The sequence below is a fragment of the Cupressus sempervirens genome, chromosome 10, assembly GCF_028749045.1.
Source record: "Cupressus sempervirens isolate cs-2001-9-10 chromosome 10, ASM2874904v1, whole genome shotgun sequence".
Taxonomy (NCBI): domain Eukaryota; kingdom Viridiplantae; phylum Streptophyta; class Pinopsida; order Cupressales; family Cupressaceae; genus Cupressus; species Cupressus sempervirens.
In genome coordinates, this window is record NC_143127.1 from 680,876,018 (window position 1) to 681,020,196 (window position 144,179).

The 144,179-nt window shown below is 34.1% G+C and overlaps 2 protein-coding genes across 3 annotated transcripts; one reads left to right on the forward strand and one right to left on the reverse strand.

The window, feature by feature from the left end:
- Nucleotides 1-2,108: 2,108 nt before the first annotated feature.
- Nucleotides 2,109-4,828, forward strand: LOC149535643 (GDSL esterase/lipase At2g42990-like). Its single transcript, XM_089804772.1, has 5 exons — nucleotides 2,109-2,438; nucleotides 2,524-2,654; nucleotides 3,686-3,919; nucleotides 4,009-4,258; nucleotides 4,357-4,828. The coding sequence occupies exons 1-5, from the start codon at nucleotides 2,186-2,188 to the stop codon at nucleotides 4,548-4,550; spliced, it is 1,062 nt and encodes a 353-aa protein (XP_089660898.1). The 5' UTR covers nucleotides 2,109-2,185; the 3' UTR covers nucleotides 4,551-4,828.
- Nucleotides 4,829-29,780: 24,952 nt separating this feature from the next.
- Nucleotides 29,781-94,951, reverse strand: LOC149535644 (DEAD-box ATP-dependent RNA helicase 8-like). 2 transcript variants are annotated; one of them, XM_089807463.1, is made up of 9 exons: nucleotides 94,302-94,951; nucleotides 83,350-83,410; nucleotides 42,173-42,407; nucleotides 33,442-33,680; nucleotides 32,638-32,889; nucleotides 31,041-31,221; nucleotides 30,833-30,921; nucleotides 30,600-30,673; nucleotides 29,781-30,498 (listed from the first exon to the last, which is right to left on the reverse strand). In XM_089807463.1, exons 1-9 carry the CDS (start codon nucleotides 94,583-94,585, stop codon nucleotides 30,420-30,422), a joined length of 1,494 nt encoding a protein of 497 aa, XP_089663589.1. In that variant the 5' UTR covers nucleotides 94,586-94,951; the 3' UTR covers nucleotides 29,781-30,419. The 2 variants fall into 2 exon arrangements, with proteins under 2 accessions (XP_089663589.1, XP_089663590.1); XM_089807464.1 differs by lacking the exons at nucleotides 30,833-30,921; nucleotides 31,041-31,221.
- Between the last annotated feature and the right edge of the window lie 49,228 nt (nucleotides 94,952-144,179).

Below are 144,179 nucleotides of genomic sequence, written 5' to 3' on the forward strand. Positions count from 1 at the left end.
TGAATTGTGTGAGGATTTAGATCTCAATAGCTTGTATTTTTCTTCCTCAACCAAAATTTTAATGACTAAATAGGTGTTCTAGAGTTTCCCATAATTCAATTATATTAAAAAAAGGAAAACAATTATTAATATAAGATCATGCTTCTAAATTATCATAAATCAAAGTCTTATATTTTCCTTCTTTTCAATCTTCCTAATCCATGATGTGGCATTAATTGTCAAGTTACATATGCATGTCATTACATAACATAGCATTAACTTTTCACCTAGTCTAAATACATAATCTAAAATCTATCAATTGTTCTATTAAACAATAACTGATTATAATTTTTTTGGTATGTGCATCCTTCCTTCTCATAAGGATAAGGAAAAGAAACAAGATCTCCCTCAGCAGTAGGAGAATGATGCTGATGTGGATGTCTCTAAGGATTCTACTTTAAGGGATCATCTTGGGCCATAGATTCAGAGTGGACCCCTAATAATTTTACCTAGTTCTTCATTCCCTTATCCCCATGGTCTACTCAATTCCCTCCCTCCTTTGTTATTGATTTTCTATCTTGGACATTCCAAAGTGTCTCAAAAAGTTTCAGTTGGTTTTGTTCCTAAAAAAGAGGATGGTATTGTAGATGTTGAAATGTTGGCCTTACACTCAAATGAGATGGCTAGAAATGGTGTAACATATTAAAGGTGGTGAGTAGATGGTTACTATTTCAAGTGCACATTACCCATAGGAAAATAAATAAATTGGAGGCTATTTTTGAAGCAGAGTGCAAGTCGGGGGGAGATTGGAGAACGGGTCATAAGGATGATGCTTGGTGGGAGGTGGGTCAGGCTCTGGATGACACCTTTTATAATTGGTAACAATTGGAGGAGCAAATGCTTGATATTCATAATAAAGTGCCCTCAGAAAAAGAAAACAATGAGATGCTCATGACCCTCTATATTATGAAGAAAGCTTAACATCATCTTGGTGATCAAATTAAAGAACTGGCTTCCCATCATAAGTCTGTTCAAGCTAAGATGGAGGGTGACATTGGCGGTCTGAAGCTCTAGCTGGAAGAAAGAAAAGTGAAGAGAAAACGAAGGAAGTAGATCCTCAGCAAGGACAAGGACAATTTACAGGCTTCTCTAGGGTCGAGTGAGGCATCCCTCCACCCCCCAAGCAATCCTTTCTAGACCAAGATAAGTAGCTACGAAAGTAGCCTTTAGGTATTTTGTCCTTTTGCCTCAAGATGGTGTGGGTTGGATGCTTGGTGTTTGGTTCTTGATGTTGGTGGGTTTTTATTGTTGGTGGTTTTTTATGGTTGCTAGTTATTGCTTGTTTGTTCGACTAGTTCGGTTTTGTTGGTTTGTGTTTTTTGGGTTACAACTTACATGTATGTTTCTTTATGAACTTAGGCAATTACTAGGATTTTGTTTTTTGCCTCCCTAATATGTTATTGTTTTCCTAGTTTTGTTGTTGATGGATTTTGATTTTCAGTTTGTTTCTATTCTAGTTTATAAGGTGTGAGTGCTCATGACCCTATCTCCGTCTATAGACCTATGATTTTGTAAGAATTCAAACCCTATTCCACTTTAATTATTCAAAATAACCAATTATAAGTTTATTTTATCAATCTATAAAATATCAAAAAATGTCAATGTAACTATTCTCCCTATCTTAAAATTATTTTATTTTACATAAAGACATTTAAACAACTTTTTATATCTACATTACTTTTTCCCTATTAATTTTTGTGTTATTGGATGCCTCAACCACTCTCCATTTTTATTACCTATACTACCTGCATCGCACACAATAATGTAATGGGTGGGTCATCTACTTTTACTGGAACTACTAATGTGAGGGTCCGTACTTGCCATCCCCGTAGTATAATTCATGGTAACGAACAACAAATGTTAGGGTAAGCCAGCCATCCCCCACCATATAACTCATGGCAACGAACAAGAAGAAAATTAGTGGAGAAGAAAGACTCCACGATATCCCAACAATTATGACCACTTATAGTAAGTAGTATTTTTTAAAGTCTCGTAGAAACTAGTAGATTCCACTCCGACGAAAAGCAAATCGACTCAACCAAGAAGTTTCAGTCATATTAAATGCATTTATTGCCTCTTCCTATGGATGGAGACACCGGAGAGTGTTATTCTAAGCATCAATGTATTTCAACAAAATGGATGAAACATGAGGCGTTTGAATCCTGCTTGGTGCATTTGCACGCTCCTCCTTATTCTGCTTTCATTCTGTGCAGGCATTGATGGTAGTCATGCCAAAATCCCTGCTCTCTTCACATTCGGAGACTCGCTTGTTGATCCTGGCAACAACAACTTCATTCCCACCATGGTCAAAGGCAACCACGCCCCATATGGCCAAGATTTCAAGGGTCACCAACAAAATGGCCGCTTTTCTAATGGCAAACTTGCAACAGATTTTATTGGTTAACTTTTTCACCATTTCCTATTTCTTGCATTTTTGCTTAATTAAAATATATTGTAATTAATTGGTAGAATTTGTGGTTGCAGCTTCGGGCCTTGGGGTGAAAGAAACAATTCCACCATTTTTGGATCCTAATCTAAGCACTCAAGAACTTCTCACAGGCGTAAGCTTTGCTTCTGGAGGGACTGGATTCGACAACCTCACCTCTGACCTTGTTGTAGGTCAAGTTTTCTCTTTCTTATTTATCTGCAAACTTTAATACTTTTGAAGAAATCATTGAATTTCTTGATGAATTTAGGTCTCAAAATCAGAAAGGACGAGACCATTCTAATTTCAAGAAGTTCTAGTTTAGTACGAAATACTTAAATGCTTCTATATATATTTGGTATATTTCTATTCAATATATAATATATTTTAGTTGATTATATTTTTTTTTATCAGGTATTCAATATATAATATATTTTAGTTGATTATATTTTTTTTTATCAGGTATTCAATATATAATATATTTTAGTTGATTATATTTTATATGGGAAAATATTATTCTTAGAGTCAGTTTAATTACATTTTTCTATAATGGAACAGAGCTGGTGATTGTTTAGCCAAATAGGCTTGTGATCATGTTCAGGATTGGAATATTGTAGATAGGGGACAGCTACCCTTGGATCTGTCTTGTGAGTCAGATGACATTGTTGCTCACCATAGAGCTCCTTGTTGAACTCTCCTTTTTGTTTCTCTTTTTATCTTCATAAATATTTTTAGTTAAAAAATAATTATTGATATTTTCTGCAGTAAATTACATTATTACTATACTGTTATGTTGATCACGTTAGACCATTGTTGTATCTAATAGAAGCCACTTCACCTTTAAGACGTTATAATTTAAAGTCTCCATCTTGTACTTCTCCACTCATTTTTTCTGTAAGATAGACACGTTTTTATCATTTGATTGAGAGGTTTCTACGATGTTATTCCTTAACAATATATAAAATGTGTACTCATCCTTTATAATACTGAAACATTGCAAATTATATCTTACTATAAGAAGAACTAAGAGATCTATAGAATATATGTATGGCAGTTGTCATTTACATATTGTACTCGTCCTCTATAATGTACTGGAACATTGCAAATTACATCTTACTATGACAAGAATTAAGAGATCTATAGAATATAAGTATGGCAGTTGTCATTTACATTCCTCTCTAAGTGGTCAATTTTGAAAAAAAATGTGTGTTGTTCCTGCAGAATGTGATACCCATGTGGAAACAAGTTGAACTATTAAAGAGATACAAGGCGCGGCTGGAAAATATGGTGGGAGTAGAAAACTCATCCCACATAATTAATGAAGGCATATTTCTACTAGTAGCAGGGTCCAACGACTTCATACTCAATTATTTATTTCTTCCCAATAGAAGAAATCAATTTAGCGTCCAACAATTCCAGGATTTCTTACTTGACATCTGCAACAACTTCATTCAGGTAAAACTAATCCCATCTCCAATGGACAGATTTTCCCATAGCACAACTTAGAAAAAGGAAAGAGAATAAACCCTACTTTTGCTAAGCAGGAGATCTACAAACTCGGGATACGCAAACTTGGCATAGTTGGGCTTCCTCCCTTGGGATGTGTGCCGGCAGTGAAGACGTTATATGGGCAATCAGGATGTATTGAGGAAGTTAATTATATTTCATCTTCTTACAACCAAAAAGTGGATGAAATTGTTCAAGTATTGCAAGCTCGTTTACCAGGCATTCGAGTGGAGTACATCGATATCTATAACCATGTTTTAGACATGATAGAAAATCCTTCTGTATATGGTAAGATTTGCAAAATCAAAACAATTTTATGTTTTTCCTTTGAAAATGGTTAGAGTTGTTTAATTATAATTCTATACAACATGGGTTGTGTTTTGCAGGAATGGAGATAACAGATAGGGGTTGCTGTGGGACGGGATTAATAGAGGCTGGGCCCATTTGTGATGCAAAAACTCCAATCACTTGTAGAAATGCATCCACCAGCATTTTCTGGGATTCAGTTCATCCCACGGAAGCCACATATAAAATAGTTGCTGGCCTTGTCCTTCGACAGAACATACCAAAGCTACTCTAAGGGACACCTGAAAATAACCTTTCATCGTAAAGTTGTTTTTCAATACTCTTTTTTTTGGGAGGAGCGTTTTCTTGATAAAAGGAACGTATTTACATTTAAAAGAAGAGCTCTTTGTGAGCTGGAGTCTTTGTCTTTGGATCATGGGTGTGGATTCATAAAGGAAATTATCTTGTGTGAGATGAAATGTGTTGTAGTGTGCCATGGCTATGAATGGATTAGCTTTAGATACAAGTTTGTAGTATTTTCTATTTATGCAACAACATGAGTTACTATTTATATTTCTGAATAATATATTTTAATTGTAAAATGAATTAAATAATTGAAATTGTAAGAGTGTTAAATATATGCCTTTTTTATAAGAAAACTGATTGCCTGTATGTATTATATTTCAATTAAAAAAAATTGATTCTTAGAAGAATATTTGAAATCCATTTATATTTCTCAATTATATCTCATTATAAAATGAATTAAATACATTTAAGTTGTAATAGTGTTAAATATATGACCTTTCAATGTTAATTCTTTTGTAAAAATTAAATGTAATAAATGTTATGTTTAATTGTTAAGAAAATTTATAATTAAATATATTAATTATTTGATATACATTTTCACAAAAAGATTTATATTAACTATCTAGATTTATACAAAATCAAAAAACTATTCTCTCCAATTAAAAAAACTAAGAATATAATAAATAAAATAAAATTTAAATAATTAAATAATTTATATGAAATTAAAGACACTTTCACATAGTAACTAACTAATAAGATATTAACAAAACTCACAACTAGTACATCTCAAACTAATATAGCTTAAATATAAAAGCACTATAATATTAAAAAAAATTATTAAATTAATTTTAATTTTAACATTTTTTATTAAATATATTTAATAATTTATAATTATTAGAAAAACATAATAATATAATATTTTTTCATTTAACTTTTGTCCAAATAAAGATAACATTAAACAGACAATTGTGTTTGGAGATCTTTGAGATATCAAAATTTTCGTCATGCACCAAAACTTTGTAATTATTTGTTCCTTGGTACCTGTCACTATTCAAGCATAAATAATTTGGGGGGAATGCTATCATGGCAAGGCCATGCAATGGTGCCAAGTTTGGGTGTGTGACAGGTGGGATTGTACACCACTTCAGCTAAACAAACATGCAAAATGATCAGCATCTAAGATTTGTTTTAATGGAGACAAAGTTTGACAAGGCTTGTCAGTGATTTTGACAAGTATTAAATACATGTCAATTTGCTACCTTTTTCTAAAAAAATTAATTTAGAAAAGATGATTTATTCCCATGAAAATAGGCTGGGACCAATCAGAATAAAGAATTTTACTTTTGATAAATAAATTTAAAAATAAATAGTCTAAAAACTTTAGAATATGATACTGACTTCCTAAAAAAATAGTGAGGGGGCAAACAAAAACATTAGTTCCCTGCCTTAAGGTAGGGACTAATAACAATTGAAATATATAAAGATTGTTTTAAACATCTCTTTTATGTATAGGGTTAAGCCAAATTATATTGAATATTTTTTTTTTTTTAACACATTTTTAATATAGAGTTAATTATTAATAAAAAGGACAAACTAACATTGAAAATAAATATTTAGATTAAGTTTTTTTATAACAACTATAACTTTAAGTGCTTAAATAAAATATTATTTTTGAGGTTTTTTAATCAAAAAAAAATTTACCATTTATATTTTATTAATGTGTATAGTTTATACATGTGTGATTATCATTTTATTTATTTTATATTTGTTTAGGGATCGATACATTAATATTCTAAATTTATTTTATGTGTTGAGTCATTCTATAAAATGTAAGGAAAAATTCTCAAGAAGGCCTTCCGTGCTAGCAGAAGGTTGTCCTCCATCTACATTTACTATGCTTTTTCACACCATCAACCCTTTATGGGCTCCCTGATGCTAGGAAATGCTCAAAATTCTCTTAAATTGCAAACATCAGTGACTAGTAAACTTAGGAATACATTATTTAAAGAAGCTTTAGAAGACTCGATAGCCATTTTGGATGGAGCACTTAGAAATGAATGAAAGGAACCAATTAGACTACACCCAAAGAAGGTGATAGTAGGTTTCTACGATCACTGAAATCATTATACAACCAAATTTGCAAATGGCCATTGTCATCGATGTTGAAGAGAATAGATTAAAAACTATTAATTTGTTATTAGTCATCTAGGAGTTTACCTAGCTTCAAACTTCAATTGTTTTTAATTGAATGAATGCATAATATTTGTTGTAAATGACTAGGGTTCTATTTTCAAACTTTAGGATGCTTCAAAAAGGGCTATTTTTTTTATTATTATCAAACCCTAATAGCTAGCAAGAGATTGCTAAAAACTAATTTTTGAGAATCATATCTTTAAATTTTAGAACAATCTCATGGTCGCCTCAAACCATACATGAAGAAACTTTGGCCTTATCATGTCCTTAGTGGTTAACTATTGGAAACATGTCATCTTTCTTGTGGAACCTCATTAACTAATCCCTTAAGCCCATTGGAAGTGTTATTAGGGTTGATAGAACTGACAATTTTCTCCCTCACACAGACTCCAGACCCCTTATTTCAATCAATCCTAGTCTCGATGTACCCAATAAAATCTAACTTAATTTAAATGATCATATATTTCTTTCCTGATTACATACCTCGATATAGCTATTGTTTTTCTGTGTGCATAAAAGAGGGTCATATAAGGAGCTTGCCATTCCTAGCCCTAAAATATTTTTTGAATAAAATGAGCATCTCATGCCAAATCATCTCACAAGGTAGTCCAAAACAATATTGTCCCTAAACATTCAAGTGATCCTATTGCTATTTCTAATGAACATGACAAGCTTATTATGGCTTCTTCTTTGAAAGCTCCCTAGAATAGGAAGGGTGTTGATATCAACCCCCATTGCTCCTAATGTACCTAATTTTGACTCTCTTACCTTTGGTTTAGATCCTTATCCTAAACCTAAGCATATAACCATGAATTCTCAATAAATGGTTCTAGCCAAAATATTAGAAGGATCTATCATACTAAATTTATTTATTTTTAAATTCTTAAAAAATAGAGTGTACTTTGAAAATACAGTCTTCCCCACTTCATCCATAGATATGGTAGATAACATAGGCAAAAATGCATCCAAGGTGGTTGAGACTTTAGAAAGAATTTTTTGGATGCTAGAGATGACAAATTTTCTAATATTTTGACATCAACTAATTTGTTGGATTTCCTTGAAGATGTCTATGGAATAGTTAATAAATTTTCTTATTTTAATCTTGTGATCATTCCTACTCTCCCATCCCACCACCCCCTTCCCCCTCATACCCACCCTAGGCCCCAAAGAATTTCTCTTCTTACCATTATACCAATTAGATCCTGGAGGATGAGGGATGCAAGCCCTTTTTAGAGCATTCTTGTGTGGATAGATTAGAAGAATAAGTGATAAAAATGGATGCTAATGTGCCCTATAAGTTTTTTCAAGAGGATCCTAAGGTCTATGTATTTATGGTTCATAAAAATGAAAAAAAGAGTTAGGACCTCTAAGAGATTGGAATTCAAGGAGCATTAAATTCCTTTCAATAGTGAAGTGGAGAACATTGCTAAAAATAAAAGAGGTAGGTTGGTGGGATCAACAAGTTCCAATAGAGAACCCAAGAATCCTAGGATCTAGCTTCTTTAAGAGCATTACATCCCCCATTAAAGTTGACTAATGAGTTTATCCATGGATTTAAATTATTATTTTTTAAGTCCAAGGGCCCTAAGTCATATGATACAAAACATATCATCAAAATATTCCTCATGGTGAACAACTTGACATTGACATATTATTTCTTTGGGAGGTTAAAGTTGTCAAGTTTTATTTGGAAATTATTTTTTAAGTGTGCTTTGCATGATGCCAAATCATTCTTTGTATCTTACAAGTAAGGTGAGTGAGGCACTACAATCATTAGAGGGCCTAAATGGGCTAAGTCTATCTTGAATAGGGGGTGCTCCCCTTGAAAATTATTATCGTGGATTAACTTGAATATTAATGGAAGAAAAATTGGAATTTTCAATTTGTATGCACCTAACATGACCATAAGAACATAATTGAGCTATGGAGGTAGATGTTCCATCTAGAAAAAGTTCCCAAGATTGTGGGAGGTGGCTTCTACATTGTTGAGGTTGTCTTGGAGAAAACTAGATAAAATAAGTTTGAGTGGAAGGGAAATGAGAAGCTCTTTTGGTATAAAAAAATTAACATGAACAAGATTTATTTCCCATTACTAGGTTGCAACCCAACTATAATGTTAGATGGCACACTTAGTCTAATTTTTAGAGTGATAAAAAGAGAACTATTGGTAGGATTGACAAATTTTATGTTAATAGGAATAATTTCACCTTTAGATAAGATAACAAGGATGTTGGTATTGATGTTATCTCATACACCCTATCAAGTTATCATCCTATTATTACTCAAAAAAATTTCATTATAAATACTTTTGGTAAGTAAGGGAACAAAGATTATTTTCCTTTAACACTTCATTTCTTAAAGATGACAATATACTCTCATCTGATTGTATGAGATGGTTCAACAATGTAGCAGTCAAGGACTAACTATTATTTTTAGATTGTCTAGAGAACCCTATTCTAGGTAATTGGAATGAGAAAAGTCAAATATTGAAGAAGTCTGTAATTAGAGATACAAAAAAAATTTACTAATGATAAAGGATTTTTGCAATGCTACCCAGATAGTATTGATTATAAATATTCAATGGTCCAATCTAGGGACTCTAGCAAAGGGACACAACACTACATGATTCAAGGGCCAAATCTAGGACCAGCCCAAATTGGATTATTCATGGGGACGATGGTTCTAAATGCTTCTTTAACACCTTCAATATAAAAATCTCAACACATGATTCATTTGATCTAGGAAGATGGAAAGGAATTAAACTCACAAAGTGTGATACTTCATGCCTTTGCAGACTTTTACAAGAATGTGTTCACAATCAAACATAAGATATAGGATAACCAATGGAATATTCTAGGTTAGAAATTGTTAACCTAATTCTAAAGAAAGTAACTTGGGAGGATGTAATATTTCTTTACTAATATATCCATGTGATTGAAATAAAAAAGACTATATAGATGTTAAGAAATGATAAGGCCTCAAGACCTGATGGTATAACATTTGATTTTTATAGAAATAATATAAGTTTGGTTCAAGAGGGTCTCTTCCAAGTCCATAATGAATCCATTAACAACATGTATCTTGAGAGATAAGTCAATTATAGGCTAATAAGTCTTACCCTCAAAGACAAGGATAAAATGTTCATAAAAAACTAGAGGCATATCACATTATTGAATGTATTCTATAAATAATTTGGCAAGATTATTCCTCTCAAGTTGGATAATGCTCTACCTAATATTATTAACTCCACCAAAATAGGGTTTATAAAACTAAGATATATCTTGGACAATCTTATTTTGTTTTGTGAGGCTATGGATTGGGCTAAGGAGTCAAATTAAAAGGCTTGTATGGTGCTCCTTGACTATTAAAATGAATTAGTAACTTCCATTTTCCTAGTTCATTTTCCAAATGCTCCTTACTCCAATGAATCATATAAATTATAGTGTTAAGGTACACAATATGAATCTAATGCATTTGGAAACTCTACATCCATCAAAGATAGATGTCCTCTAGCTCCATCTATATGTGTCATAATTTTTTATGCATTGTTTTATATTCTCTAAGATAATCCCCTTCCCCAAAAATTTGAAGGTATAAAGCTCACAAATGGAGAGAAGATATGTAATGTTGAATTTGTTGATGACATAGCTATTACTATTAAGCTTTTTGAGGAGAATATTATCAATATAATGATAAATTTTGATTTATTTTGTATTTCATTAGGGAGTAAGGTATCTCTCCCATAATCTATTATGCTAGGATAGGATGAGCATCCTCCTAACTAGTTTTGGAAATTTGGTCTTACATAGGGAGGTGCAAAAAATTAAGTTAAGTATATAGGTATACCATATTTGGTTAATCCCAATTTGGAGGAGATATAGAATTGGGGTGTACATAGAATTGTAAGAAAATTTATCAAGTCGAGCAATAGATATCTATCACTAGCTAGGATCACTACCTAGAAAATTTAACAAAGGATGCTTTAATTATACTTTAGATATATCCTAAGGGACTTACTATGGTTTGATGAGAAAGGGGATCAACAAGAAACATTATTTTAAATGGAAATAATGCTCTGTAAGAAAAGAATATGGAGGTCTGGGTATGAAAGAAACTTGACCATAAGGTCTTTGCCTTACAGTTAAGTAGATAGCCAATGCTACTCTTGGGGATGAGCCCTAGAATATTATTTTAATAAAAAATAACTCCTATTACCTTGTTGCTAATTTCTACTCCTAGAAGGGGATTCTTTCTTGTCTACTAATTTGTTTGCCAAAGTACCTAGATCCAAGAAATTTAAATCAATATGGAAGAGTTAGGATCATGTAAGGAAATTTATTAAAAATAATAGATGTATTGATGAGGATAATTTTTTTTGAAGAAAGGAGTATTTTATGTTATCCCATGCATGATGAAAAACCATTAACCCTTATTAAAGGCTTCTCTACCAGGAAATAGACTATAAGAATGATTAAATGCTTCTCTAACATAATACATTAAGTTAGGCTAATTAGTTAGGAGGATTTGTATGTTAGATTCGATATCCATCATTTGCATTAGAGAATTTATGCTATGGAAAGAGAATCCTATTATAAGCTATACCTCTCTAAAAACTATGATACCTTATATGATAGAATTTCATTCTTAAATGCCCTATTGATACTTGTTTACCCACTATTAGTGCTAAATACATTTGTAAGAGTTGGATGTCAAACCATGAGATCTTTGTGCACCTCAAACCCAAATGGAAACTAAACCTTGAACCCTCAAAATGGACAAAGAATTTGACTCGCCTTTGGAAGAAACCTATTGATCCCAAGAAGATCTAATTCATATGGTGCCTATTATTGCAAAGATTACCTATCAAGCATCTAGACGGGGGTAAAAATATATGCTCATTTTGTAAAAACCATGATACTTGTTTTCATATCGTCTTTGACTTATTTTTATCCCAAGAGGTTTGAGGTATTTTTGGTTTCTAACTGCACCATAATTTTAGTCATATGAGAGTCTTTTTCTAGTAAATTCCTAGGATTACAAAACAATTATAACTTGGTTTGGTAAATTATTTATCTTGATATTATGTCTAGTCTATTTGGAAAATGAGAATGAATACATATTTTATAATTGGATCCAAAACCTTATTGAGCCTCTTCAAAGACACATATATCATAACATCTCATTTTAGGTACTTATCATCATGAAGCTAGAGGAAAAGAATTTCCTTCATTTTATTAATGAAGGAGTTATTCAAGTCTTGAGGAAATAGATTGTGTATGGATATACCATTGGCCAACCACATATAAATCCACCACCTTTTAAACCAAGTCATGGGTAAAATGAAGAAGCAACTATATGACCTATTGGAGAAGACAATACTTAAATGTGGTTCTCCCATAAAAGTCAATCTTGTAGCTATTTTACCTCTAGCTACTATTCCTTCTCCACCTAGAGGTACTAGAGTATGAAAAAGGATAAAATATTTGTATATATTGAAGGTTCATTTGGATGTACTACCTATGTAGATCATATGCATGTTCCTATTTGAGCTATTCTTATGTAATATCTTTATAATAAGGTGATCGTGAAAATTGGTGGAGTAAAACTATTCATAGTCATGTCTCCTTAATAGGAGCTAATATTTTATGGTAATAAATAATTACTACATGTTATTAATGTGGATGTACTAGAATAAATACTCAATAGAAAAAAGTATAATGAGATTCTAACATATAACATCTCTCTCATACTTAATTTTTTCCACAATCTAGAAGTTCGTATTTGGTCCTAAAAAGACTAAATTATGGTACTAGGTGCCACTTTATATGATGTATATGATGCTAGGTAACCTAGTGCTCACTCTTTAATGTAAAAACAAAGATAAGTGAGCTCAAGATAGCATTTTGATTTCTTCTTTTTTTCCAATAGGTTGATGATGATTAGCCATGTATCATAGGCATTAAGGAACAACCACCCAAGTATTTATGTAAATTATTACTTGTAAAAATTAGATCAGAGAGTATAACTTTGAAACTCCATAATTAACTCCTACTAATAAGATCATAATTAATGATAATGAAATAACAATAATGGTAACATAACTAGTAGTACTCTTGATGTGTTGGTTCAGCCTATTTTGGAGGAGGTTCCTACTTCCCAAACTGTTGGTCCTACTGTCCCGGATGTTGTCCTTTTTCAGTCTGTTGTCTGTGGTCTTGTTGTTGTCTCTGGACCTGCAATACAGAATGTTTTTTATTTGGGATCACCCAAAGTGGCCTCTCCTAGGGAGAGTTTTTTGTTGGATGATACTTCTTCTCCGGTCTTCCATGTGGACTCCTTTGTTTCTTCAGAGGATTGGCAGAACGATGTGGCTAAGTTAGAGGATGGATGGACAGCAGTAAAAGGAAAGAAATTTAAGTACTCCATCCCTCCTCTAGATAAGAATTTGTGGTCCCACAAGGGAGGTTTTAAATCTAAATCTAAATCTTAAGCTCCTTTGTTTTGGGTTGATGTCCGTTGTGGTGGGAATTTGTTGGTTTTTCCCTATCTTTGCTTGTGCTTGGTGACTCACACTATTGTATTTGGGCCTTATATTGTTATATCTTTTGATTTGTTGTACAAGGTTTCGGATCCTTTCAAAACCTGTTTTTACTTAATCAAAACATAACTAATAGTACAATATAATTTCATTTTTTACGGTTAGAAATACACTTAGATGTTCATCATAAACAAGAGAGAAGTGTCTATAAAACATAAAGGAAATTTCAAAGAAAAAATTAAGATAAAAATAATTATTTTTAAAAATAAAAGAAAAACAATAATAATAATCATAATAATCATAATAAAAATACTTCAAATCAACTACTAATATTACTATGGCTTTATTATTATTATTAAGAAAAAGGAAATCAGTTTTTTTTAATAAATTTTAAATCATCATTTATCTAATGAATCTCCCTTATATAAAAGTTAAGAATTGAAGTATTATAATTTATAGTGAATTAATCATATTGATATCTGGCTATAAAAGATATGTTTCCATCCATTCATCTATGATAGAGATTGCGACGGATTGCGAGGTCACCATGATCTTATATTTTTATCAGACGTTAAAGATCCAGAAACAAAAAATATATTCTTAACGTTTACAATTTGAAGCTTTGAAGACCCAGAAAAAAAGAATTCTTAACGTTGAAACTATGAACTTCTTAGCAAGAATTCTTAACCTTGGAGCCTCAACTTCATAGCAAGAACGAAGAGATCTCTAGAATAGTAATATGGCTGTTGGCCCCTAATTATTTGTAATTTGTGAGAAAATTTATACTTTCCATCAAAGTGTGATACAAATGTGCAACGAACCAAGTTGAATTATTGTGGAAGCCATATTAATTCTATATATTAAAGCTGATTCACTTAAACATGAGATTTACAACCTCATTGAAGTATTTAATGCTATATATAATTGTGAGCTGTTCGCTGCAGGACTGGAAATAACAGTAAATAAATGGAATACAATAGTAGAAAATATTAAGCCTCGCTGTTAAATTTCATGGAGTTCCTTTTGGAGCGTAGGTCCTACTAATGGGAATAAGTATTTGAAGATTGAATATGGTTCGGTTGCCATTATCTTCTTGTGGGGACAACGTTTCCCAACAACTTCCTCTACTTCTACGTTCCAATTGATGCAATATACAAAAAAATAATTTGTGGCTGGCCAGATAAATCTTTTGGATTTCATTTAATACATTTTAAATAAAGATAAAGTTAGGTCGACATCAATCAATTTTTGAATGGAGATATATCTCTTTTTATTCTGAAAAAATAAGTTTTTAAAATTCTATTTAATGGTGGTTTTCAAACTTTGGCTTTCTTAAATGATGTTAATCATTTAAAAATGAAATAAATTATATGTATAATTATTATCAAGATAGAGATAAGATCAATCTTAAAAATCTATTTTTTAAAAGATACCAATAGAATTATTAGAGTATACTTCTTATTAAAAAAACTAGTATTATTATCGAGGGAGAAGGTAGAAATAAGATTAGGGCAAATATTTTTTATTAAATTATAAAACATTATTTACCATAAAATTATTAGACTATACTTTTGTTAGTACTTGTGGGTAGACTAAGTATTGGTGTGACATATTTTGAATTTATTTCATTAAATTTGATATACCAATTAGAATTTATTTATTTTTAATATAAATATTACACTTTTTATAAACTAGATGTTACATTTCTTTTTTTTCTTTTTTTTTTTTTTAGGGGTAAACGCTTTGACCTGGAGCTATGAACCAGTGAGGCCACAAACGGGGGACCTCATCCCCATGAGATTTGAACCTTGATGGCAAGGATAACAACATAACAACTTAACCATCACAACATGCCACTATTGGCAAATGTTACATTTCTAATGTTAAATTATTTTTCTATGTTTTAATTGAATTTTTAATCTTCCACTATTTTGAAAATTCTACATGAACACAGACAAGCATGCACATAAATAAAAATTGATCAAAGTGAAATCAATAAGATTAAAAAAATACTTATTACTAAATTTATTCTATTTTTTCTATTCAGCATAATGTTAATTAGAATTATACTATTTGCTTTATAAAATTTTGTTTATATTTAATGACATCTAAAATTTATTGAAATTTATTATTATCTATATATTCTCTAGATTATTTTAATACATAGTATTAGTTAGAAATAAGTTTTAAAGTAATTATATAAACCATATTCAAATTTAAACAATTTATATTATACTTAGATATATAAAAAAATAATTATTCAAATGTATACTTTTCCATAAAAACTACTTAAGCTAGATTAAATTTTATTTTAAAAAAAGAATTTTATGTGCATCTATTTCAAATCATATTGGTTAAAATAAAATTGAAAAATAAAAATATAGGTTTCATTAAACTAATGTTTATATATTTATTAAAACTATGTGTTCTTCAAAAAAATTAACTATTAAATTAAAACATACCTTATAATTTATAATTTACTACTGCACTATAAAATGAATAATTACCATTATGGGGAGGGTCCAAAAGATTTTTTTTTAACTTCACACCTTCTTGTTGTGTATTAATTGGATGACTCGACAACTCTAATAGAGAAGATAGTACTAGCAACTCTATGTTGTTTAGTTGAGGCAACTCTGATAGAGAAGATAGTATTAGCAACTCTATGTTGTTTAGCTGAGGCATGACAATTTTTGTAAACAATGTGCATTTTTCAAAATCCAACAATCAAGTCATTCAAAAATTGTTGTCAAGTGGTTATAGTCGTTGACCTAAGAGACTATAAGGTTTATAGGATTGAGGCAAGAAATGTAATGTGGATTTTTAGCTATTGAATGAAAAGATTTGGTTATGACTTTAAGTAATTTTCAAAAAAAATTGTATTTTGCTTTGGTGATTCATAGTTGGAGACATGATTTGGTTCAATTACCTATCTACTAGAGTTGGTTTGGAATCCTGATGATCATTGCCTTGAATTCGAAAAACAAAATTCTCTCCAATGGTCTAAAACCCTCATCTTCCTAGGGTTTGGTAGAAATACAAGGAATTGAGCTATCTTCCTCTAGCCAAAAATTTTAAAACCTTAGGGAAATATAGGTCACACAATGTACATTAATATTACAAGGCCCCATATATGTTCAAGACAATGACTATTTTTAGTAATAAGCCCTAGGTTTGGCTTCTTCATGTGACAGGCCTAGTTTGGTAGGAAAAAGGCAATTGAAAAGAATTCCACATGGTAGAAGGGGATCTCATGAGTTAGGAAGTTTTTTTCAATTTTTTTGAAGAAGATGAAACTAGGCCCAAGTAGAAAGTTATAGGGAAACAAATTGTGGAGTAAGATTACTAGTTGTCGCAAGACCTAATATGGCTAGTTCCTAACTATGATCGGTCCAAGCTCACCGGCCACTTATTATCTATTCAGAGTTTAGTTTTTGAATATTTGTAGAAATCCAAAAAGGGTGTCTCGAATAGTCATTGGTTTGCTCAAGTGTGAAGTTGATTAAAATTTAAGGTTCAAAAAATGGGTTGAGAGAAATATAAGGAAATTAGTCCCTTTGTGAAGCAAGTACTCTCTAACATTTTTTTGGTTCACTTTTGTGTGGCCAAATTGAATTTTCTTGATCCAAAAGGGTGGGATTTGGTCCATTATATAGTCTAGGGTAAACATGCAGGCCATTTTCTATTATAACCCCAAAAAACAAGCCGAGATTTATTAAGGGTAGCAAAGCTAACCAAAGAGTCATGTTGGTTCAAGTCATGGAATCCTATTGGAAAGTGTCTAAACTTCCTAAATCATAATCAAAGAAGCCTAGGAACACTAATGATTCTTTTTGTATGCAAGGGTATGATGGAGAAGCAAGTGGGAACCCTAATGATGAATTGTTGAATGAATATAGCATTGGTGTCCCATGAACATGTTGGGGCCTCTTGTATAAGTGTAAGATTTCCTATCATCTCCTCATCACCTATTCCAAGTCTAAAATAATTACTCAAGTTATACACATGGTCCAATATAACTAAGGTATTTTTCATATGTTAGCATCTTTGTCCACTAAATGCATTATAATATTATAACACTAGTTGCAATGGAGGGGCAATCGTAATGAAGGCCTACTAATCACTTAATACAATTAATAATCATACAAGTTATCTACATGACCCAATCTAGCTAAAGGATGTATACCATGTGTTGTCATCTCCATCTTTAAAGTCCTAGTTTTTTAATACTCACATTTATATTTACCAAACAATGCAAATAAAATAGACCCTTGAAGTGGAGTCACAACATACAAGACCTCTAATGGAAGAATCCACTCCACATTGCATATTTAAAAGATCCCAAATGCAATATTTTATTTCACACGTATCCTTCCATTGATCAACTTCTTTATATAAAACTCCTCTTAAAAATATACAAGAGAAGGTGATGCAGGAGCTTCTTGCATGGAAAAAAAAAATTTGTGGAGGAGAGAGAAAGTGACGAAAATAGGAAGAAAAATAATTTAAAATGGAAAACAGGAAGAAAGGAAAAGGTGATTTCTATTTTCGAGGTGCATAGGTGGCATAATAGAAAAAAATAAAAAAATAAATGGTTGTCATTCCATTTATCGAGGTGAGTGAGTAGAATTCTAGAAAGTTATGAATATTGTAGAAAGTTTTAGAAGTTGTAGAAGGTTGTGGAGGAATTCTAGAAGGTTGTGGATAAGTCATGCATGGGGTGGTAAGTGCCTATTTAAGCAAGGCATATGAGCATTTCTAAATCAAGCTCAAGGGGAAGCTTGAGGAGTGGAAGCTCAAGGAGAAGTTTGAGAAGTAGAAGCTAGAAGGTGTGAAGACTTCAAGGTGTGAAAGCTCTAAAGGTTTAGCTCTTCAAGTGGAAATTTTTGGTGAAGCTCTTGGTGTGAAGGCTCTTATTTGGGATTTCTCTTATGTTGAAGAATTTGTAAACTTCTTTTTGAAGAAGTCATATCTATCATATCATCTTGTGGGTGTTGTAAGGATTTTCAAGTATAATAAAATTGCTTGTGGAGCATTTTTTTTATTTCTCTTGGTCTCCATATTGTTGCTTTCTTGATTGTGAGTGGGTAAGGGTGGTGTGGCCCTCTATCAAAAGGATAATCCTAATGAAGGACTATTCATTACCTAATAAAATTAATTACATGAGTTATCCTCATAACCCAATATAAATAAGGAATGTATGGTACATGTTGGTATCCCCATCTATCTAAATGCAATACATCGCTATATCTCTAGGAACAAAATGTCAAAATTGTAGCCATGGTCGAATTGAAGAAATTTGACATATATATATATATATATATATATATATATATATATATATATATATATATATATATATATATATATATATATATATATATATATATGGTATGTATATATTAAATTTCATATTGAATATCATTATATATTCTTATCCATATGTAATCGGGCTCTTCTCATTATAATACTAGTAATCATAATCCAATGACTCAAATCACCGATTGTGGCTATTGAACATAGTTCATAGTTTAATAGTTAAAAGTCCATGTAGGGACTTTGTACCACGTAGAGTCATGTCCCTCCGTGGACATGACTCTATATCTCCTATAAGTATATTACTTGAGATCATTGAATGAGAACACAACCATTACAACCGTACTTAGTATCTTCAACATCTTGTTCAGACTTATCTATAAACAATAAACATTCAAGATTATATATATACAATAAAGATTCAGTTAGCAACAATTAAGGATAATTAAGTAGTTAAGTTTAAAAATTTAAATTTCTTAAATAGTTTAGTTGAATAATAGAATTTAGATTCAGTATTATTCTATCACAATCACTCTATCAGAGATCCTATTCAATTACACAAAACCATTTAGTTTTTAGATATGGTTAACAAAACTACCTCTAATTTAATGATAAATATAGTCAGATACGAATTTAATTATGTTTCATTGTAGGAAGAAAAATCTTAGAGGAGTTTACCATGGCTCATAGGTTCATTAATTTAGTTCAATATTAAGATCAAAGAAACCTACTAATAAAAATGGTTATGAAGAAAGACTACAATAAGTCAGGATTTTTTTTTTTTAAATCCCTAAGAAATTTAAGTTTGGGATCAATTTTGGAGAGATTGAGCTTATATTAATAGTACAAGTGCTTGGCTCATCTTTGGGTTATTAGAAATATGTACGGATTATTGTGGCAAAAAAATCCATATGAATTTCACCTTCAATTTTTCGATGTGTCTTGGTAGGGTTGTATCTTATTCAATTTTAAAATAGTTTGAATCCATATGAAAGGACATGAAAGAAAAATGGTCATTGAAGAAATATATATTTCTAATGCTACCAATAGACATAGTCAACAAGTGTTTTAAAATAGTTTGAATCCATATGAAAGGACATGAAAGAAAAATGGTCATTAAGGAAATATATATTTCTAATGCTACCAATAGACATAGTCAACAAGTGTTTCAGAGCGAAATTAACATCCAAGGTCATTGACCTATATTGGTATTCCACTATTTGCATACAGATATAGACACAAGATTATGGAGAATTACAACTAATAAAGTTTCGAAGAAACTTCCAAGCTAAACAACTATATAGCTTTTCTTTGCATGTACAACTCAACTTCTAATATCTTGTCTACAATCAGTGTCCATACACATTATGTGTATTATTCCATTACCAATAGTAGAAAAAATTATATTGAAATCTATTAAATTAAAATGTTTATGAAATGGCACTAAAATTAATAGGAGATGCCACAAGCGAAGCAAGATATCATTAACTTTCCAAGGGATCATAAAGGACTTACCATAAGAATCAATTGATGGATGAGCCTTTGAAAGTAAAGAAGAATGTATTGTGGAGCATAACTCTATGAAAGAAATATTTGAACATCTATCAATTTTAGAGAACTTAGTGCAAAAAATCATATGAATGATCACACATGTGGATCTCCATGATCAAGCATTTGTCTAACCAATAATGTGGTTGGGATGGATGGTGAGCCAAGAGAACAAAGCACCATCCTCTTCAAACAAGGAAAGTTTCAATGATCTAAAATTATGGTCCAAACAATATATAGATGAAAAGGTGAAAGATTTCTTTAATAAATAAAAAAACTTTTAATGGAAACTTGTACGCCCCTTTGAATTTGAGTGAAATCAACGAGGGGTTGAAATTTTTTGAATATATTTTTTGTTTCTCACAAGTTCTATATCATGGATTGGATCAAAATCCTAATATTACATATGTAAAGAATGTTACAAATTGAAAGTAGCTATGAAATGAAATATTCTACGAGTGTTTTCATGGCAGAGAATCTAGAATAAATTTGAAATAATCAAAGACTACTACCTTCCTATGGTTTGCTACTTGGAATAAGACCCTATATAGCATAAGCATAACATAGTTCCAAGGACCTTTACTGATAGTACAAGGTAGGTGTATCCCCAAAGGATATAACCAAGCCCCCAACTAATACAACAAAGAAGAAGTATAACAAGATACAATTGAAAGCAAACATTTTTATTAACAATAGGTCTTGAATTACATCAGTTGAACCACATACATGCCAGGTTATAAGGCCTTCTTGTTTACAACCAATACATTTCATATTACAAACCATACTCTATCTTGCGAGCTTCTACCTTGCTAGCATAATCTCCCCTTGCATCTACAAGACTCAACAATATTACATATATAGCCATCTAGACACACAAGTCAATTTTGAGTTACATTCCCCAAAAAAAGGAAAGGTGTTATACAATATAAAACTCTCCCTTAATGAATTAATGACCAAATACATAATAAATTATAAGATCTTTGGTGTCCTTAGATATAGGTCTACACAGTATCCAACAGTCTAGATCCAAGAGCGCATAAGCTTACTCTTAAATATAGAACCTCACCAAAATAAATACCACTTGTCATATGAAGACCAACATGGTAAATTAGCACTTGAGAAGATGAACCATAACTCCAATCAATTGTAACATTAAATTATGTGATTATAGGATATTTATCCAGAATAGGTCCATAATAAGAAGCCAAGCCTGCGAAATCTAGAAAGGACAAAAAGGTATTTTTTGAATCAAACTATCAAAAAGATAAGTAGAAAATAGAAAATAAGCAAATATATTTTTGGGGATGCAAGATTAACAATAGCCCAAAGATGCTCTTGCATCAGATACTCAAGGTGACAAAAGATGTTTGATATGTACTTATGAACATCTAAAAGAATTCATAACATAAATCTCATGCTCATTCTTAACCCACAAATCCTCTTCATCAATAAACATATAAGTCTACCTAGACTTATTGTTGCAACCAACTATTCCATCAGACATCTCAATCTGTTACTATTGCTACTCATGAATCATACTTTTTGCATGCCCTCATCTGATTAGAAGTCTTCTTTTCTTTACCTTTTTTTCTTAACCATGGGATCAGATAACTTTCTCAATTTAGACTATCCTTTATCAAAAAAATTCTTAACCACAGGTTTGTCGTTTCCAAACTCAAAGTTTTGAAAACACTTAAGTTCTTTGTCTTTCATCCTTCCTCATCCTTCAAATGATTCAAAAATTAAAAATGTCATCTTTCTCAAATGTAACCATATTCTTTCTACAATCATGTATAGCTCCTCTATCAAATTGCTAAGGTCTTCCAAAAAAAAGATGACAAGCATTTATGCTAACCACATCGCATAAACCTTCATCCTTTAAAGGTCCAATACTGAAATTAACTAAGCATTGCTCTCTAAATTGCACCCAATGATCATCTTGAACCAATTGATACCATAAGGAGTAGGATGTTTCAATCATTGCAATCCAAAGATTTTGAACCATTTCTTCATAAACAAGATTATCAATAATACCTCCATCCACAATAACTTTGCAATATTTACCTCCAAACTTACAAACAATTCTAAAAAAATTCCTTCTCTGCACAAGTTCCTCATCATGCTTAGCCAACATGATTCTTCTCACCAAAAGAGATTCCCCAATTTCAAGTAAAGCCAAATCAACATCAAAAAAATTCTCTTTTGGATCTTCCTATACTACCAAGTTTTATTTGTCAATCTTCGTACTAGGATATTCAAAAGCTCGGTGTCCATCTTTATCACATTTAAAACAAGTACTTTTGAATACAAATTTCTTATCAAAAACTACTTGAATTTTATCAGGTTTCGACAATCCATTTTTTAAATACATGATTTGTTTTTGGATTTGATTGTGTATATAATTGTTAGCATCCACTAAGCCTCACTCATGAAGAATAAAAGAGGGATAAGGTAAGCACACAAACCAAGGAGGAGGAAGAAAAAGTCAAAAAAGAGGGGGAATAAATAAATAAAGGAACACAAAGAAAAAACATCAAGAAACTAAGTTGAAATTTTGACAATGTCAACTAACCAAACAAACAGGATACAATTAAATATTAACCAAAGTATTAAAGAGAAGAATAACAAAACTGAGTGACCAAGTGAACAAAAGGGGTGGTTATGAGTTTCAAAGCACATTGATGATAAAAATAACTAACAAAAGAAACTAAAAAAATAAATCCATACAAAGATCCATGCCTATGGATGATGGCTCATAAATATTTGTAAATGAGTTTTAAATAAAGTATGAAACCTATATGTACAAAAATCCTATATCTTGTATATATATACATATATAAGATTAGAAGAAAACATGTAACTGATATGTCTATCTATATGATTTAAAACTATATATGCATCAATTGATATATAATTTAAAACTTGTTAAAGTTATATATACATATAATGAGTATATATAACAAGCTTATATATATATATATAATTAATATTTACTTATTAGTGAATATAATAAGTTTTACAAGATTGTGTGTGTGTGTGTGCGCGTGCGTGCGTGCGTGCGTGTAATAATAATTTAAATAAAAAATATTATAAAAGAGGTTATATTCTTTATTTAGATCTTTAATATATATGGATAAATTATATATGTAAGTTCTAAATAAAGAATATAGTATTTAAGAGGCTATATACACGTGTGTGAGAGGTGGTCTATAAATGTGTATGTGTGTATATGTGTATAATATATATAATATGTGTGTAACTATATGTAAACTCCATGTATGTGTATCTATAGGCATTAGTTTATACATGAACAAACAAGCAACTAAATATATCAAAAGGAAAATAAAAGAAAACAATCGGATGATAAGTGGGCAAGGAAGTAAAAAATGATGCAAACATGACAAAGCAAAACAAAAACAAAATTATAGAATGATGAAAGAGAAAAGGATAAGAAAGGGACACAAGAGGAAGCAATGAAATGGACCCACCAATAAGATGTGTAAAGAAAAGAACAAAACCAAAGAGGAAAAGGGATATATTGAGAAACAAGAGTAAGGGTTGAAGAAACCCTAGACAGAGGCTAACCAAACAGGAAAGGGGGTCCTAGAAGACACAGCAAAGAGAGGAAGAGGCCAAGGGGAACCTCAAGAAGAAACAACATTGCAAGCTCAAGAAGCACACAAGGGGGAAGGTGCAGAGGAACACACTAGACAAAGGAAGATAACCAAGGAGACAAGACAAATTGAAAGGTGCAAAGGAGTGTGCTAGAGAAAGGAAGACAACCAAGGTGGCAAGACAAATCGAGCATTGCGGGGACTGGCTAGAATCAAGGTTGATGGTGGTTGTTGAGCATATTTAATAAAGGCTGCCAAGATAGGTTTATGGACCAACCATCATCTCTTTTGAGGTTCATGGGATGGTTGTTGATTTCAATGGCCTCCTTGAACTTCCTCTTGAATAATTATCCTCCTTCGAGAGGATTTGTGTGCTTTCCAAACATGTGTGATGTTTGGTAGTAGAGAAGTGCTTAGCTAATGCCAATATTTGGGTCTTCTCATGCTTGATGTTAGCAACATCCTCACAAATTCTAGTGTTGAATGAGCAACTTATTTCCCCAACATAGGGACCACCACACAAGCACCAAATCTACTCCAGAGTCTAGAAATGGATCTTTGGAATTTTTCAGTAGTGGAAGACGATTTCTTAGCCTCGAAAGAGGTTTGAAAGAGACGCGGAGGCCTTTTAGGATAAGATTTTGGCAATCTTTTGAGAGATGTCATCAACAAAAGGAAGGGTGGCTATCAAGGGAGGAGGGTCCAAGGAAGGTTTGGGGTTGGCCAAAGAATGATAAAAGGACTCTTAAGAGCCTTGAGATTTGTTTATGTGAATACCCATTTAATCTGAAGACCTAGAAAAGATGGGTAAGCTCTTGGTTTAAGTTGTCCTCATCACAAATTTTATGAGCTCTTAGGGAAAGGGTTTTAAGGATGCCCTCTTTTTGGCTAGGGTGATGGTGTGAGGATGAGTGGAGGTATAAGTTAGTATAGGTGGTCTTATGATACACTCCTCTTCCAAGGGTACCATCAAGTTTCTCGATGAGAAGAACATCAAGGAAGGGTAATCGGTTGTCTGACTCAAGCTCCTTGGTGAAGGAAATATTTTTGGCCACGTTGTTGATGTGCACACGAAACTCTTCCAACTTATCAAGTTAAAGCTTATTATATATACTCATTATATGTATATATAACTTTAAAAGTTTTAAATTTTATATGAATCGATGCATATATAGTTTTAAATCATATAGATGTACATATTAGTTACATAATTCTCTCTCTCTCTCTCTCTCTCTCTCTCTCTCTCTCTCTCTCTCTCTCTCTCTCTCTCTCTCTCTCTCTCTCTCTCTCTCTCTCTCTCTCTCTCTCTCTATATATATATATATATATATATATATATATATATATATATATATATATATATATATATATATATATATATATATATGTTGCACACACAAGATATAGGCTTTTTTTACATATAGGTTTCATACTTTATTTAAAACTCATATACAAATATTTATGAGCCATTTATCCATAGGCATGGATCTTTGTATGGATTTATTTTTTGGTTTCTTTTGTTAGTTATTTTTGTCATCAATGTGCTTCAACGCTTGTTCACTCGGTTTTGTTATTCTTCTCTTTATTACTTTGGTTAATTTTTAATTATATCCTATTTGATTGGTTAGTTGGCATTGTCAATTTTTCAACTTAGTTTCTTGTTGTCTTTTCTTTGTGTTCCTTTATTTATTTATTCCCCCTCTTTTTTGACTTTTTCTTCCTCCCCAATTTGTGTGCTTACCTTATCCCGCTTGTATTCTTCATGAGTGAGGCTTGGTCTACACATTTTAGCCATTCTATTCTTACATTCTCTCAAGTTGATGATGGATCATAGTGTGATATGAAACATCGATGCTAAAAATTATATACATAATCGAATCCAAAAACAAAATCATTTATTTCAAAAACTACTTGATTACCCTTGTCCACTTTTGTCAATCATTTACCTTGTTGTCTTCCTAACATATCTTCTACCTTCAATACATATTGATAAGCATCTTTAACTTAACCAAGTTTCAACATACTCAATTCATCATGAATGTTAAATTTCAAACCATTAACATACCTTGCAACATTTTATTTAGAAGATTCACGATATCCAGATATGATTTGTATCTTGTAAAATTATTCAATGTATTCCTTCACAGACATATCTTTCTACCTCAAGTTCTACAACTTCTTAAACAATTCAAGTTCATAATCTTCAGGAATGAATTTAGCCTTTAATCTAGAAACCATAGGTTCCCATCTACTAATCTTAGGTTCATCATTATCTTCTCTCTTTTGCAATTCTTTTTATCACAAGGCAGCATGACCTTTCAATTTAGTCAGTGTTAACCTAGCTCTATGTGGATCTACAATATTCTCCAACTCAAAATAATCTTCAAGTTCATTAATCCAATCTATCAATTTCTCAGGGTCTAAAGAACCAAAATAATTTGATACCTCCATTCTATGACTCTTACCAACTTGTGTCAAAGCTCTCAACAATCTTCCTTCTTTTGTTGGGATGTCTACTTCAAGTACTTCAAGATCTTCAGCAACTTCCACATATTTTTCTTCTACTTCAGGATTTCTTCTCCAGCCATTCACGACATTTCGGATCTCATTCCTCATTTATGCCTTAAATTCTTCAAACATATGTTCCATCCACCTAGGATTCATCCTTCTAGGTAGCATATTGGATCAAACAAGGTGCAACTACCTCAACTTCAATGATTTGTCCACCAAGATAACAATCAAGCCAACAAGCAATAGGTATGCAACTGGTTACCAATAACTTGAACAAGTCCTCCATAATTGCAGGCCATAACCACAATTTGTCAGCTCACAACCAAGAAGTTCAAGTCTTAACAAGTCACCAACAAGATTAACCACACTTAGATAAGTCACAATCAGATCAAACCTTGCTCTGATGCAGTACAAGTTAAGTGCATCCTCAAAGGAGATGTGACCAAGCCCCTAACGAATACAACACAAAAGAAGTATAACAAGATACAATTGAAACCAAACAGTTTTATTAACAACAGATCTTAAATTACATCAGTTGAACCACATACATGTCTGGTTGTAAGGCCTTCGCAGTTACAGCCAATACCTTCCATATCAAAGACTATAACTTGTGAGCTTCTACCTTGCTCTCCTAGTCTCCCCTTACCTCAACAAGACTTGATAATATTACATATATATTCATCTAGACACACAAGTTGGCTTTGAGTAATATTCCCCAAGGAAAGAAAACTTGTTATACAATATTAGACTAGCCCTTAATGAATTAATGACTAAATACATAATACATTATAAGGTCTTTGGCAGAGTTAGATATAGGTCCATGCATTATCTAACTGTCTAGATCCAAGAGCATGTAAGCTAACTCTTAAATATAGAACCTCACCTAAATAAATACCAAGCATCGTATCAAGAACAACATAGGAAATCAGCATCCAAGAAGATGAAACATAAGTCCAAGCAATTGTAACGTTAATTCCTGTGGTCATAGGATAATGATCCATGATGGTCCACAATAAGAAGTCAAGCCCAGAGAATCTTTTGAGGGCAAACAAGTGTTCGTCGAATCAAACTGTTAAACAAATAACTGGAATATAGAAAACAAGAAAATGTCTTTTTGGGAATGCAAGATTGCCAACAACCTAAGGATGCTCCTGCATCATTTTTCAATTTAAAGAGGACTTTGTAGACCGCCTCCTCATCCATTCCATTTCTCTTTGTAAGTTCATTAATATTTTTATCTTTAGCTTAGATCAAATCTATTTTCTCAATGACATTGAACCGAGTTCCCTAACTCCTTGAAAACTTTTCTTCCCTCATGACAGATTTTCTTGAGCCTACCTATTTCAACTTTAGAATAGTATCCCAACATTAGTATACTAGAACATCAAGCATGAAAGAAATGATACAATTTTCTAGAGAGAATAAAATGACATTGATGTTGTGCTAGTTGATCAATAGAACTATTTAAGAGTTAGAGTTTTCCTCTGAAAGTCAATATAGCGAGAAATTGGAGGTCTACTTCACTACTCGTTTTGAACAATGAAGTTAGCAAATTAGCAAAAAGAAATCAAAGTTGTCGATGTTCTCCATCCAAGGGAACATTATAATTAAATTGATACTTTTTAGGAAAAGAATCTAGAATAGGTCAAAGATTGAGACATGTCTGGGAACATCAAACTCACTTCTTTTTTAATAATGCCTTAGGGGAAATAACATCACAAGAAGAAGAAAGCCATACGAAGAGGCCTTTGATAACTAAGGAGAAGATAGTAAGTGAAGGTGAATTCTAGTACCACTTGTGAAAATCGTATGACAAGGCAAGATAAAGCACTAGCAAATTTTAATTATAGTTTAAGGAACTCAAAATTTTGATGTAAAACACATTTTCAAGTTAAATTAAACCAACAATATAGAAAATATGAGAGAAGATATGAAAAACAATTATCAACTTGGAAGAATTAAGAAAGAGGAGCAATGGAAAAAGGGCAAGGATATATCATGTTAATAAGTTCCTATCTTATCCTTAAGAATGTTGGTATACGATTATAACTCAAACAAAATAACCACCACATAATAATCCTGTATTAAATTACCACAACAATCCATCCAAAATAATTACAACAAGATAACCCTACATTAAGTTACCACAATAACCCACCCAAAATAATCTACAATAAAATGGACAAAATACCCTATCCAAAATAACTCAATCAATATAATAGCATAATAACCCTACATTGAAGTTACCAAATACATTGAATTAGCACACATTTGCATTGTCTTTAAATGCAGATCAATATTAAGTGTTACTTGGTTGCACCATACATTTGGATATGGTGGTTGTCATTGGATTATTATGACTCAGAATATTTTTTGGTTGTTTGATTATTTTGAACAAAATATTTTATCACGGTTTATTTTAGCTAAATTATTTTGTCTTATAATCATGGGCACATAACTAAGGTAAACAAATAACTAAGATAAACAAGTGAGTATATAGCTTGAAATAAAACCAACTAAATACTGACATGCTAATTGTGGTTTTAGATTAAAAACACAATCAGAGAATCGATATCTAAACACAACATTCTTTGTAAAAAAAAGTATTTTACTGTCAACTTTTGACTAGAAATTAATGTAGCTTTACTTTAACTTTTTTAAATCTACCAAAAAGTACTCTACTTTTAGGGGTAATGTGGACGTAACACCATTTCAATAGTTAGCCCACTGGAATCTGAAAGGATTAGACAGACAAGAAACAAGCATTAGATGAGAGAAGATAACAACCCCTTAAAAATGCTGACGTTCAGAGAATATTGCTATGAGGATTTAACTGTGTGATTTTGAGTCAAACTCATTGACCCATGTTTCATGAGTAGTGATTCAACATGAATCCATCTCTCATGAGAACAAATGGAACACTTAGCACTCATTGGAACTAGGTGATGCTCACAGGAACAGGAAATTACATATACTACCATATTGGTAAGTGAAAACAAAACTCAAAAAATGATTAATAAAGCGAGTGAATAATTCTACAAAATTAATAAATATATAGTTGTCTCAACACGACTACAACTAAAATTGGATTAACCTGATATATGAATTACTGCAAAGAAAAACAATTAAAATGTGGCTACAATTGAGTTATTTTCCACGTCTGATTTCCCTACAGACTCACAAATATCGATCAAAACAAAATTTCAACTCGAATGGTCCCTAGTCTTACAATCCATAAATAGTTAATGTTCGACGGTAATAGTTATCGTTCATAATGAATATCTAGCTTTTGAAGTTTATTTGTTAGAAGTCTCTGCAGGACAATGGGCGTAATTTACACCCATAATTTTTGTTTGTTGTGTAATTATAAAAAATATTTTCCAGTTTCCATTAGCTATCTTTTAAACAGCATTATTATTATAGTTAGAGTTCACATATTGGGGATCAAGCAACAACGCCTAGTAAGAGAAATGCACTGGTGGCAACAACCAACAGGACGTGCAGAAAGTTGGTTATATTTTATTTATTTAGCACAAATTGAAGTCTCAGGTAAACTGAAATTTAGAAAGTACAGACTACTGCACATATAAGATTTTTTTCATGCTAATTAAATTCTCTTAAAAGAGTTGTGGCGTTAATAATTGGTAGTGGGCCATGTGCCTTTCATCAAACTTCAGAGGACATATATCCTTCAAGACGGTTAGGTGATTAATCCTATCCCAAAACTACTTCGCCAAGTGCAAAGAATCTAGTAACCAAACTTTTAAAAGCCAGAGGAATCATTGCACTTGCAAAGTGTCTCCCAAGAATATTAGCAAGACAGAGACAACAGACTATGCCAAGAAAGTTATTGCTGAAGAATTACAAAAGGAGAATGACACAATTCTGTCCCCCCTATGTAGCATTTCATGGATAACAATGCCACAAGGGCCACAACTTATGCAATTTGCAGAATGGAGTTTTATAAGGACTCCTAATGCACAACGGATAAGTTACAAGTACATTTCTCATTGCAGCACAATGTACTTGGGAATAGCAGAAAATTAGAAGAATAGGATGTTGAAGCGGGAATCATATGGAAAAGGTGCTAACTTCTCATTTAGAGTATTTGGCTATTGCAAATACTCCTTACAGATGGTCATCTGCAGTAAACATCCTGATCTATTTGTGGTGGTATTTGCTGGATTTCGGTGCTAAGTTCTTGCTCAATTTTATATCTGCAATACAATAGAGAGTTGTGAGAATGTGCACTGCCAAAAAGGAAGACAATAAAACACTGCTAATGATAGTTTACATCAACGATAACAATAATACTTACAAATTAAAACGATCCTCATAAGTTATAAGATTTACGGCAAGCCCCAGATGACCAAATCTCCCAGAACGTCCAACCTAGAAAATGTTTGGCAACATGTATATTTTAGTTCAGTTTAATACGTATAAAAGTTAGATGGAATAGTAACCCAATGCCTCAATCACTGCTTATTGTTTGTGTATTTCTGGAAGACCCTCAAATGAATCCCTCGTATTATTATATGAAAAACAACATACTCTGTGTAGATAGGTTTCTGAATTCTTTGGAAAGTCAAAATTGATCACAACATTAACTGCTTGGATATCAATGCCCCTTGTAAAAAGATCTGTCAAAAAGTGTTTTGAAAATATCAAAAACCTAGACATAAAATTAGTCAAATAAATTATAGGTGTGTAAATTCAATGACAAAATTATACAGGTATAAGGTATTTGGTATTTCTGCACCTGAACAGACAAGATTTCTACAAGCTCCATTACGGAAGTCATGAAAGACTCTGTTCCGGTGAGATTGGAGCATCTTGGCATGTATGTAAAAGCATGAATACCCAAGCTCTGTAATCTTTTTGGCCAAAAGTTCAACTCGGTTGACAGAATTACAGAAAATTATTGACTGATTAATTTGAAGCTGCAACCACCATAAAAGTATAGCATTATCAACAACAATAAGAACTAAGTGATGATTAAAAAGATTCATTTCATTGCTTTTGTGGTACCAGGTTGACAAGATTGGTGGAATTTTTTATAAAACGGAATGGCAACTGTTGGAGGACTTTGACAGTTTGATTTATTGATAAGTAGGAGATGATTTCCACAGCTAGTCAAATTGTGATGTGAATATCAGGATTTAACTGTGTGATTTTGAGTCAAACTCGATGACCCATGTTTCATGAGTAGTGATTCAACATGAATCCGTCTCTCATGAGAATAAATGGAACACTTAGCACTCATTGGATCTAGGTGATGCTCACAGAGGTGAAGCACCGGGACTTCCCGGGAGGTCCCGGTGCTTCACCTCTGTGAGCATCACCTAGATCCAATGAGTGCTAAGTGTTCCATTTATTCTCATGAGAGACGGATTCATGTTGAATCACTACTCATGAAACATGGGTCATCGAGTTTGACTCAAAATCACACAGTTAAATCCTGATATTCACATCACAGTTTGATTTATATTATACTAGCTTTTAAAATACCACACTTCAGCACAATAAAATGAATTACATTGTTTATCAACAACTATAAGAACTAAGTGATGATTAAAAAGATTCATTTCATTGCTTTTGTGGTACCAGGTTGACAAGATTGGTGGAATTTTTTATAAAACGGAATGGCAACTGTTGGAGGACTTTGACAGTTTGACTTATATTATACTAGGGGAGAGGACCCAGTAGTTGAGCGTGTTCCAATTGTTGTGACAGTAGTTGTTAACTTAATACCCATACTTGTTGATTTAATATCCAACATTTTTGACAAGATTGTACCAATGGATGTGACTTTAAAGTTGTTTTTGTTAATGATGATTACCCATAAGTGAATGAAAAGTGTCCCTTTTCCCAAAAAACAACAAATAGTGTGATGCCACGTCAGCTGCACAAGTATGGGGGTCTCCAATGCACTATGATTGGTCTCACTTTTTTTTTGGGCTGTTTTGGACACTTTGACAAAAAGCATGCTGATGTGGCTCTGAAACCTTAGTTATAAGCAGGGGACTTGCCAAGTAAGCTACTATCAAAAAATGAGAGTGATTTGAAATTTCCACATAGGATTTTGAGAAGCGCAAAGTTAGGGTGCACAACTACTGGGTCCTTTCCCCTAGCTTTTAAAATACCACACTTCAGCACAATAAAATGAATTACATTGTTATCCGACCTATCAATATAAAATATAAAATACTCCTAATTAGATATATTACTCGTTAACATAAGCATATCTGAATATTTTTCAGATTGTGAATGTGAACAAGTTCTTTAAGTATTTTCCTCCATAAAATAAGACTAATAGGGACAACATGGGGCCAAGATAAACTGAAGCATAAACCAACCTTTGAGAAAAGTGTGTTCAGACAATGAACCTTCTGCCTCTCCTCAACAAAAGCATAGTACTGAGTAATACCTTTCAATGTTAGCTCATCCATAAGATTGATCACATAAGGCTTCCGTAGAAACTTATCTTTGAACGATTTAACAGTCACAGGAAATGTGGCTGAATATAACAAAATTTGACGATTTTCTGGAAGAAATGTAATTAGATGCTCTAGCAATGGTTGAAACTCTTGAGAAAGAAGTTTATCCGCCTGATAAATGAAAACTACCATCAGTATCTGGTCTGAAACAACATTTACCAACCACCAAGACATTGTGTTGTAATAAATTGCGATATAAACAGAGAGCACAGATGCTAAACATTCAAAAACAAGAAGATAAACGGTAAATAATAGTTTCTCATGCATCAAGATTTCTCAAAAAGGTAGTATTCCATATTTATGGCATAAAGGTACAGAGTCAAAATTATTACTGCAGTAACTTCTCTTACAACAGATAAGACTTGGACAATAAATATTTTACGATAAACCAAAAGGACATAGAGCAGAATTCATAATCTAGAAACTCAAACAAACATACGGCACAACAAAAACCAAGTTCAAAGATGTATCATGATGCTTCACATTCTCTTAAACTATCATCTTCAGACAAAAAGATGTCAATCAAAAACCTATGCTGACAATCAACATTGCCCATATTATAATAATCAAGGGTTTGTTGACCTAATCAAGTGTTGCAACTGATTCAAACAAATCAATGCGTAACCAAAAAATAACTGGAATTCGGACAAGAAATCCAATTACCTCATCCATGACAAGCATTGTACAATCTTTCAAGTCACAAACACCCTTTCTCACAAGATCCAAAACCCTGCCTGGTGTTCCAACTAGTAGATGTACTGACTGGTACAACCGCATGATATCATCCTTTAAACTAGTTCCCCCTGTGGTAACCATTATTTGAATTTTTAAATGCTTGGCAAGCTCTTTGCATACTTGCGATGTTTGAAGTGCCAACTCTCTTGTCGGAACCAAAAGGAGCGCTGCACAGAAAGTTCATACAGCTAAGTGAAACCAGAAAACCAAAAGAGAAAAAATGCAGTTGGATGAATATCTACATCATCAATCAAACAATAAAACTGACTTTGTCAGTCCTACAGATTTCCGTGATTTAAACATAAAATGACAGGAAGACAAATATGAATCCAACCTATCAATCCTCACAACAAAATATCTGACCAGTTCTGTGAGAAAATAATTGTTAACTCTCATTGTTCAGTTGAAAGCATTCATAATTTACCCGAACTGCCACTTAAATGGGGCCATTCCAAAGCAGTAGCAGACAAAGTTTGTTCTTCACATTATTAGTATTACATGCTAAAATAAATTATCCGGTTTGTAACCTAGAATTCTATAAACAAAAGGAAAAAGCACAATTATTATTACTTAAAAGTTAAACTGTAGTATAGGACAGTAACTGAGAGGTCAGAGGTGACAGGAAAAAGTTAAATCAGCAATCTTTCAAAATTGGCGTCTTCTTTAGTAGCATCAGATTGCACCAGAGGGTTTATGTGTCACAAAACATAGCTTCAAAAAAAACAAACAAAGTTGAACTTTGATGGTGTGGCCAGAATGGACATTGCTTCTGGAGGTGGTATGATCAGAGATCGTAAGGGAGATTTAATTGCTGCTTTTGCTAGAAAATTGGGACATCTTACCAGTAATCAGGCTGAAGGGATCGCCCTGTTAGGGATTTAAAGATTGCCCTATTAATTGGCAAAAAACTGTTTTGGAAATTAACGGGGGTTCTAAATTAATCATCGAAGCCGCTAGAGGAACTATGTGGGAAGGCTAGATAGGAGGGAATATTAAGAGACGTAAGACTCTTTTAGCAAGGTTCGATGAATTTTCTTTACAACATAACTTCAGAGAAGGCAATGCTGTAGCTCACTGGGTGTAATCTGATGTCACAAAATCCCTCTTTGAGAAGAAGAAAACCACCCTAGTTTATAATGGAAGTTGCTAGAATTGTTTGTTGGATCCTAGGTTTCTGGGTCTCACACTGCAGAGATGGAAGATATTTAGATTTGAATTAATATCAGTTCATTCCCTGCGATCAAATTCCTGCAGTACCACCATGTGATCTGTACTTGAGGAGTACATGTCACCTCATGCCTATTTATGAGGAGCTGTAGTGGAAATTTTTTAGTTTGAGTAAATGGAAAGGCTGGCTTTTGGGAATTGTGATATCAATTTAAAAGGCTGTTTTTAAGATCTTTTTAGTTTGTGCACCCGGCCTGTACTTATTTTTAGCCATATTCCTTATTGGAAAAACTTTTTGTACAGGATTTCTGCCCTCACCGAGTTGCCCTTGGATGCAGACACTAAATGTAATAATTGCACCATTTATCATCTCTTAATTAGGTTTCTTGTGCCTTTCTTTCTTGTTGAGCTAAATTTTAAGTCTCTTCAGTTCTGCAATATTTCTTCCCAGCCTTGCACTGTTGTCTCTGTCCCTAGAAGTTCTTTAGCTCTGGCGAATAGCAGCATAAATACGGATGGTGCTGGCAGGGGGATGGGGGGTCAGGTTTGCATTGAGCCTAACAAGTATGACAACTTAAGGAACAATTCCATTGTTTCCCATATCTGTACGGAAGGAGGAATCACCCCATTTATTGAATTCATGACGGGTTATGATGAGTCTCTCCCGTTTTCTCCTGGGCTAAAAGAAGAGTAACTACGGAAGGCATTGGTTTGAGGATAATAAAGATAGCATCATACAAGCTACAGGTCTTTCCACGGAAGCATGGAAATGGAAGGAAATGAGCATGGTGTTTGATGTTGCCAGCCTGAATTAATTTTTCTGTGGTAAGGAACAACCGGTGAAGCTGCGTGGATGTTTTGACAGAGAGAAATTACTTGAACCATGGGACCAAGTGTGTATTGTTATCATGAAATATTTTTCTTTGGAAGGAAGGTTTGAGATTTACTATTATTATCATATTCCCTTCCTAAATCATTTTCAAACCCATGATGTGACTTCAACTCCTTTCTTCCTTCTTCATTCGCTTGAAGCATTGTTAAAAATGTCATAGACTGCTGGAAGCAGGGTAAAAAATATAATATTTTACACCAGGGATATTATTCTACACTAGGGGCTCATGTTTATGTTGTATCATTTTCATCTCACCTTATGTCATTTCCGAGCCATCACTGTTCAAGAAGCCCCCATGTCCTCGACCCTACTGTTACAAATCAGATTTTCATAACAAAATAAAGGTAATCTAGAAAGAGCTTTCCTCAACTATAAATTGAATTCCTTTTCATGAGACATTGACTGCTTTTAACTACCAATGATTATCTGAGATAAAAAAGCTCAACTGAAATAACTATAACAACGATCAACTGAAGTAACTATAACAATGATCAACTGTAATAACTATAATAACGATTAACTGAAATAACTATAGAACCGTAACAATGATCAACTACAATAACTATAATAATGATTAACTGAAATAACTATAACAATGATCAACTGAAATAACTGCAACAATGATCAACTGTAATAACTACAATAACAATTTACTATCCTTTCATGCATAAAAGTAAAGTAAATGCATAACATGAAAAAGAAGAACATATGAGAAGTATTCGGTGAGTCTTTAATTGGTTGTGCAAGCCTCGGCTTTCGGTAAGAGAAGAAGCAATGACTTAGGTTTAACCTCCCAACTTCGGACCATATTTATCCCCGCACAATCTATTGATTAGAAAGGCCTCCCTACCCCGGGATCAGGCTTGGGATACTTTTAGTCCAGCCACCTGAGCATTTCAATGTTTAGAATGTCAGCACAGTTATGGATGAACATGTCTGAATAACTGGCTCTACTGACATCAAGTGATTATAGATGGCAAACATGCCTTAAAACGACCTTGACCAAGGTTTTCTGATGGGTTCAATAACCCGATCACCACCACTCGACTTGACAACAGGGGAAACAATAATATGAACGAGCATGAGCTATTAAATGAAATTAATTTAGATTTATTGTGTAATGTCCAAATTTTGTTTAATGTCATTGTAAATTCCATCTCACCTATTCATCTTTTCCCTGGTTGTACAGTCGGTGAGTCCTAGGTGCTCGAATCTCAGAGCAATCAGCTCTGTCTATTGATCTTCAACTAATTCATGAATATTATATGTTTCCAGCTTATCACAATTTGTGATTTGAAGAATGTGTTCTTAAAGACTTGCAGAAAAATATCATTTGATTCTGACTATCAATGGCATAAATAAATTATGATATCATGTCATGGATACTTGGCTTTTATTTGTCATAAACAACCCCTTCCTAGAGAGGGTCTAACCGATGATACATAAGCATGATGAATATAAATTGTGGCTTACTGCTATGGTAATCGGAATGTAGTAACAACTGATAATGAAATATATAGCAATACTTGGAATACGATTGACCACATAACCTAGTATAATCTGGAAAAGAATGGAGTCTTGCTAGACGCTAATGATTCAGCTCTTACTTGGAATAATCTCTAGCCACAAACTCAGTGTAACTTATAATCACGTCTTCAACAAAGAAAATTAATAAAACGCAGAACATAGAAGAGATTGGCAATGTTTATAATGCAGAGATATCGTGTGATATCTGCAAAGGTATTAGGTGGTAAAAAGAATAGAGATCAAGTGATAGGAAAGGAAGTCGGATGATGACTTAATGCCTTCCATTTCTCTCGACTTCATGATATAAGAAGGTTCTAAGTCTCTTTGGCTTCCAAGAAGCTGTAACTCCTAAAGAAGAGACTTGGCTCTCGGATGCCAAATAAATATGCCGAATGTTCATTCAGTTTTTAGCAAGAAAATGAATAAATATGGAAAAAGATTTGAAGGTTAGATATTGAGAATAATTATAGTTTATATCTATCTACTTGCACATAGATATACTTATGAGGTAGCATCATATTATTTATAAAAATGATATTATGGTGTCACTTTATTCTTATATCTATGCGTACATACATAGGTATACATTATAATGATGTGGTGGAAAGATCAATCAAAAACCTTTTGAGATATGTATTATTTTTTATTAAATTAATTTATGTTTTAAAATGTTTATTTAATAGCTCCTATGGGTCCATCAACTGTATCCTAAAGTTCAAGTCGCTAGGTCTTTACCAAAACAATTTAAGGTCATACATATCAACCTGATAATTGGACTAAGCTAGTATCCCATTCTGTTGATCCCGTTTACCAATGCTTCCCCCCTTCATCTTCTCTTGCAATCATTTGTGCAATATTTCCACGATAATAACATGTTCCATAATAATTTTATAATAACATTTAATATAGATAAAGAATTTAATTATTAACCATAATTCCAAAATCAAGCAACTCCTAAACATCGCATAACAAATAATGGATAACAACCATCTTCATTAAACAGTTAACATAATGAATACAACAGATATATTTAACTAACTTCTTCACATGATTATGAAAGAAAATCCGTTTAATCTAACGGCTATAAATAAATTTAAAATTAGGTCAAAATTTGGGATGTAACACCTACCGTCACCCAACTTGATGGATTCCCTGAGCCCTAACAAAAAGAAGTGTATTAAGAGGCCTAAAACTCCCCAAGTTTCCCAGAACAATTGGTGTCCACTGAGAAACCATAAGACAAGAGAAGTGAGCCCCCTGTCCATCTGAAGACTATTGCCACCAAGAAAGCCAAATTCAATATTAAGCATATTGACTTGGATGTGGAGATCACAGAAGAAACTAGTACACCCGTTCATTCAATTAGGCTTGTTGTCAAACCCAAGGAAGGGGAAAAAAATTGAAAGAAGACTCTAACTCAGAGGAGGCTGAACGAGCACTGGTGCAGGAGTAGGAGCACATAGGCAGGCAGACAAGTAGCACCACCAAAAACATTTATTGGTTTGTTTTGTAAGCTAATGAAAGTAAAAGCCCTGAGGCAAAAAACCCTGAAAAAGAAGCCCGTTGTGTAATAGCTAGTAGCTCCTCCCACGTCTCAAAGAGCTTAAAAACGGAATCTATCAATCTCATACACAAGGTTAAGATTGACAGAAAGGCCATTTCCCCTATTAAAGAGAATGAGAAAACCACTACTGGTGGGGAATGCAAAAGTGTAAAGTTGTGTGGTGGGAGGTTGATAAAATTAAAAGAGAGCTTAAAAGTTTGGATAACAGGATTCAGGAGCATTAGAATATCATAATGTTTATTTAATGGTCATCTTACTTAGTCTTTAGTTTATTAGGTAATTTCTATTTTCGTCCTTAGTCCACGATTGTTTCTATTTTAGAAACATCATCTTTGTAAATCTATATAAGGAGCTTTCATCTCAATACAACTACAGCAACATCAATTTACCATAATATGATATTCGAGCAAGTCAATGGGATTTCATAAAATTTGGCAAATTTTTTAAGGAAAATTCAAACCTCTTGTGTTCTGGAATTTTTTCCCAGAAATTTGCTTTTCGAGTTGAAGGTATTTTATGAAACTTTTGTGGTTCGTCTTCGAGGATTTTTGCTGGAAATCGCAAGCCTAGTTAAGGGTTTTAATCCTACTATTTCTTGGTTGCAACAAAAGTCTCTGATTTTTTAGGTTTGCATGTACTTGCAAGTTGCTTGCATGTGCTGGTTTACCATGAGAAGTCTCCTATTTTGCCCCCTTCGAAACTTTCTAATGGGTTTTCATTAATTTTTACCTTAAAAAAAATAATGGATTTTCATAATTTTTTCCCTCAAAAAAAATCTGATTCTATAATTCGCAAAGTTGCATAGGATCCCTTTGTGGGTTTATAACTTTTTCCTCAAAAATTATCTAATGGGTTTTACCATTTTTCGGATTTACTAAAAAACGAAGCTGTGTTGTCTGGTTTTGATTGATTTTTCACCTCAATTATTATGTTGGGTTTTACTCAATTTTTTAGCTCAAAAATCATGTTGGGTTTTGATCAATTTTTCTCCTAAAAAATTGCACTTTTTTGCAGTTTATTTTGGGGCATCATGTTCATCTGCATGCAAAGTTTGGAGAGTTTGTCAATTTTTCCTCAAAATTGTGGTAGTTGTTTTCAATATTTGTCTCTATCTCAAAGGAAGAGTAGCTCCGTTATCCAACATCAGGTTGGAAATTTTATGATGATTTCTAGTCAGATGTTTTGATGATTTTGGGAGGGTTTGTGGCTGACTCATCTCAGTGGCAGAGTCAGTAGCAGGCTCTTGTCACTTGTTGCACATTTTGAAGACGGGGCAACCTTTTATGTTACAATCTTTTGGATGGATTTTGGCTTCTTAGTCATTTACATTTTGCAGATCCAAGGAGGGTCACAGCAGCAGCCAAATGTTTTCTAGAATTTTGTACCAAAAGACAACTGTAAGACAATGACGATTAAGGGAGGGTATTAGAATATTATAATGTTTCTTTAATGGTCATCTTAGTTTATTGGGTAGTTTCTATTTCCGTCTTTAGTTCATGAATGTTTCTTTTCACGATTGTTTCTTTTAGAAACATCATCTTTGTAAATCTATATCAGGAGCTTTCATCTATTTTGTTTGATACAACTCTAGAAACATCGACTTACCATAATAAAAAGGTGTCATGGTTTGCCCTCAAGTTGATGCACTACTCGGCTACTACCATTTTTTGCTCTAGGACAGGATTGGAGAGAGACAATGAAAATGGACTCTTTTCAAGTTTCTTACAGATGAATGAGCATGGATAATGCTGTCAAAGAGATGTTATTGATAATGGCTATGGAAGAACTGGTTTCGTTCTGCTATGTTCTACTTATAGGATTTTATGGTTTTTCAAAAACGTTGCTGGTATGGCCTGAGTTTTTAGGACTATTATACTAGGAAGACTTCTGATACTGTGGTTATGTTAGTTAGGGGGTGTTTATCTTTTACTAGCAGAATTCTTGTTGTTTTTTATATGTGGAAGCTAATAACTGTTTAGTTTTTGCCTTCTGACAGTGTAATTCTGCTTACTGTTGCACTTTGGGCATTGCATCAAGGGACAGCGCCCTAGTTTTTTACTCCTGTCAATATCAAAACGAATATGAAGGAGAAGCTTTAAAAATAGAGAAGAAAAAAGAAAGGAGAAAATAGTAAAAGTAAATATTCTAAGGAGAAAAATAATTAATTTTATTTAATTTTACTATTTTCTCCTTACTTTTTTGTTATCTTATTTTTTTAAGCTTCTCCTTCCTTAAATCGGTTTCTTTATTCCTCTTTTTCTTTTGATTGGTTTTCATTCTCTTATTCTCCGACTTGCCTCTTTTATATTTTTTTTTTTATTGCGCCTTTCCTTGATTTTCGTGTCTCTCTTCTCTCCTTTTATGTTGTTTGGCCTGCAACTATCATTTTTTTTGGTTTGTATGCTCTCTTGCATAGTTCAAAATATCATTATTGGCAACTTATCACCCAGTGCAAAAAAAAAGATATTGGAAAATATCAGAGAAGTACGAAACTTCTCAGGAAAATATAGGGAACTTAAAATCTTTTTTTCTAATCTAAACGATCCTTCTTCCTCCTCTTTGCCTTTTCTCTCCTCTCCAAATCTGTTTTTCCAATCGAAAAATTGTATTTTGCCCTTTTCTGGGCCATCCTTGCCTAAAACAGGCCTACGGATGATAAGTTTGCTATTTACTACGATATAACAGACATCTGCAATATTTTGAAACTTCTCTGTGATAACTTATCCGCAATAGTTGACGTTACTTCTCAGGAGAACAGAAATGTCACAATAAGTAGACTGATATTTTGAACTATGCTATCTTGTATCATCCTGAAGATGGATCACAGCGCGTAATCCAAAACGTTGATAAAAAAAACTCCCGGACAATCTACCCAAAAGTATTCTCAAATAAAATCAATTTTCACTGACAAAAAGCTAATAAATTTCAACAAAGATGTCAATAAGAGAAAATCAAGGATATAAAATCACCAAGCCATAAAGGACATATAAAGCTAATAATGTAGATTGTTAATGATTATTTCAATGATGTCTACTGACTGCAAATAATAATTAAAACAGACGCTTTTGAGAGCAGATGAAAGGAAGTGTTGTAGAAGAAATGACTAACAATGGAAATTGGCCGGTGGGAGTGAATTGTACTAAGCACAGCTAGATTCCAAAGAAGATACAAACATTTATCATTTAGATAATGCTGACCGTGGAAGCTCCAATTTCAAAACAAAAAGCTGAAACATGTTGGCTGTTTAATTATCCTCAACCAAATAAGAATTGTAAGACAAAACAGATTCACAAGCTTTGTCAATCCAAAAGCACACTTTGATTTGAAAATTAATATGCTAACATCCTCCTCACAAGGAAACACAACTTAATAGGTATTTGTACTTCATGGGCCTCCTAACACTGTGATAGTTACTAATGCACATGAAAGAAGAGTTATAGAAATAATGACTACTCATGCACATGGACATTTACCAACTTTTATCCCACCAAAAGAAATTATATAAAAACCTTGTATAGAATTTTTATTCTGATCTATCTTCTCTAAAGCAGGGATGCAAAAGGCAGCTGTTTTTCCAGTTCCATTCTTTGCTCTTGCTAGTATATCACTTCCAGTTAAAGCTATTGGGATACTTTCTTCCTGAATTGGAGAAGGCCTTTCAAATCCCTTCTCATATATGCCCATAAGTAGCTCTCTCTTAAGAAAATAGTCTTCAAATTCATTCCCCTTGGTAGCAGTTACATCCTAGTAGTACAAGAAAACTAGCGTTAGCATAGGAAAGTAATTTTCTATAAATCAGTTGAAAGCCAAGACAATATATTTAACATCAGAAATTATGCAAGTATAACAACTACAGAGGTGCTAAAAATGATAAACTACTAAATGGAAAGCTAAGCTACTTCAAGCCAGTGAATAGGAGTTCATCACATTTATCAGTGTTTATTCTATGTGATCCTTTCTATGTACATATTGTGTCATAAGGATAAATTGCCAGCGATGTTAGTAAAATCTTACTTGGTGAACAACAAAAAGGCAGATAATAAGATTTATAAATCTAAAATCAATGATCATTCATCGAACTGTCATAGAACATAGCATCAAATGAGAGTTGAAATTTTAATTTCATACATTCATAGATATAATTCATTGAAACAACAAAAAGTATTGTATCATATATCACACTCTGCAAAGGCTGCAAGTTTCAACAAAAAGAAAAGTTAAAGTATCATATCATTATCAAGATTCGATTATCATTGTATCAATGCAACACATTTCACAAGATTCAAGGTCTCAAAGTCAAAATAAAAATAACGATAGCGTGTTGCTGTCCCTAATCTTGATCCATATCGGTGTCATTGTCACTACGAGCTTAAGCCTCAAAGAATTTATCATTCAACATAATTCCAAGCAATCCATGTAGTGCATCATCAACCTAGGCGGTATCTTCAAGATTAATATCCCACCGTAAAGCTAGAGTCCATCGATACTCTCGAGTTTGACAATTCGTAAATTGCAAAGCACTTTATAGAGCCACTAACTTATTTGCTCTTCTTAACTGCAATTATGAGACAATGGTTGGCAAATTTAGGACTCTTGAGGGTTTCTCTGATCCAATTCCAAGCACCATAGGGTTGAAGTAGGGCTGCCCTCTCTCTCCCAGTTTATTCAATAACTACATTGATGAGCTCGAGGCCTTCCTCAATGAGGCTTTCCTCCCCGGGGATGGGTGCTATTTACACCAAGTTCTGACCTCCATTTTCCTCTTTGCCGATGATGTGGTTCTTTTGGCCTCCTCTCCGAAGAAATTCAAGAGGCTTATTGATGGGTTGGTCTCAATCTATGACCATCATCATCTTGTTGTGAACCTGAGTAAAACTCAGGTTATGATCTTCAACTGCTTGAAGACCTCGCATCTTCACTTTAGCTTCCGAGGTTAGCTGATCAAGATTGTCTCTTCACACACTTATCTTGGGGTTAAGTTCGTTGGTCCTCACTTTAGCATGAGGCCTGCCCACCTACCTAGGGTTGCTAAGGGGATGGGTTCCCTCGCAATTCCGGAGAGAGTGTTTTCGTGATCACTTTCAGGACACTGAATCCAAGTTATCCCTCTTGAACAGTTTTATACAGCTCTATTGTTTGGGGACCTCCTCTTCTTGATTTAGATTGGGCCTCGGTCAAGCGGGTTCAGACCCTTCTCCTCTGCCAAATTATCAAATTTCACCGATACACTACACACAGTATTATCTTGGTTGAGTTCGGGGCTCACCCTTTTAGGCTTAGGGCCATCCTAGATTTGATCTAGTTCATTCACCGCCGCAAGAGCTTTGCGGACTCCGCTGATGATCGGCATAGATACTCCTACCTTGCATATTGCTCCTCAGTAGATATTGCCAAATCTCACTCGAGGACAAGGGCTCATTGCTAGTATGCCCAAGCCACTACCTTATTAAGCTCGATTGGGATTGACATTGACCATCTCCCACCTTACCAGTTCTTGTTGGATGCTCTCGCCCATCTCCTCCCCTCACAGCAAAAGTTGAATGGGCACATCAAACTTGACCTATATAGACAGTACATCACCACAACCTGGATCAAACCCCGTGAGGGTCTGCACCCACAGATGGCCTTCTACTATGAGCACTTTTGGGAGACGCGTGACGTGATTATTGTTCGTCCCTTCTACTTGAGCTAGTGCTGGAGCCACACCCTCCACATCTCCCTAGGGTCTTTCAGAGTCAGTTCCCAACGGCTTCGTTACCAAAGAGATCACCATTTGACTAAGGACGATTGGACTTGTCAACCTTGCACTTTGTTTGAGACTGAGACTGAGATCCACTTCATCTTCTGATGCCCCATTTATTATGAGATCAAGGGCAAGTTCCATTGTTTATTCACAAACTGCAGATCCCTTTCGACCTTCTTCAATTATTCCGACCAATGATGTCTAGTGTTTATCTTTGGGAGACTTCACAGCTTTGTGATCTCACTTTACAACGTATGTTCCCTTAGAGTCAGGCCTCTGATCAACTCATCAACACCTTTTTCCCATCCATGTCGCCCTCCAAGCGCATGAAGCGGTCACCTGATACATCTGTCTCTGAGCACACTAGATCTATTAGACCTCATCATGGATCCACCAAACAATGACACCCTATCTCCAGTGTCCCTTAGAGATGGACCTGGAGCCCTAGTCGCTCCATACCTTATTTGTCAGTGCTAGACTTCTTTGTACCGAGAAAGGATGTTTAGTCTTCCTCTTGTTTGTTGTTGTTCTCTTTCTTTGCTTTCTTGTTTGCTCTTTCTCAGACACCTTTCGATGCCCCTGTTGGGTTGTTTCTCTTCCATGTTGTACCTTCCAGTCCCTTAGACCCTTTGATGATCTCTTGTTGGACATTAATCTCATTATCTTATCTTATCTAGAGCGTATTCCTCTTTACAGAGTGGATAAAGCCATATGTAGACCAATTTCTCTCAGCAACAAAGGAACTAGCAACTTGTGAGAGGAGACAAATAACAAGTGTCATTAACTCTATTGCATCTAACCCATGCAACTATCACCATCCAATAAAGCTTTTTTGTGCCATTATCACTTTATCTATCTTTGCCATTGGTATGCTAAAGTTTGGACCAGTGTTACGAGACTCGGACTCACCTCTGACCCGAAAAGTCAAAATTGGGCTTGGACTTGCACCAGACTCGGCAACCAAACTTTTTTTTTTATTTTTTTTAAAAAGAGGGGTAAACGCTTTGACCTGGAGCTATGAACCAATGAGGCCACAAACGGGGGACCTCATCCCCATGAGATTTGAACCTTGATGGCAAGGATAACAACACAACAACTTAACCATCACAACATGCCACTATTGGCAGACTCGGCGACCAAACTTGGCAAGGACTACAAAAATCGAAAAACCCATGAAATTCAAAGATATTTAAGGATTTAAAGATTTTTGCACGCATCTTTTAGTCAATTAACATCAACTACAAAATAATTGATATAAATAGAAGCTACTTAACACACGTACACAATTTTGCACAGATCACACATAAGTATAAAAGCGAATATTTGAAGGAAAAATTTTGTATAACATAATATTAAATTAAACATATTGTCACTGTCAAATGTCTACAGTATTCATGGATTATAAAATCCATGGAATCAAAAGTTCAAAACATTTATCAAAATAACAGCTAGAGTGTAGAAGACTAATGCTCATAGTAGCCTATGTTCTCCTACGAATATGCCTAAGATTAGTCATGGAATACTCTAGAGCCATCCTCTCTCCCTTTGTTTGAGGCTGAACCTCAAGAGCATCCTCATCCTCACCCACGTAGTCTTCATCATCAAACTAGGATCCATCACTCCTAGCCTTAGGGTCCTGCACTCGATCTCCTCACGCTGTAACCTCCTCGACTGTCATCGCTACTACCTCTGCATCCAAATCCACCTAAGCAACCTACTCCATGTCTTTATCACTGAAGACAAGATCAGAAATCTTTGTGTTCCACTTTGCATGTGGATCAACGGTCTCTAATACAATTGGTGATGTATCAATGCCCTAGATCTGTCTATGGCGAAGGCAAAGGTTGTAGTAAACAAAGACAAGAGCATTCAATTTTTGCACAAACAATAGAAATGCAAGTAAGTTTGTAGAAGTCTTCTCCAAACACTTCCTTTAGCACATCTCAATGCTTAAGTGCAAGCTACAAAGTTGCCCAAACAATCACAATCAATATGGGAAAGCCAACCAGTTCACTAATTTCTCTCTCAAAAGCTCAATACTCTTCTCTAACTCTTTTCTCTCTATCAGAAGCATTAGCAAAGGATGAAATAATCTTTTTAGGTCAAATAGATGTTATACAAAGCACAAACAATTCATTTAACCCTTTTATTTTATTATTTTTTGCACTTTAAGAGAACTGTTTGCGGCGGAGAGCCCAGAGCCCGAGACTTTACGAATCAGGAGTGTCCCTGGATTCGGCGAGTCCATAGTGACTCTATCAAGACTCTGTTGAGTCGAGGCCAAAGGCAATTTGCCTCATTTTAATGGACTCTAGCTCAGACTCAGCATGTCCTACTCTGACTCATAGAGTCCCAGAACTATGGTTTGCACCAATAAGGCTTACGAAGGCAACCTGTTGCTCGCAAAGTCCACTGAAATCCTCAAGTGAGTACATATTTTAAAGAGCCTTTATAAACTTGTGTCTCACCTCCATATCCTCACTAGGAGTGCACTTTCCATACCTAGGTTCACATAGCAAAAAGGCATCCATATGGAGTGTCATAGTATTCCACATTTGAAAGAAAATTCGCTTAATGTAGTCATATAAGCCCAACCGATTATTCTAAATCATATTGTCAACAGTCTCACATATCTAATGACATCTACAACAAGAGAAGTGATGGAGCAAACATATCTGCAATATAAAAACAAAATTAGAAATTAAATTTTTTTAATCAAAATCTAAAAATTTAAAGAAATTTCTAATCTTTAAATATCTATAACAATAAGCAATGTCTTAACTCTCACTGGACCACCAATCGTCATCAAGGATTCTTTATATGATGGTTTTCCCTTCGGGAGTATTTGCAATAGGCCATCTATTCTACTCTAAATGCACTGCCATCATTTGAAGAGCATCATGCACCTCAACCATCCTCTCTAACCAAATGTAGTAACTGGCATATCTTATCGCTACAAGTTTGAGAAACTCCTTTGAAAATATCATGAAGAGAGCAAATGAGGTGTAGTGATTGCAAATGAACATTTGAATATCTCTATCTTGTGTCACCACTTCCTTCAACCAATCCAACTTCCCCATGTCCTTCAATGCATTGTTCATATACAACATGGAGTTCAAAAGATGTGCTTGGAAGCACTCTCCACCATCAAACCAGCCAATTTGTACATACGTGTTGAATCAATGATCACCTAAACAACATTTGAGTGCCCAATCTCTTCTATGCCCTCGCTCAAAATGCTAAAGTGAAATTTTGCATATTCTACATCCTTGTGTTCCCCTGAACAATCAACAGCTCTATGAAAATAAGAGCCAATTGTGCATGTGACTGTGATGTTGATGAGTGGCCGATGACTAATATCAGACCACCCATCCATCACAATGGAACATGCCTTCATCTAGTACACCTCATATCCTCCATCACCAGACTCATCTTCAAATATGATTTTTCAAGCGGGTGGTACATGGTTTATGATTTACAAGGGGTGCAAACAAGGGACTTGTTGTTTCCCAAACCACATATTAGAAATCCAAGAGCCTGCTACTTCTCCGATAGGATTCTGTAATCAATTCTAGCCAACGAACAGGAATATTTCTCAATTCCCCTACACTTCAAGCTCCACTACACCTGGGCGGGTAGACCTTCTCCTCAAACACTGACTGCCTCGTTCAAGGCTTTTCTAAAACAAATTTAAGCTTTGGAGTTCTCTAACTAGCAAGGTCCTTGAACTAAATGAAACTGAAACTGAATGTTGAGTACTTGAAATAATTGAATGTTTTTGTACAAGGTTTGTTTATAATGAATTTGATGCTTGTAGGAAGGAATATATAGATTTTCTGACTTCAATAATAGAAAGACTAGTGCCTCTGTTCATCCAGGCAATAGAGTCAACTTCAATGAATTTTCACGTACAACTTTATAAAGTTCTTATGCACTTATACTTCCACCAATTAAATAATCAAGATGCGACAGATCAAATATTACACAATCTTAAATTAGTCCAAATTGAATTTTAACTCCTCTAGTAGGGAGCCAAACTGAACACAGATACGGAAACAATTATATATTTCACTATGTCTATGATGATCAAATTTAAATTGCTAAATAACCATGTCCACTTACTCGACATTTAAATTGTATAGAGAATTCCAAAAATTAATACAAAAGAAGATTCAACTGCAGTTTAAATCTCCATGCCATTTAAAAATAAACAAAAAACATTTTATTTTATTATAAAAATAAAATAATCGAATTTATATTAAAAAGTCATAATGTTGCTCCTTATTCCTCCATACAATAATAAATATAAACTACTTTCTCCCGAGAATATGGATGTGAATGTCTGAATATCCCTTGTTACTAATGAATACCCCCTATTTATATTTCAAGTATGTGTGATGACTTTTAAATTTGAGAGTCACGTCTTCTTGGAAATAATCGAACCTATTGTAATTCACCTTTTAATTTCTTTTACTAATATTAACACAAGCCTATTAATGATTATATCTAATATTTGCGGCATATCCTTCAAAGAATTTCTAAACGAATTCTATACGCAATGCCAATGCAAGCCACTTGATTCTTAAAATTGCTTCAAATGATGGCACCCAACTTTGACTGGTCTCTGTTTTGTATCCCAAGTTTGGCGATATTTCCACACACTTAGCAAGCAGGCACCTCCCGATAATATTTTAGCTTTAAAGGTTAGGTTCTGTTGTCGGCAATCTTTGTTACATAATACCCTTGAAATGTATTAATGTAATATAAATATTTAATGATTGTATCTTCATCGTCCAATAGGTTTAATGAAACACTTGTCTTCAAAACTCCCAATGGTATAATGTTTTGATTATTTTGCATAAGCAAAATCATTCCTCCATACTCGTCTTCAAGGCTGTGACGGCTCTATTCTGTGTATTTTTTGTGTGAGCTTCCATATTTCATTCCAGACCTGTCGGCTCTGCCTGTAATGTGAAGAGCAACACTAACTGTCGTGCGTCTTCTATTTCAAAAATTGCTGACTATAAAGTCGTGTTATCTTCCTCATATTGCTGGGTGATCACATTTGTTGCCATGCACTGAGAGTTTTCTATGAATTCCATTAGCAAAACGTCTAACCAAGCCCTGTATCTTATGGCCCAGAGGCTCCCTGCTACTCTCCAAAAGAGCCTTCAATACCCCTGCATCTAGTCCATTCATTATAGTTGGATGTCAAAATATGCTAAATGGCTTTTACAGAGCTAAGCAGAAAACTGGTGGCACTTCTATCTTCAGCAAATTAAGCTATTCACTAGCTTATTCACTTTTATTATCAGAGGGTAAAGAAGCTGTCCGAAGCACTATCAATAACAATATTTGAGATGCTGTAAGTGAAAATTCCATTTTAACAGTCTAAGGCAATTATAGAATCATCCATATGAATGTACAATATGTGCTAAGACAGAGCAAGGTGTGGATCAGTTGTCAATTCCATTGCTTTCCTTGGTCTCACTTCGGCTGATCAGAAATATATTGAAGTTAAGATGCAGGCAGAGGCATTCTCACACATCCTTCCAATTGGCTTAGGTTCTACGTGATAATATCTGTCATAATCACCCTCCATGTCTTCATTCTCAACTCCATTTAAATCAGCTTCAAATACATCAGCATCTGTCCTGGAACATAGATGGATCACATATAATTTTTCTTCTTTGCTATGGTATTTGGGACTTTACAATGTGCCAAAATTTAAAGTTCCATCAGGACCAATATTGGCTATGTCTTCAATCATTTTTATTAAGGAAAATGGGCCACATGAAAGGTGATGGCATGGGCATAAAAGAAATCAGTAATGGAAATCTATGTCCCTTCTCATGCCTGCACATTGATAAATTTGTAACCCTGGCTGCCTACTATCACAAGCCTTCCTCTTTCCTTCTCATTTTTTTGGGCTTACACTATGAATGACACTACCACTAGATGATATAGGGTGATGGGTAGATATCTGTGAGGGTTGAGACATTATATAGCGTAAACTTTTAGTCTTGCATTCAGCAGCCATGTGTAATCCCTAACACTCCAAATTTGCATCTTCCTTTAGATTTTTACAATATTTTACTCCTTTACCCATTACACCCAAGAAACAAGATGACACCCTTGTGTAGCTCCCTCTAATTTCACTTTTGTATATGTGACAAATATACACACTACTTCCATCCAAAATTTCCAGTGTTTACATATATTGGATGAACTAGGCAAAGTAATGGTTTTTGGGGGTTAAAGGGACCTAGTGCAAACTATTTTAAGATAGTTGAAGGGATTTCAAATTTGTCATGTTCATGTTTTGCTTCCCCCACGACACTTCCACTACCTCCCCCAATTGCAACTTCTTCCCCTTGCCATTGTTCATCACTACCATCACTACTACTGCTGCTACTCATGTTTAATGAGTTGTAATGCAAGCTCAAAATACTCAATATAAGGGGGAAAAATAAAAATCAGACCTTTTTTCTTTAAATTTATCAAGAAATGGGGAATAAATATGAGAACAAGGACTTACCTTCAATGCTCTCCGAAGCCCTGTTGTTGCCTCTTTTTCTTCTCTTCATCAAACCCTCTGTTTTCTTGTTCTCTTGAACAAGAAAATGAAATGATTCAAATGAATGAGAATGCACATAGTAATAACATAGTTAGTCATGTTTAAGGTTGCCTTGCGGTGTGGGGCCCATGTTACATTAAGACAATTTGCAAATATGTTTTAAAATTGACTTCTTTTGTGCCTCCCCATGTCGTAAACAGTCATCCACTTCCGCAACCAACATTGCCTGTTTCTGTGTCCGAAATGGTTAGTGAAATTTTTGCATGATCGCAAATGACTTGAAAACGTTTGTGGCCATCCCTTGTACCTGAAACTGTTTCTGTTTCTAGTACTGGTGCATTTCCAGGTAACATTACTTCAAAACCTAGTTCTTGCCAAAACATCCAGGACATAAGTGCTGGTACTTTTCTACTTGTCTTTCTGTTGCTCATTTCAATGAGGCTCATCTAAAGATCTCTTAATTGAATTTTTTTTGTTTTTTTGAGATGAAGATAATAAAAGTATGCAGATTTAGACACAAATACATCACAAACATCTTCACATTGTATCCGTCCTTGCCAAATCACCCAGCAAATCAGCGCTAGGACTGTTCTACTTGTCCTTTTTTATTGTTGGATTCAAAGATGCTCACCTAAAGACACCTTACTGTAGGCTTCCCAAATCTGAACCTAATGCTTAAGTTTCACCTTCAAAAAATGGCCTTCAATCCTAACAATGAATTGTGGCTCTAAAAATGATATGTTAAACACACCCTTCTGACTAGGAGGGGATCATATGTCTCTCTCAAACCAAGGATACTTGAGTTTCAAACCTAAAGCCTGTTAACTTCTAGGATCTCTGCAAATGTAATAATATTGCCGTTATAATTGATATGATTCAAATGCAGATCCCAAACTCTTATAAATATAAGAGTAGGAGTTATTTGATAATATATATCACAATATAACATATGATTTATATATATGTGTTTGTGTGTGTACATATACATATTATATTATATATATACATATATATTATATTATATAATATATTATATTATATATATACAATATTTATTATATATACAATATTTATTATATATATATATATATATATATATATATATATTATATTATACATATACATATACATATACACACACACACACATATATATATATATATATATCAACATTGCATCTTAAGATTAAATCAATCCGACTATACCTATAATCTTAACACTCCCTCTTAGCTAGGGAGGATATGTTATGGAACATAATATGCTCTCAAGCATATGGAGATATATCATCTCAATGTGATATTTACGGATATTTACGGATATCAACAAAAATTCATCAACTCGCACATATATTAACATATATTACATATGGAATTTGCTTCAATTCACTATGAGGCTAAATTTCTCAACACTACCTCTTTAACAAAGAGAGATTTAAAGCAATTTGATTACAAGACTTGAACACCACCTTAAGTGTAATCTATGATAGATTTATGGTGTCCAACAAGATCCGGCCCGAAAAACCATAACAACTTTCATGGTGTCTGGCAAAATCCAGCCCGACGAACCATGATAAGTTGGTTATCAAGGTGTCCGGCAAAATCCGGCCCGAAGAACCATGATAACACTTGCTCCAACACATTTTGGTGTTAAGAGATAGGTCTACTATTGATAACATCATCACCTTTCAATAGTTACCTTGTGTTCGTCATCATAACTTCCGACATTTTGGAACAACTTAATGTACTCTGTTATGATAAGAGGTCCAACTATTGATAAGATTGTCACCTTTCAATAGCTCCCCTCTAAATATATACATCAATGAAAGATCATCACCTTTCATGACATAATCACAACAGCATCATGTAGTAACTCACATGATATCCACCATGAACCAAGTCAAAGGTGGACCCACCATATCTGCTACTAGAGGGTGGAACAAGGGTTTTCACCTCAAACTTCTCTCTCATAAAGGAGAGCGCATTACAAAGAATCTCTTAGAATCCCCTCATAAAGAAGATATCATCCACAAAGGAATCTCAAAATTTCTACCTCTAAACATCGATCCTAGGAAGTCAGGTCCTCTAGTTACTTCCTCATAAATTCTCTTCACCCAAGGCTGCCTGTCGAACTCACTCTGAATTTGATATCAATCTTTTGATTTTCTACTAATAAGTCAATACTTCCTCGTAATATACGTAGGAGTAGGCCCATCAAAATCATACAATCACACACATATATTTCTAGACTCCCTCTGAGTATCAATCTTCTAAGCTCCTGTGTTGCTTTAGAACAAATGTCATACTCCCTCTTAATGTAGAAGAATCTCATAATCTCAATCATCCAGGATGTTTGTTTCAAGAGCCTCTTTTTATCCATCTTGATCATCAGGGTCTTTGGAGCTACTATCATTAGATTGAGTCTGCACAATATTAGATAGCATATGTAAAGTATCAACCTTCTTTTCCTATAAGAATATCCTCAAACATAAAGAAAAGATCAAGGCAAATAACCCTTATAATATGTATAGAATTACAAATAAATGTAAAAGATAAAAATACTTATTTGCACATGAAGATTTAGAAATTGTCTTTTTAGAGTATTTGGGAATGGAACATCTCCCCTCTAAATAAGGTTCAAGTAGGATGGAACATTGACTATTATTCCCCCCAAAATGTAAAATCTCCACTCATTCTTATATTGTTCAACAATGTTGTATCAAATATGACAACTCTCTAAGTTCCAACTTGCTCTTTTTATCCATTGAAGGTCCAAAGATTCATTTTGCTTAATAGTAGAAGCAAACATGACCTTCCATTTTCTCAAACTCATCCACAATACGCCAATATCTTTAGTATGATTGTACCACATGAATGACTCTACAACTCATACGTCGAGTTTCATTTATCAAAGAGATACTCATAGATGGTTCAAATGAATTCTTATAAACTTCATTAACATCTCACAACAACTCAATTTCCTTTGTTCATGCAAAGGTATTTGTTAGATCTTTTGATTAATCCTGTATTATGCATCACCTAAGATCATCATCATGTATCAGGGGGCGGGCCCGTTAACATCACATAGTCACAAGGTATATTCATGAATCACAATCACCTTGACTGCTATAATTTATTGATCACTAAAGAATCCATCTCAACACGGTTTACTCCCTCTCAATCAATATGACTGAGATCACCAAAAGTTGACTGAGTCATCCTTTATTTTATCACTCTATTTCAAGGTTGCCTCTAATGAATTGTCAGGCTCTCTCTAAATCTCAATCTCCCTCATCCTACAGTAACATTCTTGGAGGAAAAGATCAAAGGATATAGCTCTTATAATATAAATATAAATAAGAATGTTAACATTAATTAGAATGTTAGTAATTTAATTCATGCTTATTGCTAATAATAGCATAAATAATTTTATCATAGCTCTTTAATTTATATTTCCAACGAAGGAAATAAGAAAACATAATACTCAATCTTTACCTTTCATACTCCCATAATGAATCTTTTTATATTTAACAAAATTATAAATTGTCATCATTTTCTTACACTATCAAATATCCACCATAATATGTTAATAATGCAAGGAATTAAAAATATATAATTACCTTGGGCTATTTAACAAATCATAATTATGTTCAAGTTAGATAAAAAAATTCATGAACATACCTCTTGAATTTAAATTAAAGATGCATTGAATATGTTGTTACCCGCATCGATGTTCATATGCATGCACTTCGTGTGACATCTTTGCTTTTCAATGGTTCTGCCCATCCATACATACCACCTAAACCTTTCTTTATTTCACATTATAGCCTGATGTGTTCTTATTGATTGCATACACCCACTATTGATTGGATGGCCCTCTTTAATGGATAGCATTGTCACCAAGGTCCCCACGCTATCGTTGATTAGTTTGTGCGCTCTGTGGTGTCTTTGGGCCAAGCGATAAGATGGGGACATCGTTGATTATACTACCAATCCAATCCGCATGCCAACTGATGGGAATCGATGTACTTCTCTTCAATGGTTTCGCTTAGAGTTTTTTGATGTCTATGGTCCTTGCTATGGGATCAAATTTGGTGTTCATCGAGGCTAGACTTCCATTCAATGCCTTTGTATTTACCTTCTGGTATTGCTTGATGTGATTCAATGATTGGTAAATCAGATTGCCATCAATGAGAATCCTTTTGATGTTTTTCTTGCTGGTTATATATAGGCCAGATCATAAAATATGTAAATCAATGTTTTCCCTTTCAAAGCTTCAGACCTATAGAAACTTTGGAAGTCCATTCCTTTTTAATGCTTGCCCGTTGATAATTGAGGAAAGGTTCGCCCTCCTTCCTATTACATGCCACTTCCTATGTGTATCTATATCTTAAACCACCAATGCCACGTGTTCATTCTTACCCACCTTGGAGGGGTACTATAATCTGAGTGGTGGTTTAATTAATTTCTCTTAAACTTATCGATCATTTATACTCCTATTGCTTCGTTCTTAGTTGTTGTAAACTTATCCTGCTTCTTCTTATTTCCCCGAAATGAATAAAGGTTGAATGAAACAAATGAGATGTGCATGTGGTTGAATTGGGAGATAATAAGATTGTATATATTTGAAGTTGGAGAAAGTGTATATCCATTACCTAACGACCAAATCTCATGCATGGTAAAGACTGAAACGATAATTGTTATCCTCCCTTCAAAGCTCGATCTAATTCGATGACTTTATAAGAATATTACTTCGAAACTATTGTCGCAACAATATTTATCTTTGAATTGTAATGTTTCTGCACAGAAATTTAAACTTTTTAATAACAATATGGTCTTTTATTAGGTCAAATATCTGCACTTCCCTTTGATAGGTGACTTATCAATAACGTTGAAATATTTGATTCATATTTCAAACGTAAAGCTAGGGTTTGTCCTTTTATCCACTATCCACTTTGGTCTATTGTTTATTATCTTCGTTACCTCGATTTCTATTTTATTTTATGGGTCTCTACTTCCTTCGATCACCTTATAATAGAAGGTCACGTGTATAGTCCAAATGAAGTGGACATTCAATTATTATTCATTACCTGGCCTCAATTTTGATGCAGCTCTAGCATTGATGTCGAGCCTCCAATATACGAGCATTGATTTTGCAAGAATTCACGAGCCTTAGACGTCACAAAGACTTCATTCAATTGACCGACAAAGTAGAATCATAACAGTAGCAATCAAGAATGTGATTGGGATTTGGATTCTATATGATTTCTATTGGTGATTGGTTTCTTCATTGTCTCCATTCGATAGTTAAGAAATTCCTCATAAATTAGGTAGAGATTTCTTATATTTGTAGTTGGCTCTAATACCATGTTAACTTCTAGGATCTCTACAAATGTAATACTATTGTCGTTATAATTGATATGTTTCAAATGTAGATCCCAAACTCTTATAAATATAAGAGTAGGAGACATGTCTCATGAAGAGACGTGTCCTTATCATTAATCATTATTAGATAATATATCACAATATAACATATGATTTTTATATATATGTATGTATGTATGTATCAACATTGCATCTTAAGATTAAATCAACCCGATTGTAGCTATAATCTTTAACAAAGCCAGAGATTGTAGCAACTATATGAGCTTCCAAAAAGCCCTAGAATGTTATATGATAACTCCCAAAAAGATGACTTGAGCAACACTTGGTCCACTACAACTCCATTCAATGCTCCAAATTAAAACCCTAAAAATGAGCCAATAGGCTCCTTGAAATCCAACATCCCCTTGGCCTTTTTGGCACATACTTATACACATTTCACATAAGTCACTAAACTTAAAAATAATGAACATCTCAAGTCCTTAGGCTGGGAGTCACTTAAGCTGCATAAAAGAGATGCCCACAACTATCATCACTTTAAGTTCACTTAAACTGCATAATAAGACATACCCACAACTTAAGAAATAGAATAGAATTATAGAATACAAGTTGATGACTCCAATTGTGATGTCCCCTTTCTAAAAGGAAAATTAATAAATAGTTATTAATATTAAAAAAAAATTATAAAAATTTATGAAGTCTCTGAAAGATATAAATTAAATATGAATTAATAGTCAAACTAATTGACAAATACGATGCTAGTTACCAATTGATTTGCAATAAATATATATAATCATAAATTATCGAGAAGATGAATGCAGCATTTCTGTCATACTACAATATGTAAGAGCCATCAAAATAATGACGTCCATAGCCACAATCAACAAGTCCCCAATGAGAGTAATAAAAGAAAGCCTATTGCAACAATGAATATGCTGAATGGCAGCCAAAGAAAATACAGCGGTTTAAAGTTTTGGTTTATGTTTAGAATAAACAAAAGAAATGGGGACAGATTATTATTAGTCCGCAATTTAATAGAAGGCAGATAAGTCAGCAAAAATAAGTATCATGTAACTTGAGAAACAGAAAAGTTAAGAAAAATGAGATATATCCTATAAACATCAATTAGTCTTTGAAAAGGTACAATTGAAAGACTTGATAAAAAGATATAGCTGAAATTGGTGTGAATGGAGATGATTACTAAGAGACAAGTAGTATGTCCTTTTCAACATGTCTTGGCAATCCAACATATGAATAATATATAAATAGTACTAACATATGATTACTAAGAGACAAGTGGTTTGTCTTTTTCAAGGTATCTTGGGATAATATATAAATAGTACCAATCATGGGGAATACTAGAAACATATGAAATTTATGGGATATATTTCAGGTGGAAGAAAATATAAAATATATGTGATACTCTTTACAGGAAGAGCTAAGAAGGAAATCAAAAAAAAAAAATACATTGCTGGAAACATCTACGAGTTAATATAGAACACAGATAATCATATCTAGACCTCATTAATTATTAACAATCATTATACAATCTCTTATATATATAACTGAAATAAAATCAGAATTATATATATATATATATAGAAGTTATATCAGAATTATATTTCTATATATAAAATGGAAATAAAAACAGAATTAAATATAAATATATATATATACACACACAAAAACATATGATAATGGTAATGTAATCAGAATTAGATATATCATGTGTGGATTATATAATTCTATTTGAATTATATAACTAAACAATCTAATATATTTGAATTGACTACCTTTTATATATTTCAGATGTAACCAATGGTGAACCTCATTATAAATGGAAGGAGAGATGTAACCAATGATGAACCTCTTTATAAATGGAAGGAGTGGGTGTAGGTAACAGGGCATACAACTGCCATCTAAGTAGACCACCTTGGTGAATTTCAAAGTCTTGCCTCCATGGCCAAGGGGGTCAAAGTCCCTCTTTGAATGAGTTGAGGACCCCACTACAAGCTTTGTACTTTCCTATTATGATGAGCTAATCAACAATAGGAGATGTAGGTAAGAGGGTATAAGGCTGCCATCTAAGTAGACCAGCTTGGTGGATGTCAAAGGCCTGCCACCAAGGCCAAGAGGCTCAAAGAACCTATATTGAGCTTAGAATGAGTCAATCAAGAACCCCACTATGATCTCCCAACCATGCCTACTAGCTGAGCTAATCAACTATAGGGGATTAAGCATAGATAGGAAGCAAGGTAAGCATCCCACTAAATAGGCCACCTTGTGCAGATGTCCAAGTCCTTCCATTGAGGCCAAGGTGGCCAAAGTTCCACTCTTGAGCTTAGTATGGGGTTAGCTTTGCCAAACCTTTCATGACTCAGTCCCTATGTTCAAGATCTGTATATAGCATAGAGAGATTGCATTTAAGTTATTATATTTTTAAGTTAACTAATATTATTACCTATATAGATATATGTATGTAATGGTGTTCCCTCATGGCCTAAGTAGGGGACATCACAGTCCTCCCCACCCAAAGAACGCTTGGCCTCAAGCATTTATAGACGAGGATGCTTAAAAATCTCCTCTCTTCCCATGTTTGCATCCTCCAAAAGCAAGTCTTTTCACATAATGACATGTTCAAAACTTCATAACTTTATTCCTCAACATTTTCTCTCTTGCAAAATTATTTCCAGAATGAGTATCAACTTACCTTCTTCATCCATAGGAGCAAGTCTAGGGAAGGCTGTCCACGAGCCTTTTTGAGGCGAAATACATGGAATAAAATTGTGGATTTTTCTTGTAGATGGCAACTCCAACTCATATTCAACAATTCTTTTAATCATCTCAAAAGATCCATAAAGCTTTCGTTCAAGCTTTTCTACTCCACTTTGTTAAATTTATAACAGTAATATCATACTGGTCTGAGAGTGCAGACCGCACCATAATCTTCTCCCCTTGTATACCATTTAAAGCATATATACTTTACACTTGGTAAAAGGATGGGTGGCGATCCTTGGGAAATATTCATGTTTAGCACTAACTATAACTAAACAATTATGTTAGTTAATGTTTGTATTATCTCCATTTTGGACGCCAATTTATGTAAGTGTAGTATGGGCCGACCTAGAGAGGATCATGTCCCTTTGAGGGGCATGCCCTTTGGTCATGGTATAATAGGTGGGTGTTATTGTAGTTTGAGGACACACAATTAACATAAGTCTGCTCCTTCAAGCAATACTGCCCATGCAAATTTATTGCAGAGATAAAACAAAATCAGAACAGCATATAAATTCTGATAACTCCTCCTACATTCAGAAGAATAAGAAGATCATCTACAGCAATCCTAAGGGTATTATTAAAGTCTGATTTAATAATAGAATTTGCAAAAATTTTACATGGTATCAAAGCTCTAATAGTTGAACCTAGGCTTTGCAAATTAAATAATCAGAGCTTATATATCTCTAGCATCATTCTCCTATCTTCAACGGCATACACAATCAGACCCGAGGACAGGTTTGATGGGAAAGAACACTTTGATGCCTGGAAATTCAGAATCCTGATGATTCTTGAAGAAAATGATGTAAAACAATTTGTTGAATCAGCATCCAGACAACCTACAGTTGAACCTCATAAATCTATCTAGAGTAAAGGAAATAGGAAAGCCATTCAAATCATATTAGATGGAGCGAAAAATGATATCGTACCTATGCTAACAAAACATCAAACAGCATTTGCTATGATGAATGCACTACTAAATGCATATGAGGTTAACAATGCAACTAGAGTTCACGCACTAAAAAGGCAACTAAATCACATACAAATAAAGAAGGGAAAATCAATGAATTCTTATTTTCTAAGGGTTGCCAGCCTAAGAGATGAACTTGCAAGTATAGGAACCATCATTAATGACATAGAACTAACACTGATGGCTATAGATGGATTACTAGATTCATGGGAAACTTTTGCACAAGGAATAAGTGCCAGAGATAAACTTCCTTACTTCAATAGACTTAGGGGAGATTGTCTTCAAGAAGAATTCGGAAAACTAAAGAAAGGAGAGAAATTGAAAATAGAAGATGAAGACCTGGGCTAAGAACTCCTCAATTAAGAAAGCAAAATAGATTGGTCAAAGAAAAGGGTATTTGTATGAATTAAATTCAAAACCTAATTGACCTATTCAAGCCTTAGTTCATGAAGCTGTGAATATAAATGAAATATGGCACAGAAGGTTAGGACATTTAAATTTCAAAACTTTATCAACTATGATGAAGATGGTTACTGGTTTACCTAAACTAAATGAAGATCACTCAAGCATACGCAAAGGATGCGCTCAGGGTAAGAACACCAAAAGTCCATTTCATGATAGCACTAGAAAAACTAACAATGTCTTGGAATTAATCCACTCGGATTTATGTGGACCTATGTTTATTCCTTCTTTCGGAGGATTCTGGTACTATATTCTATTCATAGATGACTTCTCTAAGAAAACTTGGATTTACTTCCTAAAATGCAAAGAATCAGAAGAAATCCTAAAGAGATTTAAAGAATTTAAAACCTTAACTAAAAACTTATCAAGACATAAAATTAAAACTCTTAGAACTAATAATGGAGGGGAATACACCTTATATTTGTTTAAAAGGTTTTGTAAAAATACAAGAATTAAGAGAGAGTATATAGTTCCTTATAACCCGCAACAAAATGAGGTAGCAGAAAGGAAGAATAGAACAATTATAAAGTTGCAAGAGCTATGATATTTGATCAAAATCTAGACTATAATCTTTGGGCAAAAGCTTTTTGTATTGTTGTCTATATTCAAAACAGAAGCCCTCACTCTTACCTTAGAGATAAAACTCTTGAAGAAGTCTTTACTAAGGTTAAACCCAATATAAGTCATCTTATGATTTTTGGGTGCACTGTATATATCCATGCTCCAAAAGAAAAGAGTTATCCATGTTCCAAAAGAAAAGAGAACTAAGTTAGAACCCTCCAAGAGGATAAGTATTTTTGTAAGGTATAGTGAAACATCTAAAGCATATAGGATCTTCATACTTGGACAGAAAAATATTGAACTTAGTAGGGATGTAATTTTTGAAGAAGACTTTGCTGCACCATCCAAAAACATCAAAGAAAGCAAAGGACCTAAAAGATTTTCTAGTTATACAGCAAACATGAATGATTTTCCTAAATCAAAACCAACCAATGTTTCATATGCTATTAAACATACAGCTTGGAAAGATGCTATGACAGAAGCATACCAATCTATTATGAAAAATGATGTTTGGGAAATTGTTCTAAGACCTGAAAGAAAATCTGTTGTTTCTTCCAAGTGGATTTTTAAAATAAAGCATTCTGCAGACGGTAGCATTGAAAAATATAAAGCCAGATTTGTAGCCAAAGGATTCTCTCAGAAAGAGGGGGTTGATTATGAAGAAACTTTTGCTCCTATTGCTAAATACACCTCCATAAGAGCAGTCCTAGCCATTGCAACATCGAAGGGATGAAAAGTACATCAGATGGATGTAAAAACAACATTCCTAAATGGAAAGATTACAAAAGAAGTATATTTAGAGCAACCTAAAAGATTTGAAACTCATGATCCTAATGTTTTTGTTTGCAGGCTCAAGAAAGCTCTCTATGGACTTAAACAGGCTCCAAAAGCTCAATATGAAAGAATTGATAAGTATCTCACCGGCTTAGGATTCTCCAAAAATGAAGCCGATCCAAATCTATATTATAAAAGGGATAAAGATGATATGGTAATTTTGATACTGTATATTGATGATTTACTAATAACAAGTGATGATCATCTCATAGATCAATGCAAGAAAGATCTAATTAGAGAATTCAAGATGAAAGACTTTGGACTCCTTCATTACTTCCTAGGACTAGAAGTACGGCAGAATTCTGACAGCATTATACTTAATCAAGGGAAGTATACATCAGAGATTTTGAAGAGATTTGGAATGTGGAATTGCAAGTCTATGTCTTCTCCAATGGAGACTAATCCACATAAACTTAAAGAAGCAGCAGTAGAATCACCTTCTATAGATTCTACTCTCTACAGACCGATGATTGGGGCCCTTATGTACTTGGTAAATATAAGACCTGATATTTGCTATGCTATTAATGCCTTAAGTCAGTTTATGTGTGAGCCAAAGGCGATTCACCTAGTTGTAGTGAAACACATTATAAGATACTTACAAGGCACTCTTAATCTTGGGCTCAAATATGAGAAAGTTGACTTAGATTTACATGGATTCACTGACTTAGATTGGGGTGGAAGTGTTATAGACAGAAAAAGTACTTCAGGATGTTTCAGTTTAGGATCAGCAATGATATCTTGGATATGCAGAAAACAGTCTTCAGTAGCACAAACTTCCACAAAAGTCGAATACATTCCAATAGTGATGGCCTCTTGGGAAGTAGTTTGGCTTAGAAAGTTACTTGTAGGATTATTTGGATAAGCCATGAATCCTATGATTATTCATTGTGATAATCAGAGTTCCATCAAGCTTTCGATGAATCCAGTTTTCCATTACAGGTCCAAGCATATCGAAATTCATTACCATTACGTAAGAGATATGGTAGACAAGAATACTGTAAAATTCAAAGTTCCGAGAATCGCCTGAATCGCCAATTTGGCAATTCGATTCAACCTGGGCAATTTTTCATGAGTCGTGAATCGGATCAGCCGATTTTTTCTCATGAATCCCCTGAATCGGCTCCATGAATAGGCAAGGCAAGACATATAGTAATTAAAGAAACATACAAAGGATTAAAGAATCGTCATTCATGGTATGTTTGAGTAGACTTGCAGGAGATTCATGAAAACATAGACAGAACAAAAATAACATCCATGGCATTATGTATATTATTATATATACTTCACTTACCAGATCCAGAACAAGGAACTTCATTGCTAGAGACTCATATCTAATAAATAAAGCGCTGAAGTTATATGTATTGCATTTTTTTTGTAAGCATACAGGTGATAGAATACTACCCAGTATTAAAGAAGCGTTGAAGGATATAATGTACACAATAAAAATATTGTAGCAAGACAAATATTCCAATCAGCATATCATGAAGTATTAGTGAAAAAACGTATTACTAAATAGTAAAATACACATCATGTCATGTACAACAACTAGTTTTGCACTATTAATATGCAATAAAATAAGAGGATGAAATCAATAAGATACTCAACAATTAGTATGAACAATTCAATATACAAGTAGAGACATACACATGGAACCTGATAAATCTAAGGATGTGGCAACAAAAGTTAAGAACTAATCAGTGAAAACAATAGAATCTTCCAAGTTTGATCAACATCAATAAATAGACTCGAACTATTGTGTGTGTATGCCTATGCAATGATAAAAGTCAAACCTGCTGCATCATCAAAGTAATAAGAATGTCGAGAAATTTATTGTGTATCTAATATTTCAAAAGTGCCATTTATGGAACCATTCAAAGAAAGGATTTTTGTGTTTCAACTTTGAATCATTATGATCATATGATTTCTAATTACTTCAGCTACAGCTTACAATTTACATTTTACGTGTAACATTTTCAGTTAAAATCTCTAAATTTAAAGGGTTTTTTAAATTTGCCGATTCATGGACGATTCATGGTCGATTCACGATTCGATTCAGCCTTGCCGATTCCGATTTGATTTCGATTCTCGTTACTTTGGTAAAATTAGAATACATTTGCACTGCAGATCACAAAGCAGATATTCTCACCAAACCTCTCTCTAGAGTGAAGATAAATCACTTCAGAAAAAGACTTGGTATGGTTGAATTGTAATTTATTTGTATTCTTTAAATTATTAATAGAATAATTTCATTGTCAGGCTATTGACTGTTATGGGCTCCACCATTGTATTCATTATTTAGAGGTGACAATCTCTAAGGTAATGAATACTTGTATAAAAGACATTATGAGAGATGATGATCACTCAGATAATGTATTGAACAGTATAGAACTACTATTAGATCTAGGTGAGTTCAAGATCATTTGTGACATGAGCATTTCTATGCCTATTAATCACAACTTGGATAAAAGAAGAATTTATTCTTCAGATTTTAACCTGTTTTCTAGTAGATCTTAACTCAACATCAAGTTGTGATATAGCATTACCAGTTCCTATGAGTCAGAACTTGGATAAATGAAGAATCTAATCATTCTTCGGATTTTATACTATGTGTATTGCATTACATGCAATACTAACATCACTAGTATAAGTGATAAGTCATATCACAAGATGGTTATATGACTCAATATCATGTGTTCCATGATGCCATTTGCTCGAAAGATTCAGATAAATATAGAGTATCAATCTATGCTTATTCATCGTAATTGATGATGCTAGATATGTTATCTCTCAGTATGATTATCAAGTTAAGAGGGAGTGTTAAATTTATAATAGTGATATCATATTGGTCTGAGAGTGCAGACCGCACTATAATCTTCTCCCCTTGTATACCATTTAAAGCATTATATACTTTACACTTGGTAAAAGGATGGGCAGCGATCCTTGGGAATTATTCATGTTTAGCACTAACTATAACTAAACAGTTATGTTAGTTAATGTTTGTATTATCTCCATTTTGGATGTCGATTTATGTAAGTGTAGTATGGGCCGACCTAGAGAGGGTCATGTCCCTTTGAGGGACATGCCCTTTGGTCATGGTATAATAGGTGGGTGTTATTGTAGTTTGAGGACACACAATTAACATAAGTCCGCTCCTTCAAGCAATACTGCCTATACGGATTTATTGCAAAGATATAACAAAATCAGAACAGCATATAAATTCTGATAACTCCTCCTACATTCAGAAGAATAAGAAGATCATCTACAGCAATCCTAAGGGTATTATTATAGTCTGATTTAATAACAGAATTTGCAGAAATTTTATACACTTACTTTCAATGGAGATTGTGTACAAGGTTGATGACGCAAAAATACCATGTCTCCCACCTCAAAAGTCCTCTCTACTTGATGCCAATTAGCATATTCCTTTTGTTGCTCACGTGCAATCGGAATATTATTCCGTACCTTAAACTAATCTTGATTCTCTTTGGTCCACTCAAGAATCAGAAAAAAAAAATCCAAAAATGTAGAAGCTTCATAACCATACAAAGCTCTGAAAAGGGTCATACCTAGACTCATACGATACGTATTGTAACAGAGTTCTACCAAATGTAAACACTTTGCCCATGCCTTTTGCTGCAACAGAATTCTGCCACAAAATGCAACTGTAGCAGAATCCTGCCACATGTAACCCTGCTTAGGCAAAATTAATATCCATTGACTTGAAATGCAAGGCCAATTGAGCGAATATCCAAGTGTTTGGTGGAAACTCTTATCCACTTAAGCATAGTGCTTATAATCATCGGTGTGAATCAGATCTGGTTTAGGCAAAATTAAAATCCACTGAATGGAAACCAGACCTGACTTAGGCAAATATAAGTGGAAATCCACATTAGCTTAGGTAACGTTCATTTCAACTCAAAATAACTAAGTGATTTGAACCTGATTTTTCATCATTTCAAGTTGATTTGAATCCACACCCCAGCTGATCACTTTTACAAACCATTTTTTGTAATTTCAACTTAATTGCCAATCCACATGATCAGAATTTCGCTAAGTCAATGGATAAGCTGCCTCCCTCCCTCATTAATAACAGTCAGTGGGGCTGTAGTTAAGGAACTATATATAAGGGTGGGTAGTGCCTTCCGACCGTTACACGTCAGGGGTGTGGGTAGGCGAAGGAGATGGTAAGCTCTCCGAAGGAGATCTCGCTAATGAAGGAGATCTCCTTAAGATCTCCTTCATTAGCGAGATCTCCTTCGGAGAGCTTACCATCTCCTTCTCCTACCCACACCCCTAACGTGTAACGGTCGGAAGGCACTACCCACCCTTATATATGGTCCTTAGCTACAGCCCCACTAACCGTTATTAACGAGGGAGTGAGGCAGCTGATTTTCAACGAGATCAAAACTTCACTAAGTCTGATTTTCACTAAATCTAATTTTCTTTAGTGCTTCAAAGGGGTTGATGTCAGTTTTGTACCACTACATAACATATAGCGATTGAATACTTGATATGGAATATCAAACACTCAATCCCTCTCTTGAAAAGTAAATACTCATGAAAACATGAGAAAAACTCCAATATTCCTTACACCTGTGGATGCTAACTCAGTTATATTAATGTGATTTGTTGGTTAATCATGTAGGCGGTCTTACATTGTTCATTCAAGGATATCTTAGACTTTTGTTGTGATGGTGATGGTGTCTGACTTTGTAAAGTATATGAGTGTCAAATGATGTTGATGGTGATGATGATGGAGGGTGCGTCTGCCAATGATGCTTCTCCTTTCTAACTTTCTTCTCAATTGAACTACAACTATTATACTACTTCCTGCCTTACTCCTTCTATGAATGGAAAGATTAGCAAATGGACGGGGATCAAATCTGACAAACGCTAACCAATGGCTTCACCTCCATAGATGCAATGATTCAAGGGAAAAAAAGACTAGATTACCACACAAGGCTTCCTAACCAGTCGTTAGGATGCTAGTGGCCTAGTTTATAGATCCCTATCAAACATCCACTAATATCACCATGCAACTATCCATCTACTCTTACTCTTAACAACTTTCTTGAAATAAAATCTACTTTAACAACTTCAAAGGAATATAACTTTAACTATTGGAAGTAGAAACCATGCAATAACACCAAATGTTCTTAATCACCATGCAAGTCACAACAATAATAAAGAGAGGCAATTTTGGTATTATCTTAAGCAACAATTTTCTTCAACCCTTTACAAATGAGAGCAAATGGCCTTATATAGGGGCCAAAATTACAACCAACGGTAGAGATTAAGAGGCGAAATCAACGATCCATATTGAATCCCAGAAACCCTAATAAGGGTTGCCACCCCATCGGCCAATGAGAAGACGCCATCTCATCAATGGACCAAAGAAAAAAGAGGAAAAGTGGCAACCAATGAGAAGGCACCAAAATGGTAGCCAATCACAATTAGACACCTATCCTACCCAAGAAGAAGGAGAAATTGCCACTTGGGCTTACATCAAATGATCTTCTAATATAATTCTTCTTTCATCTTTTTAGCCAAGGCAATGAACTTGGCTAGCCTGTCATTGACTTCCTTCGTGGGAGGGCAAAGCGTGTGCTTCATCTTGAGCTCAACTGAATTCATCATGTTGCTCGCTGCTTGCAGTGCCTTCTCATGATCCTTCTCATATTCTTTCACATATCCAATAAAGGCATTGAGGGAGGCAAGGGTGCCCAAATGTTTCTTCTTGATAGCAGCCTTCCCCAACTCATCCAATCTTGATCCAAATTTTGTCTCATCGACGTTCTCCTCTTTGATATCCTTGAAATCAAGTGCAGCCCCAACATCGCTCATCATGGTTGAAATGGAAGTGTCAACGACTGGGCTGTGCTATACAATCTTGTTTCGTATCTCTTCAAGTATCCTCAATCTAATGGTCAAGGCAACAAACCAAGACTCCATCATACTCGTTCCTCCATCTACCAACTTGGCTCTCTCCAAATATCTCTCCGGTAGCTCAATAAATGCCTGTACCCTAGGAATGGCTAAGTCCTTGACTAGAAGGAAATCCTTCCACTCCCCGCCAAATGCTCTAAATTTGTCTCTAATAGCCACCAATGACCTAAATGTCGAAATAAAGGAAGGTAAGAAATTTCACCCATCTTGAATTATATCATGGATCAAATCTTTGATTTTGTGCAACTAAGTCGATATTTCTTCTATGTTGCTCCCGCTGTCTTGCGGAAGGGCTGCCTGGTGCAACTGTTGGATAGGTTGGCAATCTCTCCAATACTTGTTTTCGGCCTCCAACTTTACAATCCTCTTGTTTGCCTTCCTCAACCTTTCTCTAATTGAAACCATGCCTTCCTGGATCTCCTCACATTCCATGTCATCTGTGATTCTTCCCAAGTTATGCTCAACTATCTCATACTCCCGAGCTACAATCTCATCCACTACCTTGCCAACCTTTGGTATAGCAATCTGCCACCGTTTTTGCAATTTGTCTTTGTTTCTCGCTATCATCCTTTTCCACTAACCCTTTAATATCTTCAACGGTTCAAACTGTCACCACCTTGCCTCTTGGCATAAGCATTTGTCTTAACCATAGCAGTGCAGTGCATCTCCTCAACTCTGGATTCGGTTCGACTAGCAAAGCATCACCAATGGCCCCGGGCGCCTAGCTTATTTCCTCAATATCAATTGACCTATCCTCTTCTTCATGAGTGACTGTCACATCATCTCCATGTTGGTTCTCCGAGAGAGAAAAGTACTCGGTACTATTACTGTAACTGCTTGATTCCGAATCAAAGCTCACCTCTACCATGGCCCCTTGTCCACTTGTATTATCCTCTTGGCCTCTAGCCTCAATTATGCTCTCCCTTGACAGTGCTGCATTTTGTTTCTTTACTGAAGGTTCTTGATGTTCTTTACTCTCCTCAACCTCCAAACTTCTCTTCTTGCTCTTAACTACTCTTTGTTGTTGGCTATTACCTTCACCTTTCTGTCCAACTGACTCTGTTGGACCTTCCTCCGATTTCATCTTCTCATAAGTAAGGCGTACCTTCTAACTTTGTAATTGTCTTAACTTCTCATTGTACCATGACTCAATGTGTAGATCAACTTTCCTTCTAACTGCCTCTAAGGAAGGATCCTGATGATCATCCCAATCCACTGAACCCAATTTTGTTCCATCCACTGTATCATAATCTTCCCTTAGCATATTTTCATCATCTTCTAGTTGATCGGGAATATCAAGGCCTCTCCATCTAATTGCCCTCATCATGCTCACTGACAACCTTGAGAAAACTAGCTTCCTCACATGAAAGTCACCCTGTGCATTGGCCCAAAAATCTTCTATAGTAGGAATATGTTTAATGCGTTTTCGTGAGATGCCTTGATAAGACTAGTAGGATCGAATCCTTGTCTTGCTCTATACCATCCTAGATGATACCATTCTAACTCTTTCTCCACAACTGCAAAGGCGACAAGATTGGAGCAAATATCATTGCCTATTCAAATGAAAAGGTAATCCCTGTCTCACCTTTAAGTTTCATCATTTTGTCATAATGCTCAAGTTGCCTAGCCAACTCCATCAAAACTACCTTGTCGGGTGGGTACCTTGGAAATCTCTGAGACAAACTGTACTTCCTACTACTCTAATATATGTGAATTGTGAAAATTAGATGAACCAACTCCCATACTTCTTAACTTTTGCTTCCGCTTCCGATAAGAGCCTCTTCGTGGGTGTCCCTTGTAATATCCTTACCGTCTTCATGTCAAAGGCATCATAAAACATCTTATAATCTTTGGCATTGTGCAAATGAAGCTATGAATAGCACTCATACACCAAACATTGCCCCGACCCATTGCCAATCACTCCTAAGGCCTTAAGTCCAAGATTTTCATATACTCTCACAATCAGATAGAAAAGATAGGACCCCATATAGAATTGCTTTTGATTTTGCACTGTCCTAAGTTGCAACTCTAAATTTTCAATTATGACTCTAGCCCAATCAAATTTTCTCTTTCCATTTCCAATTTCATCAATAAAGTAGTACATCCAGTTCTCGAATTACATACCTTGAGCCACACTCATGACTTGGCTGAGAAGCACAATAAGGTCACCATACTCTTATTTGAAATCTGACTTGGTGAGCTTTGATGACTTGGTAACTCCCCTTCTTGCCTTTGTGTAACCAATTCTGTTTTAGATGAATGAAATAAGCCTCCTGATTATCCCAAAATAACTTAGCTGCTTGATAAATCATTACCACTGTCATGCTTTTATACTAAGGAATATTAAATACTTCTTCAACCACTTGTCCACCAATGTTGGCTAACACTCTCTTCCCTTCATTAAAAATGACGGACTTAATAACAATATCAAACCGAGATGCACATTCCATTACCAATTCCGAACAAGACAAAATAGGAGGGAAAGTCGCCGCGTGTACAATTTCGCTCTTGTAGATCTTCTTTGCCATGGGGGATTGTCCTTCCTTCAATTTGTCCTTCAACTATACCATGTTCACTGTACCGATATTGGTATCACTTATTTGCCTCACTTTCGAGAAAAAGGTGGTCTTAGGCATCATGTCTTCCTTTCCTTTTTTTTTATTCGTTCCCTTTAGGTTCTTGCTTGCACTAACATCTACCATCCTAAACACTTATTTCTACCCCTTCGTTCTAAATGATATGGACTATACTTATCAATCTCCAACCTTCTTTCTATAGATGGAATATAGCTTATTTCTGCCTCTCCAAGTCCTATCTCTACACTTATCAATCTCCAAACTTCAATCCTAAAGATGGGACTACCACTTATTTTTGTCTCTTTGTTACCTTAGGATGAACTACACTTATATCTCCCAACTTCAATTCTAGGGTGGTCTAACTTATTTCTGCCTCTCCAAATGTCCTATTATGAAATCTACACTTATATCTCCCAACTTCAGCCTATCAATGGAATGATGAAGTGGTGGATGATGAATGCAAGAAGAATATAAGGGAAACCAACCAACCAAGAACAAGGAATAAAATCCACCTTTAAAACCAATCTTCACCTCTAAAAATGAATAGAATTTATCTGTCTTTACCAATAACCGAGTCCTCTTCAAGTTCGGATCATATCTTGGAAATTTCAATCCTCCTTGCAAATAATGATGCCCTAGCAAAAATCAGAATTTGAACTTCCTTGAAATTGCCCAAACTTGCCAAAAATCAGACCTTGAATCATATAGCCTCTTCACCAAATAAAATCGTTTGATTCTAGAAGGGGAAATCGCTGCCAAAGATGGAGAAATCAGACTCAAAAAAATCGCCCAAGCTGGAAAAAATCAGATCTGCTCCAAAAAATCATCCCAGGGCAGAAATTTGCCTCCCTTTGAAGAAAATCGCACATCCAAGGAGGACAAAAAAGGATTGAGGAAATAAGAGGGGGTGAAGCCCCTCTTATACCAAACTTTTTGCCTCTCCAAGTGGGCCGACCTGCCTGGAGGGAAAACAAAATTAAATTAGCCCCTTAATTAATGGCCCAGATTTAAAATGCATCATTAAATTTGCTTAGCCCATAGTGAAACTGGCCTATTTAATTGCCAATTTTGATCAAAAATTGCAAAATAGAAACAAGGTAAGCCTAGTAGATGTCAAAATTTTCATTTAATAATATTTTGGCAATTAAAATATCATTAAAATCGAATTTAACAAGCCAAAACCAATTTTCAATTCCAAATGACCAACTTCCTTTAACATTTTTAAAATCCTCTAGGCAAAATTTCAATCAATTTAATGCAATTTTGCAATTCAATCCAATTTCAATCTTGCAATACAATTTTAATTTTTTAACAAAATAAATCCTTTTACTGGGAATCGAAATTCAAACTCCAATTCCAATTTCACTATCAAAAATTTCCCTTTTTACCAAAAAAATTCAAGATTTTCCAAAACGACAAAATCTACAAATTCATTTTGAAAATGCTCAAGCTTATACAATTATATCAAATTTTCAAAAATCCATCTAAGTCCAAAAATTTGCAATTTTATCCTGCCAAGTATTCGTTTTAACCATCAAAAAAATGTTTTTGAATTTTGTTTGGCCTAAGGATAAAATTACATGTTATGGAAAATCAAGTTTTGCACAATGAAAAATAAACCAAATTAAATCCCTCTTGGCCCGAAGGTGTCCAAGGTGTAAAATTATCAATTCAAAAAAATAAAAACCTCTAGACAACTCCAAATTTTGCTAAGGCAACTGAAAAATTTCCAACACTGCAAAAATTGCCAAGGCTTGTCCGAAAAAAGGGGTCCCCAAAACTTTTGGGGCAATGATGTGAAAACCTCACAACAAAAGGTAATGTCTACCTCCTTGCTTGTCATGACTAACTCCAAATCTCACTCTCGCTCATTGAAGCTCAATTTTTGAAAACGATGACTACTCAAACGCTAATGGCTACAGCCAATAAAACTAATACCTGCTGGAATGCAAAAAAAGAGGGGTCCCCACGTTTCATAGGTTGATGGTGTGAAGACCTCACAACACCCTACTGGAAAAGAAACTTCAGCTTTGTTCCTCTGGCAATCTATGGAGAGTAAGCTGATTGTCATGGAGAGTTATAAGAGTCTTTTTTTAAGCTTACTTTCTAGTACAAAATAGATTCTACCCTTATAATAAATAATATCATTCAACACTTTGTACCTTTCATCACTTATTTTACCATCTAGAATGTCACTAACATTCTATATTTTCTGAATATTCTACTAGTATCCTTCCAAATGGTTGATATTAATGAAAGTGAGCAAAATGAAAAGTTTCTATATAATGCATCAGCAACAACATCATTTTTTACATTGACAAATTTAATGTCAAAGACATCTATGAAGCTTGCTTATCAAGCATCGCAGTCTCTCATTTAATCCCTTTTGCTTCATGAAATGCATAAGGCTCTTATGATCAGTCATAACTATAAACTTTTTGCCTCGAGATATTGACAAAACTTTTCAAGTCAATGCACGATTACTAATCATTTCCATGTCATATATAGAGAACCTCCTTTCAATTTCATTCAACTTTCAACTCTAATAAGCAATTCGATGCTTTTCTTGCATCAAAACAGCCTTAATGCCAACGCTACTGGATTGCAATCAAGCACAAGAGAGAAATAAAATCAGCAAAGCCAAAACAAGACAAGTACCCATTACCATCTTACAATATTTAAGATCTTTCGAGCCCCATTTGTCCAAAGAAAGGCATCCTTCTTGGTCCAACCTGTCTAAGGAACACTTCACAAAGAAAATCCCTTCACAAACCATCCATAGTATGTGCATGGACCAATGAAGCCTATCAAATGGGATACATTCCCTATTGGTGGCCAATCAAGTATAGCTTGAATCTTCTCCCTATGTGCCTTTACTCCACCTTACCCAATGGCATATCCAAAATATAGTATCTAGGTCATACCGAACTCACACTTGGCGGCTTTCACAAAAAGGGAGTTTGCCACTAAGATGCTTAACCCCTGATCAAGGTGTTGAACATGCTACTCCTATGCCAGGTTGCATATCAAAATGTCATCAGAAAAACCCACACAAATTTCCAAGTACTTGTTGGATATGTGGTTTATGCAAAGACTGAAAGTAGCTTGAGCATTTCAAATACTCAAAATGTCCCTAGTGGCAATTAAAAGTTGTTTTTATACATCATGCTCCTAAACTTGAATCTAATGGTATTTAGAACAAAGATCTATTTTGGAGCAATAGATGCTCCATATAGCACATCCATCAACTCATTGATATGTAAAACAGAATATTGTTATTGATGGTCTTCATCTTTAGTGCATGATAATCAATGCACTTCCTCAAAGTAGCAACCCTCTTCACCAAAAGGGATTAGAACTAAGTTGTATATGTCCTACATCCAACAACTATCAAATAGTCTTCTCAATCTCATCCTTGAATTGTCAAGGATGACGGTAGGGCTTCTAACAACTACCTTGTTATCCACAAGTTCAATAACATGCTCAAAACAAAGATCTAGAGGTAGACCATGCAATAGATTTGAAAAACACCACACTATTCTTGTCCAACAAACCTTGTATGTCAATGTAATATCCATGTTCTCTAGCATCGATCAAAAATGAAAAGTTGAAGTATCCACTTAATCTCTCAATGTTGAAAAACTATCTCCATCCTCCTAGCTGAAATGACCCTAGGAGCATATCTAAAGATAAGCCCCATTATACCAACCTCAGACAATCTATTGTGAAACTCAACTACATAGACTTAATGTCCAAGATATGGACTTATTTATGCAACCACTAACACTCAACACAACATCAATCTCATCAATATTGACCACATAAATTTTTTGAGTATGAGTGTATTAACCTAGAGTCATATTCAACTACCGAGCCCCATTATACCAACCTCAGACAATCTATTGTGAAACTCAACTACATAGACTTAATGTCCAAGATATGGACTTATTTATGCAACCACTAACACTCAACACAACATCAATCTCATCAATATTGACCACATAAATTTTTTGAGTATGAGTGTATTAACCTAGAGTCATATTCAACTACCGAAGACGGCTAACACAATGCAAGGTACCACTCGCTATTTGCAAATGACAACCATCATGCACCTCAACTTGTGAACCTCGTTTCTTCAAATAGGATAAATACTCAAAGTGCCTGCAAACCCCTACCAATCAGCACATCTTGATGTCCCTACATAATGCCCCTTACTCTAAAGGCATTATACAGAGCAGTGGTCGGGATTATAATAAAGGTGACATTTGTGCATGTCTTCCAATCCATTTAGTCATGCAACTCATCAAGAACCTAAGTCTCCTCCATCTCATCATCGCTAAGTTCCTCGAAGACCTCAATCCAAATGGTCTTGCCCCCCTTCTACACTTATAGTTAAGTGTCCAACGATTATGACAGTCGAAGAAAAGCCTCTTCCGTTTCATCTCATCCCTCAAATCAAGAGATGGACTATCAACTAGCCTAGAAATCTCACCAATTGGTCTAGTAAACTCTAGTTTCTTATCCTTCCTCTGTGGCAAACTCTATGACAAGGTTCTCTTTGAAATTGGTAGGAATCTAGGTTGTGGTGTAGATAGCTCCATGTTCCTTACACATTTAATAGCATCTTGCAGATATGATGGATCAAAGGCTTTGCCCAACCTCTAAGAGGTTTTGACAAACCCTCCGAACCAAGAAATCAACCTCCTTTGATCATAATAGAAACCATTAATTACATCGCCGAAACATTGAAATATATGCATTAAGTGTCCCAATCTGTCCAAGTTGAGCCAAATCTCTAATGTCTTTGAATCCTTGGAGTCAAGCTACTCTATCAATCTAGTGCAAAAACTGAGCATAAGAAACTATCACACCATAACCCTGTGTCACTAAACCATGATACCACTACTCATGCGATGCTTCTTCAAGGTTAAGGGGGCCAAATTTGATGGCCTCAATCTCCATCTAATTCACAAAGAGTATCCAATTTTAGAAACCAAGCTCTAGCTATACCCTTGGATGATTAATCAAAACTCGACAAGGATAGATGTCCTACCTTTTCTACTTTGAATTTGTGCATTTGGTGACCTGCAAGTAGTCTCTAAAAGAGATAGTTGACTCTAAAAACTGCCACCGGCACTTGATACTTTGCCAAAATTCCAACATCTTCACGGACCTCCATGGGTTCCTCTTGTACAGGCTCATCCTCTTGGATAAATGTGCGCATGAAAGATCTCGATTGTGATGACCCCACAATTTTCTAGTAGAATGTTCATTATCTTCTACAACTTCATGACTTTTGTATCTCTACACATGCACCAAATTTCTTCCATTTTCTGTGCTATGAACCATCTAACTCAAAAAAATGATTGTTGTCTTGTAACTGCCTCGGTATTTCTGCAAACATTTATTTTGCCTCCACTTTGTTAAGATTGTAGCTTCTATCGGATTAATTTGATCTGAGATATATTATTGTTATTGGTAAATCATCAATTCTTATCAACATGGTATTAGACCAACTGCAAATGTAAGAAAGAAAAAATATCACAAATATATTAAGGAGTAGATTGCATAAAGCGAAACTATATTGTCGAAAAATATTTCTGATATATTTCAGGACGAGTTATTGAAGCAAATCTTTATACTGAAAATTCGGGCTAGAATTCGGAGATTGCTTGGCATCACATAAATTTCTGTGATAAATAGTTGATTGCAGCCGAAGCTTGCAAATTTAGCATCAATTTGATTATTATTGGCAATATGGGATTTAGTGGAAGCTTGGCTAAAGTTTTACATATGTAATGCACATATAAATATTGAAATATTTTTTTATAAAGCTCCTACCTTTCTAATAAGCCGTGATTAAGAGATACTATGCAGATTGGTAATAAATTGCTGCGACCATGCCAAGGGTGTAACTATCGAAGAGGAATACAGCCTCAACATTAGTCATGAAGTTTGCAAGCGGTGATGTGATTCCCCTGAGGCATTGATATCTAATATTGGTGATTCCTCAAATGAATGTTGAATTATTGTAAATAGTGTTGATAATGGCATGGTTATAAGGTATTAAAAGACATCAAGAATTATTTGTGACAGTATGGTGATCAAATAGAGTTATAGTAAAAACAAGAGAAATAGCGAATAAGGGCATCGAAACAAATAATGAGACAAAAATTAAATTAATGTTCTCCAGACCACTTATCATTGGAGTGTATTAGTCAAAGGGGGTATTTTATTTTGTAAATAGTGTTGATAATGGCATGGTTATAAGGTATTAAAAGACATCAAGAATTATTTGTGACAGTATGGTGATCAAATAGAGTTATAGTAAAAACAAGAGAAATAGCGAATAAGGGCATCGAAACAAATAATGAGACAAAAATTAAATTAATGTTCTCCAGACCACTTATCATTGGAGAGTATTAGTCAAAGGGGGTATTTTATTATCATAATAAAATTAGGAGACTTCCATCTAAGTCAGCGACACACATGACAAAAATGGACTTCCTTTGCACCATCTTCAGTCCTTGATTTGGGAATTCATGGAAAGTTTCTCACTCTTCTATCGCATCATGACAGAAGGCTCACGCTCCATACACCAACAAGCAAGTCAGACAGTACATGGAGATATAAAGAAAACTTCATTCCTCATTGGCAGATCCGAGGACAAAAGAGTTGATTTCTATCCAGATGACATATCAACTAGACGTCTACATTCACCTTGCAAGAATCAAATAATCAAATGTCTCGATAACATAAGCTTTGTCATAAGAAGAGAAAAATGGTTCGTCTTCCTTGACCGGTTCAAGAGTGAAGTTTCATCTCAATTGTTTTCAACATTCATTAATTCTTGTGACCAACTTAGTTGACTCCTCTGACCGAGTCCTCCAGTTCTTCATCATTGGTTGGGGAGAAGCACACACCATTGGAGTTCATGGCATGACATATAATTTTCTTAGGAGTAACGACTTCTAAAATTTCCAATATATTATGTGGAAAGAAGATAGTATATGAGCAAGAGATGAACAAGAAAAATGAAAAAGAGAATTTGTAGTACAAAGGAGGCACATACAAGAATTAGCAATAAGAGAGATAGAATCAATAATATTTGCTTGACATTAGAAGAAACCTTTATTGGCATTTCTATATTAGCCTGAAGCCTAGGAGCCTTATTGGAAATGGTAAAGTCAAGATAGGGACTTATATTCATTCAGAACAATAATTTTGAAGGAACATATGTTCTTATCATTCGAAAGTAAGAATTTGTTGAATGAGCAATATTTTCTAAAGATGTGAATCAATTCAGTACCCAAAGATAGTCAGTGAAGCATGAGAAGTTGAGAGTTCATTAGGACCTTGAAAAATAATCATTGGAACAACAAATTGTCACATTATGAATGAATTTGCAATCAGATTAGCTCATACGAAAGTAACCACAAGAAATTTGTGTGTAAGTCAATGAAAGTCTAATTTTGATGAGCCTTGATCAAACTAAGAGTTGGAGTTGGTGTCATCGAAAACCAACAAGAAGCAAATAAAGATTTTTTTGTTTAAAATAATGACAGGTGTAGAGTTAATAATCACAACAGCCTTGATTTCGTATGAAAATGGTGACATCAGAACTGTACTTTGTGTTGAAAAAGTGAAAGATGCCTACTCACACTTTGTCTACACACATCTCAAATGCAATGTTAGTACATTTGCAGCGATCCATGAAAATCAACCAATGTTAGTACCTTAACCAATGTTTCATTCCCATTGAAGGTATTTTCTAACTTGATGCATATGGATCTTCATTGGAGAAATTAATATCAAGGATGTTGATGTACAGATAAGTATTTATTATTCTTAAGTATTACATTTATCTACTCATTATAGTCTCTCTATCATTTGCGTTTCTATATGTACTATAAGAGTTATTTTCCTTAATCTTTTCCTTTGTATCTAAAGTTGATCTTGCAGGAAAAGAAGAATGCTACATTAGGCAACTTATGACAGTAGCTTCAAAGAAGTTGTGATTAGGCTAGATAAAGTGAGGCTCTTGAAGCAAATATCTCTAATGATTGAGATTATGAGTATCCTTCTACATTAAGAGGGAGTATGACACTACTTCAAATGCAATGCAAAAGCTTAGAAGATTGATACTCAGAGGGAGTCTAGAAATACATGCATGTGACTGCATAATTTTGATGGGCCTACTCTTGTGTACATAATGAGGAAGTAATGACTTATCACCAAAAAGTTAGGAAGATCGATATCAGATTCAGAGGGAGTTCAACAGGCATCCTTAGGCGAAGAGATCTCTAAGGGAGTAACAAGAGGATTTGATTTCCCAAGATTGTTGTTCAGAGGTATAAATTTGAAGTGTGATCTCTTCTCTACAAGGGAAAAGTTTGAAGTGAAATTCCTTGTAATGCATTCTTCTCTATGAGAGAGAATTGAGGTGAAAGCCTTTGTACCACCCTCTGACTTGGTTCATGTTGGTTACTATTTCGCATATGATATGTAATGAAAGGTGATGATTTTTCATTGACATATAAACAAAAGGTAACCATTGTAAGGTGACGATCTTATAAATGGTAGACATGTTATCGTGACAGACTTCATTAAGTTGTTGTCCCAAAGTGTTGGAAGTCATGATAACGAACATATCATGATCAGACTTCATTAAGTTGTTGTCCCGGACTGTCAGAGATCATGATACTTGTCATAACAGAGACCATGAAATTGTGATTTCTCATTAAGTTGGTGTCTCGAAGTGCCGAAAATCAAATAACTCATATCCTTCTAGGATATAACATATTTTTTTGGTAGGCGTCAAGGATTTGATGTCAGTACACATACCAAAAGAATAAATGTATGATGAATATCATATGATTGATATTTCTTGTTGAATCATACTTCGGATTATATTGAAAGATAACATCTAAGTTGATGGATTTATGTTGATATCCTTAACTATGTCATTCCACGAATATCATGCTGAGATGATATCTCTTCATATACTTGAGAGCATAATGTGTTCTACAAATCCTCCGTAGCTAAGAGGGAGTGTTAAGGTTCTAGCTTCTGTCGGATTGATTCAATCTGAGATATATTATTGTTATTGGTAAATCGTCAATTCCTATATATACTTATCCATGTTAAATAATATATAGATTATATATATATATATATATATATATTTTTTTTTTTTTTTTTTAATATATTACTATTAATTAAATGATGATTAAAACATAGAGACATGTCTCTTCCTCTCATATACATGTCTCCTCCTCTCATATTTATATGAGATTCAAATCTGCATTTGGAACACGCCTATAACAATGGCAATGTTAGTACATTTGCAGCGATCCATGAAAATCAACACTCTTCACTTGTTGATGATAGTTGATCACTGCCAGTGCCAGCCATTCCTACCATTTGTTTTTCTAGGCTATGACAACCCTTTCCACACATACAAAAAAGCAGGCAATTTTGATACCATTGTAATAGCCCAATTAGGGATAACAGATAAAAAAAACATCTCCAAAATTAGGTCAGAAAATTCTGAAATTTCATTTGCATATAAGAAATTCTTCAACAAACTCATTTTTAAATTCTAATTTTTGATCTACTTTTTCTACTAATATAAATAAGTTTCTAACTACTTTTTAGTATAGAAAAATTCTAGAAAAACACTCTAATTCTCGCCAAATTTCATAAATGGCTTACATTGAATATCTTCTATTTTTCTAAGATAATGATGATAAAAGTATGCAGATTGAGACACAAATACCTCAAAAAATATCTCCAAACCATAGCTGTCCTTGCCAAAGTTTGCAGCACCAATAAACAAAAGCCTAATAACATAATGAGTTGAAGAAGAACACTAGAATGTTATATAATGACTCCTAAAAGGATGATTTAATCTCAGCCCTTGATCCACTACCAGCTCAATCCAATGCAACACATAAAAAGCCTAAATGGGCCAATAGGTTCCTTGAAATCCCACACACCCTTGGCCTTTTTAGCACATGCTTATTAAAATCACATAAGGTAATGCCACTTAAGTCACCAAACTTAGGAAGGGGAACAACTTACATGTTTAGGCTAGGAGTCACTTAAGTCGCAGAAAAAGTTGACTGAAAGTTACATAAGAAGATGTGCCCACACAACTTAAGATCAGCTAGGTTCACTTAAGTTGCGTAAAAAAGGTGTGCCCACAACTCAAGAGTGATCTATGTCATCTTCCTCTTGGGAAATCCAAGGAAAGGATGGCCAATGCACTATTAGGTGTCATGGCTTGAGTTGGGGAAATCACAAGGACCTGCATAAAAAAGGAAAGGCTGAAACACTCAAAATAGCCCTTTTAAAATATGGGGATATAAGCTAACGACTAGTAAGGGTTCATGTTCAATGGTTTGATTCACAAATTTGATCAACATTTTTTGAGGTTGGGTTTGTTTTGGTTCTCTTCATACCAAACGTATAAAAATAAAAAAATAAATACATATTTACAACCTCAAATATAAAATATAAAAGCATTATATACATATCTCGGTTTCCTAATATTTTAATGTGTTTTTAACGTACAATGAAATTTATATGATTTATAAGCTTTATGATGTTTGATAAAGTTAATTATAATATATAAGATTATAAAATATTAAAAGTATTATAATCTATAATATCAATAAAAAAAACTAAAAATATTATAACATTAATTTTATAGTAAAAAATAAAATACATAACTATTCATCTGTTTAATCTATAGTAATATTATTCAATAATAAATTTTAATTACATAAAAAATCTTTATTTCTCCACATAAATAATAAGATTGATCTTTATTACAATCTATTAAAAAAATCGCATATAAAAAATCCTCATTACTAACATAACAGTTTATAAATTAATCATGCACCCTACTCCAGCAAGTCTTATGCACCTATTCCAATCAATGAGTGAACTCTCATCAAATAACTTATCACTCAGAATTGATTTTGGTTTAGTCTGCCTGCAATTTTATGACTGGTCTAATTTTTACCGCACCTGTGGTTCTTGATCTACTACACATTAGGGTCAGAGCACTCTGGTTTAGAAATCAGCATTTATGTTTTGTATAGAAAAAATAGGACATCTAGGGACTAGAAAGAATATGGAATCACTTCAAGAAGAAGATGGTCTGTGAGCTATCAACAGAGAAGGAGGAGGATGTGTGGTCAACTCAGGGTATAGTGTATGCTTTGGAATATAGTATATAGACATCAGTGTTGTGCATGGGCACCTCTTGTATTTAATTGCACAAGTTCCTCCAAGAGTGTCTCATGGCTAAGGGAGCCTAAACCACTAAGATCTTTCTAGGGTGAGAGTAGCCATTTCCTAAGTAGTCTCAAATAAGCATTATTTGACATTTGATATGAAATATAAATTCTCAGAGTTGATGATAAAAAATTTGAACTTCCACGATAGTTTTAATATTAAATTTCATATATATATATATATATATATATATCTTGTTAATTGGTTGGATGGTGACAGTCGAAGGCAACTCACAATGCAGGTGCTTCATGGTTGCATCGAGGAGGCTTCTATAATGAGAAGTACATATTTAGGGATCATAATGGCAATTTTATTTGGGGTGGTGGAGGTGGCCAATGGACCATTTTGTAATTTTGTATATATCTTCTGTTACATATCTCTTGAGATGGGCTCTTTCTTTGTAAGATCATGTTAAACTTAGTTTTTACACAGTAAACCGTAGCTCAATAATATTTTGCAAAGTTAAATATAATAATGAAATAGACCTTACAATTTAATTTATAAGTTTATTATTTAACTTTTATAATATAGCTCAGAGAAGACCAAATCTCATTTGTGCATAGAAGTTTGAAAACATAATTATATCATAATTTAAAAATCACAGCACCATTTAGTCTAGAAGGTTTATTGATGTGTGCAAAGATTTGGAAAATACTAAAACTTTTATATTGTTTGCTATTTCTTTTTACGACAACAAACTACATCTTGCGCAAAGCCTTTTAATGCTATCACTATCTCCTGTTTATTGTTTCTCAATTCCAGCAATCTAGGTTGGAGGATTAAAAGCTAACCCTGTAACTTAAAATTTAGATAAACCATGAGCAACTTTGCACAGAACCTAATAAAGAAAGTTGTTCTTGAGTATGATAGTTAAAATATAGGTTGGAGATTTTGGAGAAATACACGGTGTTAGATATGATAGTTAAAACATGTTTCTATTTTATGGCCAAAACAAATTATTCAAAATGCAAAAGAGAGCACTGAGCATTTTGAATGCCCAGGATAAGTCTGAGTGAGCACCAACACTTCTATATCAAGATAGGATCAACCAAGACCTGATCAACCCCACTGGACCAAATAAATGACAAAACTTATCAAACTTTACGGGGGCCACTCTAAATGGAATACACCTAGTTCTAAACTAGCAGTCTATTGCAGCAAGCAGTAGCATCTAATTCCATGATGATCAGAAATCAATATTGACCAATTTTCCATATTATTCAATACTGCCCATTCAGACAATATTTGAGATAATATTATACCTTGACTAGCCTGAAGAAGAGATTGCTATTTTTACAGCTAAGAAATACTAAGGTTTTTCTTAATGAGAATCTGTCTAACCTAGACCGTAGAACAAATATCGACTCTTAATATGTTTACGCAACACATATGAAAACTCCAAAAACTTTTTCAAATTGCCAACATGTTATAGAGATGGAAAATTTCAGAAACATAGCTCAGCTATTCTATTTAGAACTTTCCTGGCCAAACGCAATTGTTCAAAAACAAGGCTAAAAATATTGATTTCATGGGAATGAAGAGCATGAAACAAGATGATACCTCAGTCCTGTAACGTGAATCGGCAGGAGGAATTTTGAGCTGGGCCTTCCAGTCATGTGTACTAGAAATTTGATGAAAGCAAAAGCAGAGTCAGTGCACTAAAGCAAATAAAGGTCATTATATTGAGACTTCATAATGAAGGCAGATTAAGTTTGAGTACTAAATAGAAAAGGCAGATTAAGTTTGAGTTGTATCACAATGGGTTCATCATATGAACATGCACTCATTGCCCAAACATCATACTGTATCAGCTAACATAATGTGCTCAATCATTTTAGCTGTTTCACTCACCATGTGCTTTTTTATGATTCTAGTTAAGTGTTAGTCCACACTGTAAAGTTAGAGATACAGTCAGTGCCCAAACATCATACTGTATCAGCTAACATAATGTGCTCAATCATTTTAGTTGTTTCACTCACCATGTGCTTTTTTATGATTCTAATTAAGTGTTAGTCCACACTGTAAAGTTAGAGATAGACACAAGTACCAGGCCAGTAAAAGAAATATAACCAGTATAAGAAAAGAAAACATAATCTTCCATATCCTTCAAAATGATGAAAGCCTTAGGCATGTGCACAAGTGGACCAAAATGGGACTCCATGGAAATAATGTTTAAACCACACTAAGCCAAGCTCTACAACTGATTGTCAATCTAAATTGGATTCCATTTTACTGCTCACATATCTATTCAATGAGCAAAATGCATAGAAAATAGTAAACTTGATAAAAAAGTCTTTGAAAGATATACACACATAAAGCTATGCACCGGCTAACATAATGCTTACCCTGAGGAAAACCTTTTCTAAAGAACGTAGCCTCTGAATCCCAAAAACACATTCACATGACAAATCTAATTATCATATGTAAGCAGGCCCAAGCCCTCACAGAAGAAAAACCAACACAATGCCAGATAAATTGTGGCTGCATGACACCTTTCAAAAATCATACTAAATCAATATCCAAGCACCCAAATACAGGCCAAGCCAATGTACTAACCAAGAGAGATTTCCTACCATCATGAAGAGAAAACCATAGGCCAAGAATGACATCCAGATCCATATGAGAAGTTCCAATGCCCATGAACAGAATGGATCAGCAAAGTCAAAATAGCATATTCCTTATGCATGCAACAACTACCCACCAAACTTGAATGCTACATTTGGATTTATTCAACCTTTTCAAAGATGCTCTACAAAATGTCATAAATTGGTCAATATAACAAATATAAGTCCCTCCTTACATGCACTTACGTGTCATAAAATCATCATTTGATTTCTTGCACATCGTACAATGTAATAAGGTATCAAAAAATATTAAATACTCTTACAGTATCTTAGATCATACAATTTAATACACAGTAAATAATGTTAAAACAGTATGGAACACCTTTTTCCAAAAAAAAATTACACAACTAAAAAATAAATATTAAATCCATCATAGGATTACAAGGTGTTTAACATGCCTACCCTAACATTTGTCTCATAACTCATTAGCATTTATCTGCCCTTTTGTTCAAAACTTCTCTTTTCATTAATGTATAAAAAGTAGCGTATTCTACTATATTACATTTATTGTCTATTTTTCATGCATGTTTGTACATCTGTAATGACTTGTGGCTGTAATGTCCCCTACTAGGTGGCTGTCAATTTCCAATTATTAACATACACTACTATTCGTCTAAATCAATTCAATTCCAGAGAACAATGAATAGTTCATAATACATCAGTAGTTAGCATATTTTAGCCCCATTTCCTTACTTCTCTCCTAAACTCAATCCTACAAGGTTGTGGATTTACTTGTCGTAGGCAATTGACACCAGATCTATGATCAGGTTCCCTCGAGGCTTCAGGATCCCATCCCTATTCCGTCTTTGGGATTTACCTACCTTGTATGGTTTTACTCTGCCTCTCCCTATACAACACCGACTATTACCCTAAGGGGCTATAGCGAGAGATCAAAGTGTAGGCTGTAATTTGTTTCAACTCCAAAGGAATTATAGATAAGTATGAAATACAGCATACATATATATTTCTGTCAATATCCATATAATAATTTATTGCAAATGATCTACTTGATGCCCACCTTGAGGGGACAGATGTTACCACATTTTGTACCCGTCTGCAGGGTTGCGACTCCTGGTTGCAGAAGAATGTCATTCAGTTTGGGATTAATGGGGTTCATTTTAAATATAATTGTCATTTATTAGCCAAACCATGGTAATACTATATGTTCATTTTACATACATCTGTTGCTTGTTAGTTGAACCATGTTAGCTGAACTATGTAGTCAACGGTAATACTTTGGTATTAGTATTCTTCATTTATATATTTCTTGATAAGTTTAGCAATGATTATATTATTTTTGATAAATAAATACTTGTTAACTGCCTTAGGCAAAATTAATATAAATAGAACATTTACTAATTATAAATGAATAATATATAACATGTGGCAGGATTCTGCTACAGTTGCTAAAGAAATCTGTTAACTACCTTATTAATCAATGAATATAAATAAAACATTTACTGATTATAAAACAATGTTTACTATAAATATTTAATAATGAATATTTATGGTGTTATTTACCTTCGTTGATCATAGTCGAATTAAATTGTTTATTATTATTTATATAACGGTTTTACTCAAAACATTGGATATTATTTACTTATTATATTTACTCATATAAGGAATTAGTTAATCATATATAAAAATATATTTTGTATTATCTATGTCAACCATGGTTGGTGACTCCCCACCCCTCCCAAATTCGCTTGTCCTCAAGCAAATATACGTTCTCTCCCTAATTTAATAGTAGAAATTGGCAACTGAACTTAAGACAAGATTTCTCTTACTTTCTAAAGTGATGATTTTGACCATCTCATAATGGTGCCTATTTGACTTTTCACCCAAAAGACATGTTTGCATGATAGCATGACTCATTTTCCTCACTCTCATGTTATTCTATTATTCTAGATAAGCATACAAAGAGAGTGTACACTTGAAAACATACAGTGAAGACACGAAGCATGCATGAAGACACATAGCATACACAAAGTATACACTTGGAAACACATATTATTAAAACACTTCTTTTTATTTATTCATTTTTAAATTTGCATTATGCAACATTCTATTAAGATAATTCCCAATTAGGCTTTAAAAAGTTCTATGTTATCATATTAATATTGTTCTGCATAAGGTGGTTGATAATCTAATCCCCAAAGTGTTTGTAGATACCAAAGGGGTTTCTCCACAAAGCTCAATTTGTTCCCCAACTCTTCATCTATCTCTTGGATTCTTTTGAGCTCTCCTTCATCATGTCTTGTTTTTTTGTTCATTTTACTATATGTCTCTCTATCAAGTATTGTTTTTATGTTGGGGCCTCGCTCTCTCTTTCCACATCTATGTTCTGGGTCACATTTCTCCATACATTCATAGCACCATTTTTTCTATTCAGATTCTTTTTGTGACAACTATGTCTCCATTCCCAAGGTTTAAGGCATTTGAAGCATAATTTTTTTTTCTTAAGCTCATCTATGGGTAGCCCTTCCATTTTTTATCTTTCTTGTGGAAAGGTTTTGTATGCTCATTTGCCTCTTTGATACTTGAGGATAATGCATCTGCATCTAATCTTAGAGATGTTTGAATGGCATCATCTAGGGTCGTTGGTTTAAGGGCACTTACCATATCCTTGAGTGCATTCCTCAAACCTTCAACAAATAGTTAAATTAAGCTATCTTCATCGATCCTTAAAACTCATCTTGCAATCTCCTAGAATTTTGATATGTAGTCATCCAAAATTTATTGTTTGACTTGGGTTAATTGTTTAAAACCTTCTTGGGAATGCTTCGAACTTTTAACAAGATGTGATGTTTAGATGGTCTTGGGTGACTTTATTTTCTTTAGGTTTTAATTTCTTATTTTGGTGCAACCTTGTTCTTCTCGATATCTCATGCCTTTGACCTTCGCAAAATTCCGTAAAAGCTTATGAGTTCTCTAATATTTGGCTCAAGGCTTGCATAGGCTCTAGCATTGGCTACACTACTATTTGTAGGCTAATCTATTCATTCTCCCTCCCTAAGTATATCTTCTTGAGGTAAGAAAGGTGGCTATCAAGGTTATTAAAAGCTCTTTGTGTCCTCGGGAAAGTAAAATGAAGAAGATATCAGCTCTTCAAAAAAATCAATAAACCAAGCATGTTCTAAATGAACCTCTCGTTATTCTTTTATATCCTACTATAGTGACTCTCTGCTTCCCTCTAGTTTGCATCTTAATTGTTCATTCTTTTGTCTTTTTATTTTCCCTCTTTTAATTTAATTTAATCTTAGGTAAATAATAATAAAGTGACTTAATTAAAGTTTCGCTTAACTCAATATAAAAGTCATTTTATTAAGTTAATTAAATAATACCACCCTTATAATTTAATTTTGAGGGATGATATTAAATTAATTAATTAATTACTTTTTTTACCTTAATAAAAATTTATTTTCCAAGTTTACATTAGAAGGGAACTTTTCAATCCTCCCTTTCCAAAGATTGCTTGTCCTCAAGCAACCAAAACCTATCTATATAATGATATCAAGATCCCATATAAGCTTGTCAAATGCTTCACCATATATCTGTTGTACAAGTTTGATACATTTGAACCTAAAAACTTTGTCAAACTCTATCATAATGTGATACAATTCACTCATTAAAGAACAACTTGGATCCAAAGGCCAATGCAAAAGTCTATAAATTTCATTACTTGACAACTTTTGTCAAATGTTTAGTTTCCTTCCTATGCATTCGAACATTCTGACCATCCAATAGGAATCTTCTAAAAGATTAAGTACCTCTTTCCATTGAGATGTATTTAGTCATTTGCACCAACCATCCTTCCACTTCTTGTGTATCATTGAGGACATGATTAAATCATCGATATCAGGGCTGAAAAAAAACTGGCATGCATACTTACAATGCAATCAATGTGAAATGCATTGGTTGGCTCCATTGAAATTTATGAATCATGACCAAGTTTACATAGTTTTGTAATCTCATCACATGAATCAGCAAATGTGTCATGAATCAAATCATGAAAAGGTAATTTTAGCATGGGATTTATGTTGAAATTTATGAATCACGACCAAGTCTACATAACTTCGTAACCTCATCACATGAATCAGCAAATGTGTCATGAATCAAATCATGAAAAGGTAATTTTACCATGGGATTTCTGATTACCAAGTCAAACAGCATTGCACTCATGACAATTTCCCCAAGATTTATCAAAATGACATTTCTCTATGATAGTCAAGTTGCTGAAATCATTGGGTAATCTCTTTTTAAGTTTCTTCCCACTATGTTTCCACAGATCCACTCTGATACAACCACAAGTTGTAACTATCCCGTCTTAAAATGGAAGTACTTCATTTTGAGAGCTTTTAGCCCTCCTTAGTGTGGTTTTCATCTCTTTTTCTTCTTCCCAATCTTTCTCAAATCTCTAGGTCATCTCTTATCTTCTGGAAAGGTCCCTTAAGTGTTATGTTATCACTTTTTGGTCATATCTTCTAGCGATTTCAGAATTTCCTACCTCTTTCTGCACCTTCTTAGAGGCCTCCAAAACCCCTTTTTTGTCCCTTCCCCCCCTCGAGAGTAGGTGAGGTTAACCCAGGCCGATCTCTTCCCAGAGGAATTTGAATTATGGGGCCCAAAGTGCCTCAGGTTTGCCAATTGTTTACTCTTGCTCCCAGGTTGGCATGCTTTATTTTTAATCCCGAAAACTAAAATAGAAGGAGCCTTGGGCATTTAATTTTCATCCATCATCATCATTCTACAAGCAACTAAGAGCAAGCATACATGCATTCATGAGACTTCAAGCAAGCATTTTCCAGCATTCATCAAGATCAAATATTTCCTTCTCGCATCATGCTTCTTCCTTCAAGATAATAGTGGAGTTTGGCGTCTAAGGAGGAGATCCATCATCCAAATCATTCAAGTTTTCAAATCCTTCATCATGGCATATCACATACATTCCCATACATAAGGTTTTGACTTCTATGGTTTCCTTTTGGTTTCTTTGAGTCAAGGCTATTGCATCTGCATACTTGATCACTTATCAAATTCAATTGCATTTACAAAGGTAATTGCATCTTTCATTTGATATATTCATCCTACTACATGTTAGCATTTCCTTTATCAATACTTTTACATCTCAATTTCAAGGTTGATTTCTCAATCAAGGGCTTCACCAAGGCAAGCCCTCATCCAACCAAAACAAAAAGCAAGTTTTACTGTGTGCAAGAGAAGGATAGCCGAATTGCGACTACAGATAAGGAAGCTACTCACCGAAACATTTCCGAAGAAGTTGGATGGACTTTGCTTCTGTGTCTCAGGAACATGTCCATCTTCCCATAAAGTGCCTGAACATTTTATCACCAAGTCAATGTCTTCCTAGAGACTTGAGAAAAACAACATTTCCTAGGTTTTCTATTGTGATCACAAATCCACGATTTTTTAAGCAAAAAGGTATATTCCTTTGCATATTTTGAGGTGAGTACTATATCATTCATTTCACTTTTTAGTCTAGGCCTTTTTCCATATTTTAATTGGGTTGCTTGCATATATTTAGCACCTATATCTATCTTACACTTCTCATTTAATCAATTAGTTGAATTTCACATGTATATTGACATACCCTTAATCAAATTTACCTTGCATGAAAGAGGACTTGTTTGCGTATCTCCTTGATGTAATTTGGGTTTAGCGTTGGTATCTCTTTATCCCTTTGGGCTTTGCTAATCTAACTTGAGCTATATTGAGAGTTATGTTTGGAAGCCCCTCTTTCTCTTGTAATGAATGTTAGTGTAACAATTGAGGCCTTATATTTATACTTCCTATCAAGCGCTTTCATTTTACCACTAAACAATAACTCTACTCATCCCTAGAGACGAAGACAAACACTAAGAATAACTACAATGATTTTGAGGAAAAATCAGCAAACCCTCCAAACTTTGTCGATGAGAATGATGTTAGGAATACAAGTTTGGTTAGCACTTGGATATGATGATTATGTATTGTATTAATGACAAGTTTTGTCATAGATGTCAACATATGTTTGTAAGTTCATGATAGACAAGAATTTTGTACATCGCAGAGGTTTATTGGGTCAACGAAGTTGGCACAGAACAGGTTAAGCTATGCAAGCTTAGGATTATGTTCACGAATATGTATAGATGCTACATCTATGTCCGCCTATGTTTTTGTTAAGGATTGGCTGAGTCACAATTTGTTTGATGAAGACTGGTAGCAGACCAGTGTGCAGGAAATATTGTCTGAGACAAATGTTGGGAAATTGGTTGTATCTTATTAATTAGCAAGCTTAGATCGCGGTTGAAGACATGTTCATGTTGTTATGTTTGTGTAAGCAAGTCTTAGAGATCATTTTGGAAAGGACTATGTTGGTGAAACATGTTGATGCTTATTGAATATTGTGTTAATTGTATTGTAACATGTGGGAACCTTATTGTAATATTTGTAATGATGTTCTAGAAGGCATGTATGCCTTAGTGAGGTCCTATGTAATCAATTGTACATTGAGGAAGCCTTAACAAGCCGACCTAATTAGTTATTTGGATAGGGTATAAAGGAAAGATGTTTCCCTTGGATAGATATCATACTAATGATCAATGTATTGTTTGTATGGTAATATGATGCAAGCTTCAAGGTTGGCTAATCAAAGCATAGATTAATGTTGGTACATGGTATTGGGCTTCATAGGAACTATATTAGTAATTGAGTTGCAACATTGGTCAGTTCAGTAAATTGGATTTGTTGTCCTGAAGATCTACTCTTCATTGTTGACTGAAGCAATTTGGATGTAGGTCCAGTTGTCTTCCTATCAACCTTTTACAAGATTTGAACCTTCTAATAAAGGTTCAAGGTCTCCTAACAGGGACTATCGTAATAGTTGCATTGTATATGGCTCCTAACAGAGTCACCTCCTTTCATAAAGAACTTATATATTATTACACTATCTTGTGGGTGCCATCCCCATTGGGGTTTTCCCTATAATCAAGGGGTTACCTAATCAACAAATCATCGTGTCCCTGTGCATGGTTTATTTCTTGTTATGCTTCATTGTTTTGGTAACTGAAGTTGGATATAATAAGTTAAATTTAAGTTTAATCTGTCACATCATGGTTTCTCAACCTTAGAACATGAGAAAAAAAATATAACCATGGCACTAAAAACAATCCAACATCTCCCCTTCAAAACCCTACAATATAAAAATGCTCAGAAACACAAACTTCGGGAGCTCTTCACAGTGGCCTGTACCAATCATAACTTCTATTACTTGGGACCATTTCCTACTCTATTAGATTATCATAAAGCTCATTTAACATTTAAATGATTTTCTATTCAAGCTCTGTATATGCAATAGCAGTCAACATAAAAGCTACATTTAAGGCTGGAAAAAATCTAAACTATATTGTTTTATTTAAAGAAGCTTAAAATCTGCTCCAAAGACTGCATGATATTAGAAGTACTAAAATCTATTTCACCATCATGACCAATAGATCCCACTAAGGCAGATTCAGAAAAAATATTAGGATTATGATCAGACATCAAAACTGATAACCAAATCCCAATACTAAGACACAGATGTATGTTAATTAAATTGCATTTTTAAACTTTCTAAAGTTGCCAATAGCCTGCTCTGAATATTGCAAGCAATTAAAAAAAACTAATTACATTTACACAAGCCAAAATTAATGGCTTTCGAAGCAGTCTTAAGCAAAAATTAGTATTCCAATCAAAACTGTCCACTAAATAGAAACCCCATCCCTGACTGTGAAGCAAATGGTAAATAAATACAACGAATTGAAAAGAATGGAATGAACTAATGCAGATAATCATTGAGACTAAAGGACCTGTAAGTAATCCTTCCCCCAGGCACTAAAAAAATAAGAAATAAAAGCCAGACTCAAACAAAAGGCATGAAGATTCGAGCAAATATAAGCAATTACTCATGGGATATAAATCTCCACAAAACATACTAAGTGTGCAAATAGATAAAATATCACATCCAACTAAATGTGCTGGTGCTCATCATCGAATGATGCTGGGCAAATTTGACATAAGCAAAGTTGCATGGACAAGGATATGGATAGAAATTTGGATACAGATAGAAATTCGGATCCAGATACGGCCACTTGTAAGACCCCTAACATGGATATGGTTGAATATGACATTAATAAAAAGAACATATACACATATTTTTACTACTATTTTCTAAGTTATTAGAGGATCTTTTCATTACTTCAAAAGCAATATAGACACATTAATGCTACACAAGTTGTTATAAGTTAATTTAACACTTAACAAAATTCAAAAATAGTAGAGTTGCATTGGAAGATACCCCAAAAATGGGTCATTGAAATAGAAAAACATTTCAGTTGTCATTCTCATTTGGTATACAATATACGTCGTGTATTCAGGCCATATCAAATACATATAAAGGGAGACACATGCCCAAGGTTGGACATAAGAGATATCTACTCCCAAAATGGCATGTAGAAGAAGATCACTTCTGAAGAAGGAATGTGACAATAAATAAAACAAAATGACTAGAAAATAGGTACACCTATCTATCAAAATGAAAGGCAAAGTTTTGCCAAGCAAGTGTACCCACAAAAAGAAAGAACAACAAAAAATAAAAACATTTGAAATGGGGTGAGCTCAAGAGGTAAAATGTGGGAATCAGGACATTTCATAGTGGAGCAGCAATAAACTAAATTCAGCAAGAATAATAAGGTGTTGAAACTCGGTTTAGTAACACATCCAACTCACTAGATACAGTTTACCTAGAATATACAACTAAGAGAACCATCACCAACATGTGGTAATATCATCGCACTCTTGTAGTGTAGGAAAGGATTCAGCAATTGCAGGATCCTTTGGGTTACCTCTTAGGTCCTCCCAATCTTTACATCACATCCATATGTCCCCTTCATTGTTCGCATCATATTGCATTCAAAGCACAGAGGTTATAGCCCACCAGCCAAAATCATTACTTATACATTTGGAGCACAACTTGAACTTTTCAACACAGCTTAAATCATTGCATGCACCTTTGTAGCACACCCTGTGCTTTTGGCCCCAGCAAAAGTCGTCAACTACTAATCACTAGTTTGGCCCCAACTCTTCACCACCTCTTGCTCCTTGCAACCATGATTGGATTTGCATGCATAAGAAACTATTTACCTCTCCAAGGTAAGCATTCTAACACATCATTCGCACTCTTTCAGCTCTACTCTTCTCACATTCCCTGGGTATAGACTCACAAATGACAAGCTGTCTGACTATACGTGCAAGGTCACAGCCTCTTCTTGCTAGAAATACTCTGTAACACCCACAGAGTGCATTTAGCAGCCTCCCAAAAGATCATCGTCTACCTGGCCATCTAGATGATCATTGGCACATTAAAACCCACCCTATCTCTTTGTTTGACAGGTTTATGTGGAGCACAATAGGCTGGATACAAGCCTAAACTAACTTTGACATGGGATATAATCGTCTGTGTGTTCAAAACTATAAGCTCTCCCGTGTCTAAAAATATACCTAATCAAAGTAAAATATAAAATCAAATTGAACGAGCTTAACTAATAAATCCTCAAGGAAATTATCAAATCTGCTCGAGTCTTGGGAAATCCAACCAGATGCAAGCCCCTATTGTACGAGATAAATTCAGTTTGTGGCACCTAGTCTGAAGGCTACTTCGCTAGGAAAATATATGCATCCACATTGACATGATAAATTATTCGAATTGAAAAAAACGCCAATTAAAATCGGATATTATTACCCCATACAAGCATCAATGTGTAGCATTTGAAGATGAGATACTTTGCATGGAAAATCTTTTTTTTACTCCAACCCAAAAATTAAAAAGAATGAAAAACAAAAAATGCTTGCCTGGAATCGCCATCTGCAGACTGAATCCTCTTCTCATCTTCGCTGTTATCCGCTGCTGCATCTTTGATGGGCTGAATCTGACTTCTACTAATCCACTGCTGCTGATGATTATTGTGTTTAATATAATTATTACTACTGCTACTGCCATTATTAATATTTCTTTGTACATACTGTTGATGCGCAATTTTCTGAGCAGCATATTGCTCCGAATTGAACTGCCCCACCCGGCCGTTCGGAATCGGACCACCATTACCCTGGGCGACATATCTCCCTCTTGAATTCATCCCTATTCCTCTAAGGGCACGCGAACAAAAACGCACTTGCCAAAACCCTGAATAAAATTAAAGCTCCATAGTCCTCAAGAAAACTCTTCACACGGGAATCGAAATTTAAGGCTTTTGCTTGATTTAATCGAAGCCCTGTAATTTTCTCACAAAATTTTGACAAGCCCAGTTGTTGCCGTCCTCGTCAACGCCAAGCAAATGTCTGCTGACAGAAGCTAGACTGAGAGACTGCTGCAAATCGATTCTGAGATTTCTTGTTCAACTGTTTGTTAACGGGATTTTATAACTAGCCAGTTGGCCAGCAGATCGATGGCCTTCTCAATAGATTTGATGACTTCCACCAGGGGAAACTACACGAGAAAACCTGAACGAGAGGTCAACCGATGGAGAATTTTAACCTCAAAATAAATATATATTATTAAAAAATGAATTTTAAATTTATGAGTCATGACAGTTTAAAAATGTCATTCGAGGACCTCCTAATATTGAGGCCTATTTTTTAGGTTTTGCTTCGGTCTATTTTACCGTATTTAACCCGTTCTGTGACGTCGGCTATTGAGATTAGTAGCTATTTGAAAATTCAGCAAGTTTATTATTATTATTAATTTAGTAGAAATTGATATAGTCCAACATTAATTCATATAGATTAACTAATTGTTAGGCATTATAATTATGCTAATAATTTGTAACAAATTATAATATAAGAATACGGAAAATGGCATTAATATTTTTCATTTAAAAAATGTTTTGTAAGGTTGTTGGTATGTCATAAAAGACATGCTTCATTGGTAGAATAAGTATAAAATTTTGAAATTAAGAATCTTTCAATGTACATATGTTTTCATAAATAATCATATATTATTGGATTCATTTTTTAAACCAAATTCAAGTGGTTTGCTCCTTAAATGAGAGAGGACTTATTAGTATACAATGTACAAAATGAATGCATTGATTGTCTTTAAATACAAAATAAACCATATAAAAATCATATTTAGTAAATCTTGAGAAAGAAAGGTTCACAATTTAATTTTTATCTTGAAACTAGAGATATGTAAATATATATGGGACATTGATAAAGATAATTTTCAAGGATGTGCAAACATAGGAGTGAGATAAAGAGTCTAGGTGAAAGGGAAGTGTGAAATGCAAGAATGGGTTGGGACATAAATGTATAATGTGTTAATCCCTAAGTCATGTTGTCTATTAGTGTCAAACACTTAGTCATTCATAAGCTAGGATTATTTGGTCATCATTGCAACCGAGTCATCCTATATAGGTCGAGCTAACTATTAAAGACTTGTAAATATTATGTCATGTGTTGAGCTGTAGTTACTGTCAAGCAAGCTAATGGTCACCAGGTATTTCAAAGATTGTCGAGTTAGTCAGAGAAAATAGTCGATGCTAAGTGATACAAAGGTTGAGTTATTTAATTCATGCCGAGCATATTTAAGACCGAGGGACAACATGAAGAAACAGCTTATGCCAAGTGTCAGTGTGATGTAAGTGTTGAGTACCACATTTTGACATATTTGTTTGAAATGGCACCAAATCCTATGTAAACCATTTTGTCGAGTTGGAAGTGTGTTTTGAAGATTGAGGAGGTAATCAAGGAAGTGATTATGTGTTTAAAGGAATATCATTAATCCCTAGGTAAGGGAATCCACCAATTAGAAAAATGCAAGGACCAAGCGGCAGAAGAATTGATTCTAGATCGTTGATTTGGATCTAGAAGGTTCACCTAGACATCTATTTAAGGAGGATCTATGACCTAATTTGAAGTGTGAGTATGGTAATGAGTAAGAGTGAGGAATGCACATGAAGAGCAAAGTTTTGGAGGTAAATCAGAGAGTTAAGACCGAGCAGTGCAATGAGGAGTTTTGAGCAGAGACAAAGGAGATCTATCATAGCAAGGTGATATTATATTGCATAGAGGGAGATCAATTATCAAGCATTAAAGTGCAAACTGAAGGATTGGGTAACTAACATTTTAATAGGTGTTTCAAGGTTTAGATCTCCCAACAAAGTAGCTTTAATAGGCTTATGTATATCTCCTAACATAGTACTCACTTTGTTGTGATGTAAAAATCCTTAACCAAGGTAGAACCTAGCAATTCTTTTAGCCTTTAACAGGGAAGACCCTTTATAAGGTAGATCACTAGAAGTGATCAAATCATTGTAGCCTTAATAGGCACAACTTTATTGTTGTGGTAGTGAAGATATTATGAGAATCATCTTCATCGCAGATTCACCTTCACCTTGAAGGGTTTCTACATTACCAAATCCATATGTTGATGTGTTATGTGTTTATGAGTTTACATTCATGAAGTTAGAAGGTGGATTTGATATTATGTTGATGTGAATAGTTACATTGATAAGAGATGAATACTTATATGGTGATATCAAATATGTTTCATGGTTGAAATGAGAAAAAATTTATAGATCCTGATTCATCCCCCACCACCACCACCACCTCCACTCAGTATTACACTTTCCCTATTAGATTTCCAACAATTGGTATCAGAGCAGTGTACTCTTGGTAGAAGTCTAACCACTTGAGAGTTAAAGATCTTGAAGATGGAAGCCCACAAATTGGAAAAGATCATTTAGAAGCAGAAAATTAATGTTCAGCTTGCATATGAACAAGTCAAGGCTACAAAAGAGATACTGAGATAATCATTGAAGAGAAGGAAGGAGGTGACAATACAATGAAATGACACCCAATACAAAGAAGAGAATGTTGAAGAAATGTTTAATGATGGAAATTCTAGAGAATCTGATGCATCAATAGTAGGCCTGTTGGAGAGGAACAATACCCTGAATTAAGAAGTCAGAGCATTGAAAAGAGAATATGAAATTCAAATAGTTATATTATGTGAAGTGACTAAACAAAAGAAAAAGGTTGAGGAGGACAAAGCAAAGGCCGAGGAAGACAAAGCAAAGGCTGAAGATGACAAGGAAATGGTTGATGAAGACAAGAGATAGTTGGTTCCAAGACTTGATGAAAGGATCAAAGAGGTACAAAAGCTTACCCATAATCAATTTGACATGGTTAATCAATTACTAAGTGCAAATCATGAGATTGCAAGAAATGAGTTTGAGATTAGAAATTTGAAATCTGAGAATGAAAGATTGATGAGTGAGTTGAAAGTTGAAAAGTAATTTGTTGAGAGGTTGAACAAACCTAAAGAGGCTATGAGAATTTTGAATGAATAGATGAATGCACCAAGAAGACCTGATGACACGTCTAGACTAGGCTATGTTGAGTTCCTATCAAATACCGAGCAAGGAGAATCATAAAAGCAAAGAGAACAAGGGAATGTGAATACAAAGCCAAAAAATAATAAGCATGTATGGTATCACTGTGGAAAACCAAGGAATACAACAGATGTTTGCAAGAGCAAGATTGGTAAGTCAAACCCTAAATGAAGGATTTGATGAGGAAAAATCCACATATCTAGTAGAACACCTATATGCAAGAAGTTGTTACAGAGAAGAAAAAGGCAAGAGAAGGCAAGGATTTGGCTCTGAAACATGCAAGAATATATTATCAGACAAAGAGAATGAGTAAAAAAAATACAGTGGATCAATCCTTATAGAAGGAGATTGTAAAACCTAAAAGGGAAACCTTAAGAGGTAAATGACATTTAAAAAATTAATGTTTAATTATTAAATGGGAATTCATGTGCATAAAGTGAAATCTTAAATAGGGAGTAATGGTAATTTAATAAATTAAATTAAATTAATCCTTTACTCTAACAGCCCCCCTTAAGATGAGCAATAATGCAGCTACAAATAATGCATTAAAAAGTAAGGAAACTACAATGTTGAAAACATAAATAGGTCCTAACAACATGGCCTAATGAGGTACCTAGCTCAACCAAATCTCTAAAAAATAGGGAAATAGGGAAAACCACGTGGGAAAAACCCTACTCGAAAAGGAGATAGAAGAATGCTAAAAATAAAAGAAGGAAGGATGCATCATTGAAACCCCCCAAGGACAACTTCCTTTACCCCAAGCATAAAATGCAGCTGAAGATACCTTGGGGATGTAAAATGTTTAGTGAAGTTGTATGCAACTTGCTCAACAGTGGGAATATAATCCAAGCTCAGAGAGCCATCCTGAATCAAATGCCCGATGAAGTGCATATGAAGCTCAATGTGCTTGATTCACTAATGCTTGAGTGGGTTGTAGGAAATGTGTATCAAACTCTAATTGTCACACGAAAGAAAAGTGGAACTATTAGGAGAAAATTTAAACTCTATCATCAACTATCACAGCCATAAAACCTCCCGACTAGCTATGACAAGTGCCCTCTATTTTGCCTTTGTAGATGATAATTTGTGAGCATGTTTCTTCTTGAAAGACCGTGTGATAGTTATAGAACCAAGACAAAAAATAAAGCTAGAAGTAGACCTATAGTCATTAATATCATTATCCTAATAAGAGTATGTATAACCAACAATACGAGGATCCCCTGATGTGTAGTGAATGTCATAACATGTAGTACCTTGTATATACCTCAAAATACGTTTGGAAGCTTGCCAATAACTTTCATGAGGATTATGTGAGAATCAGGAGACGAGGCCAACCACAAAAGAAAGATCAAGATGTGTGTGCATCAAGTACAACAAACTACCCACAAGTTGTCTAAATAAAGTGAAATCCACTATAGTAGTAGAGAAAGTGGTAGATAAAGCAACACCTGCCTAAAAATATGTGGAAGTGGGCTTGCAATCAAGCATGTTGAAACTCTAAAGCATATCAAGAGCATACTTTTTATCTGGAGTATGGTTATCCCATCTGAAGACTAAACAACATGTAGGCCCAAAAAATAGTGCAGAAGTCCAAGGCCTGTCATCTCAAACTGCTCTGTCAAAGCTCGTTGAATGCTCTAAATCATAGAGGGTGAGCTGCCTATAATAATGAGATCATCAACATGTAGAAAAAGTATCAATGGATTAGCCTCATGATGTTGAATGTACATTATAGGATCAAAATGATAGTGTGTGAGTGTGATGCAAGCAAGAAGGAATCCGTCTTCTCATACCAAGCCCAAGGGGCTTGTTTGATACCATAGAAGGACTTGTAAAGTCTGCACACCATAGAAGAGTTGTACACAAAAGCCTGAGACTGATCCATATAGATCCCCCCATGTAGTTCTCCATGCAAAAAGGCGCTCTTCACATCCATCTGAAATACTGTCCATTTTTTAAAAGCTACAAGAGAGAGGACAAGGTGAATAGAATTTATCTTGGCGATAGGAGAAAAGGTCTCAGAGTAATCAACACCCTCCACCTATGAGAAGCCCTTCACAAAAAGATATGTCTTGTACCTATCAATAGAACCATCTACAACATACTTGGTATGGTATATCCACCTACACCAAACCAACTTTTTTTCCTTTCAAAAGAGAACAAAGATCCCAAGTGTGGTTCTTCATTAAAGAAGAGTACTCTTGATCCACAGCCCTATCCCAATTTGAGTGTCATGTTGCTTATGAAAAAACTCTATGGATAATTTGAAATGACATGACTTAATAGTCTAGTACTAGATGTTTGAGCATGAGTGCGATGAGAATCTAAAGGAACTCCTGCCATAGGTCCAATGACATCGATAGTATCATGAGCCCACTTGGGTACTTGCGAAATGTCAGGGGGAGGAGGAGAAGGTTGATCATCATCAAGATCTTCTTCAAAGGATAAAGAATCATGTAGAGAAGAAGATGAAGTACTAGGAAATGAGGGAGAAGTTGGTGATGAAGGCTCCATCTAAGGATAACGCTTATCAAAATGGACATCTCGTTGAAACAAGACCTCTCTAGAATTAGGATCAAATAACCTGTATGCCTTCACATCCTCATAGTATTCAACAAATATGAGTGGTCGACTCTTCCTTTCTATGGTTTTCCTCTATATATTTGGATTAAGTGCACAAGTCTCACTACCAAAAATATGAAATGCAGAAACATCAAGCTTGACATGAGTCCAAGCCTTCTTACGAGTCAAATGTTGTAATGCCTTGTCAAGCATCTGATTATAAATATAGTTGGCACAATTGATAGCCTCAACCCAAAAAGGACTCATATCTCGAGATTGTATCATACAATTGGCCATCTCTCGTAAAGTTTTATTCTTTCTTTAAGCAACCCCATTTTGTTGAGGGGTATGGGGAACTGTGAACTAGTGATATAAACCATGCACAATGCAAAAATCTCTGAAAGACTAATTCAAATATTCCATGTCATTGTTAGTGCGTATACTATTTGGACTCAAAGTGCTCTGAATTTTAGACACCCCCCTATTTCCATAATAGATGCCCTAAAAATACTAGATCTGAATTAACAAACCCTTGATCTATCTCCCTTCAAAAATTATGAACAAGTTATAGCAGATCCAACTCTGATAATGTGAAGGATTTGATGAGAACAAATCCAAAGATCCAATAGAGCACTTGCATGCAAGAACCTATCACAAGAAGAAAAAGATAAGAGAAGGCAAGGGTTTGGCTTTGAAATATGCAAGAATATATTATTAGACAAAAAGAACAAGTAAAAATATATAATGGATTAATCCTTATAGAAGGCAATCATAAAACCTAAAAGGGAAACCTTAAGAGGTAAATGGCATTTAATAATTAATTTTTAATTATTAAATGGGAATGCATGTACAAAAAGCAAAATCTTAAGTAGGGAGTAAAGGTAATCTATTAAATTAAATTAAATTAATCCTTTACTCTAACACTAAACCTAAATTCAATAGGCATTGCTTCAATTGCAACAAACAAGGTCATCAAGCACATGAGTGTAGATCAGAAGTCAATAAAGCACCAACTACTTCTAGATTTGAAGCTTATTGTTAGACATGTCAGAAGTATGGTCATAAGTCACAAGATTGTAGATCTAAGGAAAATAACAATTGGACACCTTAAGGTCAAGGAAAATCACCTAAGAAAGGTAATAACATAATTTGGGATTACAATACTTGGTTTAATTATCAATATTGTGGAAAGTATGGACATATTGTTGCAAATTGTGCTAGGATACATCTAAGAGGAAGCTCTGGTAATTAGAGGAATTTTGGACCAGTATGTTTCAATTGTTAAAAGGTCGATCATCTAAGAAAGGATTGTATGAACCAATCAACAACACCAAATGTTAAGATAAACAATGTAAAGACAATGCTCAATGTTGAAGAAGTAAGGAAAGAAATGAATGAAACATGGAGAAAGAAACTAGATGGAGGCAATAGTGTAAATGAAGTTGTGATGACCGAACCAAAATTAAGTAATAAGGTATGTATGGAACTATGTTTCAAATTGCTACATTATACATTAGTTCCTAACTCTACATGCATGAAAGTCTAAATCATCATGATTAAAGATGCATAGGGACATAAGTTAATGTTTGATCTGAAATGAGTTTTGGTACTGAGTTGAAAATTTGGTAGAGACTGAGTGCCATTTTTTGTATGTTAATATGAACTGAGTCTTGATACTGAATGAGCAAAGTCGAAGGATGTGTGTGCACTAAGTTTCATTGAGTAAGCCAAGACAACTGTCATACACCTTGTGTATACCTAATAATCATACAAAGCATTTAATGGAGTTTCAATTTGACCTTTTGAACCTATATAGTGGATTTTGAGGTTTATTTTGACTCGCAAGGTTTTTGAGTTTACGAAGTGAAGAATTTAGGTGATTTGTAAAGCGATTTGTGCGAAGTTGCAAAGACATTCAAGTGTGTGCGGACAACCTTAATGAGTAAGTTGTGTAAGGTTGTGTTTGAACCAAGTTGTAAAGTTGTTTGATTTTGAAACCCTAGATTGTAAAAATGGAATCATCCATATCTAACAGTGAGAAGGAGACATTGAAGGACAACAATGCACAAATTGTTTGAAATGATGCATGCCCTCCACCAAAGTTTAAGACATATCTAGATATTACTTTGACATGGGACTCTTCAGGAGCATTATCTATAATTCCATCCAGAGTGATCATGGTACATGATGTCAAATCATGTTATATGAACAATATTGAAGAGATGGGCAATTTTGAGTTGAGGAATGCCTATGATTAGTTGTGTGACAATGGGAGATTGAGAGATGTGAACAAGGTCATGATCAAGAAAGGGTTAACTTATACCCTATAATTTCCAAAAAAAGTTAAAGTTGAATGGATAAAGACTATGTTGAGCTGTATATATGACATGAAATTATGGTAGGAGAATGGATCAGTTAGGGTCACAAAGTCCATTATTCATCACGTGGTTGAATACCTTTTTTAGGCAAAGTAAAGATCATTTGATGTGAGGAAAGAGATGTAATTGAAAACCTCACAAAGGAAAAATGGAATGGATGAGGTATGTCAATCAACACTATTGAGGACCTTGTGATTGAGTTTGCAATTTGGGTAATTGTTCACAAGTTTTATCAGTTGAGTCAATTGAACAGTGTGCCATGTGTAGTAGTTGACATGGGCTACAAATTGGTAAAAAATGACCATAGTTATGATTTGGTTGAGTTGTAACTTATCCAAATGGTTAAGAACCTTGAAGCCATGAGGAAGGCAAAGAACACATCTTGTAAGTTTGGTTCTCTTATTATATGCATATTTTCCTATGTACAAATTTTTTTTCCCACTGTTGGAGGTGTAGTTTGTGAAAAAAATAGACTAGTCATTGAGAAAACAAATGATTTTATCAACCAAATAGGTAAAAACTTTGAAACCATAATGGATGGTTATTTTGAGGATTTCAAATAGAGAATGAAGAATAGATTCAGAATCCCTAACTTAGTCGTGGACTAGTACTATGATGACATATATGTTCTTGTTGATATGGATTACACATATGTACAAGTTATAATACTTGGAGTGGCATGGCTAAGACCTCTATTTTATGAGGTAAATATTAAAGAAGTTTCAGCTACCATCACAACAATATTAGCTAAGGAAATTGATAAGAATGCCAAACCCTTTGACACATATGAGACTGCAAAAATCAAAATGATGATGCAAACAAAGGTCCCCAAGATGGATAAAAAAAGAAAGAAGACTATCCAAGATTTGGAAGGTAAACTTAGGGAGGCACCACTGCAGACAACTAAAGAAAAAGGTAAAGATCTCAACATAATCACCCAATAATGGTCACCTAGACTATTAGCCCCCTTCTTAGCATTTCTGCTAAATCATTTAATTATTTGCTTAGACCAAATCTTCAAAAATCAATTTATTTGATTATACCCTATAGTTTGACTACTATATCCTTAGTCCATATTTGAATTAAAAAAACATGTCCCCTTTTAATTAAATAAAAGACCCCATTCTTCCAACCTACTCTAATGTGCACAAATAAAGTCTTTTTCCTATTTACAAATTGAAAGAAAAGAATTTGTCTCACATGAAAAATCAACACATTTCTATAAGTGGAAATGATCTTGCACCTGGATCATGCCAAAACTCAACTCCCACCCTTGATCACTCATTTCTTGATCTTGATCTCAATCATCTGTACGTCTTTAAGAGGGAGAGCTCTCTCCTTCTCAATATCCTAATTTTGAGCTATTGTTATGTTGTAGGTTTACTTACAGGTTTCCTTGGAGCATTTTTGTGGAGAACTTTTATCTTCTTGTCTCATTCTTGCATCCTCATTCTAGCTTAGCCTCATTTGCATTGAGCTAGTTCCTTTACAATAGCATAGATCACCTAGCTTAATTAGAAGGGCTTGGTAATTACACTTTCATGTTGTTAGCATAGTTGCATTGCACATGTCATTCTAGCATAGTCTCATATTTGCATTACATACTTGAGAGTTCTTTGACACTAGCACTCTTTCTCTTGTCTAAAGAATCTCTCATTTCATGGTTTACTATAAAGGGTTGCATCTTTGAGGCTCAACTGAGAGCTATCTTATTGCTTGTATTGTATGCCTTTTCCACTCCATGACTAGGGAGTTCTAAGCCGCAATTCAAGCTTTCTAACCCATGGAATACCTTGGATAGAATGGTTTACAGGATTGCACTTTCTTAGTGTACATTTTTGGCATCCACTACGGGGTAGTACATCTTTGTTTTGCCTCTCTATCTGCAATTTTGCTTTCTTTTTCTGCACTTTTTTCTTTGTAAATGAAATTATCATTTGGTCCTTTATCAATATTGTATGACATTTTCCAATACTAAAGTGTGATACTTTACCAGTTAAAGTATCACATGACCATTTAGGAAACTGTCACACCAATATTATAGAGTCTATCACATGGGCATTGTAAAGTGTATCGTATAGAGGAAAAATATCGCCTCTGTATACTGAAAAGTATCATACAATACTCTGTTAGCAAAAAATATTGCCTTGTTTGGAATGACTATTGTTTGGGTTATTTGATCAATTTATGAGTCTCTAGCATTCTGTTTTCATATTTTTCAGGTATATTCACTGTCTAACAAAGGTCTTTTGTAGGTTTTATCTCATTTTTGGATTAACCCCTTGATGGACTAACACATTTGTTCTATAGGGTTGCTCTAAAACTTTCTTGCAAATTTCTATAAAAGAATGCATGTCAAATATCTTATGCTAAAAGACTACTAACTCTAGTTTGTTGGGATACCTAAAAAGAAAAAACAAACAACCAAGCATGCTTGTATTTCTTTCATTTCATGTATGACAATATATTAGTTGTTTATTTTCCATAGGCACGTAAAACTTGCGAGTAGGGTCTTTCGGTGGTAGAAAAGTATGCTCTTCACCCTTGAGGTGAATCAAAAATCTTGACCCACCCTTAGATCTTAAAAGTAAGTGGTATACTTCACTTTTTAGCAGTTTTAATAAACTTTCCTGGTGTGTTTAAGGGAAGCGATTAGAATAGGAGAGTATGCTTTTCACCCTTGAGGTGAATTAGAAATCTTGACCTCCAAGAGTGGATCTATTTTTGTTGTTATCTCCTAGAGAGATATTACCTTTAGAGGGCCTATTATTGGTGAACTACCCAAAGTGGGAACGAGCAAAACCCAGCTAACCTGACCCACTATTATTAAAAACCCCTTGACAAACACCAAAGCCTTGGGGGACATAGCACTTGTCTTCACTTAGTAGAAGTACTTGTGGGATTGGGACCATGAAGAAAATACTGATCAAGAATTCTTAAGGTACTCTTGTGGCCGTGAGGTCCATTACCTACCATAAGGTAGGGTGTCCTATTCATAGGTGCAAGAGGAGTGTTGTGAACGTGACCCTTTCTAAATACCATAGGATAATATCTACCTTATTTATCTGCTCAACATCTTGGTGCAAGGACCAATCCTAGTGGACTACCCAGATCACCCCAAGATTTTACACTCACCATTTGTGTCCCCTTGGTAGTGCAAATGGCACCTCTATGAAAAAGCCAGTATCTATTATGGGCAACCACTTTGTGTAAGGCGAAGAGGCACTTAGTGTTGGCCAAGATGTTGAGAAATTAATTGTGACCTTAGGTAGTTTTTCTTGGAATGTGTGTTCAAATGTGAAAAGACTTGTGTAAATATTCTCAAACATCAAACATGAAGTTAACATTCATAGGATTTTTCTTTTATTATCCCAATTGCTTGTGTTGGCAAGGGCTAGTTTGTCCATTTTTACACTATTTTAGGCATGTTTCTTTCTCCTCTTGTTTTCAAACCATGGTGTTTTTTGTTGCAAACTAAAGTTTTGTAATGCCAATATTGCATTTTGGTCTGAGACATTCAAGAAATCAAACTAAAACATAGGTCTTTTAAACTTTAAGCTACATTTTACATGGTTCACTGGCCCTTTATTGCATGACCTCCTAAGAAATATCATGTGATACTTCACACTTGAGAAAGTAGTGCATGATGATTGAAAACTATATCGTACTCTACTTATAAGGTCTATCACACTGCTTTATGAAAAGTGTTGTATGATCCAAAAGTATTGCTAGAATGTATAAAGGTTTATCATACGATAATTACTGTTGATCCTATATTGCATGTCTTACTAAGAAGTATCGCCCAACCTCTCTTGATTGCAAAATTGAGTCAAAATTGCATCACAGCTAATTTAGGGGTGTAGTCGCTTTGTCCTACGTGAGATTGGTTCAAAATCTTCATGTTTGGTGTTGTTCTAATTTAAAAGGATTGATCTGGCTTGTTAGATACGAGCTAAAATGTCACTAATGATCATTTGTCAAAATCTAGTTACTTTGCTATTCTAGCTATTTGCTATCGAGCTTCTTGCCAAACTTCTTGACTCGAGTCATTAGTGTTGTAAGTTCTTGAACACTCTTGACAAGCCACTCACTTATTCTATCTTTGACAAGTGATCATTTTGACCATATAAACTCTAAATCTAAAAATATTTATTTCATCTCATTAGACAAAGACATATCCTTACATGTCCATTATGACTAGGCTCCAAGTTGGTCAAGGAAGTTGTCCCTCATTCACTTTTGAACAATTGACAATTCCAATTAGGCATCCTCGTAGGCAAACCTATGAGGAAGCACTTGTTCCTAACCAACAAGAAGAGGCTAACACTTGGCATAATCAACTCTATAGCTTTGAGAACCCTTTTGGTACTCCCTTTGATACTTCTAAGGCTAAAGACGACATTTCACTCACCATGCATCCTGAAGAGTGGAATCGCCACCTAAAGCAACTATTTTCACAAAAAGAGGAACAAGCGCTCTTAGAAAAGAAAGACTGCAAGACACTATATGCATGTCCACTAAGGAGAAATATTATCATCAAGCCGAGATTAATGCTCGTACACATAACTTTAAGAAAAGACATATACATGGCTACTATAGTAACCCTCTTGAGAGTCACCTTGCTGGTGGCAATGGTGGAAATAACACACCGTCTAGGTCTCCAAGAATACACACAATCACAATCACCACAATTAAAATCATGCAAAAGCATGTCCATCACCACCTAGACACTCACAATCACATCATGCAAGTAAGGTAAATGATGAAATCACTATCAAAGATCTTATGCGATTCCAACGAGATGAGCTTGCCCAAAGGCTAATGTTAAAAGTCTCAGAACAAAATGGTGACCAATATTTCCAATATATGACTTCTAAGGGATGGAAACTTCCTCATGAGCTTGATGTGCAAAGGATAATTCAAATGAGAAAGCCCAATGAGGTTGAAATATTGAGAGAAGAGATGCGAGAGATCAAATACCAACTTGCTCAATTACAAGTAGCCAAAGAACAACCTAAGACTTCTTTTGTTGAATCTATGTGTGCTCTTCCATTCGATAGAAGTCTATAAATGGTCCCATTTCCTAAGGATATAAAGGTTCCCAAATTTGATAAATATTATGGAATGATGATCCCCATGATCATGTACGACACTTTTAATCTCTTAGCATGGATTTATGCATGAAGGCACCTATCTCACGAGGTTGTTTCCTAGGAGCTTGAGGGGCCAAGCTATGGAATGGTTCACAAAATTGTCACCCCCCTTCAAGTCATCGGATGAGCTTGCACAATGATTCATTCAACAATATTCTTACAATATTCAACATCCCATCATTATGTTGGACTTGTGCAATATCAAAAAAAAACAAGGCGACCCCTTTGCTACATACCTCGAACGTTGGAGATCCTTACACTCAAGGTACCCTAAGCAGATTCTTGAAACTGAGAAAATTGACATCTTTGTCATCACGCTTGTACCTAGGCTATACTATAACCTTAGAAAATAAGTATTCACATCCTTTAATGACATGGTTGAGAGTTATTACCATATCGAGGATGTTGCCTTTAAGAAGGGTGACATCGTGCTAAATAAAAACAAGAATGGCAATGAAAATGACAAGGACAAAAAAAACATTGGAACAAGAACAAATACATTGTCAATGATGGAGTTGTAGATGCTCCTAAGATAAAAAAAAGCCAGCCTTCCATTTGTCTAATGCTATTTATGATGCCAAACAACAAGAGACTTCAAAGTCTCAATCCTTTGATAAGACTAATAAGTCTTCTAAAGTGAAATGTGTCTACACATTGATGGTAAAATCATGTGAGGTAGTCCTAAAGACCTTTCTTGCTAAGAAGATTATCACACTACCTAATTACTCTTGGCACTATGATCCACCTTTCAACCCTACTTAGTGGAGAGATGACCACTTTTGTAACTACCATAGGAGTGAGGGACACAATACTGAAAATTGTCTCAAGATTAAGGATGTCATCCAAGACCTCATTGATGGAGGTAAGGTTGTTACAGATGGCTTAGTTAAGAATTTTGATCGCAAAGCCCTTAAGAAACCATTACTCAAGTATGAAAAAGGGGAGTCGTCTCATACTAGCAAGAAGAATCATGATGCTAAGATCAACTACATTTACACTGATACAAACAATGTCACCAACATGTTGGAAATCATTGAACACATCTGCATGATGGGTCTTAAATTTGACAAGGAGCCAAATTATGATACTAATGATGAAAAGCCTAAAGTAGTCTTGAAAACACGCAACACTCAAAAAAAGTATAGAGATAATAGGGCTAAGGTCACTCTTAAGGTGGTAGAATCTTCCTCTTTACGTGGTGAGACACTTAACGCTATCACTAGTGGGCAATCTAAGGTTCTCCTCAAAGTAGCAAATGATCCTAAGAATGCCTCTTCCTCCAAATAGGTAGCTACTCCATCCATATCTAGTTATGATCTTGTTAGCCAATTACAACGAACCCCTATACAAATTTCCATCTTTGAGTTGCTAGAATTGTCTCCTTTGCACAAGGAGATTCTTGAAAAGGCTTTATGATAGTCAACATTCCCACATATATTGACGTTGAGAGGTTCCAAGCTATGGTCAACCTGTTAGGATAAACCACAGACAGAAATAAAAAACTACATGCAAATATAACCAATAACAGAAAATAATAGAACACACAGAAATGAACACAAGGCACCAAGATTTAACGTGGTTCACCCAGTCCCTGGGCTACGTCCACCAAACAGCAAGTCCAATCTTATTACAATCCAGTGATTACAACCTAATTACAATCTGTAATCCCTTACAGCTCAATACCGCCGCAAGAACCAATTTCGTATCACCACTCATGAAAAATACCCAACCCTAAGCCCTTTTTATACAAGTATTAAATTGCTTTAGGGTTATAACATTTCGGCCATATGTCGGCCATAATATGTCGGCTACCATGTTGGCTACTTCCCAAAAAAAAAAAAAAATCGGGGCACTATTTATGAAGTATGTACAGTACTTTCCTGATCAGTCACCACAATCTAACAATCTCCCACTTGGGGACTGATCAGGTTCCACACTAAACAACACGACCACATTTCCTTGCCTTGTTATCTTAGTTTCTCTAAAGAAGATGACAAGTCCCTTAGTCATCCACACAATCTAGCCTTCCATATTGAAGTCGAAATCTTTTGCACTCGAGTTCGTCAAGGTGCTAGGCTAAACATTAATTCTTTCAATGTAATTCAATAACTCAAAATGTATGAATTTTCTATTGATCACAGGCAAAAAAATTACTATCAAGGCATACAATGAAGTTGAATGGTCTTCTAAAGGCCTAAGTATGCTACCTATCTATGTGGGTCATGTAGAGAAAGATGTGGTCTTTCATGTCCTAGACATCCCACTTGCATATAATCTATTGCTAGGAAGACCATGGATCCATGAAATGCAAGCTATGTCATCGACATACTACCAATGCATAAAATTCCCATTCAATTGTGTAGAGATTGTTATTCTAGGGGACAACTCCATGTCCATTAACATGCTCACTGTACAGAAATGTTAGTCCCACATAATCACTCTTCTTGTGAGCTCAAACCATCCCTTAAGGAATCTAAATAGAAACTAAAATATGATGAGCCTTGGTGTGGGAGAATACACTTTAGATTCTATTGTTGCATTGTTGGTTTCTCCAAGATCTTATGGGAAACCTTCTAAGAAAATGAAGCCCTTGACTTCTGCCATGACTATCTTTGGGACCTTTGTCTAGTTATCCATTCCTTTAGAAATAGAGAAGGAAGACTAAGCTATAAGAGAATGGATCTATAAAGAAGAAGTATATATTGAGGAAGTTATTGTTACTACTCTTGTTTCTCCCAAATGTTGTGGAAAAGGCTATAAGTTCTTGAAAAACATGGGCTATCATGGCCAAGGATCCCTGAATGGTGACAAAAAGGATCTTGTAGAACCCCTAAGTCATGCTAAGGGACAAAAAGGAAAAGATATTGTTGGTCTAGGCTTTGGGTTAGATGATGAATTGCTAAAGTTTGAAAAAAGGGCCTGTGTGACTAGTGAATCAGAAGGTGATGATCCACCTTTTGCTACCTCTACTACACAAGAAGAAGACTTCATGCCCCCTAGTTTCCTCATATGGGGAGAAGAACCAATGATCACCAATAATGATGCTAAAGCCTCTACAACTAGACAACATTAATATGATGACTTTGATAGTGAAAATCCTAATAGAGGTAGAATACGAGAAAATATTGCTTGACTGCTAGCCTGAACTAGAGTACCAATTATGGTGAATATGAATGAGAGTTTCTTTTAGATGCCTCTTATGAATTAGGAGTGGATGTCATACATGCCTATGTCACCCAACCCAACACAGTTGACAAATCTAGTCTAGGGTCTGGTGAGTTTGGTTCACAATTTGCTTTAGTGTATCCCATTGATCCCTCTAGGCCTCCTCTTAATTTAGATTCATTTGGAGCTTTGTCTATAGGCTCAATTTCTCTTGTCACAAGAGATGATTCCTTATACATCAAAAATCTCAAAGCTTCCACCTCCCTTTCACTCATACACCCTGATCTCATAGATTGGTTTGTTCAACATTAAAGACCAAAGCTACCATCCTTCTAAAATGGCTATTAGATCGCTTGCTATATAAACACAATTGAACCTATGGTGTCTTCCACTAGTGAACCAACGACTAATATGATAGAGATGGATATTAAGTACCCCAATCACAAAATAAATAGAAAAATGAAAAATAAGCATTTATATGGTGAAAACCACTTTGTGGCGATATCTGAACCTCTAAATAGTAAAAAACTCTTTGGGGCACCCAAGGATGAGGTGCTTGGTATTCTCCCAAGATATTTTCAAGATAGGTCATCAGTTTTGATCAAATCAACACAACCAACCAATCTAGGTACTGAGGAGTCTCCTAAGATAATAAATGTGGCTCAATGCCTATCAGCAGAAGAGAAAGAACAATTTATAGAGTTCTTTAAGGAAAAGAAAATCAATTTCACATGGACCTATGCTAATATGCCTGGTCTAGATATAGAACCAATCATGAACCATCTCTCCATAGCTCCTAGCATCAAACCAAGCTAACAAAAGTTGAGGAAAATGCACTCTCATGTGGCATTGCTAGTTAAAGTCAAGCTTAAGAAACTATAAAGTGCCAACTTCATTTGAGTTATTGACTATGTAGAATGGATCTCCAATATTGTGCCTATGTTAAAACATGGCAAATCCATCTGTGTATGTACTGATTTTAGGGATCTTAATAAAGCATACCCAAAGGATGACTTTTTTATACCTAACATTGACATGCTAGTGGACACGACTGCGGGTTATGAAATGTAATTCGTAATGGATGGTTTCTCCAGGTACAATCAAATTAAGATAGCTCTAGAAGACTAGGAGAAAACAACTTTTACTTGTGCATGGGGAACTTTATGCTGGAATGTAATGTTATTTGGGCTTTAAAATGTTAGTGCTACAGGTCTATAAAAGGGCCATGACCACTATCTTTCATGACATTATGCACAAAAACATGGAAGATTATGTTGATGACTTTGGCCAAATCCAAACAAATAAGCACTCAACTGTCAGACTTGAGTTTGATATTGGATTTTATGGAACAATTCCAACTTAGGCTAAATCCAAAGAAATGTTCTTTTGGAGTCACGTCAGGAAAATTGCTAGGGTATACCATCTCAGATAAGGGTATAGAGGTAGACCCTGAGAAGGTACAAGCTATCAAGCACATGCCACCTCCTAGAAACATTAGCCAATTGAGGAGTCTACAAGGACACCTTCAGTTAATCTAGAGGTTCATCTCTCAACTTGCTGATAGGTCACAACCTTTCGATAAAAATCTACATAAGCGTGTTGCCTATACTTGGAATGAAGAATGTGACAAAAGCTTGACTCAAATCAAGGAATATCTAGAAAAGCCTCATATTCTCATGCCTCCTATTCAATGGAAAACTTTGATCCTCTATATCTCAACTATACCAAATTCATTAGGAGCTTTGTTGGCACAACAAGATGAAAATGAGAAAGAAAGATCTATTTATTATATCAGTCGTACCTTGGTATCTTGTGAGCTTAACTTTAACAACATTGAAAAGGCATGCATACTGGTATTGTTTTTCTCCCAAAAACTCAGACATTATATGCTTGTACATACTACGCAATTGGTTACAACAATAGATTCTTTAAAATACCTCTTAAGTAAGTTGCGCTTAGAAGTCGACTTGCCGAATGGATGATAATTTTTTCTGAATTTGACATTCAGTATACTGAATGTAAAGCTAATGCTAATCAATTGGCTGAATTTCCAATTACATATAATGCTCCAATGCAGATTGAATTTCAAAATACCTCTATTATGTATGTCACTGAGAGGATATGGAAGATGTTCTTTGATGGCTCACACACTCAAAATAGAGTTGGTGCAGGGATTTTGTTTGTTACACCTCATGGCTACATAATCCCAAAGTCTTACAAATTATTCTTTCCATGCACTAATAACATAGCTGAGTACGAGACTTTGACTAATGGGATTAAAATGGCTCTTGAATGGAGAATCACATAACTGCACATCTATGGGGACTCCCAACTTGTCATTAATCAAGTCAAAAATGACTACCAAACTAAGGATGAAAAGTTAGTACCTTATAAGAAGTTGATTGATGCCCTAAGGAATTATTTCATGTTTGTAACATTCCAGAAAATTCCTAGGACTAAAAACAAGGCTATAGATGCTATGGCCACATTAGCATCCATATTACAACTGCAAGAACACGATTCTCACTTTGAGTTCCTTGTGGAAGAATTATGACACCCTGCCTATAACTCCCCCTGACGACCATGTAATTTGTATTATATACTACAACATTGCTCCTCTATAAACTACCCTCAAGGGAATGGCCAAGCTGAGGCCTCAAATGAAACCCTACTAAAAATCCTGCATAGAATAGTTCACAAATCAGGTAGGGATTTGCATCTGGAAATCAATCCAACACTATGGGCTTAGATGAATACTATATGCACTTCTATAGGGGCTACACCTTTCTTATTGTTTTATGGTTATGAATCTTTCCTCCCTCTAGAAGTTGAGATTCCCTCTTTGCGAGTCTCTCTACATGGTTTAATTACTAGTGAGGACCAAAGAGCTATGAAGATACATGAGCTAGAAACCCTAGATCAACATCGTAGGGCCACTTTTGATCACATGAGGGCCTATCAAAAAAGGATGTCCACTAGATATAACAAAAAAGTCAATCCTTGTGAGTTCCAAGTGGGTGAACTTGTTCTTCGAGAGAATCCTAAGAATCAATAGAATATAGAACAAAAGGGAAAAATTGAATCTAACTGGTTAGGTCTTTACATCGTTATAGCAACATTTGGATCAGTGGTCTATCAACTTACTACTCCTAAGGGGGAACAACTCCCTTAGCCTATCAATATCCTATTTTTGAAGAAGCTCTATGCTTAAGGTTCTCATGGCTAAGATGTATGTATATATCTTATGATCCTAAAAAAATCATATTTGATGCTGAAAAAAATCCTTAAAATTATAAAATGTCTTGAAAAAATAATGATCTTAGTAAAAAACCAGCAATAGGTGCTTTGATGTATCATTGAAAAATCAAAAACTTCAAATTTTTTTTTTTAAAAGTCTTGAAAAATATGCCAAGTGATGAAAACCTAGAAACAAGTGCTACTTGAGACCCTCACACCTATGTCTATTGGTCTAACTTCATGCTCATTCATTTCACTGTACATTTCCTAGCTTGGAATCGGCTCTTGCCTTCATCTAAGGGGTATAACTACTCCACTTATCAGGGTCTCCTTGTGCATTCAAGTTTATGTGGCAAACTCATCTAAAACAATGTTTCTCAACATTCCCCCCCCTTTGACATTGAGTGTTTCTCAACACTTCTCGGATATCTTACCTATTATCTAGGATGCTACGATATTTCTCACTGTCAGATATGAGTCATAAAGAAATGGCCATGTGACTTACACACACATGCACACGCGCATGCGCACGCGTACACACACACGCACACGCACGCACGCACGCGTACACGCACACGCACGCGCGCACACGCACACACACACACACACGCGCACACACACACACACACACACATGCACGCACACACACACGCGCGCGTGCACACACACACACTCTACATTAAACTTGTTGAGACATGTTGAACTTTATATTCTTTGTGTGTTGTCTATGAGAATTTCTTTGTTGGGTGTTCCCTCCCTAATAATCTTTCGAGGATGTCATGGAATAGAAGACTGGGGGCATGAGGTATGTTTTACTTATTTTCTGCTTGTGGGTATATTTCTTTAATCTAACATTTTGAGAGCCTTTTTGCTTGTCTGACTTGACACTTTAGGCCTACAGTGTGTCATCCTTGTTTGTTTTCGGAAGACTGCACTCAGGGGTTATTCTGGTGCTTATACCTTGATACAAGTGTAATCTTGCTACATTAAACTTAGGGAATCTAATTGCATTAGTCATCTTAACTTACATGTCTTTGATTCTTAGGTTAGATCCCCACATACCTATCCAATATAGATCATATTCATATCCTCATAGTTATACTAGTAAGCATTGTATGATCTTTTGATGTTCCTAATAAAGCTCAATGATGAAATTATAGTGTAAAAGTTATGTGTCCCTTGCAAGTAAACCAATTTGCATATTAGTTTGCATTTTTAAGATCATTCTATATTAGTCTTGCATCTTATATATGGAGAGAGCTCTCTCTTCATCTTTTACAGACATGTTAACTAACTGCGTTAATCTTCTCTTGCTTCTTCTTGATCATACCTTTTCATCTTCTCTTAGCTTTCACTCATCTCTTTGCTACCCTATAATCACATCTATATAATTTTTTGACCTAATTTTGACATCCTAGATTGATTTTCAGGATTGAAATTTTAGTTCATCTCGAGGGTCAAAATTAGGTTTTAAAATTCTTATTTCTTCTACGTAGTTAGCCAACTTTTGAGGCTTAATCTCTAAATCTTGCTAAGACAATCATAATTTCTTCATTTATTCATCATTTCTACTCTCTTTCACTCTTCTTATTCACTTCATTTCATCCTTATTCTTGCTTTGACCTTCTTTTGATGCTTTATCTTACTAGTCAAACTTTGTCAAACTAGGGCATTCTATCACTTCTTAATTGTCACTCTTGGGTTCTAATCACATATTTGTCATCATGGTCCTTTCTTTAGCTCAATTTGATCATATCTTACTCATTTTTACATCTCCTCTACCTCATTGTGATTTTGATCTTGAAGGCGCAGGAATATTCTATCATTACTGCAAATTTCTTGCTTGTTATGGCTATCAATTTCTTAGGAGCATATGCTTGACCTTTTCATTTTCTCTTGATCTATCTTATTTTATTTATATTAGTACTCTTCTTGAGTTCTGATATCATTTCCCTCTCCCAGTGTTCAGTAATGTCACTACTAGGTTGACCATTCTAGATTTACTATCTCACTTTGCATTTCATTCTTTGGAATCAAGTATCTATATTTTCTACTACCTACTAGGCTTCCTTATTCATTGATGTAATGTGTTCCCAGATTGATCACACATTAGTCAAAGAGGGGCAAATGTAATCACCTAAAAATGGTCACCTAGAATATTAGCCCCCTTCTCAACATTTTGGCTAAATTATTTAATTATTTGTCTAGACCAAATCTTCAAAAATCAATTTATTTAATTAAAAGAACATGTCCCCTTTTAATTAAATAAAAGACCCCATTCTTCCAACCTACTCTAATGTGTACACATAAAGTCTTTTTCTCATTTACAAATTAAAAAAAAAAGACTTTGTCTCACATGAAAAGTCAACTCATTGCTATTCGTGGAAATAATCTTGCACCTGGATCATGCGAAATGTCAACTCCCAACCTTGATCACTCATTTCTTGATCTTGATCTCAACCATCCGTACATATTTAAAAGGGATAGCTCTCTCCTTCTCTAAGGATCCCAATTTTGAGCTATTGTTATATTGCAGGTTTACTTACAGGTTTCCTTGGAGCATTTTTGTGGAGAACTTATATCATCTTGTCTCATTCTTGCATCCGCGTTCTAGCTTAACCTTAATTGCATTAATCTAGTGTTGACATATCAGTCAAGTTTGTTATTAGTGACACACACTTAGTCAGATTTTGTATAGCTACTAAGATCATTGAATAGTCTACAATGCTTACCATGTAATTCAGTAGTCACTAAGCTCTATAGTTGCTACCGAGTCTTTTGGACTAATCCCAGTAGCTACGGAGCAAATTCAGTCAATGTGAAGTCCAATAGTTCAAACTGTGCATTTCAATATGCATCAAGTTTATTAGTGGTTACCAAGTATTGCAGTATCTACCGAGTTTGCAATTCATATGATGTGAAGCCAGTGTTAACCGAGTTATTTTATGCTAAACAAGTGATTCAGTGTTTGCCGAGTTGCACAATATCTACCAAGCCACCAGTGCAGACCGAGTTCAAGACTACTTGAAAGTGATCAGTATGGACTGAGCTTCTATGTCTACTGAGTGCATGATGATGCCAATCATTGATAGTGGATGTCGAGTATTAGAACCTCACCAAGTCAGTCTTTAGAACCTGAGTATCTTCATGTGGGCCGACTTTGTAATATTTGTGTTAACTTTTGTCATGGCCGACTTTGTGATTTTGTAATTTGGATTGGTATATATATGTAATGTATTGTATCATATCCAATGAGTAAGAATGCATATATGTGAACATATGTATTGTAATGTGAATGTGGATGTGAAAAGTTCAAGTTATGAATGCAGTAGATAAAGAGCGAATTGTGAAGGCCATAATAGTATAAGGAGTAGCAGAGACATATCTATCACAAAAAGGTGATCAATACACTAAGAAATCTCTATCAGCAAACTTAGTTGCAAGTTAGAGATCTACTACTTCATCCTAATAGGTGAACCAGTCAAAATCCTTTAACAAAGTAGACCTAACAGTCTTTCATAAATCTCTTTACTAAGTGCATACTTCATTGTATATTTGTAAATCCTCTCACAAGGTGGAACTAGCAGTCCTATTTGCTCCTAATAGAGTAGATCATTAGAAGTGATCAATGTAAGCCTTAACAGGCCAACTTTATGCTGCAGTACTAAAGTTTGTGGGTATCATCCCCACCCTAGTTTTACTTTCTATTTGGAAGGTTTCTGGGTCACCAATTCTTTGTGTTCAAGTGTTATGGATGCTTTCATTTTTTTAGTTTCTCATGCATGCAATTAGATCAGATGTGATGAATTAAGTGCTAATTGATTCATTGGATTAAAATTGTTAAAGTTTTAGAAGTTACTGATTCACCCCTCCCCTCTTAGTAACTTCTCATAGTCTTGAATATTTCCAACATCTAGTTCCTTTACAATAGCATAAATCACATAGCTTAATTATAATGGCTTGGTAATACTTTCATATTGTTAGCATAGTTACATTGTGCATCTCATTCTAGCATAGTCTCATCTTTGCATTACATACTTGAGAGTTCTTTGATACTAGCACTCTTGCTCTTGTCTAAAGAATCTCCCATTTCATGGTTTACTAGCAAGGATTGCATTTCTAAGACTCAGCTGAGAGCTATCTTATTGCTTGTATTGTAAGCCTTTTGCACTCCATGGCTAGGGAGCTTTAAGCCACAATTCAAACTTTCTAACCCATGGAATACCTTGGATAGAATGATTTAAAGGAGTGCACTTTCCTAGTGTACACTTAACAATGAAGAAGGTGAAGAAGATGAACATGAAGGCAAAGGAAAGAAATTAGTTGTTGCTAAGTCTAAGACAACCAAGGGAAAATAAATTATTGTGGTTGAGCCTAAATTGAAGAAAAGCTTGAAGAAAGTGATAGTCAAACCCACAACCACACCACAGAGGATCACCAAGTAGAGATCCAAGGCAACAAGTCCTACAGTTGCTAAGCTAGTGAAGAAGGGAATTGTTAAGACCAAAAGGTCAATCAATGGCAAGAGTCCTACGAAGTGGACATTAGAAGCAACATTGTTGGAAGCTACAATTTGAACAATGGTTATATTGTCATTGATGTCTAACCTTAATTGTGAGACAATTTCTACCTGAGTGGAGTTCCATATCAAGATGATTGATGAAGAGGATTTGAGAAGAGGAGATAATAAGAAGACCTAGTGGAAATGTTGAGTTATGTGGAATTATATTGGGCACTTGATAAATTGGACTTTGACAAGATAATATGTTGTTTAATCATACAAAAAAGTGGAGAAGATAGTTGAGTTGAAGCCTGGAAGTGATGATTAATGAAAGACAAAATGTATAGGCTAAGCTAGGCTACAAAGCATAAGATTAAGGAACTTAGTTATGCTTGTGTTAACCAAGTGACAGTTATGGCCAAGCAGAATATAGTATTGATTGAGCATCAGTAAAAGTCTGAGCAAAGATAATATAAGTTGAGCAATAAATTTTAGTGATGACCAAGGCTGAGGAACACAATATTGAGTGAGTATTAGCATTTGATAGTTAGTGAAGGGAGTGAGTTTTGTAGCCAATGCAATTAAATTTTTAGATTGGTCTAAAAGACAATTATGGCTTACCCAATATGGAAGCCATGCTGCAAAGGGTTACTGGATTATAATTGATGTCAATAATGGATGGTTTCTTAGGATATAACCAGGTGGTGGTCAAGGAATCATAGCAGTATAAGACCACTTTTACAACACCTTGGGGAACATACATACATACATACATACATACATACAGACATACATACATAAATACATACATACATACATACATACATACATACATATATATATATATACACACACACACATAGACACACACACACACACACAGAGAGAGAGAGAGAGAGAGAGAGAGAGAGAGAGAGAGAGAGAGAGAGAGAGAGAGAGAGAGAGAGAGAGAGAGAGAGAGAGAGAGAGGAATTCCATTTGGTTTAAAAAATGATGGTACTACTTTCCAAAGAGCCATGGATGTGGCTTTTGTAGATATTACAAAAAAATTCTTAGTGGTATGTCAAGATGATTTCACCGCATATTCAAAGAAAGATGATGATCATTGCATACATCTTGAAAAGGTGCTTACCATAGCTTTAGAGTATATAGTATTTCTTTAAATCCAAGAAAGTGCATTTTTGGGGTTACCGAAGGAAAAATCTTAGGGCACCTAGTTGGAAAAGGAGTAAGGATAGATCCTGAGAGAGGGGAAGCTATTGACAAGATTCAAAAACCAGATACTGTGATAGGTATTCAGTATTTATTTGGGCAATTAATTTCTCGAGAAGATTTGTTACAAATTTTGTAGAAATAAGTAGACTCATCTCAAAGATGTTCAAGAAAGCTGTTGCGATCAAATGGGATGGTGAACCAACTATTACTGTTCAGAAAAATAAAACAAGAAATTAAAGATGCCTCTATCCTAAGAGCTCCTAATTACTCAGAGCCCATGGACATATTTTATTTTACTTCATTCCATATTGTTGTAGTAGTATTGTTACAGAAAAATGAGGAAGGATTTGAGAAACCCATTGCATTTTTAGCAAATATCTTCAAGCTGCAAAGTTGAAATATGAAATAAATGAGAAACATGCTTATGCACTAGTTAAGGTTGTTAAGGCATTTAGATGTTATCTCATGGAAGCTGGTGTAATTTTTTTTGTCCCAAATATTGCAGTTAAAGATATATTCTCCCAGCAAGAGGTGTCCGGAAGGAGGTGCAGATGGATCAATAGTGTTGGTGTAAATACGTATTTACTATTTACACTTTACTTAAGTTTACTTAGGTTAATGCATTATTTTATTATTTATTTGGTGAGACACTTAGGAGTTTGCATACTTTTATGAGTTTTCATGTTGACAACACAGAAGTAAGCAACTCTAATTCAGCACATGGTGTCTACAACACTAGAGTTTGCATCATTAACTGTGTTGTCATGTAGACAACATAGTTATCCACACTCCTAAGTTAGCACATGGTGTCTACAACATTAATTTCCATGCTACACCTTTGTAGGCTTATCCTCTCATCATCACACTTACTCCTATGCTTAATGGAGGATAACCCACACCTAGTGGACATGTGTTTGGTTGTATGACTTATCATGTTGCTGATTCCAATGCATTCTAGAAGTATTTCAGAGGCCTTTATATACAAGCACTCCTAGTGTACTTTCACATTGAATCGAATACATATTGATATTCTAATCACACTCTTTCTGGTCTACTATTGTGCTTGTGTTTGAGTTCCTTGATCTTGGGTGAATTTTGCCCTAAGAAAAATTCTTACATGGTATCAGAGCTTGGAGAATTTATCTTTACATAGTCGTCTGAGACCATTATTGCTTTAGCACCTCGACCTAGATCCAAAGTATCATAGTCATTGGGAGCATCTAGAGCCAAAACGAACCTCGTCATTGCATCCAAAACGTCGATTTATTAAAAATCGGCTTTAAATTCACCTACCCTAGGCCAAAGTCAATTTTGAGGCAAATTTTCTTTGCAAATCGGCACCTGAAGGCCCGATTTGCAATTTCAGGTATGATTTTTTTAAGATTTGTAATTTAATTATTCAGATCCGTATTTAAATTCTCTGTATTTTCGTCACTATTTTCGGAGTATTTTCAAAAAAAAAATAGCAGTCAGTCAGCTCTGCAAAGTTTTTTTTTGCATAGGCACCGGGTAGTGACACCCTGACCTTGTGCAAAATATTCATTTTTGGTTCAAAGAATATTCCTTCATCTTTCGATGGGTACATTTTATATTTTCTGGCACCTAATGTCTACACGAGTGAACAAACAGTGACCAACATGTACATTCTAGGCTTCACAAATCCAACAAAGCCTACAACAAATCGTAACTTTGATATTTGGTTTACTCACTACCGATCCTTACTTTTAAACCATCTATCAATCCCTTATGTATCGCATGTGGGATTAAGGAAGTAACCTCCTATTGGCCGTTGAAATTTCCCAGCACCTGATGTTTAAACTATTCTGGCAAGCGCAAAGAAATGACTAGCATTACAGGCCCACCTGCCACACGGCAAGATGCCTCAACACACGTAGCAGTCAAGACCCTTCCACGCAAACAACCAGTATTACTGCCACATGGAGACAGTTCATGACCTAGTGGTACAATCACAAACGCCACGTCTGGTATACCCTCCACGTGAGCCCACCCTCTCCACGCGAGCCCACCCTCTACCTTCCACGTGTCAGCAACAGGACCCATACATGTCATTAGGCCCTATCAATATCGACTATACAGTCAGCAAGTATACATCAGCCACCAACCGTATGTGACATGTGTCATTTGTACCATACATTTGTATGCCTAGTTAGCCAGCCATGTCACCCAGGTGGCCTTTTCTCACTGACATTAGCATTTCATAGGATTAAATTTGATGGTTGTTTGACTCTAATTATCAAGCATTTTTCAACTATTACGATAATCATTTGACCGTCAAATTTAAGCTCGTAGTTTTCTGTTCAGACCCCTCTTTAGATTGCTTTTTGATTTGACAGTCCAACATTGGGAGGCCATAACTCAATCATCCAGACTCCAAATAAGGTGCGATTTTTTGATTTTGGGTAGAATTTCTTGAACTTTACAGTGGTGGTTTTCTTTTCTAGTTTTGGTGCAAGGATTTTTGAAAAATTGCATCTTTTGGTGATTGTCCCTATTCAATCTTGCATTTTGTAACTTGAAACGCTCTATACGGGCTCATTTGGACACATTTTCAAGTTCCTTTTTTTTTTTTTTGAAAGTGCATTATTTTTCGTCTACTTTCCAGTTCTACAATCAAATTATAGGGTTTTGTGGACAAAATTCTCACTTTCAGACTTAGGGTCTTTTCTACATTGTAATGCTTTGATTAATTTCTAAAATTGTTTGTACATTTGAGCTACAGTGCTTAGCAATAGATTTGGGCCTCAAAAGGCAGTTGTATACAACAAAATTAGAAAGTCCACTTTGTACATTTTGACAAGTGGCCTATTGTACATGCACTACATATAGTGTGCCAAAAGCATCTTTTTTGGGGGGGCTTTTGGTTGAGTGAAAAGGGGGGGGGGGGGTGTATTGTGTTCTTTTGTCTCTCTTTTGTGCTCTTTTACTTTTCTACATCATTGGTTCACCTAAATGTCCACTTCTAACTTCACACAATTATTCTACATGGAAAGATATTGTATGGAGTAGATTAATGGAAAAAGTTCTAAGTCTTTATGTTGATAGTTCAATTGCAAAACCCATTGATGCCACAAAACTCGATGGTTGGAGAACTAAAGACCAACAGGCTTTAGGAATTATCAGGACTTGTGTACATAGAGATCTCTTCTTCCACATTTCCAGTTTCAAGGAAGCCAAACCTGCTTGAGATAAACTTGAAGCATTGTATGGTAAGGTGGATGAGGAAAAGGGATATCAGATTGAGGATGACCTACTTCTCTTAGATCCAAAGAACTTTGACACAATTCAAGATTATATCAACAAAGCCAATGAGTTTAGAGCACTACTTAAAGATTGTGGTAATCCAATAAAGGATGATAAGTTGATTCATCACATCCTAAAGAGGCTACCTTTAGAGTATGCTTCCTTTGTTCAAGTTATAACACTCATAAGTTGACCATGGGAAGTGCTTTCCAAAAGCCGACATTTGATGCATTTGCAAAAATGTTGATTTTTGAACAATCCCACTTGATAGATATGGGACTTCTCACATCATGAAAGTCCAAAGAATTGGTGGCTGGTGATGAGAACCAATAAAGTCAAGGAAGAAGAAGTTCTAGCAACAACAAGAAAAAGCAGTGGAAGCAAAAATCACAATCTGAGACACAACAATCCTCCTCACAACAAGGCAATTCTTCTTCCAACAAGAAGGGAAGTAATGAAAAGAAGGATAAACTTTTTTGTGCATATTGCAAAAATCCAAATTATGATGAGCCTCATTGCAAGACTAAGAGAATCGATGAGTTGGAAAACCTATTCAAGAAGAACAAAATTCAAGTGCCAGGTACTTCCAAGGATTCAACTCCACCCACTTCAAAGGGAAAAGGGCAAGCACTTATAATAAACACAAGTTCTTCATTGGAATGGATTCTTGACTCAGGTGCCTCTTATCACATGGGTTCTTCAAAGGGAGACTTTTCTGCATTGAAGTAGTCACAACTACCACACATCTTTGTGGGAGATGATACAAAAATGGAAGTTGAAGGGAAAGGACATGTGGACATGGAAAATGGGGAATTCAAAGATGTTCTCTATGTTCCACACCTAAGCTCTAATCTCCTCTCAATTTATCAAATCACTCACCTTGGAGATGGCAACAAAGTTGAGTTCCTTCTAGATTTAGTAATGGTGCGAAGTCTCAAAGATGATTCATTGGTTGCAGTAGGAAAAGTCAATCATGACAAGAGGCTTTATTCATTCTTCCACTTTGTGTCTAAGTCTCATTCACATGCCTTGTTAACTCAATCTAATTCACAAATAAAATTATGGCATGAGTGGTATGGTCATCTTGCCTTCCACTATCTTCAACAACTTTGCTCCAAAAACATGGTCAATGGTCTACCAACAATCAATTTTTCTAAGGGTGAATGTTCAACATGTTCAGTGGATATGCATCTCCAGGAGAAGTTTGATAAAGGGAAGTCTTCGGGAGCACCAATTGTTCTTTAGTTGGTTCACATGGTACTAGCAGGCCCTTTTGCAATGACATCAGTCAGCTAGGGTTGCTACATCCTTACCTTGATTGATGACTTTTCATGCTACACATGGGTTTATTTTCTTCGTCATAAGAATGAAGTGTTGGACAAGCTTCAAGCCTTCAAGATTCACGTTGAACAAAAATCAAGGAAAGCCATCAAAGTTCTTTAGATGGACAATGAAAGTAGATATGTGGATAGAAGACTTAAGTAAATTTGCAAAGTTAAGGGTATTGATCTTCAGAATCCACCAGCATTTAGTCCGCACATGACAAATGTTGTAGCACTGAAGATACAAACTCTTAGGTCCATGGCAAGTTGCATGATACAAGCCAAGTCTCTTGATCCTACACTTGAAGTTGAAGCTATTAGTAGTGCCACTCACATAATTAACAGGTCTCCTCATAGTGCCAGATGGTAAGAATCCTTTTGAGGTATGGTGCGACTGAAAACCAAGTGTGAGTCGCTTCAAAGTCTTTGGTTTTCCAACATCGACAAACATATCTTCTAGAGGATGCAAGGTACCACCACCTAGGCCTTGTACTTTCATAGGATATGAAGATGGTGCTAAGGCATATAGACTTATGGATCTAGAGACACATGAGATCTTTGTGGAGAAGGATGTACACTTTGAGGAAAGTTCACCCAGCTTATCCTCTAATCCTCTCTGCACTTCGTACACTGTAGAAACTGATAGTGACACCAGTGATAGTGCTTCAACAGATTCAAATACATGGGGTTCTATTGACAGTTGTAGCAAGAGGTCACATCATCAACACATTTCACATGCATACATTGCCATAGTGATAGGTCCAACACAATAGGGTACACCTTGTCTTCTAGCTCTAGCAACAAGGGATGACTACATAGCAGATATTTCAGGTTTGTTTGTGGAGTCATACATAGCAAACTTGGGGGACATCATTGATGATTTACATCTTCTCTTTGATGAAGATGATCCTTCTATAGTTTTTGCGAGGGCTAACTCTGACCCTCATGTCCATTCTCTAAATGATCAATCTTCACAGGTTGATGTGATTATGGATCCTTATGTACAATAGTTGTAGGAGGTCTCTTTATCATTAGAGGAGATAGATACTTCTTTGGGACAGGTTCTACCTACATCCTTGCCAGATCTGCATTCATTCTTTTTAGTAGTGTTGGAAGGGGAAACTATCAACATTGACACAAGGACAATTGAGCAAGTTTCAGAGACATCATTGATTCTTGGGATTCTTTCTATATATAGGGGGAGCATCTCACTTGTACCTTTGTCATTGTTTCTTCCAAAGGAGAGGAACATTATACAACACTCATGGACCAGCTTCTTCTTGGAGCAACTATTACTGATCGACACTCTTCATTGTGGGCGACTACCTTGTCTCTCCTCTTCTTCTCTCTTATGGGGGGGGGGGGGGGGGGAGAACTTTATCCTCTTATGGGGTTTTGTTCCTCTCATTCTTAAATATTGTATATACCTAATGTATGCCATAATGGGGGGGTCTTGATTACACCATCCATCCATGCATCTTGTCTTTTCATCTCTCTTTTTGGGGGAGGGTTTTTCCCATGAGGTTTTCCCTCTTTCTCTACTTTATGAGAGATTGCATTTCATTATCTACATGGGTACCTAACATGGCCTAGTAGCTAGGACCCATCTTGCATTTCATCCTAGTTTTCATAAGCTTAAGTGCATTCCTCTAAGTTGCACTTAAGGGGGGGGTGTTGGTGTAAATACATATTTACCATTTACACTTTACTTAAGTTTATTTAGGTTAATACATTATTTTATTATTTATTTGGTGAGACACTTAGGAGTTTGCATACTTTTATGAGTTGTCATGTTGACAACACAGAAGTAAGCAACTCTAATTCAACACATGGTGTCTACAACACTAGAGTTTGCATCATTAACTGAGTTGTCACGTAGACAACACAGTTATTTGCACTCCTAATTTAGGACATCTACAACATTGATTTTCCTGCTACACCTTTGTAGGCTTATCCTCTCATCATCGCACTTACTCCTGAGCTTAATGGAGGATAACCCACACCTGATGGACATGTGCCTAGTTGTATAACTTATCATGTTGTTGATTCTTATGCATTCTAGAAGCATTCCAGAGGCCTTTATATACAGGCACTCCTAGTGTACTTTCATATTGAATCGAATACATATTGATATTTTGATCATACTCTTTCTGGTCTACTATTGTGCTCATGTTTGAGTTCCTTGATCTTGGGTAAATTTTTCCCTAAGGAAAATTCTTACAAATAGGATTCGAGAATTTAATATAGACATCCAAATTACTAAGCTGGTAAGAGGACAAGGATTTGAAAAATTAATGGCATACACCAATCTAGAGGCAAACTAAATAAACCAGTTCAATCATGATTGCAAGGGTAACTTATGTGATATGGATGCTTGTGAGTGGTACAAGGGTGTAACTCTTTATCTGCGGTACATGAAGACCCCACTAGAGATGAGTGATAATCAAAAGAGGGTATTGAAGTTATAAGCCATTGAGTATGTAATTATCATAGGAGTACTATGGTGGAGAAAAATGGAAGGTGTATTTCTGAAATTTGTTAATGAAGAACATGTTGATCTCTAAGCCTATGTTGTGAATTAGTGTCCAAACACTTAGTCATTTACTAGGCAAGATTACAAGGTCATAATTGCAACTGAGTTATCTAGTAAAGGTCAAGCATACAAATCTTATACAGAGCAAGATAATGATTGTCAAGTATTTAGCAGCGATCGAGTAGATGAACTTGCTGAGCAAACAAGGTTATAGAAGATAAGTGACAACATGAAGATGTTTACATGACTAAGCATCAAAACACTCAAGTGCCGAGTAGTTTAGTTTTGATATATAAGTTTTTAATGACACATACTCATATGCAAATAATTTTGGCTAAATTTTCCATGACATTTAGTATTTGAAGAGCCAACTAAGATGTTTATTACATGTCATTATAGAAGGTAACGATTCCAAGGTGTGTGATTCAACCAATCAAAAAATAAGATGTAAATGGAAAAAGATGATGAAGTGTAAGCCATCCATCAAGATCTAGAACCTTCATAGAATGTCTATTTAAGGAGGGTTCTAACCCTAGAATTGATATGTGTGTGTTAAGACTTGAGTATATGAAGAAGGAAGAAGAGACAAGGACAAGTATGCTTGTGCACATGTGAAGGAGTGAAGGCAAAGTCTGAAAGATGACTAGACAGAGAGCAATAAGAGAAGTGAAGGACTGAATAGAGTTATCAAATAAGGAGATCATACTAGTGATACAATAAAGAGGAGACCCAATATCAGCGTATAGAGAAAACCAAGGGTTAGGTACTAAATCAGTTATTGTTAATTGAGATAGAGTAAATCTCTTAACAAAGTGGTCTTAACAGACCTATGTAAACCTCCTAACAAAGTCCTTACTTCATTGTGAGTGTAAAATCCTTTAACAAGGTGAGACATATTAGTCTCTTAAGCTTTTAAAATGGCAAACCCCTCATAGGGTAGATCATATTTTATGATCAAACATTGTAACCCTAATAGGTTAACTTTATTGTTGCAACAGTGAAGATTTGTGGGTTTCATCCCCACCCCAATTTTACCTACATCTTGAAGTGTTTGTGGGTAACCAAATCATTGTGTTATGTGTTGAATGATTTATGAATGTGATGTATTTCATTTATGTTTCAACATTTTAGTTTTAATGGTAGATCTGTGAGATGAATTAGGTGTGGATTTATGTTATTGGTTTTGAAGCTAAAAGTCTAAGATCTTGATTCACCCCCGCCCACCCCCCTCGGAGTAACTTGTTTCCCATGTACTTATTCCAATAGAACAATTAGTTGAGATTCTTAAGAAAATGCATAGTGGATTATGTGGAGGCTATTATATGGCTAAAACAATGACTCATAAGGTGATTAGGGATGGATTTTGATGGCCAACATTGTTCAAAGATGCACATGAACTTGTAAAGAAATGTGATGCTTGTCAAAGATTCACAGGTAAATTGAAATTTTCTGGTAACTTACCATTAAGACCAGTGGAGGTACAAGCATCATTTCAACAATAGGGAATTGATTTTATAAGAGAGATTATGAACAAATCAAGTGATGGATATCTATGGATTCTAGTGGAAATAAAGTATTTCACAAAATGGGTAGAAGCAACCCCTACCAAGAGGGAAACTAGCAAAATGGTGATGGATTTTATCATAAACAACATTATCATCAGATTTGGTTGTCTAGATAAAATTTTCACCAATAATGCTATGTGTTTTAGATCTGAAGAGTATGAAAGATTTTGTGAGAAATATGGCATTACTAGATCTACATCATCCCCATATCATCCTTAAGGAAATGGGCATGCAGAATCCAATAATAAAAGTCTATTGAAGATCATTAGGAGGATTTTAAATGAAAATAAGAATGTTTGGGACTCCAAATTACCCTTGGTAGCATGGGTTGATAGGGTAACAGTAAAGAAAGCAATAGATTATGCACCTTTTGACTTAGTTGATGGAATACAATCTAGAATGCCACAAAATAATCTAAATGGAATATATAAATTTATCCAATGGTATGATGATGATGTAATAGATAAATATAACTAAGAATTAATGACATCATGCAACTAGATCAAACTAGAAGAGAGGCCTCTGCAAAAAATGCAAAGTTATAATTACAAGTAAAACACCTATATGATAAAAGGGCATCAAAAAGGAAATTTGAGCTAAAAGACTTAGTACTACTTTGGAATGCTAGAATGGAAGATAAGGGTAAACATTGGAAATTTGATCCCATTTGGCTGGGTCCATATTTGATTCATGGGGAATAGGGTGAAGATTCCTACTCCATCAAAGAACTATTAGGAGATATTATGGATTTCCTAGTTCATGAACAAATCCTAAAGAAGTACTTCTACTAAAGGTACTTTCTATTCCATAAACAGTAATTTTAGGTCTCTGTACATTTGTAAATACTATAAATCTCTGTAAATATGTTGTGTTGTTCCCTATTTTGATTTAGCCTTTCTATCTAAGTGGTTGTCACCTTGTCAAATATGTGGTCTACTCTTCTAGAAATGCTAAATTCTTAAATGGACACATTCCATCCATTATCCCTAGATAGAGCCACTAATGGCCTATATTTTCACCATTTCAAATTTTGAAATTTTTTGAAAAAGTTGGGTAAATGTATGCAGTTAGGGTTTCCATGTATTATGTTACAATTTTTGAGCAAAAAAACCCTAAATTGATTAGCCTAGGCCTATGGTTGTTTTAAAACTTTAAATTATCCTTTATAAATTAAGATTGTATTAAGTGTTCTAACCATGTTGTTCACCTAGCTGAAAATATTTTATCCTATGGTTGACACTTTATCATTTTCCTAAGTTTTATATCTTAGCGAGAAGTCATAATTTTTTATACAAATATTCCTTATCCTTCCCCAATCTCCCAACTAACTGTGGAGTGTATGCACCCTAAAATGGTCACCTAGACTATGGGCCCCCATTCTTCAATTTATCAAATTCCTAAATCAATGCATTGCAATATTTTATTGAATCAATTCAAATCATTTTCATTATCAAATTGCAATTAATTTAATTATTTCAATATTTTCTAAGGTTTCATCATCTTATTCTAAGTCTTATTTAATTAAAAGAAATAAAATAACTCCTATTTAATTCAAAGAACTTGATCCCTTTTAATTAAATAAAATCCTCTCTTAAATATCTATTTTTGATGAAAAAAGGAAATAAATTAAATTTTAAAAAAAAATTCTCTACAATTAAATGCACATATTTCTAAATGGGATTCCTTAATTTCCTCTTTCCACTTTCTTGTCAAACACTCATCTTTTCTCATTGGTGGAATTTTATCTCACGTGGATCAAGCCTTATTATTATTCTATAATGCCCCGCTCAGGAACTCAAAAGAAATAAACCTAATATGTTACAAAGTTTACTGAACTATTCTTTTTAAAGTTTAAACAATATCAAAGTAACAATAATGCAAATGCAATATATACATACACATCAAGAAAATATAATCAATTATAAAAATAGTTTCAATTCCTCAAGGGTTTTTTCACGTTAAGTCACATTTAAAAAAGTTTTATTAATAAGTTCAAGTCTCAATTATAATTTCCATAATCATTAAAATTAATAAACACATACATAGTCATATTAGCAAATGCATAAGTACATCTAATATTATGAAAGCACATCCAGTGAGCAACATCCACTGCACATGTCACAAGATATGTGAAAATAGATATAAGTACATCAATATACAATGCAATATCTCGTAAGATCTCAAAACACATGATACATAGATATAGCAAATGAATAGAAGTCTTCAAGATAAGAGGAAGAATGATAATGGTACCACTGTATCAAGGAGCATCCAACATCTGTCAATTTGAGGGGGACCCAAATGGTAAGGATACACTACCTCCCAATTGCGTAGTTAGCTAATCAGGCTCCCACTCCCATTGTGCAGGAGAGATAATGTACGATCCACACACAAATAATCAAATCATAAAATAATTCTAGGCAAAGAATCTTGATAGCCAAAACTACCTTAAGGGTAATGCAAACTATTCAATAAAAAGAGAATCAAAATCAAAAGAACACTCATTCCAATACTAACACCACATACCAAGTCAACATACAAATACCAAGACCAAAAATCTACAACCACCTCAAAATCAATGTCAAGTGTCACAAACACGATGACTAATAGATAACAATTGTCATCAATAAAAGTAAAACTACCAATCCCTAACTCCAACAATAAAAATACCACTAATGAATAACTAATCATTCATTAATAAAACTCAACTATCAACAATAAATGACATCCAATCAATTACTAACAACTCACAATAAAAGCACCATCAAAAGTAATATCCATCAACTACACCACTAGCGACAAATATATAAAAAATCATGAAGGAGACTTGGGCTACATACTATGAAATGTCATCACATGAGCCAACTCTAAGGTTACCCTAGCAGTCTCTCAAGACCCCGACCCCTTAGTGACTCTATGCGAAACTAGAATACCCTCTCGTGATGATAAGGAAACTAGTCATACCTTTCAAGTTATCATCTCCATCTCATCCTTTAGTCTATACAAGCACTCAAGGCATGGACAAGGAAAAATTTCTAACTTATCTTTTTAATGTATCTCAAAGAAAAAGGGCTAGACAAAATATTTTAATTACTATGTTATCGCTTGTTACACAACTTACAATGAGTTACCCTAGCAGCCACTTTGGGCCTCGGCCCCCATTGCAAGTCACTCCCATAGACATGCACCTAGACTACCTTCCCAAAAATCATAAACTACAATAGTGTCTCATACCACAAAAAAAAAATATTGATCGAATTTGGTTCCTTAACAGGCAACCCAAAAAATAACATTGGTTACCTAACCCAAGTTCTCATAAATGCTCAGTAGCATAAAACTCATAAAACATATATCTCAATTCAAATAATAAAGTTCATCATGATATCCAGTTAAATAATCATAAAACAAATTAAAAAAATGTCTCTAGTTTACATCCTAACTCGGCTAAAGGTGAGTGAGTAGCCGAGTTGGTGTGAAGGCGAGTCGTGAGGCGTAGTGTTAGGCTAATGATCCCGGTGCTACGCATCAACTCCGGTTCGAGTCACACTAGGTTTACCACAAACCCTTTTAAGGGTGAGTGAGTAGCCGAGTTGGTGTGAAGGCGAGTCGTGAGGCATAGTGTTAGGCTAATGATCCCAGTGCTATGCATCAACTTTGGTTCGAGTCACACTAGGTTTACCACAAACCCTTTTTTTTAAGGGTGAGTGTGTAGCCGAGTTGGTGTGAAGGCGAGTCATGAGGTGTAGTGTTAGGCTAATGATCCCGGTGCTACGCATCAACTTCGGTTCGAGTCACACTAGGTTTACCACAAACCCTTTTGCCAACAGTGGCATGTTGTGATGGTTAAGTTGTTGTGTTTTTATCCTTGCCATCAAAGTTCAAATCTCATGGGGATGAGGTCCCCCGATTGTGGCCTCACTGGTTCATAGCTCCAGGTCAAAGCGTTTACCCCTCTTTAAAAAAAAAAAACATCCTAACTCGGCTAACTAAACAACTCATGAAGAAAAACTATAAAAAAAAAAACATCACAAGACTATAACTTGAATATTAGAAAACACATAGTTTTCAGCCACATGATTTAAATCCACCAATTTCTCTTGTTTAACTTACATCATAATGATGTGTTTAGAAATAAAGTAAGGATATATATATATATATATATATATATATATATATATATATATATATATATATATATATATATAGTTGTGCTAATATATTTATTTAAAATAATAAGTATTTAAATATTCAATCTTTTTTGTGCATATAAAATATATGCAATAGTATCATATTATTAGGCAAGAGCCTACAATGCATCGATAAATTATGAGCCTCTCATCAGGGAGGTCTTGGGTTCAAATCTACTCGCACTTAACAGATAATGATAATTAATCTTAATGATAATAATAAATAACCTAGGCTTCGATCATTTCTTTATCCAATTTTTTTTAATCATATTATTAATTTAAATAATCTTAAATCATAAATGATTTAATTAATAACATAAATGTATATTATTATATTTAAATATTGATATTGATTTTAATTTATAAAATATTACCATGACTTCTATTTAAGTTCAATATTAATATTTACTTTTTCTTTAAATCATAATGCAACTAGAGGTAAAATTATATATTTAATTTAATTATTTATAATTTTTCTCATAAAGTCAAATTGTTATTAACTAAATGATTACAAAGTGAACTCCAACACAACTTCTCTTAAAATTTAATAAAATTATAAATATTTATTTATTAACTTCCCTCATGCATTAATAAATATAAAATTATTTATATCAACTAAGAGTTTAATTAGACTTAAAGAATCAATAATGGTAACATCTATTTAAACTAAATGAATAATATTTATTTGATTTTTGAAATTAATAAATTATTTATTTATTTATTTATAATTAATTAATTAATTTTTTTAAATAAATAAATCTGAAAATTATATAAAATAAAAATACACATGCAATTAGTATTTTTGCATGTTTTTGATCTCTCAAATTATGCAACTATACTATACTTAGTTTCTTATTTTCACCATATTTGTTTTCACATGAAAACCTACTATGCTTAGCTTTCTATTTTTAGTATATTTGTCTTCACATAAAAACCTACTATACTTAGCTTTCTATTTTTAGTATATGTGTTTTCACATGCATGTAACCATACTATACTTAACTTTCTATTTTTAACATATTTGTTTTCACATGCATACATAAGTTTAGTTACAACATGTTTTCCTCTCAATCAATCTTTTTTCTTTTTTCCGATAAACTTTGCAATTAAATTATTTTAGATATAAGAATAATATTTATCTATATTTAACAAATTTATGATAATCTTATGATTCTAATGACAAATTTAAAGTCGAAACCCCAACTGTTCAATTTATTATTTTCTTCCAAATTTTTAATAATCAATTTTTTTGTTATATTAGAAAGGGGTTTATAAGAATATAGTCACAATAATTTTTTACAGATTTTTTATAATTTTCCTCAGTCAAGTTTTCTTGATTAATAAGTTTTCTTTTTTCAAAATCTACAACATAATTTTTTATTCAATAATCAATATAGTAAATTAATAAGCAATAAGAGAACACCTAGGAAGACACGAAGTAGACAAATCTTTCAATAAAATTCTACAATAGATTTTCAAACCATACCTCAAAACCACAGCTAAAATCTGAGACAATCTGTAAATGCATGCAAATCCAAGCCCTCTAAAACTTTTAACAATTCTTTTGATCCAATTCTAAAATTTGCTCCCCAAAACATGTGTAATTGCAAAATGAGCTCTAGATCTTTGATAAAAAGTTCTCCTCTAAATTGGGGCTCTGATTGTGCAATCACGAGAGGGAACTCACTGATCAATTACTATTTATTACTTTATTACCTTTTACCTTTTCATGCACAACTCTTTTAGATATTTAATTACAAAATATCTTAATTTAAATAATTAGCTTTCTCTCGTTAATTAATTTTTGAAACATTTTTAATAATATATTTATTATTTTATTTAATAACATTATTTAGATTGTATTGTTAAAATAAAACTCCTAAATAATTATCATTATATTAAATAAATATAACTATGTCATAACTAGAACTAGAACCATTTTATTTTTCTCTAGTTTATTAATTAGTGCAAGCACTAATTAAAGCATAATTTATTTTTTAAATTAATAATAATAATCAAAGCTTATTGTTCAAATGCAACTCTAATTTAATAATTATTAAATAAATAATTATAATTAAGCAATATTAAAAATTTAATATTTTAATATTTTAATTCTTTTTTGTCCAACTTTTTAAATTAGACTTTTAAATTAAATCTTTTAAACTGAAGTACATATTTAATTAATTAAATATCATCATATTCTAATTTCTCTTTAACCAATTTTCTAAATTTAGATTAATACTTTTAAATTAAAGCACATATTTAATTATTTTTTAATTAATTAAATATTTTCATACTTTAATATTTTTTAAAAAATCAAATAATATTTTATAATCCTAAATATTATATGATTAATCGAAATATTATAATTAAATCATTTACCAAATAAATCACATAGCGAAATCCACATAAAAATAGCATTACTGAAACAGACCAAAGCTCAAAATCAAACAACACAAACAAAGATAAACTCACGGATCCTCCTTACAAGACAAGTGTTTAGACTATGCCTGGGATTGGACTTGAACATTATCAGTAGAAAGTTAGTTACGAGTCCTCCTTACAAGATAAGTGTTTAGGTTATGGCTAGGATTGGACCTGAACATTATATCACCATTCTTACTGTTGAGTTATTGTAAAAGGCATGCGAATCTTGGCAATTCAGGGAAGTCGATGCCGGGTACCTACATTCTGCATAAAAGATAATAACATACATGTATATAAATATATCTAAACTAAACAAGCAATGGCAGGGAGTGGTACATTGTGTAGATCCCAATTAGCAGGTGACTACAACTCCCTCCCTTAACCACATCAAACACGATAAACAAAAAGATAAAACAAATATATACACCATACATATGCAAGTATGGGGTAAGTACCATAATAATTATAAGTCAAACATCAAATGCTCAGATAAAATAATGCATCATTACGAATATGAAGTAATCATCATTAAAACATCATCTGATATTGCTATGAAAGAAATCACATTTATTAACTACGAATCATTAAAGCATCATTAATACACCAGTAACCATAATCATTAAACAACACATGAAATATAGTCAACTAAGCAATCATCGTTGATATGTTTCTAGTCCAAGTTATGAAATAATATCCATGAAACTAACACATCCATGAAATAGACATAAAAAGAATTTGGTAAATATAATTGAAAAAAAACTATGGGTGGACATTATAGCCAGCCCCCTAAAATTAGATTTACACCTGGAAGCCTACTACAATGACTAGGGTAACTAAAAGTCAAATAGTATTGTCTACAATGTCAAACAAAATGATTATTTAAGAAAATAATACAAATAAGTTAACCATGTATACACTTTTAGTCATTTAGAGCAATATGATTTTGGTTTAATAATAAAATGACAACCATATTGACCCACCATTCATCTTTTTAACAAATACTGAAATATATCCCCTAAAACCCTCCAAACAGAAGATCAACATCTCTAAATTCATTAGAAAACATAAAATTATAATGCATACACATAAATCAAAAAGTCACTAACATAAATGTTACGAGTTTCCATATTTCATGTTGAAAAGTTTCACTTCTATTCTGTGTTCAAACTATTTAGGTTCGAGTTTGACGTTGATAAATATTTATTGTTTAAATCATGTTCAAGTTTAACAACTTTCTAACTGATGACACACAATATGCCTAGAGTTCCCAATGTTGAAACTTGAGCTCTGATACCAAATGTAACGTCCTGCTTGGAAACCCAAAAGAAATAAACCTAATATGTTACAAAGTTTACTGAACTCTTTTTAAAGTTTAAACAACATCAAAGTAACAATAATGTGGAAGCAATATATGCATACACATCAAGAACATCTAATCAATTACAAAAATAATTTCAATTCTTCAAGGGTTCCTTCATGTTGAGTCACATTTTAAAAAGTTTTGTTAATAAGTTTAAGTCTCAATTACAATGTCCATAATCATTAAAATGAATAAACACATACATAGTCATATTAGCAAATACATAAGTACAACTAATAATATGAAAGCACATCTAATGAGCAACATCCACTGCACATGTCACAAGATATGTGAAAATAGATACAAGTATATCAATATACAATACAATATCTCGTAGGATTTCAAAACACATGATACGTAGGATACAACAAATGAATAGAAGTCTTTAAGATAAGAGGAAGAATGATAATGGTACCATTGTATCAAGGAGCATCCAACATCTGTCAATTTGAGGGGGACCCAAATGGTAAGAATACACTAGCTCCCGACCATGTGGTCACCTAATCAGGCTCCCACTCTCATCATGTAGGAGAGATAATATACGATCCACACACAGATAATCAAATCATAAAATAATCCTAGGCAAGGAATCTTAATAGCTAAAACTACCTCAAGGGTAACATAAAACTACTCAAGAAAAAGAGATAATCAAAATCGAAAGAACACTCATTCCAATACTAACACCACATACCAAGTCAACATACAAATACTAAGATCAAAAATATATAATCACCTCAAAATCAATGTCAAGTGTCACAAGCAAAACAACCAATAGATAACAACTGTCATCAATAAAAGTAAAACTATCAATCACTAAATCCAACAATAAAAACACCACTAAAGAATAACTAATCATTTATTAATAAAACTCAACAGTCAACAATAAATGACATCCAATCAATGAGTAAAAATTCACAATAAAAGCACCATCAAAAGTAATATCCAATCAATACATCACTAGAGGCAAATATTAAAAAAAATCATGAAGGAGACTCAGGCTACATACTATGAAGTGTCATCACATAAGCCAACTCTAAGGTTACCTTGACAACCTCTTAGGACCCCGGCCCCCTAGTGACTCAATGCGGAACCAAAATACCCTCTTGTGATGATGAAGAAACTAGTCATACCTTTCATGGTATCATCTACATCTCATCCTTTAGTCTATACAAGCACTCAAGGCATGGACGAGGATAAATCTCTAACTTATTTTTTTTTAATGTATCTCAAGGAAAAAGGGCTAGGAAAAATATTTTAATTACTATGTTATCACTTGTTACACAACTTACAATGAGTTACCTTGGTAGCCATTTTGGACTCTGACCCCCATTGCAAGCCACTCCCATAGACATGCACCTACACTACCTTCTCAAAAATTATAAACCAAAATAGTGTCCCATACCACAAGAAAAATAATATTGATCGAATTTGGTTCCTTAATAGGCAACCCAAAAAATAACATTGGTTATCAAAGCCCAAGTTCTCATAAATGTTCCAAAGCATAAAACTCATAAAACATAAATCTCAATTCAAATAATAAAGTTCATCATGATATCCAGTCAAATAATCATAAAAGAAATCTCAAAAACGCCTCTAGTTCACATCGTAACTTGATGAACTGAACAACCCACAAAGAAAAACTATCAAGAAAATAAACATCACAAGACTATAAATAGAATATTAGAAAACACATAGTTTTTAGTGACATGATTTAATTTCGCCAACTTTTCTTGTTTAGTTTGGGTCATAAGGATGTGTTTAGAAATAAAGTAAGAATATATATATTAATATAAATTGTTCTGCTAATTTACTTATTTAAAATAATAAGTATTTAAACATCCAATCTTTTTTGTGCATATAAAATATCATGCAATATTATCATATTATTAATTTAAATAATTTTAAATCATAAATGATTTAATTAATAACATAATTGTATATTATTATATTTAAATATTGATATTAATTTCAATTTCTAAAATTTTAATATGACTTTTATTTAAGTCCAATATTAATATTTACTTTTTCTTTAATTCATAATGCAACTAGAGGTAAAATTATATATTTAATTTAATTATTTATAATTTTTCTCATAAAGTCAAATAGTTATTAACCAAATGATTATAAAGTGAACTCTACCACAACTTCTCTTAAAATTAAATAAAATTATAAATATTTATTTATTAACTTTCCTTTTGCATTAATAAATATAAAATCATTTATATGCAACTAAGAGTTTAATTAGACTTAAAGAATCAATAATTGTAACATCCACTTAAACTAAATGAATAATATTTATTTAATTTTTGAAATTAATAAATTATTTATTTTTATTTTTTAAAATTAAATAAATCTAAAAATTATGTAAAATAAAAATACACATGCAATTAGTATTTTCGCATGTCTTTGATCTCTCAAATCATGCAACGACACTGTACTTAATTTTTTGTTTTTAGCATATTTGTTTTCACATGCATGTAACCATACTAAACTTTCTATTTTTAGTATATTTGTTTTCACATGCATGCATAAGTTTAGTTACAACATGTTTTCCTCTCAATCAATGTTTTTTCTTTTTGCAATTGAATTATTTTAGATATAAGAATAATATTCATCTATATTTAGAAAGCTCATGACAATCTCATGGTTCTAATGACAAATTTAAAATTGAAAACACAATTGTTCAATTTATTATTTTCTTTCAATTTTTTAATAATCAATTTTTTTGTTATATTAGAAAGGGGTTTATAAAAATATAGTCACAATAATTTTCTACAGATTTTCTATAATTTTTCTCAATCAAATTTTCTTGATTAATAACACTTTTTTTTTTTCAAAATCTGCAACATAATTTTTTATTCAACAATCAATACGATAAATTAATAAGCAATAAGAAAACACCCAGGAAGACACGAAATAGATAGATCTTTTAATAAAATTTCACAATGAATTTTTAAACCATACCTCAAAATTACAGCTAAAATCTAAGACAATTTGTAAACGCATACAAATCCAAACCCTGTAAAACTTTCAACGATTCTTTTGATCTAATTTTGAAGTTTGTTCCCCAAAACCTATGTAATTGCGAAATGAGCTCTAGATCTCTGATAAAGAGTTCTCTCCTAAATTAGGGCTCTGATTGTGCAATCACGAGAGGGAATTCACTGATCAATTACTGTTTATTACCTTTTTACCTTTTCATGCACAACTCTTTTAGATATTTAATTACAAAATATCTTAATTTAAATAAGTAGCCTTCTCTTTTTAATTAATTTTCGAAGCATTTTTAATAATATACATATATTTATTAATTTAATTAATAACATTATTTAGATTTTATTATTAAAATACAACTTTTAAATAATTATCATTAAATTAAATAAATATAACTATACCATAATTTGAACTATAACTTTATCTTTAAATTTTATTCTTTTATATTTTATTTTCCTCCAGTTTATTAATTAGTGCAAGCACTAATTAAAGCATATTTTATTATCTAAATTAATAATAATAATCAAAGCTCATTGTTTAAATGCAACTCTAATTTACTTAATATTAAATAAATAATTATAATAAAGCATAATTAAAACTTCAATATTTTAATTCTGTTTTTGTTCAACTTTTTAAATTAGACTTTTAAGTAAAATATTTTAAATTGAAGTACATATTTAATTAACTAATATTAATTAATAATTAATTAAATATCATCATATTCTAATTTCTCTTTAACCAATTTTATAAATTTAGATTAATACTTTTAAATTAAAACACATATTTAATTAATTTTTAATCAATTAAATATTCTCATACTTTAATATTTTCTTTTTAATCAATAATATTTTATAATTCTAAATATTATATGATTAACCGAAATATGATAATTAAATCATTTACCAAATAAATTACATGGCGAAATCAACATAAAAATAATATTACCAAAATAGACCAAAGCTCAAAATCAAACAACACAAACAAAGATAAACTCACAAGTTTTAAAAAAGGTGAAAAGTCAGTTACAAGTCCTCCTTGCAAGACAAGTATTTAGGCTATGGTTGGGATTGGACCTAAATATTATCTCCTCATTCTTACCATCGAGTTATTGTGATAGGGCACGCCCATCCTGACAATTTAGGGAAGTCGATGCCTGGTACCTACATTCTACATAAAAGATAAGCATGTACATGTATATAAATATATCTAAACTAAACAAGCAATGAGAGAGAGTGGTACATCATGTAGATCTTGATTAGCAGGTGACTATGACTCCCTCCCTTAACCACATCAAACATTGCAAACAAAAAGATAAAACATACACATACACCGTATAAATGCAAGCATGGGGTAAGTACCATAATAATTATAAGTCAAACATCAAATGCCTAGATAAAGTAATGCATTATTACGAATATGATATTCGTAATCATCATTAAAGCATCATCTGACATTGCTACTAAAGAAATCATATTTATTAACTGTGAATTATTAAAACATCATTAATACACCAGTAACCATAATCATTAAACAACACATAAAATATAGCCAACTAAATAATCATCATTGATATATCTCTAGTCCAATTTATGAAATAATATCCTAGAAACTAACACATCCATGAAATAGGTATAAAAGAGTTTGGTAAATATAATGGAAAAAGAAAAAGAAATATGGGTGGGCATTACATATTCCATATTGGTTGTGAGAAGCCTCCCACCTCCACAATTGACTATATAAGGAGCCTTCTCCTTCTCCTTTCATAAGAAAAGAAAAATAAAAGTTAGTTGTTATTTAATTGTTATATTGCAGGTTTGGAGAGTGATTTTGGACATTAGGGTTTGGACATTGGAGCTTGATTGTAACTTCTCTCTTTTTGTCTTCTTCTCTCTTGCATCTATTGCTTCCATCATCATGGTTCATCCTTGCATTTTCATATTAGCTTAGATTCATATTTCTTTCATAGATTAATCTTGCATTATTATTTCCTTTCATATATTAGATTTTCTTTCTTGCATTGCTTTGCATTGTTATCATTTAGATTAGCTTGCATCTTTATTTGCATGCATATTTTGATCTTTGATTCTCTCATTTTATGGTGTACTTGCATGAGAACAAACTAGGTCAAATTGAGGGCCTCCATTACGAACCCTTGCACTTCATGAATATAGAGCTATGGATTTCCATTTGAGATTTCATTCTTGAGCAATCTTGAATATAATGATTCATAGAAGTGTGTCAACATTTTAGCACACACGAAGCATAGAGTCATAAGGGCTATGAATCAAGTGTCTTAACCTTATGCCTAATACTCAAGTGTAACATCTTAAGTTTTTTTTGCAAAAGGTCAAAATATGTCCTGACCTTACACTTAGGGTTCGAGCATAAGGTCGTAGGTCTTTTCTTTTGAAGCTTAGAGTGTCTCCCAATCATAAATTCCAAAGGTCTAGTGTAGGATCGTATGTCAAAAGCCTTATGTCTTAAAGTGAGTCCCAATAATACAAATAAAGGGAAAACATAAGTGTGTGTGTCATGTTTCAAGAGTCACCCAATGATATGGCTAGGGTTAAAGCATAAATGTGTAAAAGGTATTTCCCATAAAGCATGACGTCTTCTGATCACATGATCCAAAGGAAAGCATAGAATCGTAAGGGTTTATTGATATGATTTCCAAAGTCATGACTCAAGTAAAGTGTACGATTGGAGGATTATTTCCAAGGTTAACATAAACAACTCTGGTGCTACGATGAAGTGATATTAACCACCAACCTAAATTTGTGGCTTCAAGGAGGATGTAATAGTTAGGGTCTCTGACTATACGACAAATTGTGGAACGTAAGATTGAAAGAGTCTAGCAATTAGGTCCATGGGCTTACGATGAAAGTAAAATTCAAGGGATCATAAATTTGAAACTCTAACAGGAAAAAAGTGCATAAATTGACCTTACTAAATTGAGAAAAGACAAAAGTTTCCAGTCAATCAAAAACTTGAATATGAAAATGAAAAAGGTTTAGTTGGTTGTTAACGTCACCAAATTCTTAAGTGATAGCCACACTGCAAATTTTGAACCCTCATGCATGCAAACATTTAATGGAGTAAATGAAGTTGATGAAGCATGCTCATACATAAAGACATTCTCCATGACTGAGAAAAGTACCAGTTGCTAAAGTTAAGGAAAATATTGAGTTACAGAGTGTTTAGGCCATTGAATTGTTGGATCATTTCTTTTGAAGTGTAGAATCTGAGTTTTTTTTGTAGTTGAAATATTTGAAATGGGAGGTGATGAGGAACAATCCAAGGATGTTGAGATAGTCCAAGCATCAATGTCAAAATTGGGCAAAACAAGACAAAGAAAGTCAAACAAATATGCAGAAGAATTGGTTTGACTCTTACTTGGGTCATTAAATGTAATTTCAGCCAATAACCATGATTTCATATACCCTTATATAAATTGTAGAGATGTCATATGCCCAGACACAAATGGGCATGAGATTTTCATGTTTTTCTATAGTAACAGATTCAAGAAGCCACCAACCTCAAACCCATGGCGGAGGAATTTGGAAAAGCTCATATTTTTAGAGGTATATGTGGATGTAGATTTTTTGAAATCCCTTGTAGCATATTATAACCCTACAACAAAGTCTTTTCATAAGTAGGATAGGAGTGTATTATGTACACTTGATCGTGCCTCCCTCATTGAAGCCTTTGGGCTTGAAGACCATATGAGTGTAGAGATTGACATCCAAGATTTTTAGTAGAAGTTTGAAAGAAATTAGAAGTCTTATATTGGTAAAGTGATGATCCACTATATTCTAGATGAGCTCAAGTTAGTTGGATACATCCCAAAGAAGGTGGATAAGATGCTTCCAATAAACAAGTTCCATAATTACATACAAAATACAATCTATGGATTGCATAAGGAACTCAAGAGTGATGATTCTGATATGGTGTATGTAGGACCTTACCTCATGGATTTGAATATTTAAGACTCATTCACGAATATCGAGTATGATTATGTAAAATATATCATTGAGAAAATGCAAGAGCAGATTGCAACAGTCCAGAGGAGAGAATTTGGGAATTCTATATTCAACCATTACTCACTGTTGATGCATCTGATTCTATACAAGAACATTGGATACTTTAGTACAAATTTCATTGATCAAACTTTAGACCTGGATGGAGATTTCCAGTGCAACTTTGGACCCAAGTATGGGATAGAAATTACCCTTACTCCAGTTCTATGTCTTCTGTGTCATTTTTCAATAATTTTAACTTTATTGTTATGAAAATGTTAGGTGCCCAACAAGAGAGGAAATCTTGAAATTTTAAAGAGAGTGTCGAGGCATACATTATTGAGGGATGATGCTAAATTAGATAATAATTGGGGGGATACATTTTTGTTTCAAAAAAAATAGTTATGAGAGTTTATGCATGCCCTCAACCCCCACATATATTGCCAAGATATATACCTACTAG

Bases quoted from the DNA above. Each gene is read 5' to 3' on its own strand.
- LOC149535643 (XM_089804772.1), top strand. From the start codon at position 2,186: ATGAGGCGTTTGAATCCTGCTTGGTGCATTTGCACGCTCCTCCTTATT. The intron at 2,655-3,685 runs GTAGGTCAAGTT...TTGTTCCTGCAG, and splicing joins ACCTCACCTCTGACCTTGTT to AATGTGATACCCATGTGGAA. The intron at 3,920-4,008 runs GTAAAACTAATC...TTTGCTAAGCAG, and splicing joins TCTGCAACAACTTCATTCAG to GAGATCTACAAACTCGGGAT.
- LOC149535644 (XM_089807463.1), bottom strand. From the start codon at position 94,585: ATGAATTCAAGAGGGAGATATGTCGCCCAGGGTAATGGTGGTCCGATT. The intron at 33,681-42,172 runs GTTTTTATATAA...CTTTCTGTGCAG, and splicing joins GAATAAAAATTCTATACAAG to CGCTCCTTTTGGTTCCGACA. The intron at 31,222-32,637 runs GTTGGTTTATGC...TGGTGGTTGCAG, and splicing joins TGAACACACTTTTCTCAAAG to CTTCAAATTAATCAGTCAAT.